At 42.2% G+C, this 144179-nt stretch overlaps 1 protein-coding gene across 1 annotated transcript; it reads right to left on the bottom strand.

Moving 5' to 3' along the window:
- Positions 1–86951: 86951 nt before the first annotated feature.
- On the bottom strand, positions 86952–143189 carry zgc:174356 (uncharacterized protein LOC100137120 homolog). The gene is made up of 7 exons (XM_055863543.1): positions 142415–143189; positions 140472–141234; positions 137084–137181; positions 134320–134458; positions 132399–132482; positions 127723–127879; positions 86952–87605 (listed from the first exon to the last, which is right to left on the bottom strand). Exons 1-7 carry the CDS (start codon positions 142529–142531, stop codon positions 87554–87556), a joined length of 1410 nt encoding a protein of 469 aa, XP_055719518.1. The 5' UTR covers positions 142532–143189; the 3' UTR covers positions 86952–87553.
- Between the last annotated feature and the right edge of the window lie 990 nt (positions 143190–144179).

Genomic DNA, 144179 nt, shown 5'->3' with positions numbered 1-144179 from the left:
GTCCAATGATGCGGCTGTTCGTGATGGTGACTGGTGATGAAGCGCAGGTGCGTGTAATGATGGTGACAGGTGTGCGTAGTGAAGAGAGGGAGAGCGGGAGCAGGCGTTATAATTGACCCTGAGAGGGATAACCTATTCCTTTCCACTGGCTTAAAAAAATAACTAATAAAAAACAAGCCAGGACAAATGGTCAATGTATACTTTCGAAGTGTCTCGTCTATCTCAGAAGGTAGAGCCAGCCCTAGACAGGACTCCTTAATGTAAATCACTATATTTACCTCAAACACTAATTATACTATTTAACTACACATAGCATGGACACATACCGTGGTACTGACAGTCACTCCACAGTGGTTGAGAATGTGTATGGGAGCTGAACACGCAGCGACCCAGACCCCTCTACTGTCGGTGACTTCGCATACTGACTCAAATTTCAAATAAATAAGTACATTTTTATTTAGTCCTAGGTGGGCAATATATATTGGATTTACCAATGGAATCATAAGTCATAGTGTTATACACAGAATGTATTAAACATCTTTCCATGACAGACTGACCAGGTGAATCCAGGTGAATGCTATGATGCTATGATCCCTTCAATCAGTGTAGATCAGGTATACCCAAACTCTGGTACGCCAAACAAAAATGTGATTCATAGTTTTTTTATATATATTTTTTGTTATAAAAAAGAAAATACAAAAATTATTCACATTTTCAAACAGTCCATTTATATTTTCCAATGGGGCTATACATTTGGGTGAGGTTTTTCTCTCGCCTGAGTAGCCTCATTTCACTGCCAAAAATACAATTAAACCATCTAGTGTTCAGAGAAATAACAACACAATGTCAAATATAGGTAGCCTAGTCAAATAATTAGCATCCGATCACATTAACCGTTACTCTCTCGCAATTCCACTAACAGTTTGTATGTAGCTGCTGCTCATTCCGTTTGCTCGAAAATTGATTACATTTTTTTTTTTTTTAAGTAAGGTCCGCGTCCATAGAGAGACATACCAGCTCTACTGGTAGCACTGCTACTACCAACTGCTACTACCAGCAGTACTGCACCTGTCGACGACAAGTTGTTCTGCTTCCACGAGCACATCCACATCAGTAATTCTACATTTGTTGTTCACTTATATTGGGAGTAGTGTCTTTACTCAGCCACGGTGTGTTAGTACTTTTGCACATACATCTCACATCTCGAAGAAACCTTCACTCTTGTGCAGACATTTAGAAACAAAACATGCCAATTGTAAAAATAGGCCACAGAGTTTTTTGCGTGAGAATTAGGATGACTTTCGAGTAGTAAGACATTAATAAAAGCAATAGATACCATTAATAAGAAGGGGCTAGAAGCGTCTTATATGGTGAGCTACCGAGTGGCTAGGACAGGCAAGCCCCATACTATTGTGGAGGACTTAATTCTTACTGCTGCCATGGATATGGCTGGGACAATGCTGGGGGAAAATGGCCCCAAAAAACAAAACGGACAATATCTTCATCAAACAACACGTTTCATGACGCATCACTGACATGGCAGGAGATGTTTAGAAACAATTTCTGCTTCGCATACAAGCCAGTGAATTCTATGCGTTACAGCTGGATGAGTCAACAGACGTGGCGGGCCTGGCACAGCTCCTGGTATATGTCCGTTACGTTTATGGGGGGGGTCAATTAAGACATCCTCTTCTGCAAACCAGGACAACATGAGAGGATATTTTTAAAGTACTGGACAGATTTGTGACATCAAATGGACTTTAGTGGTCAAGATGTGTTGGTATCTGTACTGATGGCGCAAAAGCCATGACAGGGAGACATTGTGGAGTGGTAACACGAGTGCAAGCAGTTGCTTGGGTACACTGCAGCATCCACGAGAAGCTCTTGCTGCCAAAGGAATGCCTGACGGCTTGAAAGACATTTTGGACACTACAGTGAAAATGGTTAACTTTGTTAAAGCAAGGACCCTGAACTCGTGTATTTTCTGCACTATGCAATGATATGGGCAGTGACCATGTAACGCTTTTTCAACATACAGACGTGCGCTGGTTATCAAGGGGCAAAGTAGTGACACTTTTTTAAGAACAAACTCTTATTTACAATGACGGTCTACCAAAAGGCAAAAAGCGGGGGCTGGGAATAAAATTAAAATAAATGTAAATAAAAATATAGGACAGAACACACATCACGACAAGAGAGACAACACAACACTACATAAAGAGAGACCTAAGACAACAACATAGCATGGCAGCAACACATGACAACACAACATGGTAGCAACATGACAACAACATGGTAGTAACACAACATGGCAGCAGCACAACATGGTAGCAGCACAAAACATGGTACAAACATTACTGGTCACAGACAACAGCACAAAAGGCAAGAAGGTAGAGACAACAATACATCACACAAAGCAGCCACAACTCTCAGTAAGAGTGTCCATGATTGTGTCTTTGAATGAAGAGATTGAGATAAAACTGTCCAGTTTGAGTGTTTGTTGCAGCTCATTCCAGTCGCTAGCTGCAGTGAACTGAAAAGACGAGCGACCCAAGGATGTGTGTGCTTTGGGGACCTTTAACAGAATGTGACTGGCAGAACGGGTGTTGTATGTGGAGGAGGAAGGCTGCAATAGATATCTCATAGGGGGAAGTGAGGCCTAAGAGGGTTTTATAAATAAGCATCAACCAGTGGGTCTTGCGACAGGTATACAGAGATGTTGTTGTGCCTGGAGAAGTGTGTATACTCAAAAAGTTCCCAAATGGCCTGCCCAGTGAAGGAGAGACTCCCGGTGTGAAAAATCTTGTTTTCCAGTAAATAAAAAATAAAGAGTTTTCTTATAGATTTTTCAGATTGTCACACTCAGAATCATACTTTTTTATTTTATAGAAAAAATTGGTTTAAGTCCACAACAGTCCTTAAACCACACCAATTTGATTGTGTGGGCCTGTCAGGGCCTGGTTCTCCAGTGGGTGGGCCTCTGTCCACCCAGGCCCATCCATGTCTACGCCCCTGATGCAAATGGCGCCTGATGACAATTGAGCATCACAAATAGTCTACTAAATACCTGGTTGGTATGGCCATTGTTGCCTTAGTTATCATTTACTGGTAGATACGTTGAAATGTCTTTCCTACCCTACTGGCTACTGTCATTGTTTTGTGAGCTGCTCCATGCCAAAACCAGTTGAGAGCTGCTCACTCTTGCTGTCTGCAGATGATATTCCGCGAAAACTAAGCTATGTGTGCAGCACGCATGTACATACATTAAAGTGAATGACCACTACGGAGGCACCAATATCGTCACTCTCTCACTTGTGCAACGGTACAGGACAGATTCATGCGGGAAGCGTCAAAGGGGAAAGGGGAGGAGGTGAAAGACAAACATGATGGATTTATTGTTAAGTTTAGTTTTTTTTATGTCTTGTGAATACATGCCCACGAAGACGCTTGAGGACTGATCAACACTATTGTCAATGTAGCTGTTTGTGTCTACTTAAAAATAAAGATAAGGATCCATTGTCATGCGGATCCTTCTGCCCAGTATCACTTTTGAATGTGGATTACAAAATAATTGCTAAGGTATTGGCTTTTTGCATAGAAACAGTAATACAAAAGTTGATTCACTCATCTCAAACAGGGTTGATATGGAACAGGACGTTTTCAGACAATCTCCACCATTTTTTCAACATAATCCATCATACATAACTTGAACGCTCCAACTCAACAGATGCTGAAAAAGCATTCGATAGGGTGGAATGGGCATATTTGGTGGGGGTCTTAAAAAAGTTTTGGCCCGGTATTTATTTTCTGGATCGAGCTATTGTACAAATTCCCGAAATAATTTACAGTGCCTTTGGAAGGTGTTCAGACCCCCCTTGACTTTTCCCACATTTAGTTACATTACAGCCTTAAAAAAAATCTAAAATATAATAAAATTGAAAAAATCTTCCGAACATCATGACATCAATATCCAATTGGTAGTTACAGTCTTGTCCCATCGCTGCAACTCCCGTACGGACTCGGGAGAGGCAAAGGTCGAGAGCCATGCGTCCTTCGAAACACGACCCCGCCAAGCGGCACTGCTTCTTGACAGGCTGCTTGACAGCTGCACCAATGTGTCAGCGTGCATGTGCCCGTACGCCACAAGCAGTCGCTAGAGTGCGGTGGAACAAGGACATTCCAGCCGGTCAAACCCTCCCCTAACAACGCTTGGCCAATTGTACGCCACCTCATGGGTCTACCGGTCGCGGCTGGCAGCGACACAGCAGCGACATCAAACCCGAATCTGTAGTGACTTCTCTAGCACTGCGATGCAGTGCCTTAGACCGCTGCGCCACTCGTGAGGCCCCGTTGGTAGTTTTTCTAAGCTTTGCACAGACATCCGTTTATCAGTCATCACGGAAACATCATATATTATTCAGCTTCATTATTATTAAGACTTTAACATATGCAGAGTAATTGTAGTTCGCCATGTGTTAGTCTGGCATTATTATAAACAATGCATCATTCCACAGTGAAGTAAACATTTGAATGAATGAGTGTCTTCGTCTCTCTCCCGGTGCTGCTTCCACAAAGAACAGATCTCTCCATCTTTTGCTTCCTTACCTCCCTCCTCCCCTTCTTCCTCCTATACATTATGTTTAAAAGGCCGCTAGCATGTATATACACATCAGGCAGGCATAACCCCTCATTGCACTCCAAATGCGACCAATCAGGTATAATCTTCCTCAGATATGACCAATCAAATGAACAGATGTTCAAATAGCTTCATGAAATATTCCAGAAGGCAATGTTATTGCGGATATTTTTGTGAGGAATACAATTCTCTCAAAAAGTTTTACTACTGCAGTATTGATAATTTCACACTGCAAGGGAAAGTTTAGATCTTTATGTGGGTGTATTTTTAAATGTTAAACTGTTCTTTTGATTTATAAATTATTGACATTTATCTTCTCACGTAGCCAATTAGTAATCATATAAACTATAATTACCGCAGTACTAAACATCAGTCAACACGCCATCAAATGACTAATTCCAGAATCCCTTGAATACAGATGAGCAGAAATGTGAGAACATTGAAAAGGAACAGATATTGTACTTTATGTGGTGAAATGTGAAAAGTAACAACATTTTAGTTTTAGTTTTACTCTATAATTCATCAATGGTGGCTTTCAAGTGTTTAAATATACATGTCTAGCTGGGTTCCAGTCTAGGACTATTAGGACTCCATGATGCTGTCTTCTGTTTTGTAACATGAATTGAAGTGCAGAAGTGCCTCCTTCTATTACCACAGACGTCAGTGTGAATGGTGGAATGCCTCCCAGCACTGGATCATAAAGGTAAAATATTTACGAACTATATACATGTATTCTGTACACCATAAAACATCTAATTCGATCTCGTTGTCATCAGTCTTTCTGTACTCTTTTTCATAGTGTAATAACAGGAATATATAGACAGATAGATGATAGATTTACTGTGAGTGTAGAAATATAATAACTCAAAATATTCAGTCCCATGTGGCTCAGTTGGTAGAGCATGGCGCTTGCAACGCCAGGGTTGTGGGTTCAATTCCCACGGGAGGACCAGGATGAATATGTATGAACTTTCCAATTTGTAAGTCGCTCTGGATAAGAGCGTCTGCTAAATGACTTAAATGTAAATGTAATTCAGGAAATATTGAGATAATTACAGTAAAATGTTTGGTCTTACTCCGATCATTGAAATGGCCTTGGCATAATGTGAAATAGCAGCATGTTCTGTGTATACTTACCAGTACATTATAAGGTTTAAGTATAAATATAAGGTTATATCACTTCAAGCAGTTAGTGCCGTGGAAAGGTGGAGACGGCGGCTCTAAAGCCACTAGTGATGGAGGTTCCCTATCCCCCACCACTGGAACCCCGGCCCCATATCAAGGTCATATGTAGAGGTCAAAGGTCAGGACAGGGGGGTTCAGCCCCATTCATCATATCATGCTGGAAAAATAGTTTTTATGTTATTTTACACAACAAATCTGGCAGCCCCTTCAGCCATCTGTCTTCATAAAGAGCAGTGGAGCCCTGTGTTTCTTATTACCCAGCCCAAGTTATCGTTAATCTAGCAGAGGTGGAGTGGTATTACTTGAACTCAGTGGTGTCAGATTAGCTAAACCTAGCGCATTTAAAATTCCCAAAACTTTTTGAGAAATTGAAGCTCATTTACTGCATTTCTACACAATTTAAAAACAAAAAAAGCTATTTCTAGAACAGCAAAAACAAACAAAAATGGCCCCAGCCATTAATTATCACTGCAATATTAGGTTTAAAGGTCTGTGGAATGGCGTGTACAATGTCAACCACTACTCAACCTTATCTTGAATTGGCAAATTTACTTGTGGAACGGCGCATATAGTGCAACATGAAATAGATTAATAACACACGCTATCAAGTCTCAACAAGGCCAACATTAAATGTCACGAGCAGCATCGCAAATATTGAGATGAGCGAGATACGAGACTCACACAGTATCTGCGCATGTATATGAGTTTGTTTCATGCTGTTACAGGGTGGCACCCAGCAGAAGATGAGCCTCACGCCTCAACGCTTTTAGCTGTTGCAGAAATTAACCCATTATGCTATTTACTTTCTGCATCTACGTCATATTGCTGAGTCTACCTTTAACGGTCCTTTCTTCAAAAACATGTTTATAACAGTATGGCACCTTAAATTCATATAACTAAACTTCAAATAATTTATTTGGGGGGAATAACAGAGCTCTACCAGGCGGTTGAGAAGTAAAAAGAGGGTCATGCCAGCAATGCCATATTAGAATGGCAATTTGCACTGGATTTTTACTAATCTCAACAATATTACGGACATGCAATGGCTTCTATAGGTAGGTAAGCATTGTTAGATTAGGATTGATGGCAAATAAAAAAATATACAGTACCAGTCAAAAGTTTGGACACACCTACTCATTAAAGTTTTTTTTTTTTTTTTTACTATTTTCTACATTGTAGAGTAATAGTGAAGACATCAAAACTAGGAAATAACACATATGGAATCATGTAGTAACCAAAAAAGTGTTAAACATATCAAAATATATTTTAGATTTTAGATTCTTCAAATAGCCACCCTGCGGCTTGATGACAACGTTGCACACTCTTTGCATTCTCTCAACCATCTTCATGAGGAATACTTTTCCAACAGGCTTGAAGGAGTTTCCACATATGCTGAGAACTTGTTGGCTGCTTTTCTTTCACTCCGCGGTCCAACTCATCCCAAACCATCTCAATTGGGTTGAGGTTGGATGATTGTGGAGGCCAGGTCATCTGATGCAGCACTCTATCACTCTCCTTCTTGGTCAAATAACCCTTACACAGCCTGGAGGTGTGTTTTGGGTCATTGTCCTGTTGAAAAACAAATGATAGTCCCACTAAGTGCAAACCAGATGGGATGGCGTGTCACTGCAGAATGCTGTGGTAGCCATGCTGGTTAAGTGTGCCTTGAATTCTAAATGAATCACCAACAGTGTCACCAGCAAAGAACCATCACACCTCCTCCTCCATGCTTCACGATGAGAACCACACATGCAGAGATCATCTGTTCACCTACTCTGCATCTCATAAAAACACAGAAGTTGGAACCAAAAATCTCTTCAGACCAAAGGACAGATTTCCAAAGGTCTAATGTCCATTGCCCGTGTTTCTTGGACCAAGCAAGTCTCTTCTTCTTATTGGTGTTCTTTAATAGTGGTTTCTTTGCAGCAATTCGACCATGAAGGCCTGATTCACGCAGTCTCCTCTGAACAGTTGATGTTGAGATGTGTCTGTTACTTGAACTCTGTGAAGTATTTTTTTGGCTGCAATTTCTGAGGAGCAATTAACTCTAATGAACTTATTCTCTGCAGTAGAGGTATCTCTGGGTCTTCCTTTCCTGTGGCGGTCCTCATGTGTGCCAGTTTCATCATAGTGCTTGATGGTTTTTGCGACTGCACAGTTCTTGAAATTTTACGCATTGACTGACCTTCATGTCTAAAGGTAATCATGGACTTGCTTTGCTTATTTGAGCTGGTCTTGCCATAAGATGGACTTAGCTATATTTGGTAAAATACCATATTCTGTATACCACCCCTACCTTGTCACAACACAACTTGATTGGCTCAAACACATTAAGAAAGAAATTACACAAATTAACTTTTAACAAGGCACACCTGTTCATTGAACTGCATTCCAGGTGACTACCTCATGAAGCTTGTTGAGAGAATGCCAAGAGTGTGCAAAGCTGTCATGGCAAAGGGTGGCTACTTTGAAGAATCTCACATATAAAATATATTTTGATTTGTTTAACACTTTTTTGGTTACTAAATGATTCCATGTGTTATTTCATAGTTTTAATGTCTTCACTATTATTCTACAATGTATAAAATAGTAATTTGTTGCTTAATATAGTGTGTTGTCAACAATGCAATGATTTTTTAACAAAAATAAATATACTGAACAAAAACATAAATGCAAAATGTAAAGCTCCCATGTTTCATGAGCTGAATTAAAAGATCCCAGAAATGTTCCATGCCCACTAAAAGCTTATTTTCTTGATCAGGCTTGGCCAATTAGTGGGTGAGGCCAACACACCTCAACACACATTTATTAAGATAGAGGAAAGAGAGAGTTTTGTTGATGCTGAGGATGGATAGAATATTCTTTTTAATAACATTCTTAGAACGTTCTCGGAACATTACTAAAGTTTTTGGGAGTTTTTATGCAAAGTTTTCTTTATGTTCTCAGAACAATTTGAGAACATGACTTTAAATAGAACCATGAGGAAAACTGTAGGAAACATTATGCTGAAGTACTGAAAATCCCACAGAAGAATGTTGTTTCTTAACGTTCTCTGAACTATTTGAGAACATTCCCAATGTCAAACCAGTTGAAGAACGTTCCTAGAACATTACCAAAATTAAATGTAACCATGTTTGAACTTTAAAAAAACATTCTGTTAAATTAATGAAATACCAAGAAGATTTATTTTTTGGGGTCAAGTTCCCTAATTGTGATGAGAATGTTCCAAAGCCAACCAACTATCCTGCACCATTCCGAGAAAGTTGTGGGAAGGTTGTATGCCAAATAACCATAGAACAACAACCTTCTCACCAAGCTCTACGAAACATACAGTATGGTTCTCAGAACGTTATGTGCTAGCTGGAAAGTAATATAAGCATTGAACAGAGGAGTGAGGTCAGTTCTGCACTTCTTCTTCTTCTTAAGAGCAGTCCCCAGAGTCCATGCAAAAGGGTAATGCTGATCAAACAAAGTTCACATCAAAGAACAGGGAAGTTTTGGTTGGATTTTTCTCCACAAAGAAACGTAAGACCTTAAAAGAAGAGATGTTATGGTTGTTTTTAACCGTCCTCCTTTCCCATGAACAAATAACAAATACCCAGTTTAACAATACTTCTTCTCAGTCTAGAAGTGTGGATTCCATAAAACCTACATTGTGAAGTTGCCAGATGTGCATGGTTCATTATTATTTATTTATTTAACCTTTATTTAACTAGGCAAATCAGTTTAGAACAAATTCTTATTTCCAATGACGGGATACCAAAAGGCAAAAGGCCTCCTGCAGGGACAGGGGCCTGGGATTTAACCCCCCCCCCCCCCCAAAAAAAAAACTATATAAATATAGGACAAAACACACATCACAACAAGAGAGACACAACACTACATAAAGAGAGACCTAAGACAACAACATAACAGCAAAACATGACAACACAGCATGGAAGCAACACAACATGGCAACAACATGGTAGCATCACAACATGGTAGCAGCACAAAAACACGGTACAAACATTATTGAGCAAAGTCAACAGCACAAAGGTCAAGAAGGTAGAAACAACAACACATCATACAAAGCAGCCACAACTGTCAGTAAGGGTGTCCATGATTGAGTTTTTGAATGAAGAGATTGAGATACAACTGTCCAGTTTGAGTGTTTGTTGTAGCTTGTTCCAGTTGCTAGCTGCAGCAAACTGAAAAGAGAAGCGAACCAAGGATGTGTGTGCTTTGGGGACCTTTAACAGAATGTGACTGGTAGAATGGGTGTTGTATGTGGAGAATAAGGGCTACAGTAGATATCTCAGATAGGGAGGAGTGAGGCCTAAGAGGGTTGTATAAATAAGCATCAACCAGTGGGTCGTGCGACTGGTATACAGAGATGACCAGTTTACAGAAGAGTATGGAGTGCAGTAATGTGTCCTATATGGAGCATTGGTGGCAAATCTGATGGCTGAATGGTAAAGAACATCTAGGTAAGGGTGCTCGAGAGCACCCTTACCTGCCGATCTATAATTTATGTCTCCGTAATCTATCATGGGTATGATGGCCATCTGAATCAAGGTTAGTTTGGAATCTGGTGTGAAAGAGGAGCAATTACGATAGAAGAAACCAAGTCTAGATTTATCTTTAGCCTGCAGCTTTGATATGTGCTGAGAGAAGGACAGTGCACTGTCTAGCCATACTCCCAAGTACTTGTATGAGGAGACTACCTCAAGCTCTAAACCCTCAGAGGTAGTAATAACACCTGTGGGAAGAGGGGCATTCTTCTTACCAAGCCACATGACCTCTGTTTTTGGAGGTGTTCAGAACAAGGTTAAGGGCAGAGAAAGCTTGTTGGACACTAAGAAAGCTTTGTTGTAGAGCATTTAACACAAAATCCGGGGAGGGGCCAGCTGAGTATAAGACTGTGTCATCTGCATATAAATGGATGATTGAGCCTCCTACTGCCTGAGCTATGTTGTTGATGTAAATTGAGAAGAGCGTGAGGCCTAGGATTGAGCCTTGGGGTACTCCCTTGGTGACAGGCATGGGCTGAGACAGCAGATTTTCTGACTTTATACACTGCACTCTTTGAGAGAGGTAGTTAGCAAACCAGGCCAAAGACCCCTCGGAGACACCAATACTCCTTAGCCGGCTCACAACAATGGAATGGTCTACCGTATCAGAAGCTTTGGCCAAGCCAATAAAAATATCATCACAATATTGCTTAGAATCAAGGTGGCATCATTGAGGACCTTTACGGTTGCAATGACACATCCATAACATGAGCGGAAAAGAGATTGCATATCCAATTCATGTTTGAATTGTGCTCAAAATAAGCCCTTTTTCTAAAATTAGTTATTTGCAGTTTCACACGATTGTTAAACTGATATGCTGTAACATTGAGCGGCAAACGTATGGGTAAATTAAAACATTTATACTGGATGCTAGACTGGATATCAAATCAAATTTTATTCGTCACATTTTCCGAATACAACAGGTGCAGACCTTACCGTGAAATGCTTACTTACAAGCCTTTAACCAACAATGCAGTTCAATAAATAGTTAAGAAAATAAACTAAAGTTAATTAAAAAATAAATTAAAATAACACAAGAAAATGACATAACAATAATGAGGCTATATACAAGGAGTACCGGTACCGAGTCAATGTGCGGGGGTACAGGTTAGTCGAGGTAATATGTAAAGTGACTATGCATGGATAATAAACAGCGAGTAGCAGCAGTGTAAAAACAAAGGAGGGGGGAATGCCCACTTTCCTTGTTTGGATGCTGACAAAGAAATTGCCTACACCTGGTATTGAAATGAAAATGCAAGACTACAAAAATGATTCTTGATCGATTAAATTTGAAAAAAATAAATCACAACGCCAGGTATAAGGGTCCTTTACTTTGACTCTGAGCACACATTGAAAGCAATTATAAGCATTGTATCTCTCACTCTGATAATCTTAATATAGAATATTTTCTACGCCAAGCACAAACACGTATTGCCAAATTCTATAAATCGGTGGTGACTTATTGTAGAGAAATGAACATTACATTCTTTGGCAACAGCTTTGATGGACATTCCTGCAGTCAGCATTCCAATTGCATGCTCCCTCAAACCTTGAGACATCTGTGGCATTGTGTTGTGTGACAAAACTGCACATTTTAGAGTGGCATTTTATTGTCCCCAGCACAAGATGCACCTGAGTAATGATCATGCTGTTTAATCAGCTTCTTGATATGCAACACCTGTCAAGTGGATGGATTATCTTGGTAAAGGAGAAATGTTCACCAACAGGGATGTAAACAAATTTGATCGCAACATTTGAGAGAAATATGCATTTTGTGCATATGGAAGATTTCTGGGATCATTTATTTCAGCTCATGAAACCAACACTTTACACGTTGTGTTTATATTTTTGTTCAGTGTAGCGTTGTTATAGATTGCTTTAAAGAGATAAAGAGAGAGAGAAAGAGAGACACAACACTTGGATACATGTGGAACCTTCTCTCACAGTAATCATAACACTTTGCCCCAAACTGCCGACCATTTGGGTAAGAATTAATGAATGTATTTATGTGTTAAATGTCTTCCTTCGTCAAGTATCTCTGTTGGACCCAGGCTACCGTGAAGAGCGTTCCGATGGGCCTTCTCCCAAGCTCTTAAGTGTAAGGCTCGGATTGTCCACAAGAGGTCGCAATGTCCTTCTTCTTTGATGTCCTTGGCTTCAAGGCCTTGTCCTGTAGTTTGAAGAAGAACTTTGCACTTGTTCTGGAAGAGTGGTCTTCTGAAGACCACTAATCAGCCGTGTTGATGATCCCCAGTGGGGTGATGAGAGCAGTGTAGTCGACAATGATTCGAAAGAGTAACCAGATGATCCTACTTAAATTCACTTTCTTAGATACAGTACTTATAACAGTTACTCAGCCGTAACATCGATTGTTAGGAAGGCTACTTTGTCATCCTCCCTGTCTGGTATGCTAATTCTTAACTCAATTTTTTTATACACTTGGGTCAAAATGAGCGTTTCCGTCATACTGACACACTCTCTGAGCTCCCTCGGGCGTGAATAGTTACGGGGCAAATCATCATCAAAAACTATGATCTCGTTAGAAAACTAAAATCCCATTCCTATTTTAACCTGTTGGGGATGGGGGCGCTGTTTAGACTATTTATGCTAATGTGGCTAATTTTTTAAACGGCTTCCCACAAAATCCTTGATCGTACAATATGCATATTATTATTATTATTGGATAGAAAACAGTCTATAGTTTCTATAGGAGTTGAAATTTTGTCTCTAAGTGGAACAGAGCCCATTCTACAGCAATTTCCCTGACATGGAGTCAGATTTGAGAAACGTTGGCCACTTTTCTGAAGTCATTTAAAAGGGCTCTGTCGTTGCTATGACTATACGGACACTTCTTACGTCTTCCCCTGGATGCCTTTACGTGATGACGATTCCAACGGGCTCGATTGCTCGTTCACAGGCCCTACAAATGAAAAAAACCTTTAGCTAGCAAGTCTTTTCTTGCTGCGTAACGCGCGTGGAAGACACCGACCCTCTCCTGTTCCAAGCGTTAGTTTAGCCTGTTATATTTCTCCGGTCATCTTTTCACTCGTTATAGGAGTTACAAACATCACAAAGTAGTTAATTTAAAGCGTTTTATAGCAATTTATATCCGTTTAGTGCGATTTTGGGACATTTATTTTTGCAACGATGTGAAAAGTTGGGCACGCTTTTCAGTTCATCCCGAACGTAGTTGACATTTCCACATGGCAAGAGGACAGCTTTCCACCAAAAGACGATTTCTCCCAAGAAAGGATCCTTTGCCCAAGATACTGATGGAAGAACAGCTCAAGGTAGGACATTTTTATTATGATAAATCGTGTTTCTGTCGAAACATTTTAGTGGCTTAGGACGCCATGTTTTTTGACGTAGCTTCGCTTGGCGCAAACTGTATTGAAAAGTAAGGATAAATTAAAAAATGTAATAACGCAATTGTATTAAGAATTAAATTGTCTATCAATCCCTGTCCACCCTATATTTTTTAGTCACGTTTATGAGTATTTATGTATAAGAGTAGATCACTGTCTAAGTGGCGCAAGGACGTTTTCTTTACCAGCTTGTCTACATTTCACATTGTCTAACCATGATTTTGGTGGCTAAATATAAACATTTTCGATCAAACTGTATATGCATGTTGTAATGTGATGTTACAGGAGTGTCATCGGAAGAATTCTGAGAAGGTTAGTGAAAAAATTAATATCTTTTGGCGATGTTGACTTTTATCGCTCACTTTGGCTAGAATCAATGCTGGGCTGCTAATTGCTATGTGCTAAGCTAATATAACGATTTATTGTGTTTTCGCTGTAAGACACTTAGAAAATCTGAAATATTGTCTGTATTCACAGGATCTGTGTCTTTCGATTCGTGTATGCTGTGTATTTTTACGAAATGTTTGATGATTAGTAGTTAGGTAAACACGTTGCTCATTGTAATTATTCTAGTCCATTTGTGATGGTGGGTGCAATTGTAAACTATGCCATATACCTGAAATATGCACTTTTTTCTAACAAAACCTATCCCATACCATAAATATGTTATCAGACTGTCATCTAATGAGTTTTTTTGTTGGTTAGGGGCTATAAATATCTTAGTTTAGCCGAATTGGTGATGGCTACTGGTGTTGGTGGACAAATAAAAGATGGTGGATTATGCTAATGTGTTTTTAGGTAATAGATGTACATCTTTACATATTGTGTCTTCCCTGTAAAACATTTTAAAAATCGGAAATGTTGACTGGATTCATAAGATCTGTGTCTTTCATTAGCTGTATTGGACTTTAACCTGTCTAGGATCAGCGTGGCGCTAGCGGCACTCCCCCCCCCCCCCCCCCACTGAAAAACCAGTGCCGCGAAATTCAAAAAAAATATTTTTTTAAAATATTTAACTTTCACACATTAAAGTCCAATACAGCTAATGAAAGACACAGATCTTATGAATCCAGTCAACATTTCCGATTTTTAAAATGTTTTACAGGGAAGACACAATATGTAAAGATGTACATCTATTACCTAAAAAACACATTAGCATATTCCACCATCTTTTATTTGTCCACCAACACCAGTAGCCATCACCAATTCGGCTAAACTAAGATATTTATAGCCCCTAACCAACAAAAAAACTCATTAGATGACAGTCTGATAACATATTTATGGTATGGGATAGGTTTTGTTAGAAAAAAGTGCATATTTCAGGTATATGGCATAGTTTACAATTGCACCCACCATCACAAATGGACTAGAATAATTACAATGAGCAACGTGTTTACCTAACTACTAATCATCAAACATTTCGTAAAAATACACAGCATACACGAATCGAAAGACACAGATCCTGTGAATACAGACAATATTTCAGATTTTCTAAGTGTCTTACAGCGAAAACACAATAAATCGTTATATTAGCTTAGCACATAGCAATTAGCAGCCCAGCATTGATTCTAGCCAAAGTGAGCGATAAAAGTCAACATCGCCAAAAGATATTAATTTTTTCACTAACCTTCTCAGAATTCTTCCGATGACACTCCTGTAACATCACATTACAACATGCATATACAGTTTGATCGAAAATGTTTATATTTAGCCACCAAAATCATGGTTAGACAATGTGAAATGTAGACAAGCTGGTAAAGAAAACGTCCTTGCGCCACTTAGACAGTGATCTACTCTTATACATAAATACTCATAAACGTGACTAAAAAATATAGGGTGGACAGGGATTGATAGACAATTTAATTCTTAATACAATTGCGTTATTACATTTTTTAATTTATCCTTACTTTTCAATACAGTTTGCGCCAAGCGAAGCTACGTCAAAAAACATGGCGTCCTAAGCCACTAAAATGTTTCGACAGAAACACGATTTATCATAATAAAAATGTCCTACCTTGAGCTGTTCTTCCATCAGTATCTTGGGCAAAGGATCCTTTCTTGGGAGAAATCGTCTTTTGGTGGAAAGCTGTCCTCTTGCCATGTGGAAATGTCAACTACGTTCGGGATGAACTGAAAAGCGTGACCAACTTTTCACATCGTTGCAAAAATAAATGTCCCAAAATCGCACTAAACGGATATAAATTGCTATAAAACGCTTTAAATTAACTACTTTGTGATGTTTGTAACTCCTATAACGAGTGAAAAGATGACCGGAGAAATATAACAGGCTAAACTAACGCTTGGAACAGGAGAGGGTCGGTGTCTTCCACGCGCGTTACGCAGCAAGAAAAGACTTGCTAGCTAAAGGTTTTTTTCATTTGTAGGGCCTGTGAACGAGCAATCGAGCCCGTTGGAATCGTCATCACGTAAAGGCATCCAGGGGAAGACGTAAGAAGTGTCCGTATAGTCATAGCAACGACAGTGCCCGTTTAAATGACTTCAGAAAAGTGGCCAACGTTTCTCAAATCTGACTCCATGTCAGGGAAATTGCTGTAGAATGGGCTCTGTTCCACTTAGAGACAAAATTTCAACTCCTATAGAAACTATAGACTGTTTTCTATCCAATAATAATAATAATATGCATATTGTACGATCAAGGATTTTGTGGGAAGCCGTTTAAAAAATTTGCCACATTAGCATAAATAGTCTAAACAGCGCCCCCATCCCCAACAGGTTAATGTGTGAAAGTTAAATATTTTAAAAAAATATTTTTTTTGAATTTCGCGGCACTGGTTTTTCAGTGGGGGGGGGGGGGGGGGGGTGCCGCTAGCGCCACGCTGATCCTAGACAGGTTAACTAAATTATTCTCTTCATCCTTGATATTTCCTACACAACATAAAGGATGTAAACCTGACATATACAGTGTGAAGGCTCTTCAATGTTTTTCTTATGACATGTTTATACCATTTTTAATGACAGACATTCATTTCCCATATTCCTTCTCTCATCATTCTCCACATTTGGATGTTGAAAATATTGTCCCAGTGTTCACTTTTGAATGTTAGATTTTTTTGGCGGCAAAATCTTCTGTAACAAAGCAATTTCAATCACCAATACTAGAGACCAAAAGGAGTCACCTGCTGCATAAAATTTACGAGTGGCGTGAGGTGTCATAAAACCCCCACACCAATCCCTCCTCCCCTCTGCAGGTAAGAAGGTTCTGTCGACATTGTTCCATTCTAACCTGATCTTTGGATCCTCATAGGAGAGTCATGACAGATGCATAAACACACCATAATCCCCCATTTTGAGACTTGTGTCTCAAACTTCAAAGAAAATTACAAGTTTGAAAAAGACATGAATACAAATGTAGAAAAACACAGGAGGCGTCAAACAACTTCTAACTTTGTCACAGCCTGATCTTTTTCACTTGTGTTTGTGCTTGTCTCCACCCCCCCTCCAGGTGTCACCCATCTTCCCCATTATCCCTTGTGTATTTATACCTGTGTTCTCTGTTTGGCTGTTGCCAGCTCGTTTTGTTCGTGAAACCTACCAGCATTTGTTACCCTGCTCCTGTTTGTTTCTTGCTCCTGTTTCCTAGTCCTTCCAGGTTATGACCCTACTGCCTACCCTGACCCTAAGCCTGCCTGCCATTCTGGACCCTTTGCACCTTCTCTGGATTTCTGACCCCTGCCTGCCTTTGACCTGTTGTTTGCCTGCCCCTACATTAGAAATACACTTTTGTTTCTTTTACACTGTCTGCATCTGGGTCATACCTGAAACGTGATAACTTAAGCTTATAAAAACATAATTGTACTAGTATATTACCATTGCAAATGACCATCCGTTGGTTCATTGAGTTTTCAACCTTAACATAAATAATCATTAAGAAATTCTCATCAATCTAAATCGGAGTACATTTTCCATCAGTAGGAAACACAATCATTGTGTTGACACTGAGCATACTCCCATTGGTCAGCATGGTGGAAATTACTATTTCCATCCCCATAGCACCATCTGTAGAAACTTAAATTAGCATATATTGTTGGACAAATCCAGGTAGTGAATCCCGGTTTAAGTAAAATGCATTCCGTTTGGTGCCTAATGAACATGACCAAGGACAAACATCATGATCCCACTATTTGTAAGGGCAACACCTGTAGACTCTTTGTGCCATTAGCACAAACCTGCTATAGTTCCTGAGTATTGTCATTAAAATGTAATTTGGTAATGGATATAGGTCAAAAAGATTAGGATCAGATTCACTCTCAGGATCAGAGGGTTCCCCCTCTCCATTCAAATCAAATCATATTGGTCACATACACACGGTTAGCAGATGTTATTGCGAGTGTAGCGAAATGCTTGTGTTTCTAGTTCCGACAGTACAGCAATATCTAACAAGTAATCTAACAATTCCACAACAACTACCTAATACACACAAATCTACTTAAAGGAATGGAATAAGAATATATACATATAAATATATGGATGAGCAAGGACCGAGCGGCATAGGAAACATGCAATAGATGGTATAAATTACAGTATACTGTATACATATGAGATGAGTATTGTAAGATATGTACACATTATTAAAGTGGCATTATTAAAGTGACTAGTGATGCATGTATTAAAGTGGCCAATGATTCAAGATTGTATGTAGGCAGCAGCTTCAATGTGTTAGTCATGGCTGTTTAACAGTCTGATGGCCTTGAGATAGAAACTATTTTTCAGTCTATCGGTCCCAGCTTTGATGCACCTGTACTGACCTCACCTCTTGGATGGTAGCGGGGTAAACAGGCAGTGGCTTGGGTGGTTTCTGTCCTTTGATCTGGTTGGCCTTCCTTTGACATCGGGTGCTGTAGGTGTCTTGGAGGGCAGGTAGTTTGACCCCGGTGATGCGTTGTACAGACCGCACCACCCTCTGGAAGCCTTGCGGTTGCGGGCGGTGCAGTTGCCGTACCAGCCCGACAGGATGCTCTCGATTGTGCATCTGTAAAATTTTGTCAAGGTTTTTGGTGACAGGCCAAATTTCTTAAGCCTCCTGAGGTTGAAGAGTCGCTGTTGCGCCTTCTTCACCACACTGTCTGTGTGGGTGGACCATTTCAGCTTGTCTGTGATGTGTACGCCCAGGAACTTAAAACTTCCCCCCTTCTCCACTACTGTCCCTTCGATGTGGATAGGGGGATGCTCCCTCTATTGTTTCCTGAAGTCCATGATCATCTCCTTTGTTTTGTTGACGTTGAGTGAGAGGTTGTTTTCCTTACACCACACTCCGAGTGCCCTCACCTCCTCCCTGTAGGCTGTCTCGTCGTTGTTGGGGATCAAGGCCACTACTGTTGTGTCGTCTGCAAACTTGATGATTGGGTTGGAGGCGTGCATGGCACACACCCTTGTGGGGCCCCAGTGTTGAGAGTTAGCGAAGTGGAGATGTTGTTTCCTACCTTCACCACCTGGGGGCGGCCTATAAAAGTCCAGGACCCAGTTGCACAGGGAGGGGTTGAGACCCAGGGCCTCCAGCTTGATGATGAGCTTGTAGGGTACTATGGTGTTGAATGCTGAGCTGTAGTCATTTAACAGCAATCTTACATAGGTATTCTTTTCGTCCCGATGGGATTGTGCAGTGTGATGTCGATTGCGTCATCTGTGGACCTTTTGGGGCAGTATGCAAACGGAGGTGGGTCTAGGGTAGCCGGTAAGGTGGCGGTGATATGATCCTTGACTAGCCTCTCAAAGCACTTCATGATGACTAAAGTAAGTGCTACGGGCCGGTAGTCATTTAGTTCAGTTATCTTTGCCATCTTTGGTACAGGAACAATGGTAGCCATCTTGAAGCATGTGTGGACAACAGACTGGGGTAGTGAGTGATTAAATGTCTGTAAACACACCAGCCAGCTGGTCTGCGCACGCTCTGAGGACACATCTAGGAATGCTGTCTGAGCCAGCAGCCTTGCAAGGATTAACAAGTTTAAATGTTTAAATGTTTTACTCATGTCAGCCACTGAGAAGGAGAGGGGCGGGCGCAGTTTTTGTTAGCAATCCGCGAAGGTGGAACAAAACAATAAACACTACAAAACTAACCGTGAAGTTTAAGGCTATGTGCCCCAAACAAAGTCAACTTCCCACAAAGACAGTTGGGAAAAAGGGCTACCTAAGTATGGTTCTCAATCCGAGACAACGATAGACAGCTGTTCCTGATTGAGAACCCTACCCGGCCAAAACATAGAAATACAAATAATAGAACATAGAATACCCACCCCAAATCACACCCTGACCAAAAAAAATAGAGACATAAAAAGGATCTCTAAGGTCAGGGCGTGACAGTACCCCCCCCAAAGGTTCGGGCTCTGGCCGCAAAACCTGAACCTATAGGGGAGGGTCTGGGTGGGCATTTATCCGCGGTGGCGGCTCAGGTGCGGGACGCAGACCCCGCTCCACCACTTGCTCACCCCATTTTGGTGGCACCTCTGGTGCGGGGACCCTCGTCGCCGACCCAGGACTGGGGACCCTCGTTGCGGGCCCCGAACTGGGGACCCTTGTAGTGGGCCCCGGACTGGGCACCCTCGTTGCGGGCCCGGACTGGAGATCGTCGCTGTGGGGCTCCGGACTGGAGAACGTCGCTGGAGGCTCCGGACTGGAGAATGTTGCTGGAGGCTCCGGACTGGGGAGCGTCGCTGGACGCTCCGGACTGGAGACCGTCGCTGGAGGCTTCGTGCCATGACTCCTCACTGGAGGCTTCCTGCCATGGATCATCACTGGAGGCTTCTTGCCATGGATCATCACTGGAGGCTTCTTGCCATGGATCTTCACTGGAGGCTTCGTGATATGGATCATCACTGGAGGCTTCTTACCTTGGATCATCACTGGAGGCTTCGTGCCATGGATCCTCACTGGAGGTTTCTTGCCATGGATCATCACTGGAGGCTTCATGCCATGGATCATCACTGGAGGCTTCTTGCCATGGATCATCACTAGAGGCTTCTTGCCATGGATCATCACTGGAGGCTTCGTGCCATGGATCATCACTGGAGGCTTTGTGCCATGGATCATCACTGGAGGCTTCTTGCCATGGATCATCACTGGAGGCTTCTTGCCATGGATCATCACTGGAGGCTTCGTGCCATGGATCATCACTGGAGGCTTCGTGCCATGGATCATCACTGGAGTGAGGAGACGTATGGGCAGTCTGGTTCGTGGAGCTGCCAAAGGGCTCACCAGGCTGGGGAGACATACAGGAGGATTAGTTCTGAGTGCAGGCACAGGACTCACCAGGCTGGAGAGACATACAGGAGGCCTTGTCCTTGGCAGAGGCACCGGATACACTGGGCCGTGGAGGCGCACTGGAGGTCTCTAGCTTAGAGCCTGCACAACCCGTCCTGGCTGGGTGGTTATCTTCACCCTGCAAATGCGGGGCGCTGACACAGGACGCACTGGGCTGTGCAGACGTACCAGAGATACTGAGGTGTCACTGGAGGTCTGGAGAGCAGGGCTGGCACAACCCGTCCTGGCTGGATGCTCACCCTAGCCCGGCAGATGTGGGGAGCTGGAATGTAGCGCACCCGGCTAAGAACGCGTACTGGAGACACCGTGCGCTCCACCGCATAACACGGTGTCTGACCAGTACGACGCTCGCCACGGTAAGCACGGGGAGTTGGCTCAGATCTCCAACCTGACTCAGCCAAACTCCCCGTGTGCCTCTCGGGCTTTCTTGCTAACCGTGTTCCCTCGTAACGCTGCCGCTCTGCTTTCGCTGCTTCCAGTTCCTCCCGTTGATGGCGATACTCCCCAGCCTGCCTCCAGGGTCCCTTACCGTCCAGTATCTCCTCCCATGTCCATTTCTCCAGATAGCGCTGCTCCTCCCTACCACGGTGCTTGGTCCGTTGATGGTGGGAAGTTCTGCAACGGCCGTTGAAAGAACTTGAGCAAAGTGCAGCGTGGTTAGCGCACATGTTATTTTTATTAGAAATGACGCCGAACAAAACAATAAACACTACAAAACAAACCGTGAAGCTTACGGCTATGTGCCCCAAACAAAGTCAACTTCCCACAAAGACAGGTGGGAAAAGGGGCTACCTAAGTATGGTTCTCGATCAGAGACAACGATAGACAGCTGTCCCTGATTGAGAACCCTACCCGGCCAAAACATAGAAATACAAATAATAGAACATAGAATACCCACCCCAAATCACACCCTGACCAAACCAAATAGAGACAAAAAGGATCTCTAAGGTCAGGGCGTGACAAGAACAGACCTTTAGACGAGAGACAGATGGATAGAGAGAGAGCATGATTAAGCTTTGTTTTTTTTATTCTAACATAGTCAGTCATCATAATCATCAAGAGGTGAAATGCAAAACTGACAGTAGATCATTAACTCTGGGACTACTACATCTCTATCTGTATTTCAATGTAAAGCATTTCTTTAATAATACTTCCTGTTGACCTGACCTCTCACCTCTGAACATGCTGTGCCCTCTGTGTCAGCCAGTTCAGATGCGGGAGGGGTTCACCGACACAGCTGATATAACCTAGAGGATTTAGGGAGAAGGGGGAGAGGGATGAAGTGCAGGAGAGAGACTGTTATTGTGTGTGTGTGGTCTCACCTGGTGTCCACACTAAGTGGCCAAAGAGTACTTTATGCTGAAAAACAGACACACGAGGACAAAGATAATGTCATTATTAGACATAAATACCACTCGAAGCTTGATGATGACTTGATCATTTGAATCAGCTGTGTAGTGTTAAGGCAAAAACAAAAATGCGCACAGGTGTTTGGAGCATTCCGATATGCCACAGCTGGTGAGGTGTCAGGTTCGCCTCTGTACTTAAAGAGTAATTATTCCAACTCTCTGTGAAATGCTGCAGATCTGCCCGCAGACGAGATAGGAACACATATCCCACACAGAAGAGGTGGATAGAATTTGACAGGTCAAGGTATCCTTCCTCCTACAAACTGTGCATGTGAGACAGGTTCCATGTACAACAAGACAGGCAGAGAGGAAGAGAGAAAAAGAACACAAAACAGTTTAATTACCTCTGGTTATGGACACTTTTGCCAGCAAAAAAGCTTCCACAGCGTGTTCCTCGGACAGAGAATATCTGGCGATATCTACATTTTTGACCCCTTGATAAGCTCACACTCTGAAAGTAAAGAAATGTGCATATTTTTGGTAGATATGAAAACAATAACTGAGAGATGACCGTTCAATCTAAAGCAGCAGATGTCATTTTCAGGATAAGTCAATACAGCATAGAAAGCTCAACACCAGACTGGTATTGTGGTTGTTCATTAGGTGATGGGAAATATGCAATATGTATACAAAATAATATACTTACCTGTTGTATCTTGAAAAAAAACATTGGAATTAAAAGTGAAATGTTTAACCTATTAACCAGCTTTATTATTTATGTATTACCAGTTGATGAAGAACAACTCCAATTTCATACATCATTGAACATTTGTCTAGCAATAAGTATGAATAAAAAAGTTAAAATAACTTCTTAGATTTGATGGAGACAATATACATCTTGGTACCAATGTGGACGAGAGATCGGTGCAGGAAGAGAGCATTTTTGCCATACAATGCAATGAAGCTGGATCATTCTGTCAATGATACCTGCGACATCTACACGCTGCAAAGACTCTTTGTGTCACGTTCTGACCATAGTTCTTTTGTGTTTTCTTTGTTATAGTGTTGGTCAGGACGTGAGCTGAGTGGGCATTCTATGTTGTGTGTCTAGTTTTCCCATTTCTATGTTTGGCCTGATATGGTTCTCAATCAGAGGCAGGTGTTAGTCATTGTCTCTGATTGGGAACCATATTTAGGTAGCCTGTTTTGTGTTGGGTTTTGTGGGTGGTTGTCTTCTGTCTTCGTGTGTCTGCACCAGACAGAACTGTTTCGTTTTTTTTCACATTTGTTGTTTTGCATTTTGTAGTGTTCACGTTTATTGACTTTATTAAACATGATGAACACTAACCACGCTGCGTTTTGGTCCTCTCCTTCGTCCACAGAAGAAAGCCGTTACACTTTGCCATTGTACACAATGGCCCATTGCTCTGAGACGTCCTTTGACCATTCTAAAGCCCGCATGTGGCATCCTTGCCTTAATGGCGCTGACTTTCTGGTCTTAACTCTTAATCTGACATATCAGAATAGCATTCCCTGACAGACATAGTGTTCTTTCATCCTTCTGTTAACAAAGCTAACCATTACACTGTCATGAAATATGATTATATATCAACTATGAAATAAATAGGACATGGCCTCATGAGTTAACATGAAAGAAAGTTAGATTAATTCAACTGAAAATGACAGGAATAGCTGTTTGTAGCTAAATGCTTTTGGCTAGCTTGAGAATTATAATTGCATGATTTATCATTCTATGGTATGTATCTACAATGGTGACAGGTGTGCGCCATGACAAGCAGCCTGATGACCTAGAGAACAGAGAGGGAGCAAACGTGACATCAACAGTTGTCCGTGTGTATCAAGAATGGTCCACCACCGAAAGGAAATCCAGCCAACTTGACACAACATGGGCCAGTGTCCCTGTGGAACGCTTTTGACACCTTGTGGAGTCCATACCCCGACGAATTCAAATCTAATCAAATTGTATTTGTCACATGCGCCGAATTGTTCTCAGGGCAAAAGGGGTGTAACTCAATAGGAAGGTGTTCTTGATGTTTATACACTCAGTGTCTATGTGTTTTGTTTGTTTGTTATTTTTCCTTAATAAGGCACCTTACTTAATAGGACATTTATGGTCAACAAGAGAACATTTAAGTCAATATATATATAATATATTATGATTTGTATCACTGTGGACGAGAAACCGGTGCAAGAACAGAGTATTTTTGCTGTACAATGCAACGAAGCTAGATCATTCTGGCAATGATACCTGCACCATCTACACGCTGCAAAGACTCTTTTGAGTTTTAATGACTCCAACCTAAGTGTATGTAAACTTCCGACTTCAACTGTGTATATACAGTCGTGGCCAAAAGTTTTGAGAATGACACAAAGATACATTTTCACAAAGTTTGCTGCTTCAGTGTCTTTAGATATTTTTGACAGATGTTTCTATGGAATGCTGAAGTATAATTACAAGCATTTCATAAGTGTCAAAAGCTTTTATTGACAATTACATGAAGTTGATGCAAAGTGTCAATATTTGAGGTGTTGACCCTTCTTTTCCAAGACCTCTGCAATCCGCCCTGGCATGCTGTCAATTAACTTCTGGGCCACATCCTGACTGACGGCAGCCCATTCTTGCATAATCAATGCTTGGAGTTTGTCAGAATTTGTGGGGTTTTGTTTGTCCACCCGCCTCTTGAGGATTGACCTCAAGTTGTCAATGGGATTAAGGTCTGGGGAGTTTCCTGGCCATGGACACCAAAATATTGAAGTTTTGTTCCCCAAGCCACTTAGTTATCACTTTTGCCTTATGACAAGGTGCTCCATCATGCTGGGAAAGACATTGTTTGTCACCAAACTGTTCCTGGATGGTTGGGAGAAGTTGCTCTTGGAGGATGTGTTGGTGTCATTCTTTATTCATGGCTGTGTCCTTAGGCAAAATTGTGAGTGAGCCCACTCCCTTGGCTAAGAAGCAACCCCACACATGAATGGTCTCGTGATGCTTTACTGTTGGCATGACACAGGACTGATGGTAGCGCTCACCTTGTCTTCTCCGGACAAGCTTTTTTCCCCGGATGCCCCAAACAATCGGAAAGGGGATTCATCAGAGAAAATGACTTTACCCCTATCCTCAGCAGTCCAATCCCTGTACCTTTTGCAGAATATCAGTCTGTCTTTGATGTTTTTCCTGGAGAGAAGTGGCTTATTTGCTGCCCTTCTTGACACCAGGCCATCCTCCAAAAGTCTTCACCTCACTGTGCGTGCAGATGCACTCACACCTGCCTGCTGCCATTCCTGAGCAAGCTCTGTATTGGTGGTGCCCCGATACCACAGCTGAATCAACTTTAGGAGACGGTCCTGGCGCTTGCTGGACTTTCTTGGGCGCCCTGAAGCTTTGTTCACAACAATTTAACCACTCTCTTTGAAGTTCTTGATTGTCCGATAAATGGTTGATTTAGGTGCAATCTTACTGGTAGCAATATCCTTGCCTGTGAAGCCCTTTTTGTGCAAAGCAATGATGACGACACGTGTTTCCTTGCAGGTAACCAAGATTGACAGAGGAAGAACAATGATTCCAAGCACCACCCTCCTTTTGAAGCTTCCAGTCTGTTATTTGAACTCAATCAGCATGACAAAGTGATCACCTGCCTTGTCCCCGTCAACACTCATACCTGTGTTAACGAGAGAATCTCTGTCAGCTGGTCCTTTTGTGGCAGGGCTGAAATGCAGTGGAAATGTTTTTGGGGGTTTCAGTTCATTTGTATGGCAAAGAGGGACTTTGCAATTAATTGCAATTCATCTGATCACTCTTCATAACAATCTGGAGTATATGGAAATTGCCATCATACAAACTGAGGCAGCAGACCTTGTGAAAATTAATATTTGTGTCATTCTCAAAACTTTTGGCCACGACTGTATATATATATATATACACAGTTGAAGTCGGAAGTTTACATACACTTAGGTTGGAGTCATTAAAACTCATTTTTCAACCACTCCACAAATTTCTTCGTAACAAACTGTAGTTTTGGCAAGTTGGTTAGGACTACCTTGTGCATGACACAAGTAATTTTTCCAACAATTGTTTAAAGAAAGATTATTTAACTTCATTCACTTCATCACAATTCCAGTGGCACATTTGTGGCCTGCTGGAGGTCATTTTGCAGGGCTCTGGCAGTGCCCCTCCTTGCACAAAGGCGGAGGTAGCGGTCCTGCTGCTGGGTTGTTGCCCTCCTACGGCCTCCTCCACATCTCCTGATGTACTGGCCTGTCTCCTGGTAGCGCCTCCATGCTCTGGACACTACGCTGACAGACACAGCAAACCTTTTTGCCACAGCTCGCATTGATGTGCCATCCTGGATGAGCTGCACTACCTGAGCCACTTGTGTGGGTTGTAGACTCCGTCTCATGCTACCACTAGAGTGAAAGCACCGCCAGCATTCAAAAGTGACCAAAACATCAGCCAGGAAGCATAGGAACTGAGAAGTGGTCTGTGGTCACCACCTGCAGAACCAGTCCTTTATTGGGGGGTGTCTTGCTAATTGCCTATAATTTCCACTTTTTGTCTATTCCATTTGTACAACAGCATGTGAAATGTATTGTCAATCAGTGTTGCATCCTAAGTGGACAGTTTGATTTCACAGAAGTGTGATTGACTTGGAGTTACATTGTGTTGTTTATTAAGTGTTCCCTTTATTTTTTTGAGCAGTGTATATCGAAACTTATTATCCAAATTTAAATCAGCTTATTATACACATTTCTATATCTTATTATCCAAACTTCAGATGAACACTTATTTCCACACTCACACAACTCTCATATTACAATTCACATTGTACTTTTCCCAAAACACACTTAATCATTTAGTTGTTTTCTGCAATATTTTTTATAACCTGCATGAATATTTTCTCATTTCTATCTCAGTGTTAGTTCCTGGGATAACACAACTCATACATTTACATCTTACAATACTAACCCATGGTATTGCAATGTTTCACGGCAAAACCATGTAGGATTCCAAATCAATTCTTACTTCAGGACAGTACAATCACGACTTCCAATTTATTATGACGATACCATCAGGATCTCATAACCTTAAAACGACAGTACCTTCAGGACTCAGTATCTCTTTTTTCTATAACGCTTTCTCTAGTCCACGCAGGACTTTCTCTTTTAGGCCTTAACTAGTCCTCAAAAGGTCTAGTTATACATCCGGTCCACACAGCTTTGGATGTTCATGTTAAATGATCTTAACTAGTTCACACAGATTCTAGTTTTTCATCCGGTCCACACAGGTCTGGATGCTAACGTTAGATGACAGTCCCCTCGGAACTCGGGAAAACAATAATAATAATTGTTTCCAAGAAATGACAGTCTCACCCTATTTATCTGCCTCTTTTCAAAATGACGTATCCATTCCACTGACGCTCCCAGCCAGGCGGGGATCTGATCCGCTCCGTCTAGTGGAGTATCGATTCCCCGGCTGCATCTAATGCAACTCCCATGCACGGTTTACCTGGATTTCCCTGGGAACAATCAGTAAAATGAAGATTATCAATGCATCCTCGTCGCCAAATATTATGGTGGAAATTCTAACTAAGTGAGAGAGACTTTGTTATTTCTTCAAACAATCAATCTTTATTATCGATTAAGAATTGCAATAATGGAGCTGGTCAACGACCACTCATTGGAAATCGTTGAGAGCCCAATGAGCAGATTTGGGTTACAGCTATTTATAGCAAAGTAGATCCTCCTGAATGTTCATGACAAACAGCAGATGTGTAGAATTATACAAATGTCCATTGTGCAATCAAGCAACAGACAGCAAGATTTACATTGCCCCAGCTTTATATCTATCTATCTGCTTGTTTATACAAGGTTAGCTTCTCAGTTTCGTACTCCTTAACACACATCTGTTCATCTGTATGTGAGAGAAAAAATGGAGGGAGGGTTCACCTGGCCCTGGCAGACAGGCCAGCATTTCAGACACTAATCATTCAATGGACTGCAGGCTGTAGGTTCTATCACCAAGCCACCATAAATCAATTGCTAGTGCCAAGCCCCAGAAGCCCAACTCAGTCCCACGGACACAGATGAAAAAGTACTGAGAAACCTTATTTGATGCATAAACAGTATTAAAATGTAATCTTGTAATTTTACACCATAAGTCTTTGACAATAATTTGGGGCTTCCTCTGACACCACCTAGTATATAGGTCCTGGATGCCAGGAAGCTTGGCCCCAGTAATGTACTGGGCCATATGCACTACTCTCTGTAGCGACTTATGGTCAGATGCCGAGCAGTTGCCATACCAGGCGGTGATGGTTCCGGCCAGGATGCTCTCGATGGCGCAGCTGTATCACTTTTTGACGATCTGGGGACCCATGCCAAATCATGACCTCCTCCCTATAGGCTTTTTTATCATTGGCGGTGATCCGGCCTACCACTGTTGTGTTGTCAGCAAACTTTAGGATGGTGTTGGAGTCACGCTTGGCCACTCAGTCGTGGATGAACAGGGAGTACAGGAGGGGACTAAGCACGCACCCTTGAGGGGCCCGTCTGTGCTAGCAAAACTAAAGCAGGAAGTACCAGTGACTCGCTCAATACAGAAGTGGTCAGATGATGCGGATGCTACACTACAGGACAGTTTTGTTAGCACAGACTGGAATATGTTTCGGTATTCATCCAATGGCATTGAGGATTATACCACCTCAGTCATCAGCTTTGTCAATAAGTGCATCGACGACGTCGTCCCCACAGTGACTGTACGTACATATCCCAACCAGAAGCCATGGATTACAGGCAACATCCGCATGAAGCTAAAGGCTAGATTTTCCGCTTTCAAGGAATGGGACACTAATCCGGATGCTTCTAAGAAATCCCACTGTGCCCTCAGACAAACCATCAAACAAGCAAAGTGTCAATACAGGATTAAGATTGAATCCTACTACACTGGCTCTGACACTCGTTGGATGTGGCAGGGCTTGAATACTATCACGGACTACAAAGGGAAACACAGACGCGAGCTGCCCAGTGACTCGAACCTACCAGATGAGCTAAATGCCTTTTGTGCTTGCTTCGAGGCAAGCAACACTGAAGCATGCATGAGAGCACAAGCTGTTCTGGATGACTGTGTGATAACAATCTTGGTAGCCGATGAGAGCAAGACCTTTAAACAGGTCAACATTCACAAAGCCGCAGGGCCAGTTGGATTACCAGGATGTGTACTCAAAGCATGCGCGGACCAACTGACACGCGTCTTCATTGACATTTTCAAAATATCCCTGACTGAGTCTATAATACCTACATGTTTCAAGCAGGCCACCATAGTCCCTGTGCCCAAGGAAGCAAAGGTAACCTTCCTAAATGATTACCGCCCCGTAGCACTCACGTCTGTAGCTATGAAGTGGTTAAAAAGTCGGGTCATGGCTCACATCAACAGCATCCTCCCGGCTACCCTAGACCCACTCCAATTCGCATACCGCCCCAACAGATCCACAGATCACGCAATCTCAATCACACTCCACACTGCCGTTTCTCACCTGGACAAAAGGAACACCTATGTGAGAATGCTTTTCATTGACTACAGCTCAGCGTTCAACACCATAGTGCCCACGAAGCTCATCACTAAGCTAAGGACCCTGGGACTAAACACCTCCCTTTGCAACTGGATCCTGGACTTCCTGACGGGCCGCCCCCAGGTGGTAAGGGTAGACACTCTGCATAGGCACTCTGTGGGACTCTGCATAGACCTACAACCAAAATTGACAAAGGGGACAATAATACATGTTATTAGTATCAGTTATTTGTTTCTATATTGCACACTCATGTTAGGCCATTCTATGATATCTGCAGATGTCGAAAAATAAATATCCTACCTGTGACTCCAAATCCAGAGCGGGACGGAGGTCAAGGAATTCCTTGCAGTTGGGCTGTTGACAATCTCCTGTCGTGGACATGTAGAATGGACTGAATGTTAAGAAATAAAGAGGCTAAATTCTCATTTAGCCGAGACCAAAACAGCAAGGATTTATTTGAGTCAAATATGCCGCAAACCACAAAACAATAACAATTCAAGACAAATATTCTGCAGACCAGCAACCATTCCTCCATGCCCAGGGTTTAAAAAAGGCTGGTATAGGCTATGGATCATTTTATTGAGACCACACTAGGCAGACTTGATATTACGCACCAAGTAGAGAATTATGGATGAGGGACATCATCGGCATATATGAGATACTATAATGAGCAACTAATTCTCAAACCCTTAGCAATATTTCCTTTAATTGATTACAAGTGACATGACCCTCCACTGGACTAAATTTGAAAAAAATACTAAACCCTCCCCCTGACTGAAATTGAAAAAGCATGACCATCCTTCATTTTCCTCCAAGTTACTATTGCGTACATTTCGAAACTCTCTCTTAACCTCTACAGAGTACCTAACCCGGATCCGGGAGCACCCCCCCCCCCCCACACACTGATTAGCATCGCTAGCATAGCGTCACAATTAAATAGTAGCATCTAAATATCATTAAATCACAAGTCCAAGACACCCAATGAAAGACACAGATCTTGTGAATAAAACCACCATTTCAGATTTTTTAAATGTTTTACAGGGAAGACAAAATATGTAAATCTATTAGCTAAACACGTTAGCAAAAGACACCATTTTCTTACTCCAACAGTTTCTTACTCCATCAGGTGCTATCACCAATTCGGCTAAACTAAGATATTGATAGCCACAAACCAACAAACAAATTTATAAGATGACAGTCTGATAACATATTTATGGTATAGCATAGTTTTTTTTTTTTAAATGTGCATTTTTCAGGTATAAATCACAGTTCTACATTGCAGCTGCAATCTGATATAGTGCTGATGCAGCTAGAACAATTACAGAGACCAACGTTATATAACTAATTACTTGTCTTAAAACATTTCAGAAAAAATACACAGCGTACAGACATTGAAAGCCCAACATCTGGTGAATCCAAACAATATTTCAGATTTTTTAAATGTTTTATAGCGAAAACAAAATGTATCGCTAATTAGCATAACCAGGCCAGCCAAAACCAGCTGGACGCGCGCGACCAGTTCACATGCACGACAGATATATGAAATAACATCGTAAATTGGGTCTTACTATTGCTGGTCTTTCATCAGAATGTTGATCAAGGTGTCCTTAGTCCTGATGAGTCGTTCAATCCATTCACAATGGCAACCTCCCCTCTTCATTCAGCCTGGGTACTGGTCGACTGGCACGGTCAATTCCCAAAGTTAAAAAACTCAAAGAACGGAACACGGCAAAACTCCCGAAAAAATTCTAATAATCTGATTAAACTATATTGAAAAAACATACATTACGGTGATATGGTCACATGTAGCAAACAAACTTCGACACGGAGATAGTTTTCATCCATAACGTCAGCATAACAAAAGACAATGCCACCTCTGAAAACGCGCATCTCAGAAACCGGAAGTTGTCGGTCACGCTAAAGAAATAAGTCTTATTTCACGTCAGTACAAGATAAACAAAAAATTTCTCCTCTGACGTCTTCCAAACACCCATAGGAAGAAGTAGGAAGTGTCATTCGGGTCATAGGTGGCGTGACCATATATAGGCAGAGCTTTGAAGCGAGCATACACATCTTGCAATCTTTTTCAGGCTCAGGGAAAGTGCTGTGAAATGACCTGTGTTTGACTCAGAGACTCAATTGGAACGGTTTTAGAAACCACAGCTTGTTTTCTATCCAATGCTATATGGTTATATGCATATAGTAACAGCAATAATTGAATAAGAGGCAGTTTAGTCTGTAGAGGCAATTATGCTAATGCGAAATAGCACCCCCTGTATTCTCAAGAAGTTAACAGGCAAAAATTTCACCTCCGTTCTCAGAACATTTAAGAAACCTTCGGTTTTACTTTGTTCCCTGAACCAATGGGAAACCAAAATTGTACGTTTCCACAACTTCCAAGGAACCAAATGTGCTAACTGGGTTATATTTTGAAAGAAAAGTTATAGGACTAAATTATTGACTAATCCATACTGAGAATACGTCATCTAATGCACAATTGCGTTGATTCCCGACATTCGTTCATTTTGGTATAGCATTTTGGTACAGTGTGTCACCATATCTGATTATCAGCTGTTGTCAAACACAAGATTATCTTCCTCAATAGTGTGCAACGAATTCTACTATATGAAGAGTCAAAATGAGTATGACATCCTGGCATTTAAAGCATACAAAATGTGTGAAATTTCACACTATAAAACGTTCTATTTTTGCATACCTGAAACAACTACTATTTAGAATGCAAGTATGGGTATTCGGACAGGGCCACTGTATACAATACAAAACATAGAGACCATGTAAAATGTCATAGTTCTGTTTATAGTTCTATCATCTATCTATATCTATTATAGTTATATAATCTATCTGCATCTATATGTGCATGCACTGTATAAAGGCTATACAAATAAAGTTATTAATATTATTATTGAGTTACTTTCATCGAGCAATAGACAGAGGTCATTGCCATTGAAAAAGGACAGTCTTATTTGGGAGTCTTATTATAGGAGGCTTGGTATGGGCCCCAGGATATCCAGAGTGTGCTTGCAAGGACACGAGGCCATGCCTCCTACACTCATTTCCCAGCTTACGCTCAATCGCTATGGGGACCCACTCGGGGACAAGTGTTTGCTGTTTGCTTACTGCTCACGTGTTAATGCTCAGACACACAGACACACACACCCTCTCTCACTCTCCCTCAAAGCCCTGCCCACATCAAAGGTGACCAGAGCACTGCACCATAGGAACCCGCATCATTACATTGCCCCCCCCACCGTACAGTGGGGCAAAAAAGTATTTAGTCAGCCACCAATTGTGCAAGTTCTCCCTCTTAAAAAGATGAGAGAGGCCTGTAATTTTCATAATAGGTACACTTCAACTATGACAGACAAAATTAGAAAAAAAATAATCAGAAAATCACATTGTAGGATTTTCAATGAATTTATTTGCAAATTATGGTGGAAAATAAGTATTTGGTCAATAACAAACGTTTATCTCAATACTTTGTTATATACCCTTTGTTGGCAATGACAGAGGTCAAACGTTTTCTGTAAGTCTTCACAAGGTTTTCACACACTGTTGCTGGTATTTTGGCCCATTCCTCCATGCAGATCTCCTCTAGAGCAGTGATGTTTTGGGGCTGTTGCTGGGCAACACAGACTTTCAACTCCCTCCAAAGATTTTCTATGGGGTTGAGATCTGGAGACTGGCTAGGCCACTCCAGGACCTTGAAATGCTTCTTACGAAGCCACTCCTTTGTTGCCCGGGCGGTGTGTTTGGGATCATTGTCATGCTGAAAGACCCAGCCACGTTTCATCTTCAATGCCCTTGCTGATGGAAGGAGGTTTTCACTCAAAATCTCACGATACATGGCCCCATTCATTCTTTCCTTTACACGGATCAGTCGTCCTGGTCCCTTTGCAGAAAAACAGCCCCAAAGCATGATGTTTCCATCCCCATGCTTCACAGTAGGTATGGTGTTCTTTAGATGCAACTCAGCATTCTTTGTCCTCCAAACATGACGAGTTGAGTTTTTACCAAAAAGTTATATTTTGGTTTCATCTGACCATATGACATTCTCCCAATCGTCTTCTGGATCATCCAAATGCTCTCTAGCAAACTTCAGACGGGCCTGGACATGTACTGGTTTAAGCAGGGGGACACGTCTGGCACTGCAGGATTTGTGTCCCTGGCGGCGTAGTGTGTTACTCATGGTAGGCTTTGTTACTTTGGTCCCAGCTCTCTGCAGGTCATTCACTAGGTCCCCCCGTGTGGTTCTGGGATTTTTGCTCACCGTTCTTGTGATCATTTTGACCCCACGGGGTGAGATCTTGCGTGGAGCCCCAGATCGAGGGAGATTATCAGTGGTCTTGTATGTCTTCCATTTCAGAATAATTGCTCCCACAGTTGATTTCTTCAAACCAAGCTGCTTACCTATTGCAGATTTAGTCTTCCCAGCCTGGTGCAGGTCTACAATTTTGTTTCTGGTGTCCTTTGACAGGTCTTTGGTCTTGGCCATAGTGGAGTTTGGAGTGTGACTGTTTGAGGTTGTGGACAGGTGTCTTTTATACTGATAACAAGTTCAAACAGGTGCCATTAATACAGGTAACGAGTGGAGGACAGAGGAGCCTCTTAAATAAGAAGTTACAGGTCTGTGAGAGCCAGAAATCTTGCTTGTTTGTAGGTGACCAAATACTTATTTTCCACCATAATTTGCAAATAAATTCATAAAAAATCCTACAATGTGATTTTCTGGATTTGTTTTTCTCAATTTGTCTGTCATAGTTGAAGTGTACCTATGATGAAAATTACAGGCCTTGCACAATTGGTGGCTGACTAAATACTTTTTTGCCCCACTGTAACTGTACCATTACATAGAGGTGGGACCAGAGTACAAATTATATTATAGCATGACCATTCAGGGGGTTAAAAAAAAGGACAGGACCTCCTATGTAAAAATAAATTATGGGCCTTGTGGTAAAGACATGCCATTTAACATATAAATATTTTATTACTATTTAATTTGACATGAACACAACCAGTAATGATGTTTTTATCTTATTGTCAAACAAATCACTTCAAAAAGTAGGCTACCTGCACATGTTCGTCCACTCCAAAATAATTCCACAATACTACATACAGTGCAATTTGATGAATGGAAAGAGACATCTGTTACAAAACACCAAAAAATTGAATGACATTGCAGCCTGGTCTCATAGACTAGACGTAACATAGTAAATGTAGATCCGGGACATTCAAATTAGTATGATATGTTGCATTTGGTGTGGCTACATGAGTCAGAAGGTTACCTAAGGCAAAAGCTAAAGTAGGGTGGCTGGGCGGGTGGATGGGTAGATGTATGATGCAAATGTCTAGCTACCCAAAGGTTGCGTGTTCAAATCTCATCATGGACCATTTTAGCTAATTAGCAACTTTGCAACTACTTACTACTTTTTAGTGGCTTTTTAGCGGCAATTACTTAGCATGTTACCTAACCCTTCCCCTAACCTTAGCCCTTTACCCTAACTCCTAACCCTAACCTTAATCCTAACCAATTTGGATACCACCCCAACAGATCCACAGATCATGCAATCTCTATTGCATTCCACACTGCCCTTTCCCAACTGGACAAAAGGAACACCTACGTGAGAATGCTCAGCATTCATCAACCCAGGGCCCTCCAAGCTCATCACTAAGCTAAGGATCCTGGGACTGAACATCTCCCTCTGCAACTGGATCATGGACTTCCTGACGGGCCTCCACCAGGTGGTGAGGATAGGCAACAACACACGCCATGCTGACCCTCAACACGGAGGCCCCTCAGGTCTGCGTGCTTAGTCCCCTCCTGTACTCCCTGTTCACCCACGACTGTGTGGCCACACACGACTCCATTACCAGTAGTTTCCCAACAAAACGACGGTGGTAGGCCTGATCACAGACCCTGATAAGACAGCCTCTAGGGATGAGGTCAGAGACCTGGCAGTGTGGTGCAAGGACAACAACCTCTCCCTCAACGTGAGCAAGACAAAGGAACTGATCGTGGATTATAGGAAAAGGAGAGCCGAGCACCCCTCCATTCACATCGATGAGGCTGTAGTGGAGCGGGTCGAGAGCTTCAAGTTCCTTGGTGACCACATCGCTAAGGACCTATCATGGTCCAAACACACTAACACAGTTGTGAAGATGGCACGACAATGCCTATTCCTCCTCAGGAGGCTGAAAAGGTATACAGCTGCACAATCGAGAGCATCTAGTCCGGTTGTATCACCGCTTGGTATGCCAACTGCTCGGCATCTGACTGCAAGATGCTACAGATTGTACAGCTCAGTATATCAATGAGTCCGAGCTTCCTGCCATCAAGGACCTCTATACCAGGCAGTGGCAGAGAACGGCCCTAAAAATTGTCAAGACTACAGCCACCGTCATAGACTGTTCTCTCTGCTACCTTACGCAAGCGGTACCGGAGTGTCTAGTCTGGGACCAAAATTCTCCTTAACAACTTCTACCCCCAAGCCATAAGAATGCTGATCAGTTAATCAAATGGCTACCTGGACTATTTGCACTAACCCCCTTATTTTATTCTTATTTATTCTTATTTTTTTGCACTGACTCTCTTGCACAGGCTCGATGTACACTTACTGGACTCTAACCACACACTCACACATACTACACTGACACACACAGAGACACACACACAGACACACAGACACACACACACACACACACACACACACACACACACACACACACACACACACACACACACACACACACACACACACACACACACACACACACACACACACACACACACACACACACACACACACACACACACACACACACAAAGAAATAGACAGGGTCCTTCCACCCTGAAGGACCAGTGCCTGGTGTCATGGAGAAACGAGTGACTAATTGAAAAGCGATGCACAGATGACTTTGAGGAATTCTGCTCCTCTGCATAGAAATAAGTATGCAAAAAAACCAAAAGCACAAGGGTGAGTATCTGAGATGAGAAGAAGCCATGTCTGAAATTGATTAAAACGCTGGGATCGTCAGAAACTGGAGGTCATTACTGAAACATACAGGATGTGCTGAAGCGACACCTTCACACAAACACATCCCCGCCTCAGCCTGCTTCTCTTCTCTCTGCTCGCATCCCGCCTCTCACTGCCAAGGATTAATCTCCATATCTGCGTCCTACATGGCACCCTATTCCCTATAATAGTGTACTACTTTTGACCACAGATTGGCCCTGGTCGAAATCAGTGCCCTATATAGGGAATAAGTTGGCATTTGGGACGCATTCCATGGCTCCATCTCCATGGCTGCCTTTTCACAGACAGCCTATTGTTAAGGGGAACAGACTGTTGTTTGCATGTAGCAAGATTCTGGAGATGATTTTCTCACTGAAGGTAATACACAGTCTTATTTCACACTAGAGTGCCGGCGAAAACCGCTTTGAGGTTCTGAGATTTGAGTTTCGACTTAAAGATTTTTTGAGTTTCTTCTTAAAGATTAACATTTTAAAAACTGGCCCATTTCAATGGTTATTGTCAGGCACATATGAAATTTGATCTTATTTTGATGGTCTTTCCACACGTCTCTCTCTCACACCTGAATGCCTGTGATTGAACTGTTCTCATGAAATCGTTTTTGGAAATATTATATTATTGAGTTCTTTTGCTTGATAATGTGTCTTTATAAGAGGACAGACGTGTATCTTTGACCTTGCATAAAAACAATGAACATGTGCACATAGCATGTATAAAATCTAATTTTATTTGTCACATGCACTGAATACAACATCTGTAGACTATACCTTGAAATGATTACTTATGAGCCCTTTCCAAACAATGCAGAGTTAGACACATTTGCAAAATAAAAAAGGAAATAGTAACACAATGAAATAACAATAATGAGGCCATATACAAGGAGTACCGGTACCGAGTCAATGTGCAGGGAGGGGTATGAGGTAATTGAGGTAATATGTACATGTAGGTATGGGTAAAAGTAACTAGGCAATCAGGATAGATAATAAACAGAGTAGCAGCAGTGTATGTGAAGAGTGTAAAAATGTGTGAGGGTGTGTTTGGCGTCAATGTGCACGTGTGTGTGTGCGCGTGTTGCAGTGTCAGTGTAGTATGTGTGACTGTGTGGGGAGAGTAAAACGTAAGCAAAACATCATTGGTCCTTTAAATTGGGAGCTCTAAGGTGAGCTCTAAGGTGAGCAGAACCAAATGTCTTCTTCTTGATTGTGGTTTTCTGTTTGTCCCTTGACAGTTTAACTTAAAGCGGACTGTTCATTTTAAAGTCACTTCACAATTAAAACATAGTCCGTATGCGTCCAACATAATTTAATCGCTCAGAGACACGTCAATAACTCTCTGAAAAAATCACACTCTACATCAAACTTGGATCTGGCAGTTTAGAGAAACTTAGATCCACTATTTGTTTCATGATACAGACTGAACTGTTCTCTAAACAACTCAGAGTACCTTGTAAGGAGCAGCAGCTACAGTAAGCTCTAGTTTTGGAAGGAAGAGCCGTAGGACTCGCCCTCCTTAATTAATTTCTTTATTCAGACGTTTTGGAATGTAAATAATGGGGCACAGAGAAAGTTTCCAAGTGTCTGGGATGGAAATTATAAATGTAGCTCATGGACAATATGTGCTTGGTAGACTGCAGCACTACCACAGTGCCACGCTCCTGCACATAACACTTCTTTAAATGTACTTCTGTACGAAGACTTCTTTATTGGACAGACTAAAGATAAATGGTATAGTCGACGTGGATGGTTTTCAGAAAATCAGTTTCATCAACATCTGCTCACTAGCCTGGTTTTGGTCGAGTGGATCTTTCTGTTAAGTAAATTGTCAGGCTTGTGGATTTAGAAAAAAACTTTTTTTTAAAGGAACTTGTAATTCAGCTACAGCTTAAAATGTGATTCCTCTTAAATTGGCTGCGGGATGACATTCAGACTACCAAAAAGAAACAGTTGTTGTTGTTACCAATCAGATTGGTAAATTGAACTGCTGACAGATGTGCAAATAGAATCAAGTGTATGCAGCACAAGCTATAGGAAAAGACTGCAATCATTTGTATATAATACTAAACAATGTTCCATCTCTTGGTCTATCTCCTTTAGCCACTCAGACAAAGTATGATTTATATTAAAGGATTGAATGACGACGAAGGAGAAGTTCTCAAAGAAGAGGAATGTCTGGGAGACAGAGCTGGGTCTTTTGAGTCAGGTAGACAAATTTTTCATGACCTGCACATATTATATGCTGTCGTCAAGTTAGGATAACATTATTTTAGCATTCACAGTATTTTTTAAGAGTCGATATCCACCCCTCTCATGGAAATGAATTAGCATAATAAAAACTCCCCAATCCACTGCATATCTGATATCATATCATGTCGGCCTTCTGCAGAGAGGAAGCTGTAAAACCCAGGAAGACGCAGACGGACAGTAGAGTCTCTCACCTGGAGGATCCTTCGAGTGGATGTGGAACAGGATCCGGAAATGAAACGGGCCGGGCGGAAGGAAGAGCGAGCTGGAAGTCTTGGGCAGAGCATCCAGCATCCAGCTCTGAGTTACATCCAGCATCCAGCTCTGAGTTACATCCAGCATCTAAGTTACTGTATATACATTCAATTGTACATATCCTATCAGATCTGTCTATTGTTTTTTCAATTGATATCCGAAAGGCCGGGCATTTCAGCCTTTAAATATCCGCTAGAGAACATAGTAGGGCGGCTCGTTTAGCATACTCATGGCCTCGATGGACCCCTCCTTCCAGCCAATGATGGGTCAACATTAATAAATACATTTCATATATGCTATTGGAAGAATAATCATTTGGTTGTTTTTATGAGTCTTAGGTAACATTAGAATACGAAAAAAACGATTATTTCAAAGAACATAACAGCATTTTCATTAGTTTATGTTTATCTAGGCCAGGGGTATTCAACTCTTACCCTACGAGGTCCGGAGCCTGTTTTCTGTTGTACCTGATAATTAATTGCAACCACCTGGTGTCCCAGGTCTAAATCAGTCCCTGGTTAGATGGGAACAATGAAAAGATGCAGTGGAACTCGCTTCGAGGTCCAGAGTTGAGTTTGAGGTCTCTTGGCCATAAGTAAAAACGAGCTCAAGAATTTCATTCCCCAGATCCTCAAAAAGTTCTACAGCTGCACCATCAAGAGCTCCCTGACCGGTTTCAGCTCGGCATCTGACCGTAAGGCGCTATAGAGGGTAAAGCGTACGGACCAGTACATCACTGGGGCCAAGCTTCCTGCCATACAGGACCTATATCACTGGGGGCAAACTACCTGCCCTCCAGGACACCTACACCATCCGATGTCACAGGAAGGCCAAAAAGATTGTCAAGGACAACAACCACCCGAGCCACTGCCTGCTCACCACACTATCATCCAGAAGGCGAGGTCAGTACAGGTGCATCAAAGCTGGGACCGTGAGACTGAAAAACAGCTTCTATCTCAGGGCCATCAGACTGTTAAATAGCCATTAGCCATCACTAGAACATTAGAGGCTGCTGCCCTACATACATAAACTTGATATCACCGGCCACTTTAATAATGGAACACTAGTCAGTTTAATAATGTTTAATAATTAAATAATTGTTTAATAATACTCATCTCATATGTATATACTGTATTCTATCTTATTCTGATGTATTTTTGTCTATACCGCTCTGACATTGCTTGTCAAAATATTTATATATTCATAATTACATTCCTTTACTTTAGATTTGTGTGTATTGTTGTGAAATAGTTAGATATTACTTGTAAGATATTGCTGCACTGTTGGAGCTAGAAACACAAGCATTTTGCTACAACCACAATAACACCTGCTAAACATGTGTATGTAACAAATAAAATGTGATTTGATTTTGTTTTGTGTCATCAGGAAAAGCCTCCTTGATTCAGTTTGGATATCAAGTTTAGAGGTTTGTCAGACTGCCTTAAAATAGTTTAAATCTTTGAAGCTTTTTGCTTATCCCGTGTTTGCTGCACAGAGGGAATAAAGTGTTGTATGTACAAAAGATCCCCTCTGCGCCATCATGGTCTGGTCTTCCCTGCTGCCTGATTGTGATGAGACCCCTGTCACCATCTGATCCTGCTCAGATGAGGCATGACAAAGAATTACATTGATGAACATTTATACATTATATCCTCTTAAAGATCAGATCGCCTAAAATGACATACCCAAATCTAACTGCCTGTAGCTCAGGACCTGAAGCAAGGATATGCATATTCTTGATACCATTTGAAATGTAACACTTTGACATTTGTGGAAATGTGAAATTAATGTAGGATAATATAGCACATTAGATCTGGTAAAAGATAATATAAACAAAAACAACAGGTGTTTTTATTTGTTCCATCTTTGAATTGCAAGAGAAAGGCAATACTATAATATAGGAGTCTAGGCGCAGTTTAGATGTTGGCCATCAGTGTGTATGCAAAGTTACCAATTGATCCAGTAAAGCATTGCACAATATTTTTTATCAAGTCTGCCCAAATGTGCCAAATTGGTCAATTTATATATTTTCAAGTACACACAGTTGAAGTTGGAAGTTTACATACACCTTAGCTAAATACATTTTAACTCAGTTTTTCACAATTCCTGACATTTAATCCAAGAAAGAATTCCCTGTCTTAGGTCAGTTAGGATCACCACTTTATTTTAAGAATGTGAAATGTCAGAATAATAGTAGAGAGAATGATTTATTTAAGCTTTTTTTATTTCATCACATTCCCAGTGGGTCAGAGGTTAACAAACACTCAATTAGTATTTGATAGCATTGCCTTAAAATTGTTTAACTTGGGTCAAACGCTTCGGGTACCCTTCCACAAGCTTCCCACAATAAGTTGGGTGAATTTTGGCCCATTCCTCCTGACAGAGCTGGTGTAACTGAGTCAGGTTTGTAGGCCTCCTTGCTCGCACATGCTTTTTCAGTTCTGCCCACAAATTTTCTATGAGACTGAAGTCAGGGCTTTGTGATGGCCACTCCAATACCTTGACTTTGTTGTCCTTAAGCCATTTTACCACAACTTTGGAAGTATACTTGGGGACATTGTCCATTTGGAAGACCCATTTGCGACCAAGCTTTAACTTCCTGACTGATGTCTTGAGATGTTGCTTCAATATATCCACATCATTTTCCATCCTCATGATGCCTTCTATTTTGTGAAGTGCACCAGTCCCTCCTGCAGCAAAGCACCCCCACAACATGATACTGCCACCCCTGTGCTTCACGGTTGGGATGGTGTTCTTCGGCTTGCAAGCATCCCCCCCTTTTCCTCCAAACATAACGATGGTCAATATGACCAAACAGTTCTATTTTTCCTTCATCAGACCAGAGGACATTTCTCCAAAAAGTACGATCTTTGTCCCCATGTGCAGTTGCAAACCGTAGTCTGGCTTTTTTATGGCGGTTTCGTAGCAGTGCATTCTTCCTTGCTGAGCGGCCTTTCAGGTTATGTCAATATAGGACACGTTTTACTGTGGATAGAGATACTTTTGTACCTGTTTCCTCCAGCATCTTCACAAGGTCCTTTGCTGTTGTGCTGGGATTGATTTGCACTTTTTCACCAAAGTACGTTCATCTCTAGGAGACAGAACGCATCTCCTTTCTGAACGGTATGACGGCTGTGTGGTCCCATGGTGTATATACTTGCATACTATTGTTAGTACAGATGAACGTGGTACCCTCAGGCATTTGGAAATTGCTCCCAAGGATGAACCAGACTTGTGGAGGTCGCCAATTTATTTTTGTGGAGGTCTTGGCTGATTTCATTTGATTTTCCCATGATAGGGGGAAGGCCTACCTATTGAAGGTAGGCCTTGAAATACATCCACAGGTTCACTAATTGACTCAAATGATGTCAATTAGCCTATCAGAAGCTTCTGAAGCCATGACATCATTTTCTGGAACTTTCCAAGCTGTTTAAAGGCACAGTCAACTTAGTTTATGTAAACCTCTGACCCACTGGAATTGTGATACAGTGCATTATAAGTGAAAAAATCTGTCTGTAAACAATTGTTGGGAAAATGACTTGTGTCATGCACAAAGTAGATGCCCTAACCAACTTGCCGAAACTATGGTCTGTTAACAAGAAACTTGTGGAGTGGTTGAAAAACGATTTTTGTATGTAATCTTCAAGAAACTTGTGGAGTGGTTGAAAAACGAGTTTTGTATGTAATCTTCTGACTTCAACTGTAACTATAGAGAACATACAAAAATTATATGGTAATACAACATTCAAGTTTACACACTCACAGGAATGTCATACATGATGGGTCATTAGCTTATGCACTAACTTTCACGCATCTAGATGGCCGGGCGGGGTGGGTGTAGAGCCAGAGACAGCTGGGGTTCAAACAGCAAAACCCAGTTCCTACATTTGAATATAAAAATTGATTTTATCAAACAAAACTATGCTGAATTTTATCTCTGGCACCCTCAGGATGACAAATCAGAGCAAGATTACCGAATGAATGTATGAAACCAGTTGCCGTGTTAAACGTTTTTGTTTTTGTGCACTCTCCTCAAACAATAGCATGGTATTTTTTCACTGTAACAGCTACTGTAAATTGGACAGTGCACTTAGATTAACAATCATTTAAGCTTTCTGCCCATATAACAAATGTCTATGTCCTGGAAAATTTGCTGTTAATTACAATGTCATGCTAGTCACATTAGCAACAACCGTCCCAGTATAGTGACACCGATCCCATAGAGGAGTGGTTCCCAAACTTTTTATAGTCCCATACCCCTTCAAACATTCAACCTCCAGCTGCGTACCCCCTCTAACACCAGGGTCAGCGCACTCTACAATGTTGTTGTTTTTTCTGCAATGTTAGTTTCTATTGGAGAGAGTCTCAGTCTTAAATAATTTTCCACACACAGTCTGTGCCTGTATTTAGTTTTCATGCTAGTGAGGGCTGAGAGTCCACTCTTAATCAGTGCGATTTGCCAAGGCAGGATACTCTAAGTGCAACCCAATCCAGAAATCTGGCAGTGGCTTCTGATTCAATTCAATTTTCACAGAACCGCTTGTTGCAATTTCAATGAGGCTCTCTTGTTCAGATATCGGTAAGTGGACTGGAGGCAGGGCATGAAAGGGATAACAAATCCAGTTTGTGTCATCCGTTTTGGGAAAGTACCTGCGTAATTGCGCACCCAACTCACTCAGGTGCTTTGCTATATCACATTTGACAATGTCTGTAAGCTTGAGCTAATTTGCACACAAAAAATCCTACAATGATGGAAAGACCTGTGTGTTGTTCTTGTTAATGCAGACAGAGAAGAGCTCCAACTTCTTAATCATAGCCTCAATTTTGTCCCGCACATTAATTATAGTTGCGGAGAGTCCCTGTAATCCTAGATTCAGATCATTCAGGCGAGAAAAAACATCACCCAGATAGGCTAGTCATGTGAGAAACTCGTCCTCATGCAAGTGGTCAGACAAGTGAAAATGATGGTCAGTAAATAAAACTTTAAGCTCGTCTCTCAATTTCTCAAAAAAAAAATGTGTCAATACTTTGCCCCTTGATAACCAGCGCACTTCTGTATGTTGTAAAAGCGTTACTTGGTCGCTGCTCATATCATTGCATAATGCAGAAAATACACGAGAGTTCAGGGGCCTTGCTTTAACAAAGTTAACAATTTTCGCTGTAGTTTCAAAACGTCTTTCAAGCTGTCAGGCATTCCCTTGACAGCAAGAGCCTCTCTGTGGATGCTGCAGTGTACCCAAGTGGCATCGGGAACAACCGCTTGCACGTGCGTTACCATTCCTCTATGTCTCCCTGTCATGGCTTTTGAGCCATCAGTACAGATACCAACATGAGCAGCAGCTATGTTTGGCTACATACGGACCGTTAGTGGAATTCCCGCGAGAGAGTAACAGTTAATGTGATTGGATGTTAATTATTTGACTAGGCTACCTGTATTTGACATTGTGTTGTTATTTTGCTGAACACTAGATGGTTTAATGTTATTTTTGGCAGTGAATCAATGCTACTCAGGCAAGGAGAAAACCTCACCCAAATGTAAAGCCCCATTGTAAAATATAAATGGACTGTTTTAATTTTTTTGTTTTTGATATGAATCACATTTTTATTTGGTGTACCCCTGACGGCATTGCGTGTACCCCAGTTTCGGAAAACCTGCCGTAGAGGATATTATCCATGAATAGAATGAATGGTTTAATAATTTAAGTGACCATTATTCCCAAATCCCAGGCTGTAGCCTACCCATCAACTCAAGGTTGAACTTTTTATCCATTTACTGATTGTTATAATGTACTGCAAAATTTACCTGAGCTCCATAGATTGGTATTCCCTGGTTGTCTGACCCTGCAGGGACACCTGTCACCATCTGATCCTGCTAAGACATGATAAGCATAGTGTTGTGTCAGTGTCAGTGTGAAAAGTAGGGAATTAGCTAGGGAAACTGACAGATCAAGAACGTTACATTGCTGTTGGAAACGCATTTCTCATGAAGCTGGTTGAGAAAATACCAAGAGTGTGCAAAGCTTTCATCAAGGCAAAGGGTGGCTACTTTGAAAAATCTGAAATATAAAATATATTTGTATTTGTTTAACACTTTTTTGGTTACTACATGATTCCATATGTGTTATTTCATGTAGAAAATAGTAAAAATAAAGAAAACCCCTGGAAGGAATAAATGTGTCCAAACTTTTGACTGGTAGTACAGTATATATATACAGTGGGGAGAACAAGTATTGGATACACTGCCGATTTTGCAGGTTTTCCTACCTACAAAGCATGTAGAGGTCTGTAATTTTTACCATAGGTACACTTCAACTGTGAGAGACGGAATCTAAAATCAAAGATCCAGAAAATCACATTGTATGATTTTTAAGTAAATAATTAGCATTTTATTGCATGACATAAGTATTTGATACATCAGAAAAGCAGAACTTAATATTTGGTACAGAAACCTTTGTTTGCAATTACAGAGATCATACGTTTCCTGTAGTTCTTGACCAGGTTTGCACACACTGCAGCAGGGATTTTGGCCCACTCCTCCATACAGACTTCTCCAGATCCTTCAGGTTTCGGGGTTGTCGCTGGGCAATACGGACTTTCAGCTCCCTCCAAAGATAATCTATTGGGTTCAGGTCTGGAGACTGGCTAGGCCACTCCAGGACCTTGAGATGCTTCTTACGGAGACACTCCTTAGTTGCCCTGGCTGTGTGTTTCGGGTCGTTGTCATGCTGGAAGACCCAGCCACGACCCATCTTCAATGCTCTTACGGAGGGAAGGAGGTTGTTGGCCAAGATCTCGCGATACATGGCCCCATCCATCCTCCCCTCAATACGGTGCAGTCGTCCTGTCCCCTTTGCAGAAAAGCATCCCCAAAGAATGATGTTTCCACCTCCATGCTTCACGGTTGGGATGGTGTTCTTGGGGTTGTACTCATCCTTCTTCTTCCTCCAAACACGGCAAGTGGAGTTTAGACCAAAAAGCTCTATTTTTGTCTCATCAGACCACATGACCTCCTCCCATTCCTCCTCTGGATCATCCAGATGGTCATTGGCAAACTTCAGACGGGCCTGGACATGCGCTGGCTTGAGCAGGGGGACCTTGCGTGCACTGCAGGATTTTAATCCATGACGGCGTAGTGTGTTACTAATGGTTTTCTTTGAGACTGTGGTCCCAGCTCTCTTCAGGTCATTGACCAGGTCCTGCCATGTAGTTCTGGGCTGATCCCTCACCTTCCTCATGATCGTTGATGCCCCACGAGGTGAGATCTTGCATGGAGCCCCAGACCGAGGGTGAATGACCGTCATCTTGAACTTCTTCCATTTTCTAATAATTGCGGCAACAGTTGTTGCCTTCTCACCAAGCTGCTTTCCTATTGTCCTGTAGCCCATCCCAGCCTAGTGCAGGTCTACAATTTTATCCTTCATGTCCTTACACAGCTCTCTGGTCTTGGCCATTGTGGAGAGGTTGGAGTCTGTTTGATTGAGTGTGTGGACAGGTGTCTTTTATACAGGTAATGAGTTCAAACAGGTGCAGTTAATACAGGTAATGAGTGGAGAACAGGAGGGCTTCTTAAAGAAAAACGAACAGGTCTGTGAGAGCCGGAATTCTTACTGGTTGGTAGGTGATCAAATATTTATGTCATTAAAACTCGAGTCATTAAAACTAGTTTTTCACAAATATCTTGTTAACAAACTATAGTTTTGGCAAGTCGGCATGACACAAGTAATTTTTCCAACAATTGTTTACAGACAGATTATTTCACTTATAATTCACTGTATCACAATTTCAGGGGGTCAGCGGTTTACATACAATAAGTTGACTGTGCCTTTAAACAGCTTGGAAAATTCCAGAATAAAGTGGGGATCCTAACTGAACTAAGACAGGGAATTTTTACTAGGATTAATGTCAGGAATTGTGAAAAGCTGAGTTTAAATGTATTTGGCTAAGGTGTTTGTAAACTTCTGACTTCAACTGTATATATAAATATAATTTATAAGTCCAAAAATGGATGTAGCAACTACAGATTGCCCCTTTAAGTATATCAAAAGTGTACGAGTTTGAACATGTTTCCATTAGGATTTTTTTATCAGCATGAAGCCTCCCTTTTATTCCATAGGCTGAGATTCACAATATGTAACTGTTGCAAGAGCACATTTTTCACTGGCTGTCCACTGGCTTCAAAAACAATGATTGATAGGCAGCTTATGCTTCTTGAATAAAACCATTATTTGCTTCAAATACACATTTAGATTTGTGAACAGTCATCCACAACAACCACAAGCCATAGAGCGCAAATAGCTAATTGAGAGAGCAGCAGTGTGATGTAGATATTAATGTAGCTATCTAGATATTAATAATAAATGATATCCATATCGTCGTAGATTACACCACTGCTGTCGTCCTTGGATAATATTTGGATGCCGACAGCACCATTGGAAGGCATAGTTTGGACTGTTGCCTACAAAATCCTATTTTGCTCTTTTCTCGTGATCCATCAAACACATTTGGTGTGTCATCATAGTGGTCTCTGACTTATGGTAAGACGCTCTCACGTTGAACACATTTAAACCTGCGCCTTTTTTCAATGCTGATTTGAATGTCAATGAGAAAACAGAGAAGTGTCAGATTTTTTACGTTCACATCCTTTCTGAATTTAAAAGTAATCCTCCAAGTAAACATCTAGTTTTTCAAAAGTATGTGTAATCTGATAATAATATTTTAGCTGGTAATGGATTACAGTTACAGTTTTTATGTTATCCCTTACAGGTAACGTGTAATCCGTGTCTCCCCAACCCTGCTAGTAGCTCAGCACTGGGAATATTTTATTTATTTATTTTGTCAAACAGCAGTACCTTGCCAGCTAGATCAGTCAACTAAAGAGTAGCCAGTTTATGCTCTGCTTGCTTTTACAACTCAGAGAAGAAGTGCAACACAGACAGCAGCTGCCTCTGTTCATCTCTCCCATGCTGGTCCTATACTTTCAGAAGCTTTGCCTTTACACAGCCTGTCCACACGCTCTGTGGTGTCCGTGTGGTCCTATTTCCAGCCGGCTGAAACAGGAAAACAGCCTACCCGACCGCTCTGAGGCATCCACATGGTCCTATAGCACACCTGGGCCTTGATTTGTATCACATAGCAATGATTTTTTTTTTTTTATATAAAAAATGCAATTTCAGAATGTGTGGGGGGGGGGGGGGGGTGAAAGTTGCGCTCCTGCGTCTGGCACTGAAACATTCCAGGCATCCCCTTGATTGGCAGACAGCAGGGGGACTGGCATCCTGGACCCCACGAAATCCAGAGTAAATTGATACTTACCCTGATAACCACACAACAATAGAACGTCAGAACACAGGCACACAAAACTGTCCAAGCGGGTCATGATGCACCTCAAAATTCCTCGTCCTTGAGGAAACACACAACGCTCGAAGAGACCCGGAGGTCTCCTTTGTGTGTGTGGCACATGGGGCTCAATCTGTGGGAAGGGGCTGTCACTCTGGGGCACAGTAGCCTCTACCAAGCTCCCAACAACCAAATGTTCCCGGTTTTCAGGGGAAATGGAAAAAGAGCCTGTGACTCGACTTCCATTTTTGGACCGACACTCCATCTTAACGCCTCCTCCACATTTACTGAGTGCGCAGAAGAAAACCTCTCAGACAGTTTTTTTCCCTTCTCATCAAGACCAGTCTGTAGGGGATCTAGTTTCAGGCAAACCATTCAGTGACACAAGAGGGGACAGTCCGTGGGTCTGGGGAACAATGAAGTGGTATAGGGGAGACTGGGTGAGTGGGCCGTCTGGAGCCCTGTCTGCGGGGTGTGGGTGTGTGGGGAATGTCATTGCCGGAGGGAGGGGTTTGGGAGTCTCTGGGGTTTGTGGAGGAGAAGCGGCCCCTCTGTATGGGGCTAACTTGTCCCGGTGCAGTGCCACCTTTCTCCTCCTGGGAGGCAGCTGGAGTCGATACACCACCTCCCCCCCATCCTCTCCAAGACCATGCAGGGACACCACAGTAACTGTCCAGCTTGGGATGGTGCCCTTTCTTTCTCAGGGGGATGTAGAACCAGACCAGCTCCTCTGCCTCAAAGTGCTTCCCCTGGGTTGAAATTACTATCATTAATTCTGGGTCAAGTCTCAAATATGGCTGAATTGTAGTGTACCGGCACAGACAGAACAAAGTGCAATGATCACTGGTAGTCAAACAAAACATAGCTGGGTTTAACACAACTAGCATGAGACAGCATGGCTAGCTATTGTTAGTTGACCAATGTGTCATACATTGTCTAGCCATATTACATCCAAGGGTATCCTAAGGTTTGCTGCACAATCAATAGGAGCCATCATTAGTGACAGTGGGTCATTGCAAAGCAATTGATCCAGCTGTAGAACACCATTAAGTAGTTTTAACCTAAGTTATGATAGATGTAGGTCAACAAAGAGAAACTGTGTATATAGACAACTACATTTGTTCTGTTGCCCCATGCTCAGATTAGATCAGAATAAATGTATTTAAATTGTAATGTATTTTGTCTTTAATGTATTTTTGGTTATGTGTCAGACCCCAGTAAGACTAGCTGTCGCTATTCGTGTCGGCTAATGGGGGTCCTAATAAATCAAATATAAAATCAAATACCATAAAATATGAAGGACCTAAGCTGTGAAAATTGGAATTCTGTGTTTAGTGAAAATGTTGTGTGTAATTATATGCATCTTCAGAAAAGACAAAACTCCAAGGGCTGTAAAGGCCCATTTAAAGTGGTGAAAAATCTAGAACATAGAAACCATAAACCTAAAAGAGCCATGAAAACAAAGAGCCTTTGATCACAACCTGGAAGAACAAGTTGAGCATGCATCCCCTCTTAATACAAACAGACATACACCATGTGTAGAATTAGAGCATACCTTCAAAAGATCAATAAAGAGGTTCAAGAGGGCAGAAACTGAAACATTGTCTTAGTATGAAGTGTGGGTCTTTTTTCTAGAATATGTTCTCAGTTATTAGGGGAGTGTTGCCAATCAGCCAGTGGTTATTATGATCAGGAGTGTCACATCCAAATGGAAACAGGTAATTATGGGACTGAACTATCAGACAACTACATGACTACTGTTAGGGGGAAAGGTGGGCACATATTCAACCCCTCTGCCAAATAGTTTGCTGCTACATTTGAGTGTTTTATACAGATCATCTCTGAAATATAAAATAAACTATAGTACCATATACAATACTAGAAAAGATGGAACTATTTTGGAAAAACATGAGCAACAGGAATTCGGTTATGAATTCAAGTGGTTTACCTTATAATGTAAAAGAAGGTTTAAAAACACGTAATGTTAGCTGAAGTGACTACATGTGGCCATTATTGAGTAGATGTGTAAAGACAAAGTACATGTCATGAAATCTCATTTTGTCAGCATTTAAAGATTTTGGATCACAGGTAAAATGCAGCAATTACATTAACTTGTATTACTCATCAACATAAGGGAAGGAAGTAGGGGGAGAGGGAGTTTCTTCAACCAATCCCATCTACACCCATCTATCCACTCTCTCCACCCACGCCCACATCCCTCCATACAAGTGCCATCTGCCAACATTCATTAGAAAGCATTGAAGCACATTTAAACTTTGAAGTAAACCGATTTAATCAAAGAGCAGTTGAACATGAGTGAGTTTAGGATAAGGGGGATAAAGTAGTTGATGTTGTCTTAGTTGGCAGCGTGGGACTGGTGCCAACAGCAAAACGTTTCCCCTAATGTATCCTGGAGAGAGAGAGAGAGAACAAGGTGCAGTTGAGGGATCCTTCAAATTCTGTGACGGGGACACAGTATTTAAACATATAGGTAACAAGTAAATCATCTTATGAGGACAACCATTCACAGGCAAACAATTTGAACCTATCTAGGGGTCATCTATAGGTAATATCACACGACACGAGAGAGATGGAGAGACACACCTTGAGAGCATCATGCCCAACAGGAAGAGCAAAGAAGGGGCTTTCTTTGAAGGACAGGGAAGGAGAGAAGGGTGTCAGCTAATGTCAAAGCATTCTGATATCTTCTATCCAGTTGTCCTACAAACAGGCCTGCAAGTGCCATCAACCAGCCTACATACCATCTCAGTGAGTGAACTGTGAGGATGGTCGAGTGAGATAGTGAGAGTGTTAGAGAGAGAGTGAGTGAGTGGAGAGAGTGAGAGAGAGAGAATCAGAAATTAAGTAGTATCAGACTGGCTCCGTATTGTTGATCATCAGCCCTCCAGACTTGCGGTATGTATATATTCAGAGAAGTAGGCCAATTGCCGTATCAATAGTCGTGTTCACAGTTGAAGAGTATAGCCTTTCAGTAAGCAGGAAAGGATGTTGGTGAAGTATATCCATACCAATAAAAAGTCTCATTTTAACTTACACTATTGGCTGACAGAAAGTCTACACCCCCCTTGGATTTATTTAAAAAAAAATGGTCTTACAAAGTGTGATTAGAATGGATTTAATTGTAATTTTGGTCAACAATGTACACAAAATACTCTAATGTCAAAGTCAGAGGTGTGGACTCGAGTCACATGACTTGGACTCGAGTCTGACTCAAGTCACAAATTATATGACTTGAGACTCGACTTGATAGAAAATAAAATAACTTGAGACTTGACTTGGACTTGTAGCCTCAAGACTTGATACTCGACTATGACTTGAGACTGATGAATTTAAATAATCTGGCCAGGTTTTGTAATGTTTTGTCACTCATTTTGTGGTACCGTTGATTACTCTCCACACAGCCAGAGACAGTACCTGCAGCATCGACTTAAAAACAAATGTCCAATAGATTGGCTAGTGAAACGTTCACTCGGCCCTCTGATTGGACCAGCAAACTGTCAATTAACACAGGTCAGGTGAGCTATCGCAGCGGTTCTCAATGTGAGAAAGTTTTGGGGGGTTGCGAGTGTGAAACTGAATGTGAAAAATACACATTTTTCATATATTTGTATATGCTACATATAGCCTACCATTTGTATTTTATACTGTGTATATACGCTGAGTGTACAAAGCATAAGGAACACCTGCTCTTTCCATGACATAGACTGACCAGGTTAATCCAGGTAAAAGCTATGATCCCTTATTGATGTCACCTGTTAAATCCACTTAAATCATTGTAGATGAAGGTGGAGGAGACAGGTTAACAAAGGATGTTTAATCCTTGAGACAATTGAGACGTGGATTTTGAATGTGTGCCATTCAGAGGGTAAATGGTCAAGACAAATGTTTTAAGTGCCTTTGAATGGGGTATGGTAGTAGGTGCCAGGCACACTGGTTTGCGTGTGTCAAGAACTGCAACGCTGGTGGGTTGTTCACACGCAACAGTTTCCTGTGTGTATCAAGAATGATCCACCACCCAACTACATCCAGCCAACTGGACACAACTGTGGGAAGTATTGGAGTCAACATGGGCCAGCATCACTGTGAAACTCTTTCGATACCTTGTAGAGTCCATGCCCCGACAAATTGAGTCTGTTCTGAGTGCAACTCAATATTAGGAAGGTATTCTTAAGGTTTTGTACACTCAGTGTATACCTTTGCCTATTAAAATTACATTTGGTCTGGTTTCTAACATAAGCCTATGGTATTGCACTAAATTATTGTCTCAAAAACAAAGTTGCACGTCTTGATTGTTGACCCATGACCACTAACAAGTCATCAGCATTGGCGCGCAAAGGGCGAGCGTGCATTTCCAGTTATTAGTGACCAGAAAGCACTTGCTAAATTTTCTACGGTTTTGTCCAACAAAACAGAGTAGTTCTACGTTTATATTAAACATATAAATACAGTTTAGAAATCAACTACAGAGGCATCTTTGCCAGAACAATAATTGTCTACCTGGTGCTTTCATTGATAATTTTTATATTTCAGATAGACCTAGATAGGCCTTGTTTGGGTGGCTACAGGCCACAGGCGGTTAGTGCCCCCTTAATTTGGAAAGGACGGGCTCGTGGTAATGGCTGGAGCAGAATGGATAGAATGGTATCAAATACATCAAACACCTGGTTTCCCATGCCATTCCATTTGCTCCGTTCCAGCCATTTTTTGAGCCGTCCTCCCCTCAGCAGCCTCCACTACTATAGGCCATATGTCTAAAGATTGCTGTAACTTCGCACTGCCTTCAATATTATAGGATGAAAATGTAACCTATTCTGGCAACAAACAAAAGAAGTTGGAGGAGAAAAAGGGCTACCCTGTTGGCAATGAACATTCTGCGGGGCTCCAAAGTGATAGCGTGCGGCGCACACAGACCATGCTTTCCACCCTCTACTGCAACCTCTGCTACAGGTAGGCCATATGAGTCTGCTTGCTCTGGACTCCAGAGCAGCAGTGGCGTGTATTCATGGATGCCAAGGGATGCCAGGCTTCCCCCCCCAAAGAAATTATAAAATAATGTATCTTTCGTCTCTGTGTTTTCATAAGTTTCCTTCAATTCACAAGAGGCTGAATGTATCTCCCGGAGAAAGCATCCGAGCAATAGAAACAGCGCCCCCTGTAAACTATCTATCAGATGCTGTCTGGTCAAAAAGAGTATGACATTGTAGTCGCCTGTGGCATTGAATGCAAGGGAATTCAATGAGCATTTGGCCTCCCTTGATAAAAAAAAGTATAAAATAATAGCCAATCAGCATTGAGCTAAACTGAGTGAGATCAATTGTGAATGGTCCTGGTGCGTCAAAAAGTGTCAAGGGAACCCAGTTTGGATTTAGCTTCACTCCATTGACAGAAACAACTTGAATTGTTGCATCTTGTTGTGTTGTTGTCCTCTGGTGGCTAGCTAGTTAGCTAAAATGGCCCCTTTCCTAATTAGCCATGGATGGAGATAAGGATTTGGACTTGTGGTTTTACTTAATTCTCCGCTAATGTTGATAACGTTGCCCATGAAAGAAAGTTAGGCTAGCGAGCAAGCATTTTAGCCAAGACAACAAACAATAAAAGTATGTACTGTATGACTGAGTCATAGACTGTTTCGTCAACATGAAAGAGAGGAGGATGGCATTGGCGTTTCTTTAGAAGTAGGGTGAGTCAACATGTTTTTTCTACTTTTCTACTACTACTCGAACGCACGCACACACACACACACACACACACACACACACACACACACACACACACACACACACACACACACACACACACACACACACACACACACACACACACACACACACACACACACACACACACACACACACACACACACACACACACACACACACACAAATCAGAACCGTGGACAGCCACATCATATTTAGCTGACGATGATTGGACTAAAGAGTTTTTGGTATCTTTTAGTTGTCACTGTATTAGGTGATTCGATGATAGAATCACCAGGTAGCATAGGTGATTCGATGATGTTAAAATGTTAAAGTTGAAATGGTGCTGTAGCCGCTCCTGTTTTCTTTGCGATTTCGGATAACTCTCCGTGGTTGTACTGCTGATGTTTAGCAGTCCGAAAATGTTGGAACCATTAACTTGCTTGACCATGCCGTAGGTCATGTAACTGTTTGTTACATGCAATATGTTTTGTGGACTTCACCGGACAGAGGTTGCTCTGCAGTTTTGTGATGAAACAAAGGTGTGGTTGAATTTGTCTTCTGATCGGCACAAAGGCCTATATATCACGGTCACAAGACATACTGTATGAACTAACAGGTTATAGAGCAAACAATGCAATTATCACAACACATAGGTTGTAATATGGCCTTTTTTCTGGCTTGGCTTCCCCAGTGATTTTACTCACGCACCGCTACTGCAGACAAGTGACATGATATTCCTACTTGATATTGGCTGCAAACATGAATGACTTTGAGCTACAAATGCAGGTGTAAAATGCAGTTTATTTCTGTATGCTGCGTTTTGAAAATGCATCTCCATTTATGGCTGTATTGATAGGCTACATTTGTGTAGCGATTGTGTATGTGTCGGGGGTCGCGAGCTTTGAACCACTGCTTTTTGGGGGTCACAGGTCAAAAGGTTTGAGAACTACGAAGCTAGCAAACAGATTTTCTGATTTGCTGTACAGTTATAGGATCGGTTGTAGTGCAAATGTCAAATTGTAGGAAGAGAAGATTTCCATAAATAACTATCTAGTTTTGTGCTATTATTAACTGGTTACTTTGCAAGCTCACCAGCAATGAGGTATCAATAAAAATTACTAGCATAGGTCTAGCTACTGTTCTTTTGGTATGTAGAAATTGCTTGAAATTGATAATTTACTGATAAACTTGCATTTGCAGGTGTAAAATGCAGTTTATTTCTGTATCTTGCGCTTTGAAAATGCATTGCCATTTATGGCTGTATTGACAGTTGTCTCGCACTACAACGGAGTGTGGCGAAGTCAGGGAGGAGACCTGCGCCAACTCCCTATGCTTATCGTGGAGTGCGAGAGTACGGGCAGACACAGTGTTATGCGGTAGAGCGCATGGTGTCTCCCGTACGCGTGCATAGCCCGGTGCGGGTTATTCCACCTCCTCTCACTGGCAGGGCTAGATTGGGCATTGAGCCAGGTGCCATGAAGCCGGCTCAACGCGTCTGGCCTCCAGTGCGTCTCCTCGGGCCGGCATACATGGCACCAGCCTTCCCCGCACTGGTCGGGCTACGGGGAGCATTCAACCAGGTAAGGTTGGGCAGGCTCAGTGCTCAAGGGAGCCAGTACGCCTGCACGGTCCGGTATATCCGGCGCCACCTCCCCGCCCCAGCCCAGTACCACCTGTTCCGGCACCACGCACCAAGCCTCCTGTGTGTCTCCAGAGTCCTGTGCGTCCTGTTGCTGCTCCCCGCACTAGCCTTAAGGTGCGTGTCCTTAGCCCGGTACCACCAGTTCCGGCACCATGCACCAGGCCTACTGTGCGCCTCAGCCGGCCAGAGTCTGCCGTCTGACCAGTGCCGTCTGAACTGCACGTCTGTCCCGAGCCGTCAGAGCTGCCCATCTGTCCCGAGCCGTCAGAGCTGCCCGTCTGTCCCGAGCCGTCAGAGCTGCCCGTCTGTCCCGAGCCGTCAGAGCCGCCCGTCTGTCCCGAGCCGTCAAAGCTGCCCGTCTGTCCTGAGCCACTAGAGCTGTCCGTCAGTCAGGAGCCGCTAGAGCCGTCCGCCAGACAGGAGCAGTCAGAGCCGTCCGCCAGACAGGAGCAGCCAGAGCCGCCCGCCAGACAGAAGCAGCCAGAGCCGCCCGCCAGCCATGAGCAGCCAGAGCCGCCCGCCAGACAGGAGCAGCCAGAGCCGCCCGCCAGACATGACCAGCCAGAGCCGCCAGCCAGCCATGACCAGCCAGAGCCGCCAGCCAGCCAGGACCTGCCAGAGCTGCCAGCCAGCCAGGACCTGCCAGAGCCGCCAGCCAGCCAGGACCTGCCAGAGCCGCCAGCCAGCCAGGATCCGCTAGAGCCGCCAGCCAGCCAGGATCTGCCAGAGCCGCCAGCCAGCCAGGATCTGCCAGAGCCGCCAGCCAGCCAGGATCTGCCAGAGCCGCCAGTCAGCCAGGATCTGCCAGAGCCACCAAAGCGGGTATTAACTATGGTGGAGTGGGGGCCACGTCCCGCAACCGAGACGCCGCCTTAGGAAGGCCCACCCGGACCCTCCCATTCTGTGTCAGGTTTTGCGGCCGGAGTCCGCACCTTTGGAGGGGGGAGGGGGTACTGTCACCCCCTGGCCTTAGTTATCTTTGTTTTCTGTAATATTTTGGTTAGGTCAGGGTGTGACAGGGATGGATGTTTGTGTGTATTTGTCTTGTCTTGGGTGGTTGTATTTTATAGTGGGTTTTGTAGAGGTTATGGGGTTGTGTTTAGTGTAGGTGTCTAGGTATGTCTATGGTTGCCTGAATGGTTCTCAATCAGAGACAGCTGTCTTTCATTGTCTCTGATTGGGAGCCATATTTAAGGCAGCCATAGGCATTAGGCTATTGTGGGTAATTGTCTATGTCTATGTTGCATGTCCGTAGTTTGTTTAGCTTCACGATCGTTTGTTGTTTTTGTTCGTTTGTAAGTGTTTTGTTTGTCTTCATTAAAGAAGATGTATTTCTCTCACGCTGCGCCTTGGTCCACTCTTCCTCAAAGTTACGACGATCGTGACAACAGTCTACATTTGCGCGGCGGTTGTGCACACGCATGTGTATGCGTGGGGGTTTGCAAGCTTTGAACTACTGCTTTTTGGGGGTCAAAAGAATTGAGAACCACTGAGCTAGCGAACAGATTGCTGATTTGCTGTACAGCTATAGGATCGGTGCTGTGCAAACTTCAAACTGTAGGAAGAGAAGATTTCCATAAATATCTAGCACCAAAAACTGTTGGTGATATAATTAACTGGTTACTTTGCAATCTCACCAGCAATGGGGCACAAATCAACAATTACTAGCATAGTTATAGCTACTGGTCTTTTAGTTTGTTAAAATTGCTTGAAATTGATAAATGACTTATGAAGCTCACTTCACCCCCAGCCATGAGTCAATACATGTTAGAAACACCTTTTGGCAGTGATTACAGCTTATTGGGTTTACAGTGATTACAGTCTTCTTGAGTAAGTCTCATATGAGCTTTGCACAACTGTTTTGTGCAATATCTGCCCATTATTCTTACAAGAATTCTTCAAGCTCTACTAAGGTGTTGTGGATCATGGCTAGACAGCAGCTTTTTGTTTTTGGTTATTGTCCTGCTGAAAGGTGAATTCCTCTCCCAGTGTCTGGAGTAAATCAGACTGAAGCAAGCATTTAATTTCATCCTGAAAAACTCCCCAGTCTTTGCGATGTCAAGCATACCCATACCATGATGCAGTCATCACCAAGCTCGAAAATAAGGAGCCAGTTACCAGTGATGTGTTGTGTTGGATTTGCCCCAAACATAAGGCTTTGCATTTAGGGCCAAAAAGTGTCATCATTTGCATACATAAGCATGTTTGGAATATTTTTATTTGATATATTTTTATTCTTCCTCTCCCTTTGTCATTTAGGTTATTATTGTAGAGTCACAACATTGTGGTTGATCCATCCTCAATTTTCTCACATCACAGCCATTGAACGCTGTAGCTGTTTTAAAATCACCAATGGCCTCATGGCGACATCGCTAAGCAGTTTCCTTCCTGTCCTGCAGCTGTTCAGAAGGACGATTGCATCTTTGATGTGTCTGGGTGGTTCAATACCACAGCATAATTATTAACTTGACCCTTTTTTTCAATTTTCACCTAAAATGACATACCCAAATCTAGTTGCCTGTAGCTCAGGACCTGAAGCAAGGATATGCATATTCTTGATACCATTTGAAAGGAAACACTTTGGAGTTTGTGAATATGTGAAAATAATATAGGAGAATATAACATATTGCATCTGGTCAAAGACAATACAAACAAAATAACATACCTTTCATCATCTTTGAAATGCAAGAGAAAGGCCATAATATAATAATATAATATCAGTTTAGGCAGAATTTAGATTTTGGCCACTAGATAGCAGCAGTGTGTGTGCAAAATTTCAGAGTGATCCATTGAAGCGCTGCAATACTGCACAGTATTTTGTATCAAGTCTGCCCAAATGTGCCGAATTAGTCAATTGATACATTTTTTAAGTACATAACTATAGAGAACACACAAAAATGATATGGTAATACAAAATGTAAGTTTACACATTCCCAGGAATGTGATACATCATGGATCGTTAGCTTATACACTAACTTTCACACATCTAGATGGCCGGGCGGTGTGGGTGTGGAGGCAGAGACAGCAGGTGTTCAAACTGTGGAACCCAGTTCCTACATTTGAATATAAAAATGGATTTTATCAAACAAAACTATGCTACATTTTATCTCTGGGACCCTCAGGATGACAAATCAGAGCAAGATTACTGAATGTAAGTACATTACTTACCTTCAGAGGTGAATGTATCAAACCAGTTGCCGTGTTAAAAGTTGTTTGTTGCTGTGCACTCTTCTTAAACAATAGCATGGTATTTTTTCCACTGTAATAGCTACTGTAAATTGGACAGTGAATTTAGATTAACAAGAATTGAACCTTTCTGCCCATATAACACATGTGTATATCTGTCACGTTCCTGACCTGTTTTCCTTTGTTATGTATTTGTTTTAGTTGGTCAGGGCGTGAGTTGGGTGGGTTGGTCTAGGTTTGATTTTCTATGTTGGGATTTTGTGTTCGGCCTGGTATGATTCTCAATCAGAGACAGCTGTGAATCGTTGTCCCTGATTGAGAGTCATACTAAGGCAGCCTGGGTTTCACTTGTGTTTTGTGGGTGTTTGTTCCTGTGTCAGTGTTTGGGCCACACAGGACTGTTTCAGGTTAGTCACGTTTGTTGGGTTTTGTAATTTGTAGTGTTCGTTGTTTTCCCATTAAAACATGAATACTTACCAATCCGCATCTTGGTCCGATCCATGCTCCTCCTCGTCTGAGGAGGAGAACGACTACGACAGCCGTTACAGAAGCAAATGGTGGTCACACCAGATACTGACTGGTTACAATATCCTGGAAAGTTTGCTGTTACATACATGATCATTCTAGTCACATTAGCGCACGTTAGCGCACGTTAGCATCAACCGTCACCAACGGTCCCAGTATAGGGACACCGGTCTCATAGAGGTTTTAAAGATGCCTGATTTGTTATTGTTACCCATCTACCAATCACTGCCCTTCTTTAGGAGGCTTTTGAAAAACTCCCTAGTCTTTGTAGTTGAATCTGTGCTTGAAATGCAATACTTGACAGAGGAACCTCACATATGTTTTATGTATGGGGGACAGAAGAATGGGGTAGTCATTCAAAAATCATGTCAACTAATATTATTTCACACAGAGTTAGTCCATATAACTTATTATTGTATGTGATTTGCTAAAACACATTTTACTTCTAAACTAATGTATGCCTGCCTAAACAAAGGGGGTGAATAGTTACTCTATGCAACAACTATATTATAGTTATTTAATTTGTACAAATTTGTAAAATGTTATTTTCACTTAGACATGAGCTTTTGTGTAGATCAATGACAAAACATTACAATTAAATCAATTTCAATCCCACTTTCTAACACAACAAAATGTGAAAAACGTTCAAGGGGTTGTAGACATTCTAGGTACTGTAACTACATGCTGTTCATGATGATCCTCTCAGATGTCATACCCTTCTCCTGCAGAAACATTCAGAACTCACAGACACACAGACACAAACACATCAGCACCAACTTTAGCTCAGACAGACAGACAGACAGACAGACAGACAAGCGCATGTGCTCACATACCTGTTTACCATGATAGCTAGCTAGCTTTAGCCTTTAGCTCAATGCTTGGTGTCTCTTAATATAAGCACCCTGTCAGTAAAGCGACCAACCATTTGTATTTGTATTTATTAAGGATCCCCATTAGCTGCTGCCAAGGCATCAGCTACACTTCCTGGGGTCCGTCAAAATGAAGGATGTTATACAATTTAAAAAAAATTAAAATACATTCATAACATATTTCACAACACACTAACTGTGTGCCCTCAGGCCCCTACTCCATTACCACATATATACAACACAAAATACATTTGTACATGTGTGTATAGTGTGTATGTTATCGTCTGTGTGTATGCACATGTCTGTCCTATGTTTGTGTTGCTTCACAGTCCCTGCTGTTCCATAAGGTGTATTTGTATCTGTTTTTTAAATCCTTGAAGGAAGGATTCTAGCTAGTTAGCTAATTTACTAACCTTACTTGTTGGTGACTCTCATACTAACCTGTCGATGGCTAGCTAGCTGGAGTGATGGTCAGGTAAAGTTAGCTAGAGTCACAGTTTTTAATTTGACAACAGCTAGCACACTTATCCTGTTGCAGCCCCTCCTATCCATGCCCACACAGTCTCTGTTTATCATCTGGTGGGTTAAATTTGAAAAATCTATTGAAATCAGTGGAAATTCTTCTACTTCTTTGTTGTTTAAGTTTGGATACCAATTGACAGAACGATACACGGATCTGATATATGTAGAAGGTCTCAGTGATGGTATAAACATTTTTTTTCTCTCCTATTTGTATAACTGATATATTTTTCTTAAACTTGTGGGCTTGGTAATGTACTGTGCACTTTGAATGTATAATCCAGCTACTGCATATGTATGTACAATTTGTAAAGTGTAATAAAAAATAAAAAAATGTTTTTCTTTATCCCTCTCAACTTGGATGGTAGATGTAACTCTGAGCTGGATGTAACACTGAGCTGAACTTGATACTGGATGTAACTCTGAGCTGGATACTGAATGCTCTTCCTCAAGACATCCATGTCACTACGACGTCCGTCCGGCTCGTTTAACTTCAGGCATCCTGCTCAACATCAACTCGAGGGCTCCCCTGGCGGTGGACGCCCAGGTGCTCTTTAGTGTCAGTCCACGTCTTCCTCAGTGTTACAACCCCTACTGCTTCTGCAGTAGGTGGAAGGTGTCAGTGCTACAGCAGTGTTTGTCAGACGAGCAGACATCCCAAAAATCGTCCAACTGTCACAGTACTCGTCTTCAGGTAACCCGGTACCTGGCCAAAGTGAAAATGGAATTTCCACGTCAAAGGGTCATTCCACAGTAAAAATAATAATAACACAATTCCTGAGCTGTCTTATATCGCTCAGATTTATCACAGACACTTCAAAACATACTTCCTTTTGATTTATTTTTGGGCTATCTGTTTTTTTCTTGTATGAATCTGTTATTCAATGCGTTTTTATGGGCTAATAGCAGTAAGGCCAAATTCGATGTTTCATCAAATACATTTACATCTTTATTTGGGATACCTACAGGGGTCCTAAAATTCCATATGTTAGCTTAGTCGAAACCTAGCCCCCGGCTGTTAGAATAGGGGGTTATTAAACAGTCATTTCGCATGCAGGCTTTTTGTGGTTGGGAAAATACGACTTGGGCTATAGAGAATTTCTTGCCACCAATTTATTTCCAGCAGAGTTAAAAAAAAAAAAAAAAAAAAGGAAAATGGGCTGTCACCATAGGAGGTCTCAGTCTGCAGAGCGAGTTAGAGAGAGAAAGAGAGAGAGAGACCGTGTGGCTGTGTTGATAACGACCCTTACTTCACATATCAGGCCAGTGCAGACGTTAATTGTTTTATTGCAGTTAATTAGAAAATAATTACAATACTGACCCTTTGAGATAATGATTTTACTTTTACAATGCACAAAAAAATAATAAAGCATGATTTCTATTGAAGAATTAAGGCACGATGATGGATGTGTGTGAGGTATGCCTGTGTGTGTGTGTGTGTGCGTGCGTGCGTGCGTGCGTGAAACTCCAGATAAGTCTGTCACGTCTAAGGGCTCTTTAGCTGGCTAATGAAAGGTGCAATTGCAGGAGAGATAACTGCTGCTCAATTGCACTTCTTAGCCACGTGCATAATTTGATTATGTACAACTTGAACTTGTAGGTTACAGTGCGTTCAGCAAGTTTTCGCACCCCTTTATTTCGTCAAAATGTTGTTGTGTTACAAAGTGGGATTAAAATGAATTGAATTGTCTTTTTTTTTGTCAACGATCTACACAAAATACTCTGAAAATACAAAACTAATATATTTTGAATAGATAAGTATTCAACCCCCTGAGTTAATACATGTTAGAATCACCTTTGTCAGCGATTACAGCTGTGAGTTTTTCTGGGTAAGTCTCTAAGAGCTTTGACAACCTGGATTGTACAGTTTTTGCCCATTATTCATTTTAAAAGTTGGTTGTTGATCATTGCTAGACAGCCATTTTCAAGTCTTGCTATAGATTTTCAAGCCGATTACAGTCAAAACTGTAACTAGGCTACTCAGAAACATTCAATGTCGTCTTGACATTGTATTTTGGCCTTGTGTTTTAAGTTATTGTCCTGCTGAAAGGTGAATTTGTCTCCCAGTGTCTGTTGGAAAGCAGACTGAACTAGGTTTTCCTCTAGGATCTTGCCTGTGCTTAGCTCTAGTCCTTTTCTTGTATCCTAAAAAAAGTTCCCTAGTCCTTGCAGATGACAATGGAGTAACATTGTTGTTGATCCATCCTCAGTTTTCTACTATCACAGCCATTTAAATCACCATTGGCCTCATGGTGAAATCCTTGAGCGGTTTCCTTCCTCTCCGTCAACTGAGTTAGGAAGGACGCCTTTATCTTTGTAGTGACTGGGTGTATTGATACACCATCCAAAGTGTCATTAATAACTTCACCATGCTCAAAGGGATAATCAATGTCAGCTTTTTTTTATACCATCTACCAATAGGTGCCCTTCTTTCTAAGGCATTGGAAAACATCCCTGGTCTTTGTGGTTGAATCTGTGCTGGAAATTCACTGCTCAATTGAGGGACCTTACACATAATTGTATGTGTGGGGTACAGAGATGGGGTAGTCATTCAAAAATCATGTTGAACACCATTATTGCATACATAGTAAGTCTATGCAATTCATAATCTGACTTGTTAAGCACATTTTACTCTGGAAATGTAGGCTATTTAGGGGTTGAATACGTATTGACTCAAGACATTTCAGCTTTCATTTTTGTATTAATTTGTACAAATTTCTAAAAACATAATTCCACTTTGACATAATGGGGTATAGTGTGTAGATAAGTGACACACAATCTAAATGTAATCAATTTCAAACGCAGGCTGTGATGTGGAAAATGGGTGTGAGTCATTTCTGAAGCCACTCTATGACTCACCATATAAAAAATCGGTGAATGCTGCTGTTAGAAAGTAAGGCAATCTTCCAAATACTTTTTCTAAAAACTATACCATATATAGAAATCTATTACCAAAGAACTATTCGTTTATTTTATTGACTCTTTTTTAACTTAATGGTCACCGTTGTTTTTCTAAAAGATGTGAAAGAATAAGAGAATGCAGCATCGTTTTTAACTGTCTCAATATGATGAGATGAGACATTTTGAGCCAGATGCAATTTAGGTGACTGACTGAACAATGTTACTTGAGAGGCGAGACCCAATAACGTCTCTTCCACCAGTGGCTCTGTAGCTGAGCTCTGGAGATGGAGGAGAGCTGAGTCATTCACATAGAAATCTGAACTACTGCCCAGTCACAGCATTGAAATGTAAAACATAAGGGCTATGAATGGACAAGTTACAAGTATCAATTTTCTTTCAATGTTGCCTCTGGAGAGCCTTGCGGTTGCAGGTGCAGTTGCCGTACCAGGTGGTGATACAGCCCAACAGAATGCTCTCAACGTAGAAGTTTGTGAGTGTCTTAGGGGCCAAGTCAAATTTCTTCAGCTGTTGGGCCTTCTTCACCACGGTGTCGGTTTGGAGGGACTATTTCAGGTCCTCAGTGATGTGCATACCGAGGAACTTGAAGCTTTTGACCCTCTCCACTGTGGCTCCATCGATGTGGACTGGGGCATGCCTACTCTGCTGCACTCCCTCAGCAGTGTAAAAAATATTTTGGAAGAAATAAATTGCATTTATTAATGTCTACATTTGTATTTGCCACATATATTCTATTACAGACACCTTTATACAGACTTTTAAATTACATTATGTGAGTTAAACATGAAAAAAAACATAAAAACATTTTCCTTAAATTATAATTTTTGGAGATGACTAATGTTACTGTCCACACTACAACAACATGTAATTTTGTCATTGAAACATTTAATTGAAATACTGTAGAATTCCATTCATTCCTATGGAGAACTGCTTCTTCTGAGGAGTGCCAATATGGCCGACCAGTGGCTTCAAAGGCTCTCAATAGCCAATACATAGCATCAGTAATCCAGGGTTAATATACACCATTTGTTCAGACCCAGGGCCCTGAGCTTAGTGATGAGCTTGGAGGGCACTATGGTGTTGAAGGCTGAGCTGTAGTCGATGAACCGCATTCTCAGATAGGTATTCATCTTGCATACATGCATAGGAATAGAGAAAGCTTTTATTCTCATATCCAGCCCTTCATCCCAAAGGGATGACAAGAAGGCTAAACATGTCTGTGTGACATTTCCTTTCACATACTCTGGCATGTAATTATTAGTTTAATGATGCTGCTGCTGTATGCTTGTCCATGGAGGTTTAATCCCATTAGATGAGAGACAACGGATAAACTGCCAAAACAAGACCGCACGCCTGCCCACACACACACACACACACACACACACACACACACACACACACACACACACACACACACACACACACACACACACACACACACACACACACACACACACACACACACACACACACACACACACACACACACACACACACCCTGAAGCGCAACGTGCAGAGATGAAAAATGGCAGCTCTGCAATTGCTGATAAACACCAGTGGGCATGGGTGGGTGGGAACATGATTATAGACACTGGTGGGCACACACACACACAAACACATGCACACGCACACACAAACAGACATGTTTTTAAACATCAGTGAGCATGGGTGGGTGTGTACATGATTAAGGATATTAGACATGAGACTAAACACCAGTCAGCTTCTGTATGTGAGGAGGATCTGTGTGATGAATACACAGTTTGTTGGTTGATCTCACAGACGTTTGTCTCCCTGAGGAATTGAATTTGTTTATTTTCTTTGCTGTTGAGCGAATGAAGAAGGAAGAAAACAACATAGTTAATGGAACCACTAAAGGCTCTAAAATGATGAAAGCACAGTGAGATACATTGTGTGCCTAACTTCCAAGACAGTTACTTTTGGTTGTTGAGGGAGTGAAAGGAGTGCAGTGAAGGCAGAAGTACAGTATTATGACAGAGTGAGTTTAATTTTGAGTTCACCAGCACTCCTTTCCCTCCTTCCAAACCAGAAGGAGCTCTGTCTTGGAACTTACATAACTTCAGCTCATTTGAGCGTTTAACTTCTTTTCAGAATGTTTTGTAGTCGGCTGTAACATTTACACATCCGACTGACCGGGATCACTCTGGGACCACCGTGACAGACAGAGGAAGAGACATAATAACGGATGTGACCTTTTCAAAAATAAAGAGCTGAATTGTGTTGGGTGATATTGAGAGGTTTCTGGGTACAAATGACTCTGTTGGGGGCTTTGCAGTTCACAGTTCTCAATTTTTGTGATGTACAGTGAAGCGATTTGCTTAGTCAGCTGCAGGTACCACCATGTAATGAGCACCACCCTAGCATGTTGTTTGATTATACCACATATACAGTATATCAAACATACATCACATATATTATTGGCCTTTGCATCTCTATGCCATAAAAAAATATAAAAGGGGAATTGAACCTGTTATGATGTACAGTATTCTTCACAGGTTAGCGTTTTTCGTCATGAATCTTCTTCTGGAGGTAGCTCTGCAGAGCGGTCACTAGCTGGTACAGCCATAAAGTCATAAAACCGGATTTTAAACCTAACCCTAACCTTAACCACACTGCTAACCCTAATGCCTAAACCTAACCTTAAATTAATGAGAAGATTCATGAGAATAAACGTCAACCTGCGTATTCTTCAGAAGGGAAATATCTGAATCCATGAAATCATCCCTGTTTGCCCCCATCTTTCTTTGTCAAAACAAGCATGCACGCACTCACTCACTCACACCTCCACAGCACCTCATTCCTCATTCACACACAGTCAACACAGTTGGAGGAGCAGGAGGCAAAATAGATATGGAAGAACATTTTCTAAATATTAAACAGGAAAGGAAGGGAAGAGAACGTGAGCAGTGGAGCCTCAAACCTGAACATGTTGTGGGTAGCAGACCAACACACGTTTAACAATTAAATTCTTCGCCTCCACAGACACACACACAGACACACAACACACGACATACACACACAAACACACACACTTTCCAACTAAAGATTACGTCATCGGGATCGGAACACATAATTGTAACAATGTTGAAAGTCACAGTCAATTAAAGGTCACCTATGCTGTTTAAGTGCTCTGGAATGACTGGAGTGATGGTGACCGGATACCTATCTCTAAGGAGGGTCTGTAAACCAAATCACCCAACCACAAATCTTAACGCCTCCCTCTGTGTGTGTGTGTGTGTGTGTGTGTGTGTGTGTGTGTGTGTGTGTGTGTGTGTGTGTGTGTGTGTGTGTGTGTGTGTGTGTGTGTGTGTGTGTGTGTGTGTGTGTGTGTGTGTGTGTGTGTGTGTGTGTGTGTGTGTGACCGCAACACCCACCACGACATAACCCTCCCGGGTGTAGCTGGGGAGAATAATTTATACAAAGGCCTTTATGTCAGCCTAATAAATTAATTAAAGTTTTTACGATAAGCACATTTTAATGAGTCACAAAAATGATAGTGGCACACGGTCTCTCACTCTAGTATTTAAATGCCAGTCTTGTTTATGCCTGCTCATCACTGTGACTCACTCATCCACACACACCAAACAATTGCTCCGTGTGCCCTTCATGGATAAGGCTACACCTAGCTTCTCTAGTGTCAGCAGGAAGTGGTTACATCATTAAAGGCCCAGTGCAGTCAAAAATAGGATTTTACTGTGTTTTATATACAGTGGGGCAAAAAAGTATTTAGTCAGCCACCAATTGTGCAAGTTCTCCCACTTAAAAAGATGAGAGAGGCCTGTAATTTTCATCATAGGTACACTTCAACTATGACAGACAAAATTAGAAAAAAAATCCAGAAAATCACATTGTAGGATTTTTTATGAATTTATTTGCAAATTATGGTGGAAAATAAGTATTTGGTCACCTACAAACAAGCAAGATTTCTGGCTCTCACAGACCTGTAACTTCTTCTTTAAAAGGCTCCTCTGTCCTCCACTCGTTACCTGTATTAATGGCACCTGTTTGAACTTGTTATCAGTATAAAAGACACCTGTCCACAACCTCAAACAGTCACACTCCAAACTCCACTATGGCCAAGATAAAGAACTGTCAAAGACAGGCGTCTTAAAGAAAAACCCTTGAATGAGTAAGTGTGTCCAAACTTTTGACTGGTACTGTATATATACAGTTGAAGTCGGAAGTTTACAAACACTTAGGTTGGGTCATTAAAACTCGTTTTTCAACCTCTCCACAAATTTCTTGTTAACAAACTATAGTTTTGGCAAGTCAGTTAGGACATCTACTTTGTGCATGACACAAGTAATTTTTCCAACAATTGCTTACAGACAAATTATTTCACTTCATTCACTGTATCACAGTGGGTCAGAAGTTTACATACACTAAGTTGACTGTGCCTTTAAACAGCTTGGAAAATTCCAGAAAATGATGTCATGGCTTTAGAAGATTCTGATAGGCTAATTGACATAATTTGAGTCAATTGGAAGTGTACCTGTGGATGTTTTTCAAGGCCTACCTTCAAACTCAGTGCCTCTTTGCTTGTCAACATGGGAAAAAGAAATCAGCCATGACCTCAGAAAAATGTTGTATCCCTCCACAAGTCTGGTTCATCCTTGGGAGCAATTTCCAAACGCCTGAAGGTACCACGTTTATCTCTACAAACAATAGTACGCTAGTATATACACCATGGGACCGCTCAGGAAGGAGAAATGTTCTACTAGAGATGAACATACTTTGGTGCGAAAAGTGCAAATCAATCCCAGAACATCAGCAAAGGACCTTGTGAAGATGCTGGAGGAAACATGTACAAAGTATCTATATCCACAGTAAAACGAGTCCTATATCGACATAACCTGAAAGGCCGCTCAGCAAGGAAGAATGCACTGCTCCAAAACCACCATAAAAAAGCCAGACTACGGTTTGCAACTGTACATGGGGACAAAGATCGTACTTTGGTGTGAAATGTCCTCTGGTCTGATGAAACAAAAAGATAATGTTTGGCGATAATAACTATCATTATGATTGGAGGAAAAAGGGGGAGGCTTGCAAGCCGAAGAACACCATCCCAACCGTGAAGCACAGGGGTGGCAGCATCATGTTGTGAGAGTGCTTCGCTGCAGGAGGGACTGGTGCACTTCACAAAATAGATAGCATCATGAGGACGGAAAATTATTTGGATATATTGAAGCAACATCTCAAGACATCAGTCAGGAAGTTAAAGCTTGGTCACAAATGGGTCTTCCAAATGGATAATGACCCCAAGCATACTTCTAAAGTTGTGGCAAAATGGCTTAAGGACAACAAAGTCAAGGTATTGGAGTGGCCATCACAAAGCCCTGACCTCAATCCCATAGACAATTTGTGGGCCGAACTGAAAAAGTGTGTGCGAGCAAGGAGGCCTACAAACCTGACTCAGTTACACCAGCTCTGTCAGGAGGAATGAGCCAAAATTCAACCAACTCATTGTGGGAAGCTTGTGGAAGGGTACCCGAAACGTTTGACCCTAGTTAAACAATTTAAAGGCAATGCTACCAAATACTATTTGAGTGTATGTAAACTTCTGACCCACTGGGAATGTGATGAAAGAAATAAAAGCTTAAATAAATCATTGTCTCTACTATTATTCTGACATTTCACATTCTTAAAATAAAGTGGTGATCCTAACTGTCCTAAGACAGGGAATTTTTACTAGGATTAAATGTCAGGAATTGTGAAAAACTTAGTTTAAATGTATTTGGCTAAGGTGCATGTAAACTTCCGACTTCAACTGTATACACTGAGTGTACAAACATTATGAACACCTGACATAGCTTTCACCTGGATTCACCTGGTCAGTCTATCAACCCTTATTGATGCCACTTGTTAAATCCACTTCAATCAGTGTAGATGAAGGGGTGGAGACAGGTTAAAGAAGGATGTTTAATCCTTTAGACAATTGAAACATGGCTGCAACTCAATATTAGGATGCTGTTCTTAATGTTTTGTACCACCAGTGTATATTTACACACTATCATGTTGGAATAATACTGTGAAATTGTGATAATGCATTTTTAGTTTAAGAGCTGTTTGAAAAGACTGTCTGAAACTTCAGCCAGTTTACCCCTACCCACTCAGACCCTTCCCAGACAGTCCTATCAAAATTGTTGTTTGAGAAATTGTTATTTTGCTAAAAAGCAATTTTTGTTTCTTTTTGACTGTTACTCAGACACGATTTGATATTGAGATAAAAACAGCTGCATTGGACCTTTAATAACCAACGTTTAAGATATACACTGCTCAAAAAAATAAAGGGAACACTTAAACAACACAATGTAACTCCAAGTCAGTCACACTTCTGTGAAATCAAACTGTCCACTTAGGAAGCAACACTGATTGACAATAAATTTCACATGCTGTTGTGAAAATGGAATAGACAAAAGATGGAAATTATAGGCAATTAGCGAGACACCCACAAAAAAGGAGTGATTCTGCAGGTGGTGACCACAGACCACTTCCCAGTTCCTATGCTTCCTGGCTGATGTTTTGGTCACTTTTGAACGCTGGCGGTGCTCTCACTCTAGTGGTAGCATGAGACGGAGTCTACAACCCACACAAGTGGCTCAGGTAGTGCAGTTCATTCAGGATGGCACATCAATGCGAGCTGTGGCAAAAAGGTTTGCTGTGTCTGTCAGCGTAGTGTCCAGAGCATGGAGGCGCTACCAGGAGACATGCCAGTACATCAGGAGACGTGGAGGAGGCCGTAGGAGGGCAACAACCCAGCAGCAGGACCGCTACCTCCGCCTTTGTGCAAGGAGGTGCACTGCCAGAGCCCTGCAAAATGACCTCCAGCAGGCCACAAATGTGCATGTGTCAGCATATGGTCTCACAAGGGGTCTGAGGATCTCATCTCGGTACCTATTGGCAGTCAGGCTACCTCTGGCGAGCACATGGAGGGCTGTGCGGCCCCACAAAGAAATGCCACCCCACACCATGACTGACCCATCGCCAAACCGGTCATGCTGGAGGATGTTGCAGGCAGCAGAACGTTCTCCACGGCGTCTCCAGACTCTGTCACATGTGCTCATGTGCTCAGTGTGAACCTGCTTTCATCTGTGAAGAGCATAGGGCGCCAGTGGCGAATTTGTCAATCTTGGTGTTCTCTGGCAAATGCCAAACGTCCTGCACGGTGTTGGGCTGTAAGCACAACCCCCACCTGTGGACGTCGGGCCCTCATACCACCCTCATGGAGTCTGTTTCTGACCGTTTGAGCAGACACATGCACATTTGTGGCCTGCTGGAGGTCATTTTGCAGGGCGCTGGCAGTGCACCTCCTTGCACAAAGGCGGAGGTAGCGGTCCTGCTGCTGGGTTGTTGCCCTCCTACGTTCTCCTCCACGTCTCCTGATGTACTGGCCTGTCTCCTGGTAGCGCCTCCATGCTCTGGACACTACGCTGACAGACACAGCAAACCTTTTTGCCACAGCTAGCGTTGATGTGCCATCCTGGATGAACTGCACTACCTGAGCCACTTGTGTGGGTTGTAGACTCCGTCTCATGCTACCACTAGAGTGAGAGCACCGCCGGCATTCAAAAGTGACCAAAACATCAGCCAGGAAGCATAGGAACTGAGAAGTGGTCTGTGATCACCACCTGCAGAATCACTCCTTTTTTGGGGGTGTCTTGCTAATTGCCTATAATTTCCACCTTTTGTCTATTCCATTTGCACAACAGCATGTGACATTTATTGTCAATCAGTGTTGCTTCCTAAGTGGACAGTTTGATTTCACAGAAGTGTGATTGACTTGGAGTTACATTGTGTTGTTTAAGTGTTCCCTTTATTTTTTTGAGCAGTGTACTTTTTTGCATATATTTTCAACCCTTAATAAATAAATAGCACATATGGCATAAAACATTATAGGTGTGTTTTAAAGTGTTGATTAAAATAAAAAATGTGATTACCAACGAAGTAAGCTCACTCCACAGCTAGCCTTAAATGTTACAGATGGAGCCATCCAATTGGTACCTTTTGTTTGGCTCAACCCGTTTAGAATGTTGTCAAGGAGAGCGGTCACGTGTGTTAGCAAAGCAAAGGTCCCAAGTTCAAGCCAGGTATGAGCCGAATCGTGTGGAAGTGGTACTGGCTAAGAAAGCAATGTGACATCTGTAACACATACATACTAAATTACTAAATTAAAACGCTCTGTAAAAATAAACATGAGAACAATATTTGCAAAATTGTTCGCTTTTTTAAACAGTTTTTTTCATTCTATGTGAATCTGAATATTCATTATGAAGGAGTTATGGTCCACTTCCTGTTGGGACCATAAAGGACATGTTTTGACCAGTAATCAAACTCCATACTACTTTGTCCCACTACGTTGGCTACGGTATGTATGTTGGCTATAGTCTCCCATGCATACACCACGCAATCAGCCCAACATTACATTACAGTACGTAAACCCATAGGATGTATTTTGACATATAGCTTAAGGTTCCAAGCATGTGAAATTCTATTAAATATAAACAGTAATGCTTTTAATAGGGCTGGATGGCCGGGATGGCGAGTGGAGTGGCTGCTCCATCCTTCAGATCGCATATGCTTGACTGCATATCAACACTCACCACGTGGACCATATTTGCAGTCTAATCTCTGCTTTAGGGCCATCACAATCCTCTCCTCTCCTCTGTCAGAGCAGGGGAGATGTTCCTGAGCCTGTGGATTATACAGTATGGGCATGATATAAATGCCCCACTTGTCTGTCGCTTGGATTGGTCAGGAAAGAGAAGCAGCCAGGTCACGAGAGACCTTTTAAAATGTAAAAACCCTTTTATCTTTGCCATTTCCCTCTGATAGTATTCAAATCAAATCTAATCAAACTTTATTTTGTCACAAACGCCAAATGCAAGTGTAGACCTTACCGTGAAATGTTACTTACAAGCCCTTAACCAACAGTGCAATTCAAGAAGAGTTAAGAAAATATTGACCAAATAAACTAAAGTAGAAAATAATACAAGTAACACAATAAAATAACAATAAAGAGGATATATACTACTAACATTGTTAGTTTTTTAACAAACCTTGTTGTAGAAATGAGTTGCAGCAAGAGTTTTAACTTCCCAGCCTCATCATGGGGCCAAGGGCAGCCATCATTGTGAAAATATTTAAGATTCAGACAATCTAGAGCTAGTCCCCCCTGGGATCTACTTCTTGTTACTTAAAGCCTTCATTAAAACTTTCTTTGAGGATGACTGAACTTGAGTGACTCTGTTTGGTCTCATAAATATTCCTGTGTGTGTGTGTGTGTGTGTGTGTGTGTGTGTGTGTGTGTGTGTGTGTGTGTGTGTGTGTGTGTGTGTGTGTGTGTGTGTGTGTGTGTGTGTGTGTGTGTGTGCGCTTGTGTGCGCGCGCTTGTGTGTGTGTGCGCTTGTGTGCGCGTATGCGTGTGTGTGTGCGCGCTTGTGTGTGTGCTTGTGTGGTAGCAGGCCAGGCCGGTTGGCCTGTCAGAACGCAGCTGGCCCAGGAAAATTACACCCCAGCTCTAAGCCTGCATGGAATGGCCAGCAGGAGCCAGGAGGACAGTGTAATGGGGTATGGCAAACACAGCGCTGGGGACTTTGCAGCAGGAGGGGGGTTGGCCGCTGATCCACTGATCCATGTTTGCTGTGATCTCATAAAAGATGGCTGTATTATTCTCTGCACATCTGTGGGGATGGGTCCTTGGCTTTTAGTTTTTTTTCTTTTGGACAGAAGCAAACGCTTCCCACCAGGTAATTCCTCCATCTCCATCTCCAATCCCACAACCCCCCCCCACCCCCACCCCCACCACTCCCCAGAAACAGAATACGTCCACAAAAACAGAACATGTGAACTTCTGAGGGAGGCCCAATTATGTGATTTAACTTTTTGACAAGCTCAGTTCATGTGGAGGGTAGCAGACATTTCTGCGACAGATTAGAGGACACTCACTGAGGAATACAAGGGTATGGGCATCCAGCACCCAAGGATAGAAAAAGTCCAACTCTCTGAACTCACTCTGTGTGCGTGTGCGTGCATGCGTGTCTTCGTGCTTGTGATGTTAATCACTTGATTTTACACTTTTAATGTCTAAGCACACAACCACAGCTTTCCATTTATCTATTGTAGATAATACATAGTATTAGGAATTTAGCAACGGCTGCTTCATTCCACAATATTTTTGGAGCATATTTAGGGAAGTCAAACATCTTAGTACTTACTCTGTCCATCTAGTCTTATATAATCTCTATGACATTTAAAGGGGGGGAAAAGTCATATCAACCTCATTTCACCCCATTACTCTACACAGTAGGCCTATGGGATGAGGAAGTAGATAACATAGTGGCTCATCTCAAAACTTGTCAAATGGGGCTAGTTGTAGGGATGCTACACAATCCTAAATAATTTAGGAACTATGATCCAACTCTGTAGGCTCACACTTAATTTCCTCATCATCCGTCTAAACTGGAAGAGACTTTAGCAGCAGCAGGGGGATTACTCAGTGACATCATCGTGACAGTGACATCACCATAACTGTGTCACTTTACACCCTCAGAGGCAGCCTCGAACCTGTTTGACTGATTCCATGATACCGCGACGGTGATGGATGGATGGAGGGAGGCATGTTCATGTCTACATTACCAAGGATCCTCCTCCCCTCCCCCAACTCCCAAAACAGCAGGGGCTATAACTTTCCTTTATCTATGTTTTACTACATTGGGTCTGAAATACACACATCTATCGGAATGTTATTTATAAATAGAAACACTTATTTTAAAAAAACGGTTACCCAGCTAAAATGTTCATCATCAAATGTATATTTTAGCCATGGCTGATGGCTCACATTACCAAAATACATTACAAATACACATTACAAAGTATATATTCTATTTAGAGGGCAAAGTAAACCACCATATTCTAATGATCTAGTCCAGTCAAAACCATCCATAACAAAGGACAGTTTCTCTAGTATTTTTTTGCACTTATTTCGTTAAAGGCGGTATGTTTAAGGCAGTGTGTTAAATAAGTAAAGTACCTTGCTAACAATGTGAATGAGTGGGGGACTCAGTTAAAGCAGCGGAGATAGTAAAACTCAAGTGTGGTGGTATATATAGGCTTTTGTCTCTCCTTTGGCGCAGTGCACTGTTCAGAGCAGATTAAAGTCAGGCTGAGGGTTGTAGACAGTAAACTGCTCAGCCTCCACTCCCTGGGCCGATGGAAGGAAAGGAGAGGAGAGACGAAGGAGAGGAGAGCAGAGCAGAGCTCGTTAAAATTCTATGAGAGAAATACATAATGGGCCTCGCTTGCAGGAAGTTCTGTTTCATGTTCCTTCACAAAGCACAAGTCCCCCAGCACCTTTTGATGTTCATCTACATCACTTTAATACTTCGCTCATCTGAAGATACCCCTCATCTCATGTATTAAGGTCTTGCACTAACCTGACCACTCCTCTGAAAATTGGTACAAATCATGATATCTAACATCTTTCCAAGTCATCAGAATCAATTTAGTTTCTTAATAATAATGTTACTCTCAGTTGGTGTGTGAAGTAAATACCTATTATCAGGGATCAAGGTAAGACCCAGATGCAGACTGTCGAAGTAACACTGTTTATTGTAGAAACAGGGTCAGGCAGACAGGTCAATGCAGGCAGGGGTCGAAAATCCAGGGTAAGGCAAAGGTACAGAACGGCAGGCGGACTCAGGGTCAGAGACAGGCAGGGTTCAGTAATCCAGAGGTGGAACAAAGGTACAGGACGGCAGACAGGCTCAGGGTCAGACAGAGAGGTCAGGCAGGCGGGTACAGGGTCAGGAGGGGCAAAGGTCAAAACCGGGAGGACTAGTAAAGAGAGGCTGGGAAACAATAGGAGCTGACAGGAAAAATGCTGGTAAGCTTGAACGAACTAGACGAACTGGCAACAAACAGACACAGGTATGAATACACAGGGGACAATTGGGATGATGGGCGACACCTGGAGGGGGGTGAAGACAAGCACAAGTGAAACAGATCAGGTCTATGCTATGCCTGTTAAATAGATAATGTTAACTTTTTTCATTTTGATCCAATGCATTATCAGCTTTCATGTAGTTAATCATCAAGTCAAGAGCAAATGCTCTTCAATATGTAAAATAAAAATATAAAACTTCAAAGCAGAAATTAATCTCGAGAGGTGATCTCTTTGAGGAGCCATGGAAAAAGTCCTGCAGGAACAAATTAGAGTTAAAATAATGGACATAAAGGAAAAAATAAAGGACATAAAGCCACCATGAGACTTCAAAGTAAAAGCTATAAACAGTAATCACTCGTTTTTCAGACAGAGTTTGTGGGAGACACTAGACATGATAACAAACAGCTACAAGAATGGCCTATGCTGGGTGAGTGCTCAAGTCTGTGTGTGTGTTCTAAATGAAAGCCAATAGAAATGAAAATGCCAGTCTATAGCCCAGCTGTTTGGTCTAAAGGATGAGTCTCCAAAGTGTTCCAATATTCACTAACTGCTTGGTGGTGAACATTTGTTCTCCAGTTTGCAGAGATACCAGTTCAATTATTTAGTCATGAGCTCATCATGGTTTTACAAAAGATGATGTGGGTGCACTGAATAGGGTTTGCTCACTGACTCACACATGTTCTCTGAAACCCTGCCCTCCTATCAAAAACTGGGACAAAGATGAAGAGAAAACGATGATTATTATATCTCATTCTCTGCTTGTGAGAGGAAGGATTTGGTATTGGTCATGTAGGTCGGTATATCCGCAGATGGAACTGGGAGGGAGCCGAATGACATATAGTTCTACAACCTAATTCCCAGCAGGCCAAACTGTTTGAAATGATGTCATTACAACCTGGTTATAATATAGTTGTAAGGATGTCATTTTAACCAACTTTCCCCACTGGGTTATGGGAGAAAGATCATTAAAAATCCTTATCAAAAAGTAACTAATTTGGGGGATCATCCAAAAATTAAACCACCTTGTTATTGAAATAAATAATTAGTAATATTACTATCAACAAAGTTAATGGTGGTAGAGTATTACCATCTCCTTCATAAGATGTATTCCGATTTATACACAGTCTCAGCTCTATGTGGATGTGAAATGATCATATCATTTCTTTGGGGATTCTGCATCTCTCCTTGGTCAGCCAGGCGTATTGTTTTTGTGAGAAACCAAGGAGATGCAGATGGTGTAGTTAGTTACATTTATATAATGACCCTGAAGCACCCTTCTCATTATTCAACCTCTTTCTTTACTCAGATTGGCCTCACCTGTATGTAGGTAAAGAATCTAAATTACTTTCAAGTGTTTCACTTTGAGCTAAACAGACCTTAGGCTTATTGAAAACACGCACTCTGTGTTTTCTCTGTATGTATGAAAACAATATTCCTGGCTACTGGACCCAAAATTCACCCAAACTCATTTATATAACTTAAGAGGTTAGTAAGAGAGCATGTCTTATTGCGCCTTTTCTATTAAAACACACACAATACTTGACTGTGAAAAACAAGTGCATCCAGCATAAATGAAAAGTAGGGTGGAAAAGGAGATGAGAATAGAAGAAGAGAAGTGCAGAAGTATAAACGTCATGGATTAGACGTGATAGATTAGACGTCATGGATTAGACGTGATAGATTAGACGTCATGGATTAGAAGTGATGGATTAGACGTGATGGATTAGACGTGATGGATTAGAAGTAATGGATTAGACGTGATGGATTAGACGTGATGGATTAGAAGTAATGGATTAGACGTGATGGATTAGACGTCATGGATTAGACGTGATGTCTTGGATGTGTTCACTGATGACCAACATGGAAAGGTCTGCTTTACAGTTAATGCAGCATACACGTGATGCTTGATGCCACTGGGCCTGAAGTAATGTCCTTGTCACTCCTATTATTTCCCTCTGTGCCACTGACGTATCTTTAATGGTCTCGTCTAACGTTTGTTCGTCACCCTGACCAATATTTTCACAGACTGTACGGCCACGGCGCGATTATGTTTTATTGTTAAAGGAAACACGAGAAAAAAAGCAATTTCATGCACCAGAAGACTTGATGTATAAACAAAATGGATCTCGATATCCTCATGAAAGTCATAAAGCCTTCATAAGATGCTCTGCTCAACTTAATTCTTCAGGGGCAATATATAGGAAATGTATAGATGGCTACGGGGCGCTGGCCTTTGTTAAATGCAGGGATTCTGAAAGCCAGCACTTTCAAAACATTAATGGGAAAATACAACTTTCAAATGGCAAGTCACACAAAAGTGCTCTTGTATCATATTGCAAATGTCATCACCTTGTGTGAGCCTTGATAAGTTTCATTGATATTACATACACTACTCTAGGGAATTAAATTCCTTGCCTCATTTGCGCCTGCCCTCATAACCTTCTCTTTTTGGTAAATAATCTATTGAAACTATGTACCAAATTTATTATTACATTTTTTGCATATATTTCTCTAAGTATGTGCGGTGCATTTTCTGTGGAGGACAAATCTCTATTTTAGTGCTGTTCTGGCCCATTGCTCACATGCAACTATTTAGTATTTTCCATTTGATGAACAGAAGATCATGAACAGGGCCCAAGGAATTTACATATGGATGGTTACATAGTGCAGTAGCTGTAAATATAGCTGGTCAATGTGATATACTATATATATGCAACACACATGCGTTGTCAAAGGGTTGTGGAGCTGTGGCGTATGAGCTACTTGTATATGAGTAATGCCTAGCAGCACAGTCTAACATCCCCTTCAGTTTGAATCAGCCCCATGTGGTTCGACATGTGTCAACTGCAGCAGTGTTGACAGATCAGACTGCTAGGCCTACATTATTGAGCACTCCAAATCTACATAAGATTAATAATTTACAAAATAGCCATTTTGGTCAAAATGGCGTGAGTTCTCGTTCAATCAAATACATGAATAACCATGGGAAGATAGAACCCTCCTCGAACGAGAGTTATATTTTACCCACCAATAACACCCTAGTCCAATGAATGATCCAATCTGCTTTCTCTGATTGCAGAAGTGACTGCTCCTGAATTAACATGAGACACGAAGGGTTGAGTAAAATGTGGTGGGATTAAAAAAAAAGTGTTTATAAGGATCCCCATTAGCTTTTGTGGAAGCAGCAGCTATTCTTCCTTGGGTCCACCAAAAAAACACAAAACATGACAAGTAACAAAACACTGATACACTGACAGACAAGGACCATCACACAAGTTTTAAGTACAACGATATACCAAAAATACAACAAAAAAAGAAAACAAACAATACACCACCCAACACATTTCTGTGTTAGAGTGTGCCTGTGTGTGCATGTGTTTGTGTGTATCCCCTCACAGTCACCTCCGTTCCGTTTTTTGAAGGTTCCATGTGATCACGGCTCTGTTTAATACTGTGCGTTGCCATTTTGGAGTTGAGGACTGTGAAGAGACCCCTGGTGGCATGTCTTGTGGGGTATGGAGTGTATGCCGGTTGCATGGGCACATAATGGCTAATGGCGCATTAACAAACCAGATAATTATCATACCGGCAAGGTTGTGCTATTAGAGCCATTTGAACTATGTTTAGTGCAATAATTAAAGAAGCCTAATTATATAGCAATCACAGTGAATTGTGTATTGTATGTATTGTGCTCACTCACCTCTTCTGGCTGTGAGAGCACTCACACACAATGGTGCCCCTTGTGACCACTGATTACAGAATGATGTCCACTTTCAGATATATCCTATGATTAGCATTAGCCCCATACATGAGATAACAAACAAGACCACAGAGCAATGTTTCATTCTCATATCTATAAATGATAATGACATGTTTTGTATTTTATCCATGGACATTCACAAAGCCTTTTTCTGTGGTGACATTTACATGAATTTGATTTACATAATTCCAAGTATTCAGTCACAGGACAATACCAGCTTGATGGTTGCTAGTCGAATGTGTGTTGTCAGGTCAGCTTAATTTTCATATCTATAAATGACCATTATATGTTTTGTATTTTGTTCATGAACATATTTTGTCCAGGAATACAATGCCATTTCAATGCCCTTTTCTGTACCTACTTTTACAGTAAAATACTAGCTTAATCAAATAAAATGGTATTTGTCACATGCGCCGAATACAACAGGTGTACACCTTACAGTGAAATGCTGACTTACAAGCCCTTAACCAACAATGAAGTTTTAATAAAAATACCCCCCAAAAATAAGAAATAAAAGTAATAAATAATTAAAGAGCAGCAGTAAAATAACAATAGCGAGGCTATATACAGGGGGTACCGGTACAGAGTCAATGTGCGGGGGAACCGGTTAGTCGAGGTAATTTAAGTAATATGTACATGTAGGTAGAGTTATTAAAGTGACTATGTATAGATAATAACAGAGAGTAGCAGCAGCGTAAAAGATGGGGGGGCAATGCAAATAGTCTGTGGTAGCCATTTGATTAGATGTTCAGGAGTCTTATGGCTTGTTTAGAAGCCTATTGGACCTAGACGTGGCGCTCCAGTACCGCTTACATTGAGGTAGCTGAGAGAACATTCTATGACTTGGGTGGCTGTATTCTTAGACAATTTTTAGGGCCTTCCTCTGACACCGCCTGGTATAGAGGTCCTGGATGGCAGGAACTAACTACCCTCTGTAGTGACTTGCGGTCGGAGGCCGAGCAGTTGCCATAGCAGGCAGCGATGGTGCAGCTGTAGAACCTTTTGAGGATCTGAGGACCCATTCCAAATCTTTTCAGTCTCCTGAGGGGAATAGGTTTTGTCATACCCTCTTCACGACTGTCTTGGTATGCTTGGACCATGTCAGTTTGTTGGGGATGTGGACGCCAAGGAACTTGAAGCTCTCAACCTGTTCCACTACAGCCCCGTCGATGAGAGTGGGTGCAATCTCGGTTCTCCTTTTCTTGTAGTCCACAATCATCTCCTTTGTCTTGATCACGTTGAGGGATGTGTTGTTGTCCTTGCACCACATGGTCAGGTCTCTGACCTCTTCCCTATAGGCTGTCTCGTCGTTGATCAGGCCTACCACTGTTGTGTCATCGGCAAACTTAATGATGGTGTTTGAGTCGTACCTGGCCGTGCAGTCATGAGTGAACAGGTGGTACAGGAAGGGACTGAGCACGCACCCCTGAGGATCAGCGTGGCGAATGTGTTGTTACCTACCCTTACCATCTGGGGGCGGCCCGTCAGGAAGTATGCAACCAGAGTGAAAAAAACTCACCCTTTCTGTTAGTCACATGTCTGTGGAACGTGTTCAGTTTATGTCTCAGTTGTTGAATCTTGTTATGTTCATTCAAATATTTACACATGTTATGTTTGCTGAAAATAAACGCAGTTGACAGTGAGAGGACGTTTATTTTTTTGCTGAGTTTATGTGTGTTGTGGGAGGTCAGTGAAGATGAGAAGATATGCAGCAGCTCTTGTAAGGACGAGCAGTTTGCTTTAAAAAAAATATATTTTATTGTTAGGTCGGGCAGGGCAAGGAGTGGCTGTCTAAAGGGATGACCACTTCTTATATTCTTCTAAAGATTCTTCTTCCACAGGAAAAGAAGACAAGCTGTCTTTACTGGCTGACTATAGCAGGAGTTGCTGTGTTTAGTTCCGTGTGTACTTTGTTCTAACATGCATCCTTCGTCCTGATCTTGTCCACATTCTGATTGTGCCCAAGTTCTTATACAGATGTAGATGATTAAAAGACGCATTGTGATGTGTAGACGGATCTGGACAGTGAGAGGTGACACCATTGACTTACGGCATCATATGTGTCTTAAAATAAATACATAAATAAATATTATTTGTAAATAATCTGTCAAATAATTTGCATACAGAGGGAGCAGGATATCTGGCCACAATGCAGACACGGTGGACAGATAAGAGACACATTTTACTACCACGTGTTGGTGTAATGGCTGCAATGTGGGCACAATCCGAATATGGATAAGATCAGGACAAAGGACTTATGTTAGCCCCAGGTTTAAACGTGGCTTCTGTGAGGAGGGAGGCATCAGATTGGGATTTTGAAAGTAGAGAGCAGCCTTTGGGCCCCAGTCTGTTTGAGAACACATGTCAGACTACACGTCAGTAAGAGTTCCACAGGCATGTCTGCTCTCATTTAGTCTCTTCCTGACAGACGGCTGAGGAACATCATGCCAAAGAATGATCGCATGTCACATGGGATGGTTGATGTTGAGGGAATCTGTCCATCTCTTTCTCTCTCACTCTCCCTTTCTCACACATGCATATACCCACACACACACAAACGTAATTAACGTGTTACAGTACGGTGAGTACGTTGAACAATATCACCTCAATATCATCTGATTATATTTGGGTGAAATAGCACCGTTCACGGACCACACTTTATAGCTTTAGCACTGGAGTGTAAGAATGACAAAGAGGTGAGTGATGGTGCAGTTACTCAGACAAACCTGTGCTTTATGATCACTATACACACACTTAACCTGCAACACAACAAACATTTTTAGCCAAGCTAAGAGTAAGTTATTTTCAATTTCCTCAAGACTCTTTCCAACTGCATTGGTCAGCATCAGAGTCATTAATTAACACACTGCATGTGTCCCAAATGGCACCCTATTCCCTAAATAGAGCACTACTTTTGAACAGAGCCCTGTGGGCACTCTATGGAATAGGGTGTCTTTAGGGCCGGCACCATTGAGTCAGGGAGTAACTGGTGGAGGGAAACTCACTGACCATTCGACCATGCTACTGGACTGGTATGTATTGATCTCAGTAGGTAATAAGAAGAGCCAATTGGAAATAACGATTCCTTCTGTACAGATGAGCAGATATTGCTGGGAGAAATAATCTGTGAGATTGGATTATTTTTTTAAACACAGACTGGAGGATCTATAACGATAGGGCCATTAGTGACATCTTCTATTACTCATTATCTTGGACTATCATCTGTTTATCTGTTCCTCGGGGCTCAAGGGCCAGAAAACATTCTGCAGTCAGTCTTCTAGTCTGCCGAGGTGTAATGAGGTCTCCACACACACACACACACACACATACACACACTGTGTTATTATGAGCTCCCTGACGAGCTCTCTCTCCGGCGTTACTGTTGAGCCACCGGAGCATCCCTCATAACAGGGCTACATGAGAGCTGAGATGAACCAAAAAAATCCCCTTAGTAAACATCCTTGTTATTAATTGACTTCAAGCTTCCACGTGACTGTTGCTGTAGTGTAAGGTCATCTCTTAAAATATTTGAGCATACACATTTCTGTGTGTGCAACAAGTTCTCACAGTCTCACTGAAGAATCTGACGTTTGTCCATAAATGTCAAATTTCAAAGTTAAATTAAGTTTAGGCTGAATTAAGGGTTAAGGGTTACATTCTGAATTAAGGGTTAATACAAGTCTAAGCTGTGAATGGGGTGGGGGTCTCGACACGCACTCACCCACACACACTGTGGCATTATGATCTCTTTGACGGGCTCTCTCCGCTGTTACTGTTGATCCACGGGACATCGTCGGATGTGGTGGATCGAGACACATCCAAAGCAAAAAACAGATAGTGTAAACTGATGGATTTGGATGTGGATTCTTTTATGTTACTTAGATTAACGCACACGTCAGTTGACTCTAGGGGGTTATGGTTTGGGTTAGTGTTAAAACAATGCAATTGCACTGTTAAGTTTAGGCATTAATTCTAGCACCAGGATTGAACACACAACCCTCAGTGCCAGAGCTCACGGCTTGATGGTAATAGTGCTCACCATTGCCCGTAGGGGCAGGTTTTGAAGTAATCTTCCGATGTCCTGCTTACCTGAACAGACGTCGAATTTTGCAGTGGATCTTGAGCGACCTGGCTGGAGTGTCTGTGTACTATACGTGGTGTCCATATGCAGCAGTCTCACTGTTCTGTATTCACACTGCTTCCAAGTGGTGTGGATTTGGCAAAGCCACAGCTCCCTGTGTGTGGTGTGTGTGTGTCTGAGAGTGTGGACCATTAACGTTACAGAGTAAGAGGGAGAAACAACGGGCAAAGACCAAACAAGACCCCTCACTGGCTCAGCAAGGATTGGACAATATCAAGTACCCCTAGGCTAGCTTTTTACTGCATCAAGCACAGTAATGTTGACTGGCTGGCGTTGCAGCAGGAGATGTCAATTATGACATGTTTTTGTGCTTCCAACAAAAGTGCTTCCAACAAAAAAGAATGTGAAGTTCAAATAAAAACCTTGGGGTTGTTCGGTTTACAAATATCATGGGCCATTGCCTTTACAGGGCTAGCTGATCTTTTGTGTTCAGGTAAGTGATGGGGAAAAAAGCATCTTAGGAAGGAGTTATTCCTTTGTTGACTGCTGTCAAACTCATTTCTAGAAAAGAGCAGCACTAAGAGAGCATTAAGAGCCTAGCAACTAAATGTACTGCCGCTGACGCTCAGCGTTTCCTGTTCTCAAAATACATGCTTGAATTGTTTTCGTTGTTTTCTGGTACCATAACTACCTCCGTGATAAGGTCTGGTTAGACCTAGAACACAGTGAATGACAAATGAGGAATGGGCCTGCTGATGTACTGATAAACTACATAATACTCTACTTATCTAATTATATTGTCAATAAAACAAGTGCAGGGATACGGCTGTATATTGATGTTAAAATGCATAGATCATCTGTAGCGTTAACAACAAAATCCCTTTAGTAATTCAATATGTACATTATACTGCAGTTGATTTGGAAATAGTTTCTCAAGAGATGAAAGGGCTCCCTGCTCTAGAAGGCATGTGACAGGAAATTAAAACATTGTCATACCATAGCTATAAAGAGACAACACATCGACGAGGCCGAAGTGGAGCGGGTCGAGAGCTTCAAGTTCCTCGGTGTCCAAATTACTACCCACTGGGCACAAACGTCAATTCAACATCTTTGGTTCAATGTAATTTCAATGAAAGGACGTGGAAACAACATTGATTCAACTAGTTTGTGCCCAGTAGGTAAGGACTTAAAATGGTCCACACACACATACAGTTGGGACCCCCTCAGGTTAAAAAGATTTGGCATGGGCCCTCAAATTCTTAAAAACTTCTACAGCTACACCATTGAGAATATCTTGACTGGCTGCATCAGCGCTTGGTATGGTAACTGCACCGCCCTTGATCGCATGGAGCAACAGGGGGTGGTGTGGCTGAGCTCCCTGCCATCCAGGACCTTCATATCAGGCGGTGTGGAAGGAACGCCCGGAAAATTGTTAAAGACTCCAGCTACACAAGCCATAGTTTTCTCTGCTTACGCATGGCAAGCGGTGCCGGAGCACCAAGTCTGACACCAAAAGGCTCCTGAACAACTTCCATTCCCAAGCCATAAGACTGCTAAATAGCTAACAAAATGGCAACAAACTATCTGCATTGACCCTTTTATTTTATTGAAATTTTTGCACTGACTCTATGCACACTCACAGGACTATACACACTCACTCATACACACTGACACTCCAACACAGACACTTACACACTTATTTTGCTCACACACCCATAACACGCACATACGTTCATACTGACTCTACTCACACACAATCATCATATACACTGCTGCTACTCTGTTTATCATATGTCCTGATGCCTAATCAACTTACCCCTACCAATCCAGTATCCCTAAACATCGTAAATGGTACTGGCACTGACCCTGTATACTGTAGCTTACTTACTTTCTCGTGTTCTTGCATCAATTTCTAATGTGTTTTTGTTCTACTTTACTTATTTTATATTATAAACTGGGTGGTTTGAGTCCTGAATGCTGATTGGCTGAAAGCCGTGGTATAGCAAACCATATACCACGTGTATGACCAAAAACATTATTTTACTGTTTTAATTACATTGGTAACCAGTTTATAATAGCAATAAGGCACCTCAGGGTTTTGTGGTATATGGCCATTATACCACAGCTAATGGCTGTATCCAGGCACTGTACATTGCGTAGTGCATAAGAACAGCCTTTAGCCGTGGTATATTGGCCATATACTGTGCCATATACCCTCCTGCCTTATTGCTTAAGTATAATATTTTTACTACTGATATTGATTACTGCATTGTTGGGAAAGAGCTTGCAAGAAAGACATTTCACTGTACTTGTGTACTCAACAATACAACTTGAAACCAACAAAAAGCACTCTGCTAGGTACTATAGACCATCTAAGGTAAAGGGTGTACTGGAGCTACTGCATGTGCTGTACTGTTACAGCAGTCAGTTGGATAGGAGGAATGCTGTTTTTAAATCATATCTCCTTAATTGGAGGATGATATTTGGCTCGGTCTCTGTAAAAGGGAAAAAAGCTGCAGAATGCTTGCTCTCAGCTCTAATTGTGGTGCGTCAGTATGAGAGCCTGTGTGTGTGTGTGTGTGTGTGTGTCAATAGAGGCTCATCAGTGAGACTAGAGAGGTTTAATACAGCTTTTCTCAATGACCTTCTCCAGATATGGAGTCTGACCTTTTACTATTCTAATTTTATTAATGGTTATTATTACTTCCTTTATCAGCTCAATCACAACTCTCCATTCTGTAAAACAACTTCAATAATCTCTCATCTTCTCGCTCTCTGCCTTTCTTTGTCTCTCTCCCCTCATTTCCCTCTTTTCGTCTCTCACTCATCTCCCAATCTCTCTCCCTCAATCGGTCTTTCCCTCTCCCCCTCTCCGTCTTTGGATTTCTCTCTCCATATTTTCCCTTTCCCATGTCAAATTAAAATAATAATGGAATGCATAGTGATACCATGGAGATCTAAGATGTTTGTCTTTCTCTCAAGTGGCATAGGCTTTTATTATGATAATGCAATTTTATTTATAAAAGCAATTCTGCTGCAATCATTTTACAGGTGTGAAGAAACATATGTGTTGATTGAAATAACAGAAATGGGTAGAAGAGGCAATATTATCAATTTACGTTTACCCGTTTCCTGCAGAGCACAGCAGAATCAGAACATGTGTGATGAGAATAACTTAAAAACATGCATTATAGGTTACTCAAATGCAGCGGGGTTGTCCTATTTTCACAGTTCATTTATCGGAAAATAAATATATATATAAAAATGTAAAATATATATGATTTCCTGTATAATGTACCATCTACTGCCCTCAAACTCAACTCTGGACCTCAAAGCCAATTACACAGATTTTTTCATTGTTCCCCTCTAATCAGGGACTGATTTAGACCTGGGACATCAGGTGGGTGCAATTAATTATCAGGTAGAACAGAAAACTCCGGACCTGGTAGGGTAAGAGTTGAATAGCCCTGATCTACCGTATATTATGCACTGTATAGGGAGTAGGATGCCATTTGAGACACATCCTAGGTGTACTATAGGACTGGATTTAGTCCTGTATTACCAGGCGAGGTTGTGTGACTGGCATCTCACTGATCCACCTGTTTGGAGAGACAGAGACAGAGACAGAGAAATACATTGTTTACTGGAGAAACTGACCTATTCATCACACCAAATTATCCACCAATGAAACGCTTCAGTTTGTATTTCTCCTGAGGGATCTCCCTATTCTCCCAACCTAGCCCTCTGAATCTCATATCCTGTACAGAATTTCATCAAATTGGGGTTTTATGGTTATAAATGCAGGACATAAGATTACGGTATATGAATTATTAGAGGATATACCAGTAGGGAGCAGTCCACAGATAAACACTTTATAATATGGTAATCTTTTATAGATAACATAATCTAAAGACTACGGTCATCAGGTGGGACCCTGTGTTGTATCGACCATAATGCATTGCTAGAGCTGTTCCAAGCCATCATCCTGCTGGAAACAATACAGCAACGTTTGGTCGTCCAAGTGAGTTTGAAATAGAGTCAGGGATAGGGTCGCAAAATTCCAGGAACTTTCAATAAATTCCCTGGTTTTCCAGAAATCCTGGTTGGAGGATTCTGGATTTCCTGCTTATTCCTTCCCAATTCCAGGAACCCTCCAAACTGGGATTTTGGGAAAACCATGGAATGTATTGAAAGTTACCGGAATATCATATCAGCAACATGTTATCTATGATGTCCACCATGAACAGAATATAACCCTGTAGCTAGTAGGCTACATTTGAAGAGTTTAAAAACACCATATACACACAGTTTTCACATGTATGTTTCTTCATCAGAAATGATTGTTATGGGTACCTTCATTTGGGTGTAAAATATGACTATTCTCAGATTTTCAATTCATAGGTTTTTGGTTGTGAATTAACTTCTCTAGGGTAGGTGGCAGCATTCGGAATTTTGGATGAAATGCATGCCCAAATTAAACTGCCTGCTTCTCGGGCCCAGAAGATATGATATGCATATAACTGGTAGATTTGGATAGAAAACAATAGAAAACTCTAAAGTTTCCAAAACTGTTAAAATAGTGTCTGTGAGTATAACAGAACTGATTTGGCAGGCAAAAACCTGAGAAAAATCCGTTCAGGAAGTAGTTTTTTTTGTTGGTTTTGTAGTTTTCTATTCAATGCCATTACAGTATCCATTGACTTAGGACTCAAATTGCAGTATCTATTCCTTCCACTAGATGTAAACAGTCTTTAGAAATTGTTCCAGGCTTGTATCCTGAAAAATTAGGAAGTAAGAGCAGTCTGAATGAGTGGACCCTAAAGTGTCACAGAGCTTTTTCATGCGCGAGACGGAGAGAGTGCGTTTCTTGTTTACCTTTTAAATTGACGACGTTATTGTCCGGTTGAAATATTATCGATTACTTAGGCTAAAAACAACCTGATGATTGAATATGAACATCGTTTGACATGTTTCTATGAACTTTACGGATACAATTTTGATTTTTCTTGTCTTCCTGTTTTGACTGAGTTTGAGCCATGTGGATTACTGAAGAAAACGTGCGAACAAAACGGAGGTTTTTGGATATAAAGAGACTTTATCGAACAAAAGGAACATTTATTGAGTAAATGAATGTCTGCTGAGTGCAACCATATGAAGATCATCAAAAGTAAGGGATTAATTTTATCTCTATTTCTGACTTGTGTAACTGTTCTACTTGGCTGGTTACTGTTTGTAATGATTTGTCTAGTGGGCTATGTTCTCAAATAATCGTAAGGTATGCTTTCGCCGTAAAGCATTTTTTAAAAATCTGACACCGTGGTTGGATTCACAAGAAGTTAATCTTTAAAACTATGTAAAATATGTTTTGTTTTCTGAATTTTTATAATGAGTATTTCTGTATTTGAATTTGGCACCCAGCAGATTCACAGGCTGTTGAAAAGGTGGGACGCTAACGTCTCACGTACCCAAGAGAGGTTAAAATGTTTTTTTTTTGTTGAAAAACACTATATATCCATTGTTTAGCTGGAATGGATTGTTCGTATCCTGTATATGTGGCTCTGATATTGTACCGTCGTTCGTCTGAAGAAGAAGGAGTAGACCAAAGCGCAGCGTGGCACGTGTTCATGATGTTTTAATATAGCCTGAACACTGAAACAAAAAACAAAAGTGGAACAAAACGCAACAGTTCTGTCAGGCACTCACACAAAACAGAAATCAACTACCAACAAAACACAGGTGGGAAAAGGCTACCTAAGTATGGTTCTCAATCAGTGACAAAGATAGACAGCTGCCTTTGATTGAGAACCACACCCACATATCACTGTATTGAATTATAAAAAAATATATAAATATTGATGTCACAAATGTATCATTTGTACAGTTCTTTCTTAAAAACAAAACAAATATGTTTTAAGTGAGAATAGGCATTGGTCTAAAGTCGAAAAATAAATTCACATAAGCAACACAATCCCTATTCCACCCATGCTTTACCAAGGTTTTCCAGCACACAGCTTTGACCTACTACAGTAGCTACAGTATGTTGGTATTGTACTGCAAACTATGTGTGGGCAGGTTGCTTAGGATTCAAACCTTCTCAAACAGGCTCATTTATACTCTTAGAGAAGGTGCTTCCACAATAATGTAATTTGTACCACATACAAGGTAAAGTATTGGATTCTTCACACACCACAGTAAGACATTATCCCATTACGCTACTTTTCATGCTTTTGTTATTAAATGAAAGCAAGCTTTGATGTTATACTTACAAGACTGTAATTTGGTGCATGTCTGTATTCCTTAAACCTTTATTTTAGCAAAACATGTCATTGAAAAAAATATATCATAATAAGAAACATTTTTAGTCAGGAGGTGCCCAACATCATAACAGGACACAGTGTGTTGGACACAGTAGATCAGATAGATGCATTCCTGAGACTTTTTCCACAATTTGTTATGTTACAGCCTTATTCTATAATCAAAATATATAAAAAATCCAGACGGAAGCCACTCCTCAGTAAAAGGCACATTACAGCCCGCTTAGAGTTTGCCAAAAGGCACCTAAAGACTCTCAGACCATGAGAAACAAGATTCTCTGGTCTGATGAAACCAAGATTGAACTCTTTGGCCTAAATGCCAAGAGTCACGTCTGGAGGAAACCTGGCACCATCTCTACGGAGAAGCATGGTGGTGGCAGCATCATGCTGTGGGGATGTTTTTCAGTGGCAGAGACTGGGAGACTAGTCAGGATCGAGGCAAAGATGTACGGAGCAGAGTACAGAGAAATCTTTGATGAAAACCTGCTCCAGAGCACTCAGGACCTCAGACTAGGGTGAAGGTTCACCTTTCAACAGGACAACGACCCTAAGCACACAGCCAAGACAACGCAGGAGTGGCTTTGGGACAAGTCTCTGAATATCCTTGAGTGGCCCAGCTAGAGCCTGGACTTGAACCCGATCGAACATCTCTGGAGAAACCTGAAAATAGCTATGCAGTGATTCTCCCCATCCAACCTGACAGAGCTGGAGAGGATCTGCAGAGAAGAGTGGGAGAAACTCTCCAAATACAGGTGTGCCAAGCTGGTAGAGTCATACCCAAGAAGACTCGAGGCTGTAATCACTGCCCAAGGTGCATCAACAAAGTACTGAGTAAAGGGTCAGTACATAGATGTCATATTTACATTTTATTTTATTATACATTTGCAAAAATGTTGAAAAAACAGTTTTTGCTTTGTCATTATGGGGTATTGTGTGTAGATTGAGGGGAAAAAACGATTTAATTCAATTTAGTCTAACAAAATTTTGAAAAAGTCGAGGTGTCTGAATATTTTCAGAATGCACTGAATAGCGTTTTAAAATGACACAATAAATTGATAGATTTTTAACAAATACAGCTCTGTCATTGAACAACCCCATGTGTCACGCCCTGACCTTAGTTATCTTTGTTTTCTTTATTATTTTGGTTAGGTCAGGGTGTGATATGTGGGATGTATGTGTTTGGTCTTGTCTAGGGGTTTTGTATGTTTATGGGGTGTTTACTGTCTAGGTGTTTGTATGTCTATGGTTGCCTAGATTGGTTCTCAATTAGAGGCAGCTGTTTATCGTTGTCTCTGATTGGGAACCATATTTAGGCAGCCATATTCCGTTGGGTATTACGTGGGTTATTGTCTATGTGTAAGTTGCCTGTGTCTGCACTTGTTTATTATATAGCGTCACGTTCGTTTGTTGTTTTGTAAGTTTGTTGAAGTGTTCTTCGTTTCATTAAAATAGAAGAATGTATTCTTATCACGCTGTGCCTTTGTCCTCTTCTCTTCATCCACATTACGACGAGCGTGACAGAATAACCCACCACAACCGGACCAAGCAGCGTGAAAGGAAGGAACAGCGCTTTGTGGAGAAATGGACTTGGGAGGAAATATTAGACGGCAAGGGACCATGGGAACAGCCGGGTGAATATCGCCGCCCCAAGGCAGAGCTGGAGGCAGCGAAAGCCGAGCGGCGGCATTATGAGGAGCTAGCTCGGCAGTGCGGCTGGAAGCCTGAGAGGCAGCCCCAAAAATTTCTTGGGGGGGGGGGGGGGGGGGGCACACGGGGAGTGTGGCGAGTTCAGGTAGGAGACCTGCGCCAACTTCCCGTGCTTACCGTGAGGAGCCGAAGAAGCGTGACACCATGTTATGATTAGATTGTGTTTTTTCACTCTCTCTTTCATAAGATCTTTAAATTAAACAAAAGCTAATTTACCAACATTTCTGAAAATGCATATATAGCGTTTTGGAAATAAACTAATTTCATAAGGGATGTTTGAGTTAAAAATCAGCATGTAGCATCATTGATGACTTGATAATATAACATAACGTATAAGATGAAATGTAACAGTCGTATTCTCATTCTAAGCATATTTATTTGAGCAAACAATGGGTGTAGAAAAACTACTAGACTAGACGATATCACAGTGTGTATTACACTTGACCATTACACACCTACTCATACAAAGATCATCACCTGGAGGAAATCAAATTTAGAAAAGTGTTGGCTAAAAAACTATTTGCTTGTTGTCGGAGCCAAGGTTGGCGCGGGTGACTGAATTGATAACTACTTGCTGCTGTCAGATGTGTATACACCGGTGACTGCTTGCGTTCATTCTTTGCTTGCAGGCTCATTTCTGTGACAGGCCCCAACGATGTGCCTTCATTTCAGTCTTAATGAGAGAGTGTACATGTGGAACAGAAAAGCTTTAGGGTGCCGCAGCCACAACTAATCCAAACAGCCTTCTCTCTGTTGGCGTTCCTTCACTGTAATAACACGAGCGCAGCTGAGGCCAAATGAAACCTGTAATTTTGGGAAATAAAAAAATGATAATTGCGGCGGATGTGTCGGCACGCTACAATGCTCTCCGAGTCTGAGCCCTGCAGAGAGTCTAGTTGGTGCTGATGAAGGAATGTCCAGTGAGATTATGCAATATACCCATCCTTGTCATTGAGAGTGAAACAATTGGACGTGTCATATTTATCATCACCGGTCCAATTACCAGCTTGGTTTGGAGTTCTTGATAATACCTTTGACTTTGAAATATCCTGAATTTCTTTTGCAGGTGCATTACAACACTGTTGTTTTTACAATGTACTGTATCTGGCCTACACACAATGCACCATAATGTCAAAGTGGAATTATATTTTTAGAATATTTGAATGTTTTATTAAAAATGTAAATCTGAAACGCCTTGAACGTATTCGACCCCTTTGTTATGACAAGCATAAATAAGTTCAGGAGTAAACATTTGCTTCACAAGTCACAAAATAAGTTGCATGGAATCACTCTGTGTGCAATAATAGTGTTCAACATGATTTTTGAATGACTACCTCATCTCTGTACTCCACACATAAAGGTATCTGTAAAGATCCCTCAGTCAAGCAGTGAATTTCAAACACAGATTCAACCAAAGACCAGGGAGGTTTTCCAATGACTCGCAAAGAATGGCACCTATTGGTAGATGAGTAAAAAATTAAAAAGCAAACATTGAATATCCCTTTGAGTACTGTATGGTGAAGTTATTAATGACACTTTGGATGGTGTATCAATACACCCAGTCACTATAAAGATGTAGGCATACTTCATAACTCAGTTGCCAAATAGGAAGAAAACTGCTCAAGGATTTTCCATGAGGCCAATGGTGACTTTAAAACAGAGTTTAATGGCTGTGATAGAAGAAAACTGAGGATGGATCAACAACATTGTAGTTACTCCACAATACCAACCTAAATGGCAGAGTGAAAAGAAGGAAGCCTGTACATAATGCAAATATTCCAAAACATGCATCCTGTTTACAATAAGGCACTAAAGTAAAACTGCAAAAAATGTGGCAAAGAAATTAAACTTTATGTCCTGAATACAAAGAGTTATGTTTGGGGCAAATCCAATGCAATACATCACTGAGTACCACTCTTCATATTTCCAAGCATGATGGTGGTTACAGCATGTTATGGATATGCTTGTCATCGACAAGAACTAGGGAGTTTTTTTTAGGATAAAAATAAACGGAATAGAGCTAAGCACAAGCAAAATCCTAGAGGAAAACCTAGTTCAGTCTGCTTTCCAACAGACACTGTGAGACTAATTCACCTTTCAGCAGGACAATAACTTAAAACACAAGGCCAAATCTACACTGTAGTTGCTTACCAAGACAAAATTGAATGTTTCTGAGTGGCCTAGTTACAGTTTTGACTTAAATTAGCTTGAAGATCTATGGCAAAACTTAAAACTGTCTGTCCAGCAATGATTAACAACCAATTTGACACAGCTTGAATAAGAATTGTTTGTACAATCCATGTTTGCAAAGCTCTTAGAGACTTACCCAGAAAGACTCACAGCTGTAATTGCTGCCAAAGGTGATTCTAACATTCTAACTCAGGGGTGGGAATACTTATGTAAATGAAATGAAATAAAAAAGTATATTTTGAAAAACATTAAGTGATTTTTTAGAAAAGGATACAGACAAATATTAACTTGCAAATGTACAAGTCTAAGAGGGGCCTTGCGGAGGGGCACTTCCTCTGGTACAGTCCAATCAGCCTTAGGGCCATGCCATTAATACTGTACTGAATACCAGTGTGACTGTTCAATTGAAGAATAATTTTGTACTCTTTCTCTGCTATCTAAAGTTCAATGGGTTTCCATCGCATTTTCAAGTCTTTTGTTTTGCCACAAAAACGGTTGCGTTAAATAGCAAATGTGCCTACTCTGGTCTTGGCACGTGTGCTCTAGTCAAAGGCTTGCAGATACAGTCCGGTAGGCTAGTGTAGTTGAAAATAGAAATAGTGAATAAATGTGAACGATGATGAAGGCCAGTGATGAAGATGCGTCTAGCGACTTGCTGGGGACCAGCTTTATGAATCAATCATAATGTATGCCATTGTTTGGGTGGCCTGTCATCTGTGGGCTATCACAGGGGTCAAACACACCTTGTCTGTTGTAATCTCGAGGAGGAGCCCTTCCCACAGAAGTCCTAGGGTCACTGAAGCCAGGAGAGGTGCGAAGACTGATGAAACTTGAATCGACTAAATTAATGTTAGTGAATTAAATTGTCATGTTTGGATTGTTTCAAGAGTTCCTAAAGAGCTATGAATTTTGATATGTTATATTGTACTGTAAGTGGTATGGATTTATTGTTACAGAGAAACTGTTATTCGAATCGTCAGATGGCGGATAGTTCAAAGAGGAGCGATACAGGGGTGCACCCTTATAATTTAGATAAGAGTTGCGATGATTAGATCCAAGAATGTGTGTGTTGTTTTCATGCCTCTGTTTTAATGTTTTGGGTCATGCAAAGTGATGTTAATTAGACGATAGGAGATACTGGGAGTAAGTGATCTTGGAAGAATAACAGCTGGGCTTAAATTTAGATCAGGGAGTCAATGGTAAACCGATCTCCTGATGTACATTTGTATGTCATAGTGGTGAATTTTCTTTGCTGTTAAGACTTAGGATATTTTGTATTCTTTATATCGTGAAGATTTCTCGTATGTACCATTTGCTTATTGTATTCTTATTGCGTAACTGCAATAAATCTGATTACTTTTAAAATGGATACGAACAGTAGTCCTCACATTTCTGAGTAATATTCCTTGAATTATTATTTGTTGAAATGTCTAATGGTAAATGTTATTCACAATACACATAGCATATGTGACTCGTTTCAGGAAACTAGGCCTATGTCGCATGTCACTACTTCACAGGAACTGCATTTGAACATAAACATTTACTTTTTATTAAAATGTGTTTTTTGGCAGAAAGACCTTCAGGAACATGTGAACGTTCATGTGCCTTAATAACAAACTTGTATTCCATCCATAAATCCGAATAAAATTGTTAAATTATGAGCCTAGTTGGTCTAGCCACAGAAAAAGTCAGAAGCCTTCCCGCTAGCCATGATTGGCTGAGATAAGATGGGCTGGACATGCCGGGAGATGAGTTTGTATTGGTGTGCATGTAGCATGCTGCTGTCTGTAAAGTGAGTTGTTCAGTATGTGTTGACAATCTTTTCAACCGCGCCGTTTTTTAAAGATATAACGTTAGCCATCGAGAACTACAAAAGTTTTGCTACTTTTCTCAACAACATTAATACTCTGAATTTACCAGGCGCTATCGACAGATCAGTTGGGAAAAAGTGATGGGCTACTTTCTGCACATGCCACAGTCAGTGTGAACCGGAGTGACCTGACACAACGCTGGCCAAACAAGATGCAGCCACAAACAAAACAGAGTTAAATGGTTCCAGTCTGCAGTGAAGCATTCATCTATGTATGCAGGTAAGAGTCTAACTACATTTTCTAATTTTGTCAGAAAGTTGTTTTTATTGCAAGATAAAGCGTACTGTTAGCTAGCAAACTTTAGCTTGTTGGCTTGCTAGCTAACATTACGTGTATGATCTGTGTAGTAATATTATTCAAATCAGAAATCCATTTGCATTGCTAGTTATAGCCTAATGTTAGCTAGCTAACATTGAACCTAGTTTGTTAGCTTCAGCTACCTGCAGATTCATACTACAGCTATGACAATGTTTGCATTGGTAGTAGTACGAGTTGGAATTGACCCGGTTCATAACTAGCTAGCTACATGTCTAAACAAAAGACTCCACATCGGCCGGATTATTACATGACCCATCAAATTAGGCAGGTGTGTCAGGGGGTGATTACGGCCATCTATTTGTATTCCATGAACATGTGTACATGTCTAGACAATAGTGACCCATCCACTTAGCTAGATGTGGCTGGGGGGTGTTTATAGCATTTACTTCACATGACCCATCAATTTAGACAAGTGTGTTGGGTGAGCGTCGTCTAATAATGATAAAATGTTTATAAAATCTTTTTAGCTGGACACGTTCTGTTTTTGACATTACTATGCAAGTAACCACGTCACTGTACCGTTTACACCTTCTGTATCCTGTGCATGTGACAAATCAAATTACCTTTCATTTAATATAGCATGTGTTCACCATATGGCCTCACATGTGAATCCTTAAAGAGATGGATGGGGCTAAGGCTTAAGGTGTGAACGATGCTGAATGGGTGTAGACAAAGAAGAGCTCTCCAGTAGGTGTACCAAAAATTCAAGGGTCATTTTCTCAATTTTCTCATTTTCTCCCATTGTTCTTCAATTGCAGTGTATGACCGAATCTAGGCGGTCGGTCACATATATGCTTGGTCTCTAACTGTGCATCTCTGAGTCAAGGTTAACTCAATCATTTAATGCTAGGACATTGATTGCAAGATATTAACTCCTTGTCCCTTAGCCTCTTAATAATTGCATTGTAAACCTAGACACGTGCATCTTATAGTATTCCGAGCGGTGTCATAAGGCTCGCAACCTTGGCTATACCCACTGTATACGATTATGGGCCTATAGCATTCACATGAAAATGAAGTCAGATGGCATATCATAGTAGGGTCATAGACCCCTACACACATTCTCTGTCATCCTCAGACAAAGTGAATTTTCCCTATCCTACATCAGTGCTCAACTTGGACTGAAATAGGTTCCGGTACTCATTTTGGGTGCCGGTAGTGTTTATATTTAGGTGCAGGAGCTCCACAATACCTTTGAGCTAATATTCTATAAGAGAAACATGAGCTCAAGCAGTAGAAGATTTGAGGTGCCGGTATTCAAGCTCCAGTGAGGTTTCTTTCTGCCCAAGTCAAGCACTGGTCTACATGTTGAGATTATTATGGGTAAGAGCGGGAACATTTTTAAAACGTCAGCCTAGAATCAATCATCATGTCACCAGAATCAGACCCTCCATATTTGGAAAGGAGCATCAAGATCACCGTGCATTTTCACCACCCTGTGAAGTGGCCTAATATACTACACGGTTTCCTGAGTCGTATCGCGTGACTCCAAGTTAACTGCGAGATGGTTATTATATCAATATTTATGCATAAAGGCGTTTCCACCCCCACATAATTAATTTCACCGACAAAAAGATCCGACCATGTCGAACCAACAAATTATCTGTCAGTATTTCTACAATTTTATCATAGCTGTCGTGATTTTTTAAAATAAGATATGACTTTACTCGTATAAAAACTGTGGATGGAAACATGGTTAAAGTCAATAATAGTATCTTCAGCTCTTGCACAATTTGCCCATTCAGAGTGGACTGTCACTCATCTACCTACAGTAGGGTGCCAGTCTGGCTCTGTTTTGTCCATGTCTAGCACAGAAAAATCCAGGGAATCAATAAATATAGAAAGAGAGAGGGGAAAAAAGGGAGCGAAATAGAGACAGAGAAAGAGAGACACAGCTATAGAAACAACCCTGGTCTTACCATTGTACCAGTCAGACAGTTTGGCCATTGAGTGGAAAAGAAGAAGGAAGGCAAATGTATACCTAAATATATAATTAAATCAACAGACATGCTTATTTTGCCTTGAATCTGAGCAGTAGCAGCATCTTTCTGGCAAGTGTGTTTCTGGTTTGTGTGTCTTTAACAAACTGGATCAATCCACTGTCGTAATCAATGCAGTCACTTCAACAAATCTCTATTCAGCAACAGTGGGAGTAACAGACTGTTCCCACGCATCAACAGACAGACAGACACCACAAAAAGACAGTCATCTGTTTCTGCCTTCACCAGACGGTACTACGACCATCCTAACAGATTATGAAAAATCCTTCAAATTATCAGTCTCTTGCAAATATTTTTCATCAGTTTGGACACATTTGGACTTCTGTCTGTAATCACCTCAGTTCTATTTTCTGCGACTTCGCTTTGATTGTTTGTGAAAAATAGCATTGGAATATAATATATTTTGTCATGTATCATATGGCATTCTGTACCATTTCCACAGTCATTAATTATAATCTAAGCTCACTACTTTATGATAAATGTAAATCTCTAGTGGAATATACCACATTTGCATTCAATTTCCCAACCTGCTCAACCAATAAACAGAGTTTGATTTCCAGGCTGTACAACATGGGAGGCTGTCTTAACCTCATCCATTTTCATTTTAAATGTGGGGTATGTATGTACAGTGCAGTCGGGAAGTATTCAGACCCCTTCCCTTTTTCCACATTTAGTTACGTTACAGCCTTATTCTAAAATTGATGAAACATTTTTTCCATCAATCTACACACAATACCCCATAATGACATCACAATACCCCATAATGACATCACAATACCCCATAATGACAAAGTGAAAACAGGTTGTATTAAACATAAAACTTTATTCACATAAGTATTCAGACCCTTTGCTATGAGACTCGAAAATTGAGCTCAGATGCATCCTGTTTCCATTGATCATCCTTGAGATGTTTCTACAACTAGAGTCCACCTGTGGTAAATTAATTTGATTGGACATGATTTGGAAAGGCGCACACCTGTCTATTTACGGTCCCACAGTTGACAGTGCATGTCAGAGCAAAAACCAAGCCATAAGGTCGAAATAATTGTCCGTAGAGCACCGAAACAGAATTGTGTCGAGGCACAGATCTGGGGAAGCAGTATTGATGGTCCCTAAGAATACAGTGGCCTCCATCATTCTTAAATGGAAGAAGTTTGGAACCACCAAGACTCTTTCTATAGCTGGCACCTCGGACAAGTTGAGCAATCGGGGGAGAAGGGCCTTGGTCGGGGAAGTGACCAAGAACCCGATGGTCAATCTGACAGAGCTTCAGAGTGTCTCTGTGGAGATGGGAGAACCTTCCAGAAGCACAACCATGTCTGCAGCACTCCACCAATCAGGCCTTTATGGTAGAGTGGTCAGACGGAAGCCACTCCTCAGTAAAAAGGCACATGACAGCCCGCTTGGAGTTTTCCAAAAGGCACCTAAAGGACTCTGACCATGAGAAACAAATCCCAAATCAAATCATATCTCATTGGTCACATAGACATGGTTAGCAGATGTTATTGTGAGTGTAGCAAAATGCTTATGCTTCTAGATGTGACAGTGCAGCAGTATCTAACAGGTAATATCTAACAATTCCACAACAAAACATAACACACACAATACAGTAAAGGAATGGGACAAGAATATAGAAGTATAAAATATATGGATGAGCAGTGACAGAGCGGCTAAGATGCGATAGTAAAGAACAGATAGTGAATGATACAGTATACATTACATTCATGTGAGATGAGTAATGCGAGATATGTAAACATTCTTAAAGTGGCATTATTAAAGTCACTAGTGTTCCATTTATTAAAAAGTGGCCAATGATATGAAGTCTGTAGGTAGGCAGCCGCCTCTCTGTGCTAGCGGTGGCTGTTTAACAATGATGGCCTTCTCTCTCTCTGTCCTAGCTTTGATGCACCTGTACTGACCTCACCTTCTGGATGGAAGCGGGGTGAACAGGCAGTGGTTCGGGTGGTTATTGATCTTTTTGCCTTCCTGTGACATCGGGTGTTGTAGGTGTCCTGGAGGGCAGGTAGTTTGCCCCCGGTGATGCGTTGTGCAGACCGCACCACCCTCTGGAGAGCCTTGCGGTTGTGGGCGGTGCATTTGCCATACCAGGTGGTGAAACCTTCCGACAGGATGCTGTTGAAGGCGCTGTTGTGCCTTCTTCACTACACTGTCTGTGACCGTGGTCGATTTCAGTTTGTCAGTTTGTACACCGAGGAACTTAAAACTTTCTACTTTCTCCACTGCTGTCCCGTCGATGTAGATAGGGGGGTGCTCCCTTTGCTGTTTCCTGAAGTCCACAATCATCTCTTTTGGTTTGCTGACATTCAGTGAGAGGTTATTTTCCTGACACCACACTCCGAGGGCCCTCACCTCCTCCCTGTAGGCTGTCTCGTTGTTGTTGGTAATCATGCCTACCACTGTTGTATCGTCTGCAAACTTGATGTTTGAGTTGGGGGTGTGCATGGCCATGCAGTCGTGGGTGAACAAGGAGTACAGGAGGGGGCTGAGAACACACCCTTGTGGGGCCCCAGTGTTGAGTATCAGGTCGGTGGAGATGTTGTTTCCTACCTTCACCACCTGGGAGCGGCCCATCTGGAAGTCCAGGACCCAGTTGCACAGGGCAGGGTCAAGACCCAGGGTCTCAAGCTTAATGATGAGTTTGGAGGATACTATGGTGTTGAATGCTGAGCTGTAGTCAATGAACAGCATTCTTACATTAGGTATTCCTCTTGTCCAGATGGGATTTGGCAGTGTGCAGTGTGTGATGGCGATTGCATCGTCTGTGGACCTATTGGGACGGGAAGCAAATTGAAGTGGGTCTGGGGTGACAGGTAGGGTGGAGGTGATATGATCCTTGACTAGTCTCTCAAAGAACTTCATGATGACAGAAGTGAGTGCTACGGGGCGATAGTCATTTAGTTCCGTTACCTTAGCTTTCTTGGGAACAGGAACAATGGTAGCCATATTGAAGCATGTGGGGACAGCAGATTGGGATTGATTGAATATGTTCATAAACACACCAGCCAGCTGGTCTGCGCATGATCTGAGGACGCGGCTAGGGATGCCGTCCGGGCCGACAGCCTTGCAAGGGCTAACACGTTTAAAATGTTTTACTCACGTCGGCCACAGAGAAGGAGAGCCCACAGTCTTCGGTAGCGGGCCGCCTCGGGGGCAATGTTTAGTCCTCAAAGCTGTTTAATTTGTCTGGAAGCAAGACGTCGTTGTCCGCGACGGGGCTGTTTTTCTTTTTGTAATCCGTGATTGTCTGTAGACCCTGCCACAATAGTCTTGTGTCTGAGCCGTTGAATTGCGACTCCACTTTGTCTCTATACTGACACTTTGCTTGTTTGATTGGCTTATGGAGGCAATACCTAAATACCTAAATACTGTTTGTATTTAGTCATATTTCCAGTCGCCTTGCCATGATTGAATGCGGTGTACGTGCTTTCAGCTTGGCGCGAACGCACCATCAATCCACCGTTTCTAGTTAGGGAAGGTTTTAATAGTCACAGGTATTAAACAGGCCACGGGGCTAAATCATGAAAGACTGTAGTAACGATAAGCTCCGACGTGATCGGTTCTGCTTTCGGTACTTTAGAAATTAAGAAAATACCTTTCCTATTTATTATTGCTACATAAACGTTATCTTGCACATTTTCTCTCACCAACCGTTTCTAATTTGCAAAAAGATGAAAACATTCGTCTATGAAACATTTGCTATTCCCAATCCAGTAGAGATTTCTCTCGTGCAGAACCAGAACACACACACACACACATCTTAATTAGTGACGATGGCGGAGAGAACTAAACGTTCAAAAGTGTGGTTACACTTCACCAGAGCCGATGCTGACAATGCTCGTTGCCACAAGTGCAACAAGATTTTTTGCTTGTTAGGGCAGAAACGCATGCAATCTGTCCAAACATCTATCGAAAGTGCAGCAGAGAAATGCAGTTTTTGACTGCCTAGCTCGTAGTTCATCTCTCGTTGCCCGATCTACGTTCGGTATGTATGCTAGCAGCCTAGAGCCCACACACAGTTAACTCAATTATGAGAAACATGGGCTCATGATCAAAAGTAACCATTATCCAGCTGATTTAATTTATGAACGCACCCATAGCTAAACAATCACCCATTTAAAGATTTTGCAACTTTTTTGTTAAAGTTGCAGCTACAATGAACCAACCCACTCCTACCTCTAATACCTCTGGTCCAAGCCAAAGACAAGCCCAAAGCCCCTTCACGCTGGCAGCTAGTGGGAGGATGACTGAGGAGAGGGTGAATTTGTGCCCCCTAGCCGTGACCAAGATCATAGTGAAAGGCCTACACCCCTTTGCAACAGTCCAAGGGCTTTAGATAACAGTCAGTCAGTATATATTGAGTTGTATAAAACAACATAATAAATCAATAATGATATTTCAACACATGAACTTATTTTTTCTTACTGTAGGGAGATGAGCAAGGCACTCCACCCCAAATATACCCCTCCCTCCAGGAGTTACCTCAGTGACACATTCATTCCTACCTGGTATGGTGTAGAAAAAGCCAGTGATCACTGAGCTGAAGGACGTGCCAAAGCTGGCCATCACATCAGACGGGTGGACCAGCCTCTGTTAGGACCACTATCTCACTGTTACAGTGCACTACACAAGCCAGGGCAGTGTACAAATCGCAAACTGGCGAAGTAGTGGCAGAGGAGATCTCAGACATTCTGGAAGAGTTTGAGATAGAGCCGAGCAAGATTGTAGCTGTGACTGTTGATAATGCTGGCAATATAGATGTTGCCATCAAGAGGCTACACATCCTAAAAATAGGATGCTTTGCGCACACATTGAATCTGGCAGCGCAGAAAATCTACAAAATGATTTAAATTGATAAAATGGGCAGCCCGAATCAGAGCAGTGGTTGTGTGGTTCAAGAGATCCTCGCTGTCCAAAACAGTCTTGAAGGAAAAGCAGCATCTCCTTGGTAAGAAGCCAGTTCAATCTATTAAATTATTATTCTGAAATTCCCCACATTTAACAATTTAATTCAATATTCAAGTGTGTGGTAATTAAATGTACTGTATGTTGTTTTTTGTTTCGGGCATTTCACAACACTCACTCATCCTTGATATCAAGACCAGATGGAACTCGCTCGATCTAATGATAGAGAGATTCATGGAGCAGTATTCAGCAATCCAAGCAGCAGCCTTGAACCCACGACTGTGAAAAGCAATGACCAAGGACAACCTGGACGGTCTGAAGGACAAGGACTTCCATAAGGCTGAGGAGTTTGTCCAGATCATGAGAATCCTCTATACATCCACACTGTGTGTGTCATGTGAAAAGAATGCCACCCGTGGACAGATCAAACCCATCCTCCAGAAACTGGAAGAGCACTTCACTGTGAAGCATGAAGATACGTTAGTGGCAACCATCAAAGAGCAGATGTGGGAGAACCTCTCTGAGCGCTATCAGGATGAGGACATTCAAGCCTTCCTGCATGAGGCCACAGCAATGGACCCCAGATTTAAAGGGAGGGTGACACCACCTGGGACAGGCTGAGGAAGGCAACTGTTGAGGCCAATGTGACAGGAGCAACACCAGGGCTGTCAGAGGAGCCGGAGCAGACAGACGCAGAGCACCAGCAACAGGAGGAGGAGTCTGAAGGAGAAGGGGGGTATGGAGGAGACAGTCCCTCCATTGTACAAAACAAGGAGAGCCATGGAGGAGCTGTTCTCAGAGGAGGACGGAGTTGAGGTTGACGATCCAACAGGACACCTCTTCCCTCACCCTCAGCGAGCGTTTTGACCTAGAGGTCAAGCTCTACAAAGGCGTGCCTATGACTGAAGATCCTGTGATGTGGTGGTGGGAGAAGAGAGCTACTCTGCCCCTGCTCACAAACAGCGCAACAAGCTACCTCTGTGCTCAAGCCTCCTCCACCCCTAGCGAGAGGGTATTTTCGATTGCAGGGAACACAATAAGCCAGGAGTGGTCCCGACTTCTGCCAGAGAAGGCACATATGTTGATCTTTCTCCAGAAGAACTGCTAAGAACTGTTAGTCCTTTTGCAGACTACCTTCATGCCCCACCCGTGTTGCTCTATAACACTGTATTTTCTTTCGCAGGAAAATATTGTTAATTCATTTGTTTTACATTTCCATCATCACAACATTAGAGTCTATAATAGTAATTTGTTCGAAACATTGCCGTTTCTTTAGCTGTAAATAATTGTTATTTTACATTTCAGAAAAAAAGCAATGATAATTCTGTCCTTAATGTTAAATGTTTTTCGTAAGAAATTACAGAAAACAAACCGATAAGAATACCATTAAAGTACCGGATCAATAAGTAGTATTGGTAAGAGTTGTACCCATCCTTACAGTGGGTACAACATCTCCTATACACTTCCTTATAAACTCACTCACCGAGTCAACGTATACATAATGTTATTATCGGAGGCTACACGGAACATATCCCAGTCCACATGATCGAAGCAATCTTGAAGTGAGGAATCCGATAGGTCTATCCAACGCTAGTCTGACCAAAGTACAGGCGCTTCCTGTTTTAGTTTCTGCCTATAGGAGGGGAGCAACAAGATGGAGTCATGGTCAGATTTGCCAAAAGGAGGGCTGGGAGGGCCTTGTATGCATTGCGGAGGTTAAAGTACCAATAGTCAAGCGTGTTACTCGCTCGTGTACAACAATCGATACGCTGATAGCATTTAGGTAGCCTTGTTCTCAAATTAGCTTTGTTAAAATCCCAAGCTACAATAAATGGAGCCTCAATATATATGGTTTTCAGTTTACATAAAGTCCAGTGAAGTTCCTTGATGGACGTCTTGGTATCCGCTTCCGGGGGGATAAACACGGCCGTGACAATAACCGAGGACAGTTTTCGTGGGAGATAATACGGTAGGCATTTGATTGTGAGGAATTCTAGGTCAGGTATACAAAAGTACTTGAGTTCCTGTATGTTGGTACAATTACACCATGAGTAGTTAATCATGAAACATACACCCCCGCCCTTCTTCTTACCGGAGAGATGTTCATTCCTGTCGGTGCAATGCACTAAATGTTACAATCCCGGAAATCTCTTTGGAAAGCAACTCCTACCCAGATTTCGTTGACTTTGTTAACTAGGGACTGGACATTAGTGAGTAATATACCTGGGAGCGGTGGGTGGTGTGCACGCATCCGAAGCCTAAATCTGATGCAACCCCTCTCAACGGAAACGTAAGGAGAACATGGCGGACGGAAAAATGGCGGACGGAAGAAAGGGTGGTGCGGCAGGTGCCGCTTCTCATTCGAATGCTGTAATTTTATCTAAACCATCAGGAGTACGCCGATCCCAGCTAAGTAACTCATGCAAAGAGTTAAAGCGCAATTATGTGTTTTATCTCCAGTACTCTGCCATGATTATCAGTTATGTAGCTGCTCTACTGATAATCTCAGTGCGTCCTTGTTGGGATGACACAATCAGTCTACTACCGGAGAATATCAACACCAAACACATTGGTTCACCGTTCCACGCGAGCGGACAGTACACAGCATACCATAATGTTCTGAATAATGGCCAAGTCTATCTCGCTCCTTATTCTACTGAACCGCTTAGGCGTAACAAACACAAGTCCAACATTTATCGGAAACTGTTAAACTACCTGTTCACTACCATCCTGCTCTCCGGGGATGTGCAACTCAATCCTGGGCCCAACATCACCGAGCCAGCGATACGCACCGGAGTGGAAAGCGGTGGATGGCCTCGTCCACTGGTCGTCGCCGCTGTGGAGGTGGGTGAGTGCTATGGTCCTATGGTTTCTCTCGACTCACCCGGCTCCAGGATAGATTTTGACTCTTCAAACATACCAGAGTCGCTATATCCGATCCCTGACTCTGCTTCTGGTACGCAAGCTGTTTTAATTAGTTCCCCGCATCCAGTGCAGGCGGGAGGGATTGTTAATTGTGCTACCGAACTGCCCCTAATCAAAACGAAACAAAACTGCCTAAACCCAGCCGCCAGAAAACACAGAACATTTAACTTTTTTCAATGTGTCAATCACTCTCGAGTCATCTGGGACCCACAAGCTAAGCCCAAGGGACTACTAGGGGGGCACTTGAACATTCGTAGTGTCATTCCAAAAAGTGATCAAAATCAACATCTACTCACAGACTCCAACCTTGACTTTCTCTGCCTCTCAGAGACATGGCTCCATAAAAACTATCCATATGCTGCTTTGATTGTGCCTGGCTACAATGTTTTCAGGAGAGACAGGATTGAAGGAAGAGGAGGGGGTGTGATGATTTACATTAAAGACCATATCCGATGTAAACAAATTGAGTGGTCATGTGATAATGAACTAGAATGTATTGGCCTGAATGTTACACTGTCTCCCCAAATGTCTTTTACCCTCATTGGAATGTATAGGCCACCTTCCACCAAAAGCGTGTTTTTTGATCAGTTTAATAACATGCTTAGGGAATGTGATTTTGGGAAAGAAGTCATCTTAATGGGAGATTTTAACATTAATTATGAAGGCAAGTGTTGTAGGAAAACCCTCAAACGGATCACTAATACCTTTGACCTTACACAGCTAGTTAAAGGGCCAACCAGGGTGACTTGTTGCTCTAAAACACAGATTGATTTGGTGTTCAGTAATAAACCAGAGAGTGACTAAATCATTCAATATGGTTACTGGGCTGTCTGATCATAATCTGACACTTATAGCCAGAAAGCTCTCTAAGAGCAGGTTTAACCATTCTACTGTTAGAAAGCCGGATCATCTAAGAATACCTAAGAGTGAATTAAGCTATTTTGAAAGCGCAATTAAGGGAATTAACTGGAATGATCTCTTGTCCTATACAGACGTGGAAGCTGATAGTCAAGTTTTTCTATCCACAATCCAGACTACAATAAATGGTTTCCTAAAGAAAATCAAATCCAAACCTGTCCAAAAGAGCACTCTTCCTTGGCTAAATGGAGAAATCTGGAAATTGATGAAAGAACAAGATTATGCTCTAAAAATAGCCCTAAGATCTAAATTAGAGCATGACAGACATAGGTTTACCATGTTGAGAAATAAGGTGATGAAAGAAATCAGACAGGCCAAGGCAAACTTTTTTATTAACATAATTGGTGAAGCAAAGGGAAATTCTAAATTGATATGGGAGAATCTAAAAAAGTTAACAGGGAAAGACCATAGTAACACTGCAACAAGAATAGAAATCATGGTGAATAACAATCTAACACAGGATGCAGTTGAAATAGCAATAGCCTTCAATTCCTACTTTATTGACTCTGTCAAGTACTGACACAGAACACCTCCACTGGTTTCTTGGGCTCAGTATTAGTGAAAGCCAGCAGCATACCACCCTGCATACCACTGCCTGCTTGCTTCTGAAGCTAAGCAGGGTTGGTCCTGGTCAGTCCCTGGATGGGAGACCAGATGCAGCTGGAAGTGGTGTTGGAGGGCCAGTAGGAGGCACTCTTTCCTCTGGTCTAAAAAAATATCCCAATGCCCCAGGGCAGTGATTGGGGACACTGCCCTGTGTAGGGTGCCGTCTTTCGGATGGGACGTTAAACGGGTGTCCTGACTCTCTGAGGTCATTAAAGATCCCATGGCACTTATCGTAAGAGTAGGGGTGTTAACCCCGGTGTCCTGGCTAAATTCCCAATCTGGCCCTCAAACCATCATGGTCACCTAATAATCCCCAGTTTACAATTGGCTCATTCATCCCCCTCCTCTCCCCTGTAACTATTCCCCAGGTCGTTGCTGCAAATGAGAACGTGTTCTCAGTCAACTTACCTGGTAAAATAACGGTAAAATAAAAAAATAAAAAAAAAATGACACTCAACCTGTCTTCATCATAAGGGAGGTTTCTGAGTCAAAGGTGAACAAGGTGATTAGCTCACTAAAGAACTCTAAAGCCAAAGATGAGTTTGGGATGGACTCTACCTTTCTTAAAAACTACAAAGAGTCACTCATTGGCCCCATTACTAAGGTCACCAACACATCTATTGGTCTCGGTGTGTTTCCAAGGGTACGGAAGTCGGCCATTTTTAAATCAGGCGACGCTGCTGACGTGAGTAACTACAGGCCCATTAGTATACTACCTGTGGTGTCAAAGGTTGTTGAAAAGTGTGTAGCAGAACAACTGATTGCCCACCTCAACAACAGCCCCTTCACATTACACTCCATGCAGTTTGGCTTCAGAGCGAAACACTCCACAGAAACGGCCAACTGCTTTCTTCTGGAAAATGTGAAGTCCAAGATGGACAAAGGGGGTGCTGTTGGGGCTGTGTTTCTGGACCTAAGGAAGGCTTTTGATACTGTTAACCATGAGATTCTCATCACAAAATTATCCAAGTTCAACTTTTCCCCTGATGCCTTGAGATGGATGAAATCATACCTTGAAGGCAGAACTCAGTGTGTCAGAGTGAGCAATGAGCTGTCGCCCACTCTTAGCTATGATGTGGGCATCCCCCAAGGGTCAATACTGGGGCCCCTCCTGTTCAGCCTGTACATTAATGATCTGCCTTCTGTCTGTACTGGGTCTGAAGTTCTAATGTATGCAGATGATACAGTGATATATGTGCATGCAAAGAGCAAACAACAAGCTGCACAAGAACTCACTACTGTAATGGTCCAGGTTACAAAGTGGCTCAGTGACTTGTGTTTGCATCTCAATGTGAAAAAAACTGTTTGCATGTTCTTCACAAAGAGGGCAACAGATGCTACTGAGCCAGATGTCTATGTGTCAGGGGAGAAGCTCCAGGTGGTATCTGATTTTAAGTACCTTGGCATCATACTTGATTCCAACCTCTTAAAAAGCATGTGAAAAAGGTAATTCAAATAACCAAATTCAACCTAGCTAATTTCCGATTTATTCGAAATTGTTTGACTACAGAGGTAGCAAAACTGTACTTCAAATCTATGATACTCCCCCACTTAACATACTGCTTGACTAGTTGGGCCCAAGCTTGCTGTACAACATTAAAACCTATTCAGTCTGTCTACAAACAGGCTCTCAAAGTGCTTGATAGGAAACCCAATAGCCATTATCACTGTTACATCCTCAGAAAGCCTGAGCTCCTGAGTTGGGGAAAATCTTGTGCAATACACCGACGCATGTCTTGTATTCAAGATCCTAAATGGCTCGGCTCCCCCTCCACTCAGTATTTTTGTTAAACAGAAAACCCAAACATATGGCAGCAGATCTACAAGGTCTGCCATGAGAGGTGACTGTATAGTTCCCCTAAGGAAAAGCACCTTTAGTAAATCTGCATTCTCTGTGAGAGCTTCCCATGTCTGGAATACACTGCCATCAGACACACATAACTGCACCACATATTACACTTTCACAAAATGCTTAAAGACATGGCTAAAGGTCAATCAGATTTGTAAACATGGTCCCTAGCTGTGTGTTGCCGCTTTCCATGTCTGTAACTTGTGAGGTGTGGAAACACTTTGTTGCTTTTATGAATTTTGTCTTGCTGCTTTTGTTCTATGTTGCTCTGTCTGTATGCTACATCTTGCTTGTCCTATGTTGCTCTGTCTCTATGCTATGTCTTGCTTGTCCTATGTTGCTATTGTCTATATTGTAATTGTTTTTAATAACCTGCCCAGGGACTGCGGTTGAAAATTAGCCAGCTGGCTAAAACCGTCCCTGTAAAAATAAAAATAAACTCAAACTCAAACTCAAATAGAAGACCTCTCCGGCACCATCTCTTCCGGCGGCGTTGTTATGGGTCAGCCTCTGGAATCAGTTCAAATGCCCTTGGATATACAGACTGTAGCGGCTGTTGGAAGGAGAGGATCAAGGTGCAGCGTGGTACGTGTCCATATTTATTTAATGAACACTGAAATAACAAAAATAACAAAGAGAACGACCGAAACAGTTCTGGCTGGTGCAGACACACAACAGAAACCAACTACCCACAAACACAGGTGGGAACAGGCTACCTAAGTATGGTTCTCAATCAGAGACAACGATAGACAGCTGATTGAGAACCACACACGGCCAAGCACAAAGAAATAGACAACATAGAACACCAGATATAGAATGCCCACCCCAACTCACGCCGTGACCAAACCAAAATAGAGACATAAAAAAGGAACTAAGGTCAGGGCGTGACACCAAGGATCCGCTTTGGGAAAGTTGTATTCCTGGTCGTAGTGCTGGTAAGTTCACGTCTCTCTGAAATCCAATAGTTCCTCCCAGTTGTATATAATAACACTTAAAGTTTTCTGGGCTAACAATGTAATAAATAATACATAAAAAAATAAAATACTGCACAGTTTCCTAAGGACTTGAAGCGAAGCTGCCATCTTGCAACAAGATTCTCTGGTCTGATGAAACCAAGATTGAACTCTTTGGCCTGAATGCCAAGTGTCACGTCTGGAGGAAACCTGGCACCATCCCTACAGAGAAGCATGGTGGTGGAAGCATCATGCTGTAGGGATGTTTTTTAGCGGCAGAGACTGGGAGACTAATCAGGATCGAGGCAAAGATGAACGAAGCAAAGTACAGAGAAATCCTTGATGAAAACCTGCTCCAGAGGGCTAAGGACCTCAGACTAGGGTGACGGTTCACCTTTCAACAGGACAACGACCCTAAGCACACAGCCAAGACAACGCAGGAGAGGCTTCGGGACAATTCTCGGAATGTCCTTGAGTGGCCCAGCTAGAGCCCGGACTTGAATCCAATCGAATATCTCTGGAGAGACCTGAAAATAGCTGTGTAGCGATGCTCCCCATCTAACCGGAGAACTTGAGAGGATCTGCAGAGAAGAATGGGAGAAACTCTCCAAATACAGATGTACCAAGCTTGTAGAATCATACCCCAAAAGACTTGAGGCTGTAATCACTGCCAAAGGTGCTTAAACAAAGTGCTGAGTAAAGGGTCTGAATACTTGTGCAAATGTGATATATATATATATATTTTTTTTTAAATACATTTCCAAAAATGTCTAAAAACAAAAAAAATTCTTTGTCATTATGGGGTATTGTGTGTAGATTGATGCGGGGGGGAGACAATTTCATCCATTTTAGAATAAGGCTGTAACGTAACAAAATGTGGAAAAAGCCAAGGGGTCTGAATACTTTACGAATGCACCGTACACTGTGGGTTGGTTCAGTCTTTTTTCTGAGTGGTAAAAACACACATTTCATACCATCTCCATCCCTCCCTTTTACTTTCCCAACAATACCAACCTCGTCTGATCACGGTAGACACAAAAACAGGTCTCAAAAAGCTGGTTCAGAATTACAATATCTAATTTGGTTCCATCTAAAAACGAAAATGCATTCACAGAGTCAATAGAAGACATTAGTCTTTGATGGTTGGATTAAATCAGCTCTGGCCTCCCTCTCCCTCTGTCTGTCTCTCTCTCATATCAGTGCATGTTGTTACGTGCACCCAATACCAGACAGGCTGTATGGTCTCTCATTCTTCTCCACTGAATTTGTCATCGTCTTCACTGATTCCCTTTCATCGTCCTCCTCTTTCTCATCAGTATTCCAAGGGGTCAAAACTAGGAAGACATGTGCACTCTTTATTTTGCTCCCTCCCTCGCTCACTGTTTCTTTCTCTCTCACTCTAACACAAAATCTTGGAAGAATACTACATTACAAGCTGCTTCATTGTATGCATTGTCTATAAAAGGTGTATTGTGTCTTGTTAGAAATTAACCTCCCTCCATGGGATTCAATATTTTGATTATGAAAAATGTTGATTTCAACAAAGAACATTTCTGTATTTGTATTGCAAATCCAAAGACAATTACAACCTGCTTTTGTCAGCACGTCTCTCAAAATGTGGTCTCCAGCTAGTCACCCACCCATGCATGCACACTGCACACAGCTCTATTTTGGTGGCCTCTGATACATTATAATGGCATGATTCCATCTGAAATACACAGCAAAAAGAAATACACAGAATATTTGAACAACTTAATCTCCTATTTTGGTAAAATGAATTGTGGTATTGTGTAGAAAGACAAACATTTCAATTACTGAAAATGCATGAATTCAGTGTGTTGTTAGTTGTTTGGGATATTGCCTAAACCTATACTGTATGATCAGGACTATTTTCTAAGTAAGATAACCCTTTTTAACATTAAACCTGTCTTCTATTGATATCAAAGTCATATTTACAATTTTATTGCAAGTTCTGAATTGCCTCAATGATGTTTGTTTTTCAAAATCTGTATTTTATTGGCTCTGTGCTGTGGACACTAAGGGTAAGCAAACCAATGTGTCATTTTTTTATTTGGGTGAACTATCTCTTTGGCCTGTCAATCAGTTTGACCTGTCAATCAATCACTGTGATTGGGATTGTCAGGGGAGGGGGCAGGATGTTTGTCAGTCACAGATTTGGTATGGTTTCAGACCCGTCAATCAATTATTGTGGGTGGGAATAGCCAAAAAAACAAGTCTTTTAATTACATTTTATTGAGGCCAAAACCTAAGAAATAAGGCTGTATTCTATCAAGTAAACATGCATTCCGTGTTTACAAAACAATATAGAATTGCAGGAAACTGGTTTTAAAAATGCTAAAATGTTCAGGGGGAGTACCCACAGACTGACACCATAGTGTGCACCCACACTTTTATACAAAGTCATGCTTTCATGAATAGACCTACAGGTATGGCTGAAGAAAGAAGCAGTTGTTAAACATGGGCTACACAGAAAGCAACTATTGACTACTCCATTGTCAGCACTTCATTCAAATCACTAGGCCTATATCAATTAGAGGTCGACCGATTAATCTGAATGGCCGATTAATCGTGGCCGATTTCAAGTTTTCATAACAATCGGTAATCGGTATTTTTGGGCGCCAATTTGCCGTTTTATTTATTTATTTATTTTTAACACCTTTATTTAATCTTTATTTAACTAGGCAAGTCAGTTAAGAACACATTTTTATTTTCAATGACGGCCTAGGAACGTTTTGCCTCGTTCAGGGGCAGAACGACAGATTTTTAACCTCATCAGCTCAGGGGATACAATCTTGCAACCTTACAGTTAAATAGTCCAATGCTCTAACACCTGATTACATTGCACTCCACGAGGAGCCTGCCTGTTAGCGAATGCAGTAAGCTAAGGTAAGTTGCTAGCTAGCATTAAACTTATCTTATAAAAAACAATCAATCAATGACTGTCATTGCTCCAATGTGTACTTAACCATAAACATCAATGCCTTTCTTAAAATCAATACACAAGTATATATTTTTAAACCTGCATATTTAGCTAAAAGAAATCCAGGTTAACAGGCAATATTAACCAGGTGAAATTGTGCAATTTCTCTTGCGTTCATTGCACGCAGAGTCAGGGTATATGCAAGAGTTTGGGCCGCCTGGCTCTTTGCGAACTAATTTGCCAGAATTTTACGTAATTATGACAACATTGAAGGTTGTGCAATGTAACAGGAATATTTAGACTCATGGATGCCACCCGTTAGGTTAACATACGTAACGGAATAAACGTTTTGTTTTCGAGGTGATAGTTTCCGGATTAGTCAAAGGTATATGGTTTAGAGAGAAATAGTCGACGCGTTATAATTCCTGTAATAACTTGCGGCTGAATTTGAAAGTTTTTTTTTCGTTATTTTACCGTTCATGTCTTCCATAGAAAATGTCTTGATCTACTTCAAATAAGGTCTGTGTTTCGTGCAGGCTTAAACCGCCTCGACGTTTTGATACCCGTGTAAATCTCACTAGGATAAGGTAACGTTTGTCAACATATTTTCATAAATGCACTCTACAAAAAAGTTTATCTTCGCTTATATTTAGCCAATATTGATCAGAGTTACCTTGTCCTATTGTCACGATCGTGTTGACATGAATGAGAGGACCAAGGCGCAACATGACTTGAAAACATCTTCTTTAATTATAACGACGAAGATGAACACGTAACACTTATACACACTAACAAAAACAACAAACGATCGTGAAACTTCAAACGCAAGTGCACACACAAACTACTTACATATGGCTCCCAATTAGAGACAACAGAAATCAGCTGTCTCTAATTGAGAACCCATTCCGGCCACCATAGACTTTCCTAGAAAACTACACACCCATAGACACAGCTAGATACATACATTCAACACAAAACCATAAACTACAACCAACACCCCCTCTACCATATACTACCCCAAAATACACACATACCCCATGTCACACCCTGACCTAACTAAAAATAATAAATAAAACAAATAATACTAAGGCCAGGGCGTGACATAACCCCCCCCTTAAGGTGCGAACTCCGGGCGCACCAGCACATAGTCTTGGGGAGGGTCTGGGTGGGCTTCCTTCCACGGCGGCGGCTCCGGCACTGGTCGTGGTCCCCACCCCACCATAGTCATAAGGGGCAGCACCGGGGTAAGGGGCAGCACCAGGATAAGGGGCAGCACCAGGATAAGGGGCAGCACCAGGATAAGGGGCAGCACCAGGATAAGGGGCAGCACCAGGATAAGGGGCAGCACCAGGATAAGGGGCAGCACCAGGATAAGGGGCAGCACCAGGATAAGGGGCAGCACCAGGATAATGGGCAGATCCTGGCTGGATGACAGCTCCGGCGGATCCTGGTTGGACGGCTCATGGCTGGCTGACAGATCTGGCTGCTCATGGCTAGCTGACGGATCCGGCTTCTCATGGCTGGCTGACGGATCCGGCTTCTCATGGCTGGCTGACGGATCCGGACGCTCATGGCTGGCTGACGGATTTGGACGCTCATGGCTGGCTGACGGCTCTGGCAGATCCTGGCTGGTTGGCGGCTCTGGCAGATCCTGTCTGGTTGGCGGCTCTGGCAGATCCTGTCTGGTTGGCGGCTCTGGCAGATCCTGTCTGGTTGGCGGCTCTGGCAGATCCTGTCTGGTTGGCGGCTCTGGCAGATCCTGTCTGGTTGGCGGCTCTGGCAGATCCTGTCTGGTTGGCGGCTCTGGCAGATCCTGTCTGGTTGGCAGCTCTGGCAGATCCTGACTGACGAATGGCTCTAGCGGCTCCTGACTGACTAATGGCTCTGGACAGACGGATGGCTCAGACGGCGCTGGGGAGACGGATGGCTCAGACGGCGCTGGGGAGACGGATGGCTCAGACGGCGCTGGGGAGACGGATGGCTCAGACGGCGCTGGGGAGACGGATGGCTCAGACGGCGCTGGGGAGACGGATGGCTCAGACGGCGCTGGGGAGACGGATGGCTCAGACGGCGCTGGGGAGACGGATGGCTCAGACGGCGCTGGGGAGACGGATGGCTCAGACGGCGCTGGGGAGACGGATGGCTCAGACGGCGCTGGGGAGACGGATGGCTCAGACGGCGCTGGGGAGACGGATGGCTCAGACGGCGCTGGGGAGACGGATGGCTCAGACGGCGCTGGGGAGACGGATGGCTCAGACGGCGCTGGGGAGACGGATGGCTCAGACGGCGCTGGGGAGACGGATGGCTCAGACGGCGCTGGGGAGACGGATGGCTCAGACGGCGCTGGGGAGACGGAAGGCTCAGACGGCGCTGGGGAGACGGATGGCTCAGACGGCGCTGGGGAGACGGATGGCTCAGACGGCGCTGGGGAGACGGATGGCTCAGACGGCGCTGGGGAGACGGATGGCTCAGACGGCGCTGGGGAGACGGATGGCTCAGACGGCGCTGGGGAGACGGATGGCTCAGACGGCGCTGGGGAGACGGATGGCTCAGACGGCGCTGGGGAGACGGATGGCTCAGACGGCGCTGGGGAGACGGATGGCTCAGACGGCGCTGGGGAGACGGATGGCTCTGGCCGGACGACGCGCACTGTAGGCCTGGTGCGTGGTGCCGGAACTGGAGACACCGGGCTAAAGGCACGCACTTTCAGGCTAGTGCGGGGAGAAGGAACAGGGCATACTGGACCCTGGGGACGCACATTAGGCCTAGTGCGTGGGGCCGGAACTGGTGGTACCGGACTGGGGACACGCATCTCAGGGCTAGTGCGGGGAGCAGCAACAGGATGCACAGGACTCTGGAGACGCACAGGAGGCTTAGTGCGTGGTGCCGGAATTGGTGGTACCGGGCTGGAGACACGCACCATAGGACGAGTACGTGGAGGAGGAACAGGGCTCTGGAGACACACTGGAAGCCTGTTACGTGGTGTAGGCACTGGTGGAACTGAACTGGGGCGGGGAGGTGGCGCCGGAAATACCGGACCGTGCAGGCGTATTGGCTCCCTTGAGCATTGAGCCTGACCAACCTTACCTGGTTGAATGCTTCCCGTTGCCCGACCAGTGCGGGGAGGTGGAATAACCCACACCGGCCTATGTAGGCGAACCGGGGACACCATGCGTAAGGCTGGTGCCATGTAAACCGGCCCGAGGAGACACACTGGTGGCCAGATATGTAGGGCCGGCTTCATGACATCCGGCTCAATACTCAATCTAGCCCTGCCAGTGCGGGGAGGTGGAATAACCCGCACCGGGCTATGCACACGTACAGGAGACACCGTGCGCTCTACTGCGTAACACGGTGTCTGCCCGTACTCTCGCTCTCCACGGTAATTACAGGGAGTAGGCGCAGGTTTCCTACCTGACTTCGCCACTCTCCCTTTAAGCCCCCCCCAAGAAATTTTTGGGGTTTTCCCACAGGCTTCCTACCGCTTCGTCGTGCTGCCTCCATTCGCCGGTATCCCTCCTCGCACTACGCCAGAGAATCCCAGGCGGGCTCCGGCACTCTCCCTGGGTTGATCGCCCACCTGTCGATCTCCTCCCACGTAGTGTAGCCCAGATCCTTTTCCTGCCTCCGAGCTAGCTCCTCATATCGCCGCCTCTCTGCTTTCGCTGCCTCCAGCTCAGCTTTGGGGCGGTTATATTCTCCTGGTACCTCCCGGTCTAAAATTTCCTCCCATGTCCATGAATCCTTGCGTTGCTCCTGTTGCCGCTGGTCATGTTGCTTGGTCGTAGATTGGTGGGTCATTCTGTCACGATCGTGTTGACATGAATGAGAGGACCAAGGCGCAACATGACTTGAATACATCTTCTTTAATTATAACGTCGAAGATGAACACGTAACACTTATACACACTAACAAAAACAACAAACGATCGTGAAACTTCAAACGCAAGTGCACACACAAACTACTTACGTCGACATATACAATGACCCACAAACAGCTAAAGCCTATGGCAGCCTTAAATATGGCTCCCAATTAGAGACAACAGAAATCAGCTGTCTCTAATTGAGAACCCATTCCGGCCACCATAGACTTTCCTATAAAACTACACACCCATAGACACAGCTAGATACATACATTCAACACAAAACCATAAACTACAACCAACACCCCCTCTACCATATAATACCCCAAAATACACACATACCCCATGTCACACCCTGACCTAACTAAAAATAATAAATAAAACAAATAATACTAAGGCCAGGGCGTGACACCTATGGATATCTACACAGTTATAAAATTGGCACGGTGATGTAAGCCTACACGAAACACAGACCTTATTTTAAGTGAATCTAAAAATATCCTATGGAATAAATGAAGGAACCTCTTTTCAGATTTTGCTAGAAGGTGTCATGGGAATTATGACTCGCACTTTGGTTGTCAATTCTTACCATGCCCATTATTAAAATAGATTTTCCTGCATATAGAAATTAAAGTTTTTGTTTTCAACATTCATCACAGGTAACTTAAACTCTATTTTTATTCAAAGAGTTGAGAGTATTTGTCTCCTAAGCAGACTCTTTAGTATCATTGTCACTTCAGAGCTGTGTGCGTGTGTGTGTATTTATGTATTATATTAAGTTAAAATAAAAGTGTTCATTGTTCATTCAGTATTGTTGCAATTGTCATTATTACAAAAATGTGTGTGTGTGTGTGTGTATGATATATATATAAAAATTATTATATATTTTTTTTAATAAATCGGCCGATTAATCAGTATCGGCTTTTTTTGTCCCCCAATAATCGGTATCGGTATTGAAAAATCATAATCGGTCGACCTCTAATATCAATATCCTTAATAATACCATATAATTATCATTAGCTTTTATAACCGTCAATGTTCTGTTTTCTTTTATCATATTTTGGACCAGAATGAGGCTCTCTCTCCACTACCTATTGTTCCTTCAGTGAGGATTCAACATCTTCATCGAATGTTCGCATAATTTATCTGCAGAGTCACCGAAAACCAGTAATAGCCTACCATTATGCAAGTTAGGGAGCCAAACTAACGGTCCTCTCACCTACGCAATTCGGTTCCTGACATTCACCTAAAAGAGACATTCAAAAAGAGCTATTCGTTCGCGAACAACCCATCACTAGGCTACACTGACTTCACTTTAGTGGTCACTGGAAAATCTCGACATGGGCTTGAATCCTAAGAAAATACACACAAGATCTTTCGTTTACTTGTCCTGACGCGATACCATGGACATATAACTCCGTTGTATGATTTATGAATAGCAAAGGGATATAGGAGTTTGACTTTATTCAGTTCGTCACCTTATAAACTAGTCAACACAATCAAAGCGCAGTAAACACAGTAAATAGCCCACGCCGCCCAACTCCGTGGCTTGCTAAATTAAACATGCTAAATAAATGAATGTGCCACAAAACAAGAGTTAAGTGGATTTCAACTCATCATTACCACTTACATTACATGGGACATATAAATTCACTCACAGGAGACGAAGAAGCATCATGCTTTCTCTTCTCTGTGAAAATAAATTTGACTGCAGCCAACCACAGTGCACAAAAATAACACAGGTACCAAGAGGCGGGACAGGCAGCAGATAAGGAAACACTGCTGGTTTCCCTGTCATCGCTCCATTTGTATAAGCCCTGTCAATAGATCACTAGAAGATGCATAATTTCATTCACTCTAGGGGGAGAAGGCTACATGGACTTTTCTGACTAGAGAATTGAAACTTCTAAATTAAAAGAAGCCTAGTTAATTTATGAAATGGAAAAAGTATCCGGCTGACAATTAATCCGTTAATGGCCATTTTGCCGATTACTGTTATTCTTATTGTGTTACTTTTTATTATTACTTTTTATTTTAGTCAACTTGGTAAACATTTTCTTAACTCTTCTTGAACTGCACTGTTGGTTAAGGGCTTGTAAGTAAGCATTTCACGGTAAAGTCTACATTTGTTGTATTCTGCGCATGTGACAAATAGTTTGATTCGATTCGGTCGGCGCTTAGGGAAAACGCTGATCAACCATAACCTGTCATTACTTCTACTTCTATAATTCCAACACAGCCAACATCAAATTACAAAGAAAAATTCCACAGCACAGCACCCTACATCTGTGATTTGTTCACTAATCACCTCCATCTTTGATGAGGGGGGAACTCATTCACACCTATCATTTCAGTAAGCACAGGTAATATGCCCTGCTTCGTGCTCTGACAATGTGTGACCACAGTAGTGTTTCATTGCTTAATTGCACCTTAATTGTCTGGCTCTGGTGTGTGTGTGTGTATATACAGTTGAAGTCAGAAGTTTACAAACACTTAGGTTGGAGTCATTAAAACTCATTTTTCAACCACTACACAAATTTCTTGTTAACAAACTATAGTTTTGGCAAGTCGGTTATGACATCTACTTTGGGCATGACAAGTAATTTTTCCAACAATTGTTTACAGGCAGATTATTACACTTATAATTCACTGTATCACAATTCTAATGGGTCAGAAGTTTACATACACTAAGTTGACTGTGCCTTTAAACAGCTTGGAAAATTCCAGAAAATTATGTCATGGCTTTAGAAGCTTCTGATAGGCTAATTGACATCATTTCAGTCAATTGGAGGTATACCTGTGGATGTATTTCAAGGCCTACCTTCAAACTCAGTGCCTCTGCTTGACATCATGGGAAAATCAAAAGAAATCAGCCAAGACCTCAGAAAAAAAATTGTGGACCTCCACAAGTCTGGTTCATCCTTGTGAGCAATTTCCAAACGCCTGAAGGTACCACTCATTTGTACAAACAATAGTACGCAAGTATAAACACCATGGGACCACGCAGTCGCCATACCGCTCAGGAAGAAGACGTGTTCTGTCTCCTAGAGGTTAACGTACTTTGGGGCGAAAAGTGCAAATCAATCCCAGAACAACAGCAAAGGACCTTGTGAAGATGCTGGAGGAAACGGGTACAAAAGTATCTATATCCACAGTAAAAAGAGTCTTATATCGACATAACCTGAAAGGCCACTCAGCAAGGAAGAAGCCACTGCTCCAAAACCGCCATAAAAAAGGCAGACTATGGTTTCAAACTGCACATGTGGACAAAGATCGTACTTTTTGGAGAACTGTCCTCTGGTCTGATGAAACAAAAATAGAACTGTTTGGCCATAATGACCATCGTTATGTTTGGAGGAAAATGGGGGAGGCTTGCAAGCCGAAGAACACCATCCCAACCGTGTAGCATGGGGGTGGCAGCATCATGTTGTGGAGGTGCTTTGCTGCATGAGGGTCTGGTGCACTTCACAAAATGGCCTCATGAGGAGGGGAAATTATGTGGATATTTTGAAGCAACATCTCAAGACATCAGTCAAGAAGTTAAAACTTGGTCACAAATGGGTCTTCCAAATGGACAACGACCCCAAGCATACTTCCAAAGTTGTGGCAAAATGGCTTAGGGACAACAAAGTCAAGGTATAGGAATAGCCATCACAAAGCTCTGACCTCAATCCTATAGAAAATATGTGGGCAGAACTGAAAAGGTGTGTGCCACCAAGGAGGCCTACAAACCTGACTCAGTTACACCAGCTCTGTCAGGAGGAATGGGCCAAAATTCACCCAACTTATTGTGGGAAGCTCAACTTATTGTGGGAAGGCTACCTGAAACGTTTGACCCTAGTTAAACAATTTAAAGGCAATGCTAACAAATACGAATTCAGTGTATGTAAACTTCTGACCCACTGGGAATGTGATGAAAGAAATAAAAGCTGAAATGAATCATTCTCTCTACTATTATTCTGACATTTCACATTCTTAAAACCAAGTGGTGATCCTAACTGACCTAAGACAGGACATTTTTCTATGATTAAAAGTGAGGAATTGTGAAAAACTGAGTTTAAATATATTTGGCTAAGGTGTATGTAAACTTCTGACTTCAACTTGTATGTATGTATGACTGAATGTGTGTGTGTGTGTGTGTTAGTAGCAGCAGCATGGTTGGGAGGGGGCAGCCACCTGCTGCCCCAAGGCAGCAGCCCCAGCCCCATGTAATTACAGCCTGGGGACGATGACTTAACCGCTCCCCTCCTCACTACACTATCCACGCATGCGTGCACACACGCACACACAAAATGGGGGGCAAGCACGCCAGTGTTAGTGTCAGGCCAGTAACCGAAAGGTTGCTAGTTCGAATCCCTTGAGCAAGGTACTTAACCCTAATTTCTCTAGGGTTGGCGTGGATAATGGCTGACACTGGCCATGACCCCACTCTCTGAGGGTGTCTCTTAGGGGGAGATGGGATATGCAAAAACGCATTTCCAAATCACACATGCGTATTAATACACACTTTTACATGTGTAAAATAGGACAAATATAACCACTAACCACCAGACCACATGGTGCTTTTATTACAGGGACCCCTACATTACTTAATACCTCAATTACCAAAGACAATGGCTTAATCATAGAGTGGCAAGAACATCAAATGTGGACCGTCACAATGAATTGAAAGGATGGTAATGAAGATGGTAGTGTCTGTTCAGGGCTCCAGCCAGTCAGTCATAGGGCGCATCCCAAATTGCACCCTACTATTCCTATAGTGCACATCTTTTGACTAGAGCTAAAGCGGTTAGTGTTTAATGGTATCCCTGTGCGTCACAGTTGGAATTCACTTATTGTAGCCTACAGTATGCGTTGAGGTACAGCTGGTTCAAATCCCCGAGACGACTAGGTGAAACATCTGTCGAGGTGCACTTGAGCAAGGCCATTTCTCCCGTAAGTCGCTCTGGCTAAGAGAGTCTGCTAAATGACTCAAATGTAATTGATATACTACTGTATGTTTCATACATTCCCTTACATGAGTTTGACGTTGTGTTAACACCATTCAATTATTTTACGTTTCTGTACTGTGTTGCTACACTAAAGCAAAACTTATTGCTGATGCTGAACAACATGGTAGGACAAAATAGTGATATATGTTGGACCACCATGATCCCTGGTATTGTGGCAGATAGCCTGTAGAAACAGCTAAACAGACTTTCATTTATAGCCATTTACTTCATGTCCATGCATAGAATGGAAAGGTACAGGTTTGAAGACCGCCGGTCCTGTACTGTATTCAACCTTCAAGTGACAGCTCAAAAGTAAGTGAATAGAATTAATAAATTACATTACAAAATCAATAAAATCTATTTAAAAGTGGATACCCATCTCAGCTTCAGACTAAACGGTTCACTCCCCATGAATAGAAACCTAATAACTATCAGCAAGCAACCCACACCCAGGAAATTAAATTACATTCATCCAGTAGCGATGATTCCCCCTCACTACAATTATACCTTATTGTACTATGATTACTTTCTCCATTGTAAATTCAAATCACACACACATTCTAGGAAATGAATTACTGAAGTAATCAAAGTCTATTCAAGTGAAGATTACTTAAGTGTCTGAAAAAAAGTTAACACCAAATTGACCACAAAACTATCGGTTAGCGGCATGTTATGTTAGTAAATGTAATCTTAATTCCTTATTGCCCTTTTGAAAATACTTTCATTTGGAGTAATAATCATACAATTTTGAGAAACGCTTGAACAATTAACATTTTGAAATGTTAATTGCCTTTAGGTCCCCTTCAACCAAAGTGACTGCAGCTAAACCTGCATTTTTTTACTATGTACAGTGCCTTCGGAAAGAATTTAGACCCCGTGACTTGTTCCACATTTTGTTACTATACAGCCTTATTCTAAAATGGATTATATATATATATGTTTTTCTAAAATATACAAACAAACCCCTTAATGACAAAGCGAAAGCAGGTTTAGACATTTTTGCAAATGTAAATAGACATTATTTTTTATATACAAAATAACTTCTTAACACAAGTATTCAGACCCTTTGCTATGAGTCTCAAAACTGAGCTCAGGTGCATCCTGTTTCCATTGATCATCCTTGAAATGCTTCTACAACTTGATTTGAGTCCACCTGTGGTAAATTGAATTGATTAGACATGATTTGGAAAAGACACACACCTGTCTATATAAAGTCCCACAGTTGATAGTGTATGTCAGTGCAAAAACCAAGCCATGATGTTGAAGGAATTGTCCGTAGAGCACAGAGACAGGATTGTGTCAAGGCACAGATCACGGGAAGGTTACCAAAACATTTCTGCAGCATTGAAAGTCCCCTAGAAACACAGTGGCCTCCAACATTTTTAACCTCTCTGGGATAGCGGTACGGTAGCGTCCCACCTGGCCAATAGCCAGGGAAAATGTAGAGCGCCAAATTCAAAAAAATTATATAAAATCAAACTTTCATTAAATCACACATATAAGATACCAAATTAAAGCTACACTCGTTGTGAATCCTGCCAACATGTCAGATTTCAAAAAGGCTTTTCGGCGAAAGCATAAGATGCTATTATCTGATGATAGCACAATGTCAACAAAGAGAGTGTAGCATATTTCAACCATGCCGGCGCTACTCAAAACGCAGATATAAAATATAAAACATGCATTACCTTTGACGAGATTATTTTGTTGGCACTCCAATATGTCCCATAAACATCACAAATGGTCCTTTTGTTCGATTAATTCCGTCCATATATATCCAAATTGTCCATTTATTTGGAACCGTTGATCCAGAAAAAAACAGCTTCCAATTTGCGCAGTCACTACAAAATATTTCAAAAATTACCTCTAACCTTTGCCAAAACATTTCAAAGTACTTTTGTAATACAACTTAAGGTATTTGTAAACGTTAATAATCGATCAAATTGAAGACGGGTCTATCTGTTTTCAATACAGGAGATCAACAAACAAACGGTACATTTTTTAGTCTTGCGCAACTCTCAAACAGTACACATGACGTTACTCTACTTCCTGATGGCCTTCTTCTTCATTGCACAAATTAATAACCTCAACCTATTTCCTAAGACTGGTGACATCCAGTGGAAGCAGCAGGAACTGAGACGACAGTGATTAGAAATCTGGCTTTCCAATGAAAACTCATTGAACAGACAGTGACTTAAAATAAAATGTTATGGTTATTCCTCTGAGTTGTGCCTGCTACATAAGTTCTGTTATAGTTACAAATATGATTCAAACAGTTTTAGAAACTTCAGAGTGTTTTCTATCCAAATCTATGCATATGCATATCCTATATTCTGGGGATGAGTAGACGGAAGTTGAAATTGGGCACGCTATTTTTCCCAAAGTGAAAACTCTGCCCCCTATCCTAGAGAAGTTTTAAAAATGGAAGAACTTTGGAACCGCAAAAACTCTTGCTAGAGCTGGACAAAATGGGAGAACCTTCCAGAAGGACAACCAGCCCGCTTAGAGTTTGCCAAAAGGCACCTAAAGGACTTTGACCATGAGAAACAAGATTCTCTGGTCTGATGAAACCAAGATTGAACTCTTTGGCCTGAATTCCAAGCGTCACGTCTGGAGGAAACCTGGCACCATCCTTAGCATGGTGATGACAGCATCATGCTGTGGGGATGTTTTTCACCGGCAGGTAATGGGAGACTAGTCAGGATTGAGGCAAAGATGAATGGAGCAAAGTACAGTGGATCCTTGATCAAAACCTGCTCGAGAGGGCCCAGGACCTCAGAGTGGGGTGAATGTTCGACTTCCAGCAGGACAACGACTCTAAGCACACAGCCAAGACAACGCAGGAGTGGCTTCGGGACAAGTCTCTGAATGTCCTTGAGTGGCCCAGCCAGAACCCGGACTTGAACCCGATCTAACCTCTCTGGAGAGGACATAAAATACACTGCTCAAAAAAATGAAAAGGAACACTTAAACAACACAATGTAACTCCAAGTCAATCACACTTCTGTGAAATCAAACTGTCCACTTAGGAAGCAACACTGATTGACAATAAATTTCACATGCTGTTGTGCAAATGGAATAGACAACAGGTGGAAATTATAGGCAATTAGCAAGACACCCCCAATAAAGGAGTGGTTCTACAGGTGGTGACCACAGACCACTTCTCAGTTCCTATGCTTCCTGGCTGATGTTTTGTTCACTTTTGAATGCTGGCGGTGCTTTCACTCTAGTGGTAGCATGAGACGGAGTCTACAACCCACACAAGTGGCTCAGGTAGTGCAGCTCATCCAGGATGGCACATCAATGCGAGCTGTGGCAAGAAGGTTTGCTGTGTCTGTCAGCGTAGTGTCCAGAGCATGGAGGCGCTACCAGGAGACAGGCCAGTACATCAGGAGATGTGGAGGAGGCCGTAGGAGGGCAACAACCCAGCAGCAGGACCGCTACCTCAGCCTTTGTGCAAGGAAGAGCACTGCCAGAGCCCTGCAAAATGACCTCCAGCAGGCCACAAATGTGCATGTGTCTGCTCAAACGGTCAGAAACAGACTCCATGAGGGTGGTGTGAGGGCCCGACGTCCACAGGTGGGGGTTGTGCTTACAGCCCAACACCGTGCAGGACATTTGGCATTTGCCAGAGAACACTAAGATTGGCAAATTCGCCACTGGCGCCCTGTGCTCTTCACAGATGAAAGCAGGTTCACACTGAGCACATGTGACAGACGTGACAGAGTCTGGAGACGCCGTGGAGAACGGTCTGCTACCTGCAACATCCTCCAGCATGACCGGTTTGGCGGTGGGTCAGTCATGGTGTGGGGTGGCTTTTCTTTGGGGGGCCGCACAGCCCTCCATGTGCTCGCCAGAGGTAGCCTGACTGCCATTAGGTACCGAGATGAGATCCTCAGACCCCTTGTGAGACCATATGCTGGTGCGGTTGGCCCTGGGTTCCTCCTAATGCAAGACAATGCTAGACCTCATGTGGCTGGAGTGTGTCAGCAGTTCCTGCAAGAGGAAGGCATTGATGCTATGGACTGGCCCGCCCGTTCCCCAGACCTGAATCCAATTGAGCACATCTGGGACATCATGTCTCGCTCCATCCACCAACGCCACGTTGCACCACAGACTGTCCAGGAGTTGGCGGATGCTTTAGTCCAGGTCTGGGAGGAGATCCCTCAGGAGACCATCCGCCACCTCATCAGGAGCATGCCCAGGCGTTGTAGGGAGGTCATACAGGCACGTGGAGGCCACACACACTACTGAGCCTCATTTTGACTTGTTTTAAGGACATCACATCAAAGTTGGATCAGCCTGTAGGGTGGTATTCCACTTTAATTTGAGTGTGACTCCAAATCCAGACCTCCATGGGTTGATAAATTTGATTTCCATTGATAATTTTTGTGTGATTTTGTTGTCAGCACATTCAACTATGTAAAGAAAAAAGTATTTAATAATAATATTTAATTCATTCAGATCTAGGATGTGTTATTTTAGTGTTCCCTTTATTTTTTTGAGCAGTGTAGCTGTGCAGCAACACTCCCCATCCAACCTCACAGAGCTTGAGGGGATCTGCAAAGAAAAAGGGGGAGAAACTCCCCAAATACAGGTGTGCCAAACTTTTAGCGTCATACCCAAGAAGACTCAAGGTTGTAATCGCTGCCAAAGGTGCTTCAACAAAGTAGTGAGTAAAGGGTCTGAATACTTGTGTAAAATGTGATTTGTTTTTCATTTTTAATAAATTAGCAAAAATGTCTAAACCTGTTTTTGCTTTGTCATTATGGCGTATTCTGTTTAGATTCAAATATATATATATTTAATACATTTCAGAATAAGGCTGTAACGTAACAAAATGTGGAAAAGGTCAAGGGGTCTGAATACTTTCAGTACACATGTAGGATCTTAATTTGAGCCAATTTAAACCTGCAACAATAGGAAATGTGAATTATTACGTGGATTATAATTAATGTACAGTTTGTATGGGTTGATATATTTTTAATTTGGGAAAATCAAGTAAAATATCTGAAGTGGAAATTACAAACTTCTAAAGCCGTTTTAAACCTCAAATGCACTATTTACATTTCCTGCATTGCAGGAAAGTTCTCCTGCAACAGGGTGATTAAATGAAGATCCTACATCTATACATATGACTCCTTATCGATCTTTATTCTTCTCATATACTGCACGTCCATGCCAAGACTTGAATCATCGCGTGTCAGACAGACACTTTCTGACAACTGAAGAAGTTTACTATGTGTGTCAGAATAATTCTGATTGCAAAACCATGGTTTTTCATTGTAATATTTTTTGGTTAAATGGTTATCAATAAGTTATATAAAGACAACAGGCAGGTGACTTACTGCATTAAGATGAAGATGATGAGTGTGAAGCCTGCCATGACGATGAAGGGCATGCCAGGGAAGGTGGGCAGGGTCAGAGGGAACAGACCATTAAACATCACCGCTGCAAACATAATACATGTGGTCTCCACAGATGCAGAGAAGGAGAACATCGCACCTGCAGGGTCACAAAAGAAACACGGGTTTATGCAGAGCCTTATGTTGACAGAGTTCACATCAACTGAACTCATGAACGTTGAAATAGTTGTTGAAACTCTCCAAATATAAGGCTCTGGGTTTTCAGTTGTTCTAAGTTTGAAGACACAAATTATTCTAAACACATTTGTTTTTTTGGTGTGACTGTAAAATAAAATAGTTGACTACACTAGAAAATAAGAGTTTAGACTACCAACAGAGGTTTAAATATGTAATGTTTTCGGATGATTGTACTTTCATTGAAAGCATTGTTTAAGTACACACAGTCCAGGTTGAATAACTTTGAACATGAAGACAAAATTTGATTTGATATCATTGTGTTTATGTCACATGCACTGAATACAACAGGTGTAGTAGACCTTACAGTGAAATGCTTACTTACAAGAGATTAACCAACAATGTAGTTTTAAGAAAATACCACAAAAAAAAGAGAAAAACAAAATAATTAAAGAGCAGCAGTAAATAACAATAGCAGGGCTTTATACAGGGAGTACCGGTACAGAGTCAATATGTGGGGGCACCGGTGTCGAGGTAATTATGTACATGCAGGTAGGGTTATTAAGGTGGCTATGCATAGATAATAACAGAGTAGCAGCAGCGTAGAGGGGGGTGCAAATAGTCTGGGTAGCCATTTGATTAGCTGTTCAGGAGTCTTATGGCTTGGGGGAAGAAGCTGTTTAGAAGCCTATTGGACCTAGACTTGGCGCTCTGGTACCGTTTGCCGTGCGGTAGCAGAGGGAACAGTCTATGACCAGGGTGACTGGACTCTTAGACAATATTTATGGCCTTCCTCTGACACCGCCTGGTATAGAGGTCCTGGATGGCAGGAAGCTTGGCCCCGATGTGATATACTGGGCCGTACACATTACCCTCTGTAGTGCCTTGCGATCGGAGGCCGAGCAGTTGCCATACCAGGCAGGGATGCAACCAGACAGGATGGTGCAGTTGTAGAACCTTTTGAGGATCTGAGGATCCATGCCAAATCTTTTCAGTCTCCTGAGGGGGAATAGGTTTTGTTGTGCCTTCTTCGTGACTGTCTTGGTGTGTTCGAACCATGTTAGTTTGTTGATGATGTGGACGCCAAGGAACTTGAAGCTCTCAACCTGCTCCACTACAGCCCCGTCGATGAGAATGGGGGCATGCTCGGTCCTCCTTTTCCTGTAGTCCACATTCATCTACTTAGTCTTGATCACGTTGAGGAAGAGGTTGTTGTCCTTGCACCACACGGTCAAGTCTCTGATCTCCTCCCTATAGGCTGTCTCATCGTTTTCGGTGATCAGGCCTAGCACTGTTGTGTCATCAGCAAACTTAAATGATAGTGTTGGAGTCGTGCCTGGCCGTGCAGTTATGAGTGAACAGGGAGTACAGGAGGGGACTGAGCACGCACCCCTGAGGGGCCCCCGTGTTGTGGATCAGCGTGGTGGATGTGTTGTTGCCTACCCTTACCACCTAGGGGCGGCCCGTCAGGAAGTCTCGGTGGTATTTAGTCCCAGGGTCCTTAGCTTAGTGATGAGCTTTAAGGGCACTATGGTGTTGAACGCTGAGCTGTAGTCAATGAATAGCATTCTCACATAAGTGTTGCTTTTGTCCATGTGGGAAAGGGCAATGTGGAGTGCAATAGAGATTGCATCATCTGTGTATCTGTTGGTTCGGTATGCAAATTGGAGTGGGTCTAGGGTTTCTGGGATAATGGTGTTGATGTGAGCCATGACCAGCCTTTCAAAGCATTTCATGGTTACAGACGTGAGTGCTATGGGTCGGTAGTCATTTAGGCAGGTTACCTTAGTGTTCTTGGGCACAGGCACTATGGTGGTCTGCTTGAAACATGTTGGCATTAAAGACTCAGACAGGGAGAGGTGGAAAATGTCAGTGAAGACACTTGCCAGTTGGTCAGCGCATGCTCGGAGTACACATCCTGGTAATCCGTCTGACCCAGCGGCCTTGCGAATGTTGACCTGTTTAAAAGGTCTTACTCACATCGGCTGCAGAGAGCGTGATCACACAGTCATCCGGAACAGCTGATGCTCTCGTGCATGTTTCAGTGTTACTTGCCTCGAAGCGAGCATAGAAGTTCAGCTCGTCTGGTAGGCTCGTGTCACTGGGCAGCTCTCGGCTGTGCTTCCCTTTGTAGTCTGTAATAGTTTGCAAGCCCTGCCACATCCGACAAGCGTCGGAGCCGGTGTAGTACGATTTGTTCTTTGTCCTGTATTGATGCTTTGCCTGCTTGATGGTTCATCGGAGGGCATAGCAGGATTTCTTATAAGCTTCCGGGTTAGAGTCCCGCTCCTTGAAAGCAGCAGCTCTACCCTTTAGCTCAGTGCAAATGTTGCCTGTAATCCATGGCCTCTGGTTGGGGTGTGTACGTACAGTCACTCTGGGGACGACGTTCTCTATGCACTTATTGATAAAGCCAGTGACTGATGTGGTATACTCCTCAATGCTATCAGAAGAATCCCACAACATATTCTAGTCTGTGCTAGCAAAACAGTCCTGTAGTATAGCATCTGCTCATCTGACCACTTTTTTATATACCGAGTCACTGGTGCTTCCTGCTTTAATTTTACTTGTAAGCAGGAATCAGGAGGATAGAGTTATGGTCAGATTTGCCAAATGGAGGGCGAGGGAGAGCTTTGTACACGTCTCTGTGTGTGGAGTAAATGTGGTCAAGAATTTTTTTCCCCTCTGGTTGCACATTTAACATACTGATTGAAATTCAGTAAAAATGATTTAAGTTTCCCTGCATTAAAGTCACCGGCCACTAGGCGAGCCGCCTCTGGATGAGTGTTTTCCTGTTTGCTTATGGCGGAATAGAGCTCATTTTGTGTGGTTTTAGTGCCAACCTCGTTCTGTGGTGCTATGTGGACAGCTACAAAAAATAGAGATGAAAACTCTAGGTAGACAGTGTGGTCTACTGCTTATCATGAGATACTCTACCTCAGGCTAGCAAAACCTAGAGACTTCCTTATACATCGTGCACCAGCTGTTGTTTACATAAATGTGTAGGCACCTCCCCGTGTCTTACCAGAGACTGCTCTTCTGTCTTGCCGATGGAGTGTATAACCCGCCAACTATATGTTCTTAATGTCATCGTTCAGCCACGACTCAGTGAAACATAAGATATTACAGTTTTTAATGTTCCGTTGGTAGGATATACGTGCTTTCAGTTCATCCCATTTATTTCCCAGCGATTGAACGTTAGCTAGCAGACCGAAAGGCAAGGGCAGATTAGCCACTCATCGCCTAATCCTCGCAAGGCACCCTGATATTTTGCCTCGAAATCTCAGTTTCCTTCTCCAGCGAATCACGGGGATCGTGGCCTGGTCACGTGTCTGCAGTATATCCCTCGCGTCCGACTCATTGAAGAAGAACTCCACGTCCAATTTGAGGTGAATAATCCCGGTTCTGATGTCCAGAAGCTCTTTTCGGTCATAAGAGACGGTAGCAGCAACATTATGTATAAAAGAAGTTACGAACAGCGCGAAATTTTTTTTTTAAATTGCATGATTGGTTGAGAGTCGATAAGATGGCAGCCCTACCCTCCGGCGCCATCATGAATGACATAGTATTGCTCTGTGATGTTGTGACTGTGCTTACAGTACCAACTAGAGATACATAAGATGAATATGGAGCAGAGGGAGGGAAATCTTAAGTGGTTCCAACATGGAATACTTATTGATCTGAGAGAGACTGGCTGCTAGCTACGTACTTTTTCATGTCAACTTAAAAGTGGCAGTGCAACACGCCTTCAGAATAAAAACATTGGGAAAACAAAACATGGTGTTTCTTACATGAACAAACTGTACAGGTTGTACATAAATGCAACAGCAGGCTTTGCATTTTACATAATTATACAGGGGCATTTCAGTAGCTAAGTATCTAGACAAGGTAGCTATTTAACTCTTGAAAATCTTGATTGCTATTCAATGCTATTTTGCCTGCAAGAACAGTATCATTACTAGTGGTGCAATGATTTGAGAAATAATAAAAAGGTCACCAATCTTTCAATGCAGGTATACATTCTACATAGTATTGTTCCAATAAAGGGACTGAATAAGAGAAAGGAACAAATTGTTACTGTGCATCATTTGTTCATCCAACCATTCTCTGATGTGGCCATGATGGACTTACAGAGAACACAGAATATCCACGAGGCTGCTGGGCCTTTTCTCTATGCTGAGGATGTCAAGGTTCATCAAAATATAATAACATGCATCTTTCTCTCAGGGGTTGGACTTGAGGAACAGGGAACATTCTGGGTCAAAAGTCCAGTGTTAAACTGTCTCTTCATTTCAGTCCCATTGAAGTGTAATGTAAGGTACGAGGGTTCTTGATCTTTAGGTTGCTTTCTTTCTATGGAGTTTTTCCTTGCCACTGATTCCGCTTGCTCTTTGGGCTCTAGGTCAGGATACTGTGAGGCACTTTGTGAACACTTGATGTAAAAAGGGCTTTATAAGTCAAATGTGATGGAGCTCAGGACCCACCTTGTTCGTCTGGCTCTACGATGGTGGAGGACAGAGAGCGGATGACAGCCTGAGTGATGCCAGCAGGGGCAGACACCACAGCCACTGGGGAAAGGGAGAGACAAGAAATGGCAGGGGAGGACAGACAGAACAAAATGAGGACAGACAGGACAGAACAGGAGGACAGGACAAATGGGCAGACAGGACAGGGGACAGATGGGACAGGAGGACAGACAGGACAGGGCAGGACGACAGACAGGTTAAGAGGGCAAACATGACATGAGGGCAGACAGGAAAGGAGGACATACATCCCAGAAGAGGACAGACGGGACAGAAGGACAGACAGGACCGAAAAGACAGAGGAGGACAGACAGGATAGAGCAGAACAAGACAAAAGTTACATTAAAAACTATGAGACATATTAGCCAATAAACTGCATTATCTATGAGATAACGTTGATGTTATTAAGCTCAGGCTCATTAAAGGGGAGGTGAGGGTAAGGCATTGCATTCTCATTTATTAGAACATAGTTTAAAGCCTAATCATCACAAATGAGGATGTGTGTGTGTGTGTGTGTGTGTGTGTGTGTGTGTGTGTGTGTGTGTGTGTGTGTGTGTGTGTGTGTGTGTGTGTGTGTGTGTGCGCGCGCATGTAAGTGTGCTTGCTGTATGGGTACTTATTATGTTTGTTACTTAAAGGTGCACTATTTTATTTTTTTATTTTTTTATTTTTTTTATTTTACCGTTATTTTACCAGGTAAGTTGACTGAGAACACGTTCTCATTTGCAGCAACGACCTGGGGAATAGTTACAGGGGAGAGGAGGGGGATGAATGAGCCAATTGTAAACTATGCAGAAAAGGCTCCGTAATTTCCTGGTTGCTAAAATTCAAATAGTTTGCCTAATATTCCATAACCAAAAATGTGTATTTTCAGCTGTTAGAAGCTGGTGTACAAAACCGAAAGTTAAAGCATAGAAATAGCACCCCCCAAAAGTTACATATTGCAGCTTTAAAACATGCAGTCAGACCAACCAACTCCTGCCTGGCTATGGAAATGGGGGTGATGACTCTGAAGCTGTACCAGCATGCTAACCCTCATTATCCCAGGCAAAGGAAAAGAGCAGAATGTAGATATCTGGTGAGGTGACAGCTGATTATTCACACAATGCTTAAAAATGTGTGTGTGGTCACGCCACTCATCTCCCCTCTAAAATGCTTTAGTCCACCTCCACGTCGATTAGAATAACAATTTCCACAACGATTTATTTAATTAAGAATATCAATACCCATCCCGTCCATCTCCCTCCGTCTCAAAAGCCTGTCTGACCACTAGGCCAGCACAATGCACTGTTATCCTAAAGGAGTCCGTGTTTAAGCAGCTAGTCAGGAAAATGACACCTTTACATACTCCAAGACAAAAGGATTTGTGTTTCTTTTTAATTAAAGCACAGCAGTGTCGAAGTGTGTCAACATCATCACAACAACTCCTGGCTAAAATCCAATCCAGCCTGTACTGTAACGTTGCAGTCTTAACCTCATCAGTTACAAATGTCTCTGCATATTGTGAAACCTTTCAAATATTTGTATTTTATACCAGGGGTTGGCCACCCTCCTCCCAGAGGGGGAGGCCCTGCATCTACATGCTTACTCCAACCCTGCTGTAACACACCTGATACAGCCAATCAGGGTCCTGGTGGGTAGCCAATTCCTAGAATCAAGTGTGTTAGATTAGGGTTGGAGCAAAAGCCTGCAGGAGGGTAATTCTACAGGATGACAGCTAGGCACCAAAACTTTTATATTTGAGAAAACCTCAGGGCTTTTATTCATAGTGTCTCAGAGTAGGAGTGCTGAACTATCCATATTCTTAAAACACTTTGTGAATAGCGGCCCAGAATTTCATATTAGTTCAGTACATCATCAATCCATGCATAGGTCCCCTCACCTAGAAACACCATCCATGTGTTAGTGGAGAAGGCCATTAGAACTAAGCCTGCTGTCCTGAAGAGGACACTCACTTTGGCCAGAGTCATCTCTCCTACCACTCTCATAAGCAGTGGGAAGATCCCCAGCAGGGTAAACCCCTAGGACAAAACATTACATACCTTTAGACATTCTTTACTTCTTATTGAATATTAATGATTGTTTAATGCTTGATTGGAAGTTGAATGAATTGGATACATTCTTGAGTGATCGGATCATAGTCTATTATTCCTAACAATTAACAATCTGCAATTACAGTTGGCCAATCAATTTACTCGTCGCTCCTAAAAATACAATTTGGGGTCATTTGGGAAAGTTTGCTGTTTGGCTTTTGTTCTACAACGAGTCACTATATGCTTGAACCTCATTCCTTAGTTAGCCAAAACACTGCATCAATTAACCTTTAGAGATTGTGCATGATGAGATTGTGTCAAAACAACAAACATGGATTATTTATGTACGTGTGTGTACCAGCCTGTGTGTGTAGGCTATATATGTGCGTGCATACACTTCACGCCTGAGTGTGTGTGTGCGCATCTGTTTATGCCCTACAGAGTGCCTGTGTGTAATGTGACTCATTTGCCCTCTTTGTCTAAAAGCTGACAGATTTGATTTAATTATCCCGTCCAGCTCAGGGTGACAAGTTGCCAGTGTCCTCATCCCCCCTATAACCCCCTTCCCTCACCAGCAGTCTCAAATCTACACTAGGAAACATAATAGGAATGCATAAACATTTCCCTGAGAAGGTCAGCTCTCTATGTTTTTACTTCAATCAACTCATTAGAGCTTGTGGTGTTTGTGGTGTTTAATCATTCTTAGGGAACTCTGCTCTGCCCTAATTACAAGTCAATCTCATTCTCAACCTTTAAGCCAATTATTAAAAGCTACCTCAAGGAGAGGAGCCGTGAACTCACCCCTGCTGCCCTCCCAGACCTGCTAAGGTTGTTTCTACTGAGGAGAAATAATACATTTTATTGACAACTCCATAACCTTTTGATATTCTATTATGTAACTAACATTAATATTGGGGATGGATTACCTATGTTAGTATAGCCGAGGCTACAAGCTGCTCATTTTCTCCTAACTCCCCTAGCTCTCCCTTATTTTCTCCTCCTAACTCCCCTAGCTCTCCCTCATTTTATCCTCCTAACTCCCCTAGCTCTCCTTCATTTTCTCCTCCTAACTCCCCTAGCTCTCCCTTATTTTCTCCTCCTAACTCCCCTAGCTCTCCCTTATTTTCTCCTCCTAACTCCCCTAGCTCTCCCTTATTTTCTCCTCCGAACTCCCCTAGCTCTCCCTTATTTTCTCCTCCTAACTCCCCTAGCTCTCCCTTATTTTCTCCTCCGAACTCCCCTAGCTCTCCCTTATTTTCTCCTCCTAACTCCCCTAGCTCTCCCTTATTTTCTCCTCCTAACTCCCCTAGCTCTCCCTTATTTTCTCCTCCTAACTCCCCTAGCTCTCCCTTATTTTCTCATCCTAACTCCCCTTGCTCTCCCTTATTTTCTCCTCCTAACTCCCCTTGCTCTCCCTTATTTTCTCCTCCTAACTCCCCTTGCTCTCCCTTATTTTCTCCTCCTAACTCCCCTTCCTCTCCCTTATTTTTTCAACTTTCACTGTTTGAATCCTGAGAGCTAAAAACAAACCCTGTAGTTTCCCCCCTTCTAAAGTCTTTCATCTGTTGGTAATTAAAGTGTTTGTAGCAGAGGGCAAGAAGCAACACTCAGACATCCCCCATAGACTACGGACATAATACACCTCCTCCTCCAAATCGATGTGGCTGCCTGCCTCAGAGTCAGCCCAACAAAAGGCAGCAGAGCGTTCTGAGAGCCCCTGTGGCACCGTGCGGAGCAGGTGAGCCGACACAGACTAAATGGGAAAGCGTCACCTCTCCGATCTGGACTCTGAGCTCTTTAACAAGCAGTCTTTGTTTAAGTGTCACATCAAGGCAAGACATCGACCCAGACTCATTCATGAGATCACGAAGGACGAAGAGACACACTCAAGTACCCGCACCCCCTACACACACACACAAAATCATACACTGAGTTGAAACTTAATTTAATCTATTTTTGTTTCTGTTTTGCTGTTATGTGTTTTTGGATTTCTAAAACAAGGTGAAATGGTAAGAATGTGTCATTGTAAATGTGTGGGGACTGGATGGTACTATGCACTCTTGCTCCAAGCCATGGGACATAGCTAGTGCATATCATTAACTATCATCCAATCCATGGCCAGTCAAGTGGAGACCTGTGGACCTTGGTGTGGAAAGTCACACGTGGGTAACTAACCACAGTAGGCAGAAGAACAGTAATCATGTGATCTGAGTCATGTGCAAATGTTTTCACATTATGCAATGACCATTGGCAGTACTCTAGGACCATATAAAGCCAAAGGCCATGGGATCATCATTTTTTCAGCTAGATTTAGTTTTATGATTGAATCAGCTGAACAAATAAACCCATAGCTGCAAGTGGTAATGCAAACAAATGTAGCTTCCACTTGAAATGTACAGTACAGAGCTGGACCTCTGGTTATGTGGATCAGACTTAAATAATTGTTGCACCATATCAGCCAAATCTTTACATATTACTGTCTTATTACAGTAGAATTATCAATGCATTTCTCAGTGATTTGAGTCTTTAGTTGCTGGGAAAATCAATTGATGTTTACCTTTTGGTGCATCTAAATCACAATCATGACCTTTCTGATGAAGGAGAGTCACTTACTAACAGCAGCATCTGGGCTGATTTGAACACGCCATACAGTTCAGTTGTGAACTCCCTTGGCTCGTACATCAAATAGAGCAGGGAGATAGCCTGCTCTCCTGGGAGGGAGGAAACACACACACACACACACAGAATGATTGCCAACGTAATAAATGTTTAGAGGGAGTTTAAGATATAGAGGAAAGGTTCATATAGAGTTGTAATGCAGTTGTTGTGGTGGAATATTACTTGTCGGTTATATATACAGTACCAGTCAAAAGTTTGGACACCAACTCATTCAAAGGGTTTTTCTTTATTTTACTATTTTCTACATTGTAAAATAATAGTGAAGACATCAGAACTATGAACACATATGGAATCATGTAGTAACCAAAAAATATATTTTATATTTGAGATTCTTCAAAGTAGCCACCCTTTGCCTTGATGACAGCTTTGCCCACTCTGGGCATTTTCTCAACCAGCTTCACATGGAATGCTTTTCCAACAGTCTTGAGTTCTAACATATGCTGAGCACTTGTTGGCTGCTTTTCCTTCACTCCGCGGTCCAACTCATCCCAAACCATCTCAATTGGGTTGAGGTCGGGTGATTGTGGAGGCCAGGTCATCTGATGCAGAACTCCATCACTCTCCTTCTTGGTCAAATAGCTCTTACACAGCCTGGAAGTGTGTTGGGTCATTGTCCTGTTGAAAAACAAATGATAGTGGGACTAAGCGCAAACCAGATGTGATGGCGTATCGCTACAGAATTCTGTGGTAGCCATGCTGGTTAAATGTGCCTTGAATTCTAAGTAATTCACAGACAGTGTCACCAGCAAAGCACCCCCACAACATCACACCACCTCCTCCATACTTCACGGTAGGAACTACACATGCAGAGATCATCTGTTCACCTACTCTGCGTCTCACAAAGACACGGGGGTTGAAACCAAAAATCTCAAATTTGAACTCATCAGACCAAAGGACAGATTTCCGAAACCAAAAATCTCAATTTTGAACTCATCAGACCAAAGGACAGATTTCCACCGGTCTAATGTCCATTGCTCATGTTTCTTGGCACAAGCAAGTCTCTTCTTCTTATTGGTGTCATTTAGTGGTTTCTATGCAGCAATTCGACCATGAAGGCCTGATTGACGCAGTCTCCTCTGAACAGTTGATGTTGATATGTTACTGTTGCTTTTACTCTGAAACATTTATTTGGGCTGCAATTTCGGAGGCTGGTAACTCTAATGAACTTATCTTCTGCAGCAGAGGTAACTCTGGGTCTTCCTTTCCTGTGGCGGTCCTCTTGAGAGACAGTTTCATCACAGCGCTTGATGATTTTTGCGACTGCACTTGAAGAAACTTTCAAAGTCCTTGAAATGTTCCCAGATTGACTGACGCTTATGTCTTAAAGTAATCATGGACTGTCATTTCACTTTGCTTATTTGAGCTGTTCTTGCCATAATATGGACTAGGTCTTTTACCAAATAGGGCTATCTTCTGTATACCACCCCTACCTTAACACAACTGATTGGCTCAAATGCATTAAGAAAATTCACTTTTAACAAGGCACACCTGTTAATTGAAATGCATTCCAGGTGACTACCTCATGTAGCTGGTTGAAAGAATGCCAAGTGTGTGCAAAGCTGTCATCAGGGCAAAGAGTGGCAACTTGAAGAATCTCAAATATAAAATATATTTTGATCTGTTTAACACTTGTTTGGTTACTATATAATTCCATGTCTTATTTCATAGTTTTGATTTCTTCACTATTATCCTACAATGTAGAAAATAGTAACAAATAAAGAAAAACCCTGGAATGAGTAGGTGTGTCCAAACTTTTGACTGGTACTGTATGTGAACCATAGATTTTCATGACCGTCTTTAAAATGGGTAATTTTATGTGTAGGAGTACAGGGCAATCACATACTTCTGTAAATACAGACTGTCACTGAAATGGTATATCTCATTTTCCATTTCATAAAATAATTGCTAGCAATGATTCTATAAGACTGGAAACACTTATCTCCCTCACTAGCTTTAAGCACCAGCTGTCAGAGCAGCTCATAGATTACTGCACCTGTACATAGCCCATCTATAATTTAGCCCAAACAACTACCTCTTTACCTACTGTATTTATTTATTTTGCTCCTTTGCACCCCATTATTTCTATCTCTACTTTGCACCTTCTTCCACTGCAAACCAACCATTCCAGTGTTATTTTTTTTACTTGCTATATTGTATTTACTTCGCCACCTTGGCCTTTTTATATATATTTTTTATTTATTTATATATATATCTTGTTTGCCTTCACCTCCCTTCTCACCTCACTTGCTCATATTGTATATAGACTTATTTTCACTGTATTATTGACTGTATGTTTGTTTTACTCCATGTGTAACTATGTGTTGTTGTATGTGTCGAACTGCTTTGCTTTATCTTGGCCAGGTCGCAATTGTAAATGAGAACGTGTTCTCAATTTGCCTACCTGGTTAAATAAAGGTGAAATAAAAAAGACATTTGAGATACTGCCATTTTATTCACTATTTAGGGTTCTATTGCGTAGGACATTGCTTGAACACATGGCCTCTTGCATGTATAGACATAAGCTCTGAAGTACATTTGTAATGTATTCATAACCAAGTATGAATTACTATAATGGTGACTATATAACTGACAGCCTTGGCCATTTCAAAAATGGATTGGGTTTATTATGAAGTGTAACATAACGGTACATGAATTCAAAAATTATTTGTTCATGTATGGATGACAAACTATACATTGACATTGAGGTACTCACTGGTGTTTAAGAAAAAATATCTAACATGCAGGAAGTAGGCTTACATATTCCAGTATTCAAAATAAAATATTACATGACATGAGACAGGGAATGTAAACACTGAACCACATTCAAAAATGTTTCTTGGTGACAGTGAGTGCACAGATGCTGTACTGCTAATATTGTAAAGGCCTACCATAATGTATGTTTCAAATAAGAAAACAACATGACAGCTCGATTGAAAACCCTCAGGGCAATAAGCAACACTCAGACATACCCCATAGACTACGAACATAATACATCTCCTCCTCCAAATCGATGCAGCTGCTTGCCTCAGAGTCAGCCCAACAAAAGGCAGCAGAGCGTTCTGAGAGCCCCTGTGGCACCGTGCGGAGCAGCGAGCCGACAGACTAAATGGGAAAGCATCACCTCTCCGATCTGGATTCTGAGCTCTTTAACCACATTCAACATTGTTGAGTGCACAGATGCTGTATTGCTTATACTGTGAAGGTCTATCATACTGTATGTTTCAAATAAAAAAACAACGGCATTAACAGCTCATTTGAAAACCCTCAGTTGAACAGCTGTGTTGAGACAATAATGATCAAACAACAGATGGAGTTTACTCACCTACAGCTACCAGGTTGTTGATGAACGTGCAGACTATAAGAAGGTGCAGTTTCTGCCTCTGCTGTCCTGGCCTCCTCCTGAACATGGCCTGGAAGGACCTCTTGACATCAGACAGGCACAACAGGTTGGATGATGGTTCAGCGTCCGTATCAGCAGCTTCACATGGCAGTCTGTCTCCATCTTCCCCTGAGGGTGGAGGTGGGACTGAGCGTTCAGGATCCCGTAACCAAAGCAGAATATAGAGCACTGAGAGAACATGGCAGGAGCAGTATGCCACAAATGCAGACGTCAGCCCAAACTCCTGTATCAAGAAACCAACTAACAAGAACCCCACCGTCCCTCCTACGAAGATCATCGACTCTGCCGCCGCCATACGCAGAGTACGGTTACTCTCCAACCCGGCTGTGACATCTGCTAAGTAACTAAACGAGCTAAGGAATACTGCGACGTATCCTCCAGAGAGGCCCGTTACCCCTGCGGCGACTAGCGACCAGTACACACTAATGTCCTCCAGTAGAGACATTGCTATGAGCACACCACCACTGACCAGAGACATAAGGCAAGGCAGCAGCATGACAGCCTTGCGGCTGGAGCGGTCAGACCAAGAGCCTAGCAGCATGGCTGGAAGGATGGACAGTAGGCTGGTCACACATGTGTAGATCAGGAGGATGTAGGAGGCACGACCCTCAATCACCTCCTCCTCATCCTTGAGGTGCGCCGGGCTGCTGCAGATGTAAGAGTCTTGAAACAGCTCATAGCACACCTGGACAGAGGAACAGACGCTTAATCTCTGGAAACCTTAAAGTAATAGAGAATCTATTTAAAAAATTTAAAAAATCCAGGAAAAGGCATAATCTGGACACAGGAATTGTTCCCTAATTTATTAGGTACTCATGTTAGGGACTATTGCTATAATACACTTTTATCAGAATATAATTTCATAATGACTCCCAGAGCTAATGCCTAGGCTTCAGCTCAAAGACTTACGCAATGTTGAGGCATGTAAAATGACCTTAGTCAATCCCACAGTTCCCATTGCACAGACTCAAGAACACATTTCATTCAAACCATACTTCTGCTTCCCTGTCTACATTTATCATTCACATTTTGCTGGATAAAATCGAACGTGCAGAGGTGAACTTACACTTGGGGAACCATTTCATCTGCTTTGCATGCTATTGCAACATGGAAAGTGCTGCAGCATTAATGAGCCCAAACAGACGGATAAGATGTCAGTCTGAAATTATTAAATAAATCTGGACAATATAAACCATAAAAACAGAGAAAAATGACACAGAAAAATTATGGCCCTCGCTGCAAGAGGCACACTGTCTACAGAGTCTTATGTACAGTACATACAGACGTTGTTTGACTGTTGAACTCTGTATTGTATCATATGTATGTGCTGCCTCACCTTTACATGGATATTGAATTGAGTTCAGCAGAGGTAGGAGAGAGAGGAGGGAGCAGACTGTATATTAATAAAAATGCAGGGAGCTGTGAGAATCAGATATTTGCATCTGTATGCTATATGTAACCCACAAGCATACAGTAGCCTATATCGGTTCAGCCCTATGTCTGAGCTTTACATTTGCTTTGAGTTCCATTGGGATAAAATAAACTGTGCCCAAATTGTACACACTCTACTCTAAAGGTCGGGATATCATATCTAATGGTAGGCCTACTATTTTAATCTGAATGTCAGATTGATTGATTTAGACTTTAACTGTTCATGTCACTGGAACGGACAGGACTGTTAAACCTAATTTTGGTCAAAACATTGGTCTAGTTGAACATGTATAAGCAACAAAAATCGAGTATAGCCTATGCTACTGAAAATAGCAACCATAGTTCTGATAGTTTCACGAATAGCCTAATAAGCAAACATGTGTAAGTAAACAGGTGTGTTTGATAATGTCGCGAGCAGATCGTTGGCCCACTACCTTTGCGATGACCAGCTGTTGATACGCAGGCGTCACGATAAACATGCTGGTCATGTAGAAAAAAATGACCGGCTCCACGGTAACGAATGTTCGGACCCGTTGTCCCCATGTTGACATATCGTTGTTGAGTCGCTCTTGCGACAGCAGAGAATTGCAAACACGACTTGTGTAACAGAAATACAAAAGACAAGGTAACTCTTGCTACAATTAGCCTATAGGAGGTATAACAAGGTATCGAAGTCTTACAGAGGAGTCACATGTTTGTCAGTATAACGCATCATTACCTCGTCCCTACAGTAAAAATGACCAGTTCCATGTTATTAAAATGAGTCACAGCAGCTCCTCGTTCCGTAATAAAGTAAAAGGTTGCACTCTCAAATGACACTCATTCCCAGTATGCACTAGCTAATGTTGTCCAGGGTAGGGCTCAATTCAATGTAGTGCACTATGTAGGGACTAGCCTATAGGTTACCATTTGGGATGAATATTTGTGCAAAAGGTCAAACCTTGGCCACCATGGTTTTGCAGACTAGGCTAAACAATAAGACCATGATACACCTTCCTGTTTTGCTTCAGTGGAGTTGGAAAAAACACTAGAGATGACAGCGACCACCTGACAAAAAAAGATGTTGCCTATGTAACCGGTGTGAAATGGCTAACTAGTTAGCGGTGCGCACTAGTAGCGATTCAATTGGTGACGTCATTCCGTCTGAGACCTTGAAGTACTTAAAGGTATTACTTTTATTGAGGTAAGACAATTGGGTACTTTGGCAACTAACATGCTGACCAGACCGGACACGTCGCGCGCGAGCGTTGGAAAATATATTTACACATACATGTTATTCAATCATTGCACCCACACTGCTCGCTGGTCTGCGTGGCTAGTGTTGCCAACTAATTTTCAGGGGAAGTTGCTGGAGGCAGGTCGATTTGTTGCTAAATGTTGATAAATGACGCTGTGATGTCATTACGGGATGACGTCATTACGTAATACCGTAAAATTGCGTCATTACGTAGAATACACAATGACGTTACTCAAATTGACTGGCCATCTCGGCGAAAAATATGATTTGACATTTGTTAGTTTAGATTTGTTTGTTTAATATCACATATTTTTATTTGTAAAAATAATATAACACAATACATTGTATATGATCAGATTTTAAAAAACACACTGCCACCATCAGCTGTGTGTTTCCGCCAGTTCCAGAAAGTCCACTCCTTGCATAGGTACTGTAAATATGATGAATCATAGATTGGCAAGGAAATCCACTTCATCTTCACTGTCCAACTGCATTGTCACAGAGCTGGAACCAGCAGAAGAGGATGGAGTAGCCTTAAAGCTGTATGCTGCTGTGGTGCCAAACTGCTGCAGAACTTCACTTGGTAGTTTATGCTGGTAACAGGTATCACCAGCCAGCTTCAGTCCATACCGCACCAGGAGTATGGAATTGAGAGTGTGCAGTGACATTCTATTTCTTAACTTTGACTTGAACACACTCATTTGGCTGAACAGCCGTTCAACCTCCGCATTTGAGCGTGGCAAAGAGAGGGCAGCGAGCACAGCTTTGCACAGTTCTTCATAAGGATTTGACCCGGAAGAGTCCGTGTAGTTATTCACTTCACTCCAAAACTCGACTGTATTTTCAGTTGAGTCCCACCTAAACAGATGTTTCTTCATTGGGAAACAATTTGATCAATTGTTTGGGGCTGGTACCCCAGTAGCTCAGCTACTTTAATAATTTCGGTGGTGCCTTTATTGTGC

Source organism: Salvelinus fontinalis, chromosome 15 (genome assembly GCF_029448725.1).
Source record: "Salvelinus fontinalis isolate EN_2023a chromosome 15, ASM2944872v1, whole genome shotgun sequence".
In the NCBI taxonomy this organism is placed as follows: Eukaryota; Metazoa; Chordata; class Actinopteri; order Salmoniformes; family Salmonidae; genus Salvelinus; species Salvelinus fontinalis.
The sequence above is the reverse complement of the archived record's forward strand: the minus strand, read 5'-3'. Positions and strand labels throughout refer to the sequence as shown.

Bases quoted from the DNA above. Each gene is read 5' to 3' on its own strand.
- zgc:174356 (XM_055863543.1), bottom strand. From the start codon at position 142,531: ATGTCAACATGGGGACAACGGGTCCGAACATTCGTTACCGTGGAGCCG. The intron at 141,235-142,414 runs GTAGTGGGCCAA...TCCTCTGTCCAG, and splicing joins AACAGCTGGTCATCGCAAAG to GTGTGCTATGAGCTGTTTCA. The intron at 134,459-137,083 runs GTAAGTGACTCT...GTTTTGTCCTAG, and splicing joins CAGCCCAGATGCTGCTGTTA to GGGTTTACCCTGCTGGGGAT.